This window comes from Chelonia mydas, chromosome 23, assembly GCF_015237465.2.
Source record: "Chelonia mydas isolate rCheMyd1 chromosome 23, rCheMyd1.pri.v2, whole genome shotgun sequence".
Classification (NCBI taxonomy): domain Eukaryota; kingdom Metazoa; phylum Chordata; order Testudines; family Cheloniidae; genus Chelonia; species Chelonia mydas.
In genome coordinates, this window is record NC_051263.2 from 17406144 (window position 1) to 17535959 (window position 129816).

The following is a 129816-nucleotide window of genomic DNA, read 5'->3' on the forward strand; positions in this document are numbered from 1 at the left end:
GACCTTGGAGCCCTCCATTGCCCCCCCACTAAGCACAGCCCCCCCCCAACTCACCCTCCCCCCCGTGTCTCCTTCTCTCCTTCAGACCCAGCATCTGCTCCACGATTATTCGGTCTCGATGCCGTCGAACCTGGAACCGGTGAGAGAAGGGGGGGCCCCCCCCGATATCCAGAGCCCCCCTCCCCCATCAGCCAAGGCTCCCCCCCATAGTCTCTCTGACCCCCCCTCCCCCCGTTTCTCCCCCAGGACGGCTGGTGCGCGGAGCTGTGGAGGGTCCATTTCCTGGCGGTGGAGCTGGGGCACATGTGGGGGGTCGCGGGCACGGCCCTGCGGCCCCTCGTGGCGAAGGTGGCCCAGCAGGTCGGGTTCGTCGAGGAGTGCGGCATCACCGTGAGCGCCGGGGGGCAGGGGGGCGGGGCCTGCCCCTCTAGGGGGCGCCGGCCCCAGGGCGGGGACTGGCTGGCTGGCGGGGGGTGGGAATGGGGGGCAGGAGTGTGTGTGTTGGTGGGGGGGGGATACAGCTCAGAGTGGTCAAGCTCCAGGGGTTCCCACCCCCCACCAGAGCAGTGACACTCTCCCCTCCCTCCTCCTCTGCCCCCCAGGACCCCACGGGCTGCGTGGGGCAGGAACGCAGCAACGTGTCGCGGATGCTGAGGGCCCTGAACGGCCACATGGCGGCGCTGAAGAGCAAAATGGCGGGGCAGGACCCGGTCGACTTCAGCAACTGCACCCCCGTCCGCTGCCAGCCAGGTACCCCCCCAGAGCCGCCCCCCAGCCCCCCACCCCCGTCCGCTGCCAGCTAGGTACCCCCCCAGAGCCGCCCCCCAGCCCCCCACCCCCGTCCACTGCCAGCCAGGTACCCCCCCAGAGCCGCCCCCCAGCCCCCCACCCCCGTCCACTGCCAGCCAGGTACCCCCCCAGAGCCGCCCCCCAGCCCCCCACCCCCGTCCGCTGCCAGCCAGGTACCCCCCCCAGAGCCGCCCCCCCGACCCCGTCCGCTGCCAGCCAGGTACCACCCCAGAGCCGCCCCCCGTCCGCTGCCAGCCAGGTACCCCCCCAGAGCCTCCCCCCGCAGCCCCCCGACCCCCGTCCGCTGCCAGCCAGGTACCCCCCCAGAGCCGCCCCCCAGCCCCCCACCCCCGTCCGCTGCCAGCCAGGTACCCCCCCAGAGCCAGCCCCCCAGCCCCCCGACTGCTGCCAGCCAGGTACCCCCCCAGAGCCGCCCCCCCGACCCCGTCCGCTGCCAGCCAGGTACCCCCCCAAAGCCGCCCCCCCAGCCCCCCATCCGCTGCCAGCCAGGTACCCCCCCAGAGCCTCCCCCCGCAGCCCCCCGACCCCCGTCTGCTGCCAGCCAGGTACCCCCCCAAAGCCGCCCCCCCAGCCCCCCATCCGCTGCCAGCCAGGTACCCCCCCCAGAGCCAGCCCCCCGACCCCCGTCCACTGCCAGCCAGGTACCCCCCCAGAGCCGCCCCCCCGACCCCCGTCCGCTGCCAGCCAGGTACCCCCCCAGAGCCGACCCCCGATCGCTGCCAGCCAGGTACCCCCCCAGAGCCGCCCCCCCGACCCCCGTCCGCTGCCAGCCAGGTACCCCCCCAGAGCCTCCCCCCGCAGCCCCCCGACCCCCGTCCGCTGCCAGCCAGGTACCCCCCCAGAGCCGCCCCCCAGCCCCCCACCCCCGTCCGCTGCCAGCCAGGTACCCCCCCAGAGCCAGCCCCCCAGCCCCCCGACTGCTGCCAGCCAGTTACCCCCCCAGAGCTGCCCCCCCAGCCCCCCGACCGCTGCCAGCCAGGTACCCCCCCAAAGCCGCCCCCCCAGTCCCCCGACCCCCGTCCGCTGCCAGCCAGGTACCCCCCCAGAGCCGCCCCCCAGCCCCCCGACCCCCGTTCGCTGCCAGCCAGGTACCCCCCCCGAGACCCTCCTGGCACCCTGACCCCCATCCACTGCCAGCTAGGTACCCCCCCAAGCCCCCTAACCCCATCCGCTGCCGGCCAGGTGCCCCCCCCGGACACCCTGACCCCTGTCCGCTGCCGGCCAGGTACTCCCCCAAGCCGCCCCCCCCAGCCCCCTGACCCCATCCGCTGCTGGCCAGGTCCCATCCGTCTGCTGCCAGCCAGGTGCCCCCAGTTCCCCGACCTGCCCCCCCCCACCCCCTCCTGCTCCCCCCAGCCACTGCACCTGCATCTGTTGCCAGCCATCTCCCCCTTGCCCCCCCGGCACCCCAGGGCCCTGGCATCCTCCCCCACACCCCTGTTAAGCCCCCCTACTGACCCCCCGGCTCCCCAGCAACTGCCCCCCCTTCCGCTGCCGTCCAGGTACCTCCCCGGCCCCCTCGACCCCCCCCGGACCTGTATTGGCTGCCAATCTGGCACCTCCTCCACCTCCCTCATTACCTCGTCCCCTTCACTGCCCTCAACCCCCCCTCCCCCCACCACCCCCTGCTCCGCCCTGCCCCCAAACGCAGCCCCCCTCAGACCCCCCTTGCTGGCCCCACAGTGGGGAGTCGCCTCTCCCCTCTCTCCCCACGCTCTCCGTGTCCCCCCAGAAGCCCTGGCCCGGCTGCCTGCGCCGGACGGGCTCCCGCAGCCCGGCTTCTCCAGCCGGAAGCAGCCGGGGACCCAGGCGTCCGGGGCCGGCTCCCTGCACCAGAACCACCTGCCGGTGCTGCTCCTCCTGGTGCCCATCCTGGGGTCTCTGGCCTTCGTCAGCCTGTGGCAGCGTCAGAGGCGGCTCCGCGGCCAGGTAGGGGGGGGAAGGGGGGGGCTCCTGGCGGGAGGGAGGGCAGATCCTGGGACTCCTGCAGCTGCTTCTTCCCTCTCTCCCCCCAGGGGACCCAGGAATCCGAGCGGTCGGACACCTGAACGAGCCGGGTGCAGGAGCTGATAGGAAAGAGATGGCTCAGGTATAACCTTCCCCCCCCTCCCCCCGGCCAACACATGTGGGGTGCGGGCCCTTTCCCGGGGGACAGTCTTGGGAAGGGGAGCGGGGTCTGGTGGTTAGAGCAGGGAGGGCTGGGAGCCAGGACTCCTGGGTTCTCTCCCCTGGCTCAGGCAGGGGACTGGGGTCTAGTGGGAGTGGGCAGGGAGCCAGGACTCCTGGGTTCCGTTTCTCTCTACTCCCTCCCCTTTTTCCCCGTCTCCTCCCAGGACCCCCGGAGCCACGGTTGGTCCCGCCGTTACGGATTCTGGGACGTGGGCGGCCGGGGCCGCCGGAGCCGGACTCTGCTTCCTACACCCCACTCCTGCGAGCCAAGCGGAGGGTGGAATCGGCCACGCCTCCCGGCGGACTGCAGAGCTGAGGCCTGCGGCCGGCCCCCCATGGGCCCCGGTGCCCTCCCCCGCCCCCAGGAGGCGCTGTGCAGCGCCGGCTCGCATCCGGCCCCACAGCCCCCGCTGTCTGGACTTCATTTCTGCAGCGCTGGGGAAGCCGGCAATGGATTTTTCTTCTATACTAAGCCACGTTTCGTAGACCCGCCTCTGGGGCTGGGGGTCTTTTGGGGGGGCTGGGGTCTGCGGGGACAGATGGCCCAGCAGGAAGAGGCAAAAGACCTCCCCCCCGCAACCCCCGACAGGCCCTGAACTGTTATTGGAAACAAATGGATTTTCCTTCGTGCCAAGACGCGGCCCGTCTGGGGTGGAGCGCGGGGGACTGGTTATACGAGGACCCTTCACCTGGGTGGGACCCGGATGCCTGAGTTCCCACCCCAATGCTGGGGGAGGAACACTGTGGCCCAGTGGGAATTATTCACAATATTTTATATCAATACTGTGTCTGCCTCAGTTTCCCCATGTGCTGCGTGGTCACCACGTGGGAGGGGGGTGAAAGAGGCTGTTGTTCGCTGCACAGACCCAGGTGTGACCCGTGAGCCCCCCCACACCTCCATGCCCGGGAAGGGGCCCAGAAAACAATGGCCCTGCTCACTGCCGCTGCGCCCAGACCCCCAACAACCTCCCTGCGCTCCCCCCACTGGCCGAGTCACTCCTGAGCCAGGAGCTGGGGGGCCAAGCTCCCTCTGGGGGGGTCCATCTGCCCCCGGGGCCCATCCTGGGGCACTCGCTGCGGGGGGCTCCCGCCTGACCCAGTGGTGAGGAGGCGCTGCAGGCTCCTGGGAGAGCAGCCCCAAGGGGGCTGCAAGGGCCCCCCTGGGGCTGGGCCAGGCTTGGTAAAAGCACCAGGCCTGTGTGGGTCCGAGACACCCCTCTGGGTTTATACAGGGACCCCTCGAGTCCCATCCATTGGGGTTGGGGGCTGTTTGCTGTCCTTTGGCGTCTGCTGCCCCCTCGTGGCGGATGTGGCTAGTGCACCCCTGAGCCAGGCTAGGGGTCCGATGGGGGATCCCTCCCCTGTACCGGGGGTCTGATCATTGGAGCTGGGTTTATGGGTCTGGGGGTTCTCGGCCCCCCAGATGACACCCCAGAATCAGGGGGGCTCTGATGCCCCCTGAATTTCTCCTGGTCGATTTCACACTGTACCACTTTGTGCTGGAAGGGGAGGCGGGGGGGAGCCAGGACTCCTGGGTTTGCTACCTGGTCCTGGGAGGGGCATGGGGGCTAGTGGTTAGAGCGGGCGGCTGGGAGCCAGGACTCCTGGGTTCTACTTACAGCAAAACACTGCCTCCCAAATCCTCATACCCCCCCATCCCATGACTGACCCCCCCTTCCCTGCGGCCACCTCCCCGTCACCCCACCCCTCCCCCTAATCCTGTTCTCCCCCCATCCTCCCAAGTCCGTTGATTAAACCCAGTCGGGGGGGGGGGGGGGGGCTGGGAGAGCCAGACGGTGCCCCCCCCCATTCTCTCCCCTTCCGTTTAATCCCCCGCTCCGAGTTCTTCCTTGGCTGCTTGACGTCAAGCTGCTGGGGGGCGGGGGGGGGACAGAGGGGGAGCCATACACACCCCCGGCCTCTGCTGGCACCAGTTCCCCCAGCACCTCCGGACCAGACAGGCGCCAGCCCCGGGTAAGGCCTGTCCAGGGGGCTGGAGGGATAGCGGGGAGGGGTATGGGGGGGGGCAGTAGGGTGCATCCTGCCCAAACCCACACACGGCTCCATAGGGGGCGTGCTGGGTGACTTCACCTCCAGCAGGGCGCGTCTGCGGGCCCAGAGCCAGGACGCCTGGGTTCTCTCCCCACCTCTGGGAGGGGAGTGGGGTCTAGTGGTTAGAACAGAGTTTGGTTGGGGGCGGGAGCTGGGAGCCAGGACTCCTGGGTTCTATCACGCACACACGGAGCAGGTCTCTCCCCATCCAGCAGGGGGCACACATACCCACAAGGGGAACTCCTATGTAAAGCAACATCTGGGGCGTTCCCCTCTAGGGGGCGCCGGCTCTCATCCAGCCCTAGGGCAGGGACTGCCTGGCTGAGGGGGTGGGGGGGAATGGGGCACAGGGCCTGTCCCCTCTAGGGGGCGCCTATCCGGCCCCAGGGCAGGGACTGGCTGGCTCAGGGGGGCAGGGAATGGGGCCCGGGGCCTCTCCCCTCTAGGGGGCGCTGGCTCCCATCCAGCCCCAGCATATTCCCACTCTGATAAAATCTTTTTTTTTTTCTTGTGTCCAAGGTCTCCTGCCCCCTGGGGTAGGAGATACCCCCCCCCCGGCCCAGTCACCCTCTCAGGGGGGATTATGTTCCTGCTTCCTCCTGCATGTTATTGTGAAGATGATTTAATGCCACGTGAAAGAAATTGAAAAATCCTCCATGTTAATATGGATTAACGGGGCGGGCGGGGGGCACCCAGCTGCTGTCCAGGCCAGACGGAAACTTAGCGCTCAGAGGGGAAAGTTCTGTGCAAAATAACCCCAGTAATTCCTGCTGGGACCCTGTGAGCCCCCAGACTCCTGGGTTCTCTGCCCGGCTCAGTGAGGGGAGTGGGGTCTCATGAGCAGGGTGGGGGGCTCTGGGAGCCCGGACGCCTGGGTTCTAGCCTTGGCTCTGTCCTAGACTCCCTGTATCTCTCTGGGACTCAGTTTCCTCATCTCTATAATGGGCAAAATAACCTTCCTCAGTCCCTGTGGCGTGGACGCTGCTGCTGCAGTCCAGCAGGGGGCGGTGGTGAGAGAGCACAGCCTGGCTCCAGCCACTGGAGGGGAAAGGCCCCGGGCCCCATTCCCCGCCCCCCTGAAGCAGCCAGTCCTCGCCCTGGGGCCGGATGGCACCCAGCGCCCCCTACAGGGGACAGGCCCCATGCCCCATTCCCCGCCCCCCTGAAGCAGCCAGTCCCTGCCCTGGGGCCGGATGGGAGCCAGCGCCCCCTACAGGGGACAGGCCCCATGCCCCATTCCCCGCCCCCCTGAAGCAGCCAGTCCCCGCCCTGGGCCCGGATGGGAGCCAGCACCCCCTAGAGGGGACAGACTCCATCTCCCACCCCCAGAGTTCAATTCCTGAGGACTCCCTGGCGGCAGAAGCCGGGATTGTGAAGTCATGACCCCATAAAAGAACCCAGGGGCTGTCCCCCTACCCAGGCCAGCAACCCAGGGGTCCTGGTGACGCCCCCACCACAAATTACATCATCCAGCACTTCCTGTCCTAAACACTTATGTGGCTGCCCCTCAGCCCCGGCTCCCCATCCCAGAGGGGCCGCGTCTCAGTGCTGGGCAAGGGGTCCCTTAGTAGCCCCAGATGACAGGATTAGAGAATTCTGTGGGAAACAGGGCATGGGGCGGGGGGCAGGTGTCTGGGAGCCAGGACTCCTGGGTTCTCTCCCCGGCTCTGGGACGGGAGTGGGGTCGAGTGGTGAAAGCAATGGGTGGGCTGGGAGCCGGGACTCCTGGGTTCTCTCCCCAGCTCTGGGAGGGGAGTGGGGTCGAGTGGTGAGAGCAATGGGTGAGCTGGGAACCAGGACTCCTGGGTTCTCTCCCCGGCTCTGCGACGGGAGTGGGGTCGAGTGGTGAAAGCAATGGGTGGGCTGGGAGCCAGGACTCCTGGGTTCTCTCCCCGGCTCAGCGTTCCCTCTCTCTTTGCCTGCAGACCAGGCCTGGGGTTTCTCCTTGCGTCCCCCCCAACCCACACCCCAGCGATGACCCACCACATGGAGTTGGCCATGGGGGAAGAGCCCCACCGCAGCCTGGACCCGCTGCCCAAGCCCTGCCTGGCCAAGCGCTGCGGGTGGCTCACCCGAAACCTGCTGCTAACGCTCACCGTGCTGGGTAGGTGTGAGCCCGGGGGGCGCTGGGGGGCAGGGGTGGAAGGGAACCGGCCCATTCCCACCCCCCCATCCTTGCCCCACATTGATCCATCCTCCACCCCCCTTCTCTATCATTGCACACAAACAGGTGATCAATGGGGGGGCGAGACCAGCAGATGTGACCCCCACACACCCTTCCCAGCCCCACCCCCCGGAGATGGGACATGGGGGGCGGCATGCGATTAACGTCTCATTGTGTCTTTTACGTCACTACCCGGGAGGAAGAAAATTACACATGGGCTAATCCCCCCGCCCGCGGCTGTTGGCCTCACCCCCCCCCCCGCTGCCACCTCCCCCCCCACAGTGGGCGGGTTGACAGATGGGGTCATTGTAAGCCCCAATGCAGCGCTAGGGGGCGCTGTGCTGCCGGGAACAGGGCAGAGGTTCACGAGGGGGAGCCCTCCCCAGAGAGGGGTCCCCATTTACCCAGCCCCTGCACCCCACCCCAGAGCCAGCCGCATCCCTGCTCCGGGTGAGGGGTCCCCGTTTACCCAGCCCCCACGCCCCACCCCAGAGCCAGCCGCATCCCTGCTCCGGGTGAGGGGTCCCCGTTTACCCAGCCCCCGCGCCCCACCCCAGAGCCAGCCGCATCCCTGCTCCGGGTGAGGGGTCACCGTTTACCCAGCCCCCACGCCCCACCCCAGAGCCAGCCGCATCCCTGCTCCGGGTAAGGGGTCACCGTTTACCCAGCCCCCGCGCCCCACCCCAGAGCCAGCCGCATCCCTGCTCCGGGTGAGGGGTCACCGTTTACCCAGCCCCCGCACCCCACCCCAGAGCCAGCCGCATCCCTGCTCCGGGTGAGGGGTCCCTGTATACCCAGCCCCCAAGCCGCACCCCAGAGGCAGCCGCATCCCTGTTCCGGGTGAGGGGTCCCCGTTTACCCAGCCCCCGCACCCCACCCCAGAGGCAGCTGCATCTCGGTGGTGGAGGGGGACCCTGTTGGGGGTTGCGCTGAGGTTCTGTCCCCTCGTCTCTAGGGGTGATTCTGGGAGCCATGTTTGGGGGCCTCCTGCGGCTGCTCCCCCCGCTGGATGAAGACCTGCTGGTCCTTCTCTCCTTCCCGGGAGACATCCTCATGCGGATGCTGAAAATGCTCATCTTGCCCTTGGTCATCTCCAGCCTCATCTCAGGTGAGGGAGGGGAAGGGGGACCTGGGGGCAGGGGCGGCGGCCGGAGTCAAAACCGCCCCACCCCCACTTGAGCTGAATCGCGTTCCCCCCACCCCGGGATTCAAACTCGCAGCCCTTGGAAACAGCACAGGGCTGTGGTACCCAGCCCAGCCACTAGGGGGCGAGGGGGTGGACTGACCACCCACAGGATGCTCTCCTGCACGGAGCAGGGCGGGAGACTCACTATGGGGCACTGTCCCCGTGTACCCATCCCCCGCGCCCCACCCCAGAGCCAGCCGCATCCCAGCACCGGGCGAGGGGTCCCCATGTACCCAGCCCCCACGCCTCACCCCAGAGCCAGCCGCATCTCCATGCTCCACGAGGAGTCCCCATATACCCAGCCCCCACGCCTCACCCCAGAGCCAGCCGCATCCCAGCGCCGGGCGAGGGGTCCCCGTGTACCCAGCCGCCGCACCCCACCCCAGAGCCAGCCGCATCTCCATGCCCCACGAGGGGTCCCCGTATACCCAGACCGTGCGCCTCACCCCAGAGCCAGCCGCATCCCAGCGCCGGGCGAGGGGTCCCCGTGTACCCAGCCCCAATGCCTCATCCCAGAGCCAGTGACATCTCCATGCCCCATGAGGGGTCCCCGTCAACGCAGTCTCCGCACCCCACCCCAGAGGCAGCCGCATCCCACTGCCGGGCGAGGGGTCCCTGTATACCCAGCCCCCACGCGCCCCCCCCCAGAGCCAGACACGTCCCAGTGCTGGTAGAGGGGTCCCCGGATACCCAGCCCCTGCGCCCCACCCCAGAGTCAGCTGCATCCCAGTGTTGGGCGAGGGGTCCCCGTATACCCAGCCCCCACGCGCCCCCCCAGACCCAGACACATCCCAGCATTGGGCGAGGGGTCCCCGTGTAGCTTTCGCTCTGTTCCTGGGCAGGGCTGGCCGGGCTGGATGCCAAGGCGAGCGGGCACATGGGCACCCGGGCCATGGTGTATTACATGTCCACCACGGTGCTGGCCGCCGTGCTGGGCGTGATCCTGGTGCTGTCCATCCACCCGGGCAACCCCAAGCTGAGGACGGCGACGGGCGCGGCGGCGCGGAGGGAGGAGGTCTCCAGCCTGGACGCCTTCCTGGACTTGATCCGGAACCTCTTCCCCGAGAACCTGGTGCAGGCCTGTTTCCAACAGGTAGGGGGCGCTCGCCCCAGGGAGGCAGTGCCCCAGGGCGGCGCTAGGGGGCGCTGGGCTGCAGGGCGCGGGGCCGGGGGGGCTCTGTAGGGGGCGCTCTCTGTCATGGAGTCCCCGGGCGATGCTCTGGATCTGCTCCCCATGAAGCCAGGCAGGACTCTGGGGAGTCTCCTCTCTGGGAGCAGCCTGTCTGCAGGACACACAGCTCCCCCGGCTCCACCTTCCTGGGGCTGAACCCGGAGCCTCCAGCCTCCTCTGCCCCTCCGGGCGCTTCCCACAGCGAGTCCGCTCAGGCGGGGTCCTGGGGAAGCCAGAGGGTCCTGCCCCCCGACTCCGCAGTCAGACGTGATTCTCAGCCAGCCAGTAACACAGAAGGTTTATTAGACGACAGGAACATGGTCTAACACAGAGCTTGTAGGTGCAGAGAACCGGACCCCTCAGCTGGGTCCATTTTGGGGGGCAGTGAGCCAGACAACCACGTCTGCCCTTCACTCCATGTCTCCAGCCAGCCCCAAACTGAAACTCCCTCCAGCCCCTCCTCCTCTGGGCTTTGTCCCTTTCCCGGGCCAGGAGGTCACCTGATTCCTTTGTTCTCCAACCCTTTAGCTCTCACCTGGCAGGGGGAAGGGCCCAGGCCATCAGTGGCCAGGAAACAGGGTGTCGGCCCTTCTCTGTGTCCAGACCCCTGCACACACCTGCCCTCTAGGGCTCTGCAAGGATCATACACCCTTATCCCACCCCCTAGAGACTTAAGAACTGCCTAGGGGAAACTGAGGCACCCCCACACTGTTCAGAGGAAACATTAAGAACAGTCCCACTTCGTCACACTCTCCAGGCAGTCAGTGCCCCAGGACAGCATTAGGGGACACTGGGCTGTGGGGCCGGGGGGACTCCGTAGGGGGCGCTCTCCCCAGGCAGTCAGTGCCCCAGGGCGGCGCTAGGGGGCGCTGGGCTGCAGGGTGTGGGGCCGGGGGGGCTCCGTAGGCGGCGCTCTCCCCTCTCAGTCCGTGCTGAGCCTGGTTCCCCTGCCCAGGTCCAGACGGTCTCCCAGAAGGTCCCGGTCCCGCCCCAGGTGGTGCGGCAGGAGAACGTCACCCGGCTCCTCCCGGGGAACCTGTCCCTGCTCAACGCCACCGTCACGGAGATCAGCCTGGGGCCCAGCACCGCCACCCACAAACAGCTGGAGTTCAAGGCCGGCATGAACGTGCTGGGTACGTCCCCGGTGGGCCACTGCTGGGAGGAAGCTCGCAGCAACCGACGTGCCCACCTGAGGGCACTGCTGGGGGGAAGCTCGCAGTGCTGGGGCACTGCTGAGGGGAAGGTCACAGCAACCGGCGTGCCCACATGAGGGCACTGCTGGGGGGAAGCTCGCAGCAACCGGCGTGCCCACCTGACAGCACTGCTGGGGAAAGCTCGCAGCACTGGGGCACTGCTGGTGGGAAGCTCGCAGCAACCAGCATGCCCACCTGAGGGCACTACTAGGGGGAAGCTCGCAGCACTGGGACACTGCTGCAGGGAAGCTCGCAGCCCACCACGGCCCTGACACTCCCCCCGCTCCCTCTCCACAGGGCTGATCGGGTTCTTCATCGCCTTTGGGGTGGCCATGGGGCAGATGGGGGAACAGGCCAAGCCCATGGCCGACTTCTTCAACATCCTCAACGAGATCATCATGCAGCTGGTCTCCATGATCATGTGGTATGGGGGGGTGGGGAACCAGGGGGCTGGGGGGTATGATGGGGGGCAGGGGGAGTTCGGGGAGGTGGGGTTATGATGGGGGGCAGGGGGTAGCCTGGGGGTGGGGGTATGCTGAGGAAGGCCTGGGCGGGTGTTACAATCTCATCCCCCACCCCTCTCTTTAGCTGACCTGGGGAGGGTCTCCCCAGGACACCCGTTCACTGCCCCCCCCACTATCTCCCCCCAGCCTCCCCCAGCCCCTCCCCTCACAGTCTCCCTTCCTCATGGTCCCCCTGCCCCCGGTCTCCCTTACATCCCCTCCTCCTCTCAGCCCCACGGTCTCCCCTCAGCCCCCCATCTCATAGTCTCCCTCCCTCGCTGTCCCCTTCACCCCCTCATCTGCCCCCTGCTCCACCCCACACAGTGTCCCCCGCTCCCCCTCACTGTTCCCTCCAGCCCCACCCCTCCCCTCACGGTCTCCCCTAGCGCCCCTCATGGTCTGTCTCCCTCCCCTCACAATCCCCCCCGGCCCCGCCCCACCCCTCACAGTCTCTCCTTGGCCCCTCCCCTCATGGTCTCCCCCTGCCGGCTCCGCTCCTCAAGGTCTCCCATAGCCCCCCTCATGGTCTGGCTCCCTTCTGTCACGGTCTCCCCCCCGGCCCTGCCCCACCTCTCACGGTCTCTCCCCAGCTCCGCCCCACTCTTCACAGTCTCCTCCTGCTGGCTCCACCCCTCACGGCCTCCCCCAGTGCCCCTCATGGTCTCCCCTTGGCCCCGCCCCTCACGGTCCCCCCCGCCCCACCCCTCACGGTCTCCCCTGGCCTCGCCCTTCACAGTCCCCCAGACCCGCCCCTCATGGTCTGTCCCCCTCCCCTCACGGTCTTGCCCAGGCCCCACCCCTCGTGGTCTCCCCCAGCCCCTCCCCTCGTGGTCTCCCCTTGGCCCCGCCCCTCATGGTCTCCCCTTGGCCCCGCCCCTCACGGTCTCCCCTGGCCTCGCCCTTCACAGTCCCCCAGACCCGCCCCTCACGGTCTCCCCGCTGGCCCCGCCCCTCATGGTCTCCCCCTGGCCCCACCCCTCATGGTCTCCCCACTGGCCCCGCCCCTCATGGTGTCCCCCTGGCTCCGCCCCTCACAGTCTCCCCCAGCACCCCTCATGGTCTGTCCCCCTCCCCTCACGGTCTTGCCCCGGCCCCACCCCTCGTGGTCTCCCCTGGCCTCGCCCTTCATGGTCCCCCCCAGCCCCGCCCCTTACGGTCTCCCCGCTGGCCCCGCCCCTCATGGTCTCCCCACTGGCCCTGCCCCTCATGGTCTCCCCTGGCCCTGCCCTTCACGGTCCCTCCCGGCCCCGCCCCTCACAGTCTCCCCGGCCCCGCCCCTCATGGTCTCCCCGCTGGCCCTGCCCCTCACGGTCTGCCCTTGGCCCCGCCCCTCACGGTCCCCCTGCTGGCCCTGCCCATCACGGTCCCCCCCCGCCCCTCAGGGTCCCCCCCAGCCCTTCCTGTCATGGTCTCCCCCCCCATCCCGCCCCACACGGTCTCTCTTTGGCCCCGCCCCGCACAGTCTCCCCTTGGCCCCGCCCCACAGGGTCCCCCTCAGCTCCGCCCCTCACAGTCTCCCCAGTCCCGCCCCTCACGGTCCCCCCCGGCCCCGCCCCTCACGGTCTCCCCTTGGCCCCGCCCCTCACGGTCCCCCCCGGCCCCGCCCCTCACGGTCTCCCCGGCTCCCCCAGGTACTCGCCCTTCGGCATCGCCTCGCTGATCTGCGGGAAGCTGGCCGGGCTGCAGGACCTGGAGCTGGTGGCCCGGCAGCTGGGCATGTACATGGTGACGGTGGCCCTGGGCCTGCTGCTGCACGGGGCCCTCGTCCTGCCCCTCATCTTCTTCGGGGTCACGCGCCAGAACCCCTTCGCCTTCTACGCCGGCATCTTCCAGGCCTGGCTCACCGCCCTGGGCACCGCCTCCAGGTGGGGGGCACCGACCGGGGGCCCTGGGGGCTCCGTGTGGCTCACTCCCGGTCGGGGGCCAGAGGGGTTTTGGGGGGGTGGTTGAAGGGGATCAGTGGGGTGTCAGGGACTATTGGGGGATCTGGGGTATGGGGGAGTCAGGGACTATGGGGCTCCGTGTGTGTCTCACCCCCAGTGCGGGGCCAGGGGGTTTCGGGGGGAGTTGGGGGCTCCATGTGTCTCCCCCCAGCACGGGGCCGGGGGGTCTATGAGGGATGCTGGGGCATGTCAGGGGGTGCTATGGGGGGTGTGTCGGGAGTTATAGGGGGTGCTGGGGGGTTTCAGGGGGGCTATGGGGGTTTTGGGGTTATGGGGGGTGCTGGGCGGTTTTGGGGGGCTATGGGGGTGTCAGGGGGCTATGGGGGTGTTGGGGTTATGGCGGGTGTTGGGGGGCTATAGGGGTTTTGGGATTATGGGAGGTGCTGGGTGGGTTTGGAGGAGTCATGGGGGGTCTCAGGGGGCTATGGGGGTGTCGGGGGTTATAGGGGGGTGCTGGTGGGTGTCAGGGGGACTATGGGGGTGTCGGGGAGCTATGGGAGTGTGGGGTTATGGGGGGGTGCTGGGGGTGTCGGGGGCTATGGGGGTTTTGAGGTTATGGGGGGTGCTGGGCGGTTTTGTGGGGGCTATGGGGGTGTCAGGGGGGCTATGGGGGTATCGGGGTTCTGGGGGGTTCTGGGGGGTGTCAGGGGGGCTATGGCGGTGTCGGGGTTATGGGGGTGCTGGGGGGTGTCAGGGGGCTATGGGGGGTGTCGGGGTTATGCGGGGGTGCTGGGGGGTGTCAGGGGGTTATGGGGGTTTTGAGGTTATGGGGGCGCTGGGCGGTTTTGTGGGGGTTTTGGGGGGTGTCAGGGGGTCTATGGGGGTGTCGGGGTTATAGGGGGGCGCTGGGGGGTGTCAGGGGGCTATGGGGGTTTGGGGGTTATGGGGGTGCTGGGCAGTTTTGGGGGGGGCTATGGGGTGTCAGGGGGCTATGGCGGTGTCGGGGTTATGGGGGGTGCTGGGGGGTGTCAGGGGGCTATGGCGATGTTGGGGTTATGGGGGTGCTGGGGGGTGTCAGGGGCGCTATGGGGGGTGTCGGGGTTATGAGAGGTGCTGGGGGTGTCGGGGGGCTCTGGGATGTCGGGGCTATCGGGGGCGCCGTGTGTCTCCCCCCAGCGCGGGGACGCTGCCCGTGACGTTCCGGTGCCTGGAGGAGAACCTGGGGGTCGATCGACGCGTCACCCGCCTGGTGCTGCCCATCGGCGCCACCGTCAACATGGACGGGACGGCTCTGTACGAGGCCGTGGCCGCCGTCTTCATCGCCCAGATGAACGGCATCGCCCTGGACGGGGGGCAGATCGCCACCATCAGGTGAGCCCCACGGCCCCGGCTTCCTGCCCCCCCGACCCGCAGCTTCCCGCCCCCCTGGGCTCCCAGCCCCCCGGCTTCCTGCACCCCCCGGCCCCAGCTTCCTGCACCCCCCGGCCCCAGCTTCCTGGCCCCCCGGCCCCGGCTTCCTGCACCCCAGGGCTCCCAGCCCCCCAGCTTCCCAGCCCCCTGGCCCCAGCTTCCTGGCCCCCCGGCCCCGGCTTCCTGAACCCCAGGGCTCCCAGCCCCCCAACTTCCCAGCCCCCTGGCCCCAGCTTCCTGGCCCCCAGGCCTCCCAGCCCCAGCTTCCTGTCCCCCCTGGGCTCCCAGCTTCCCGGCCTCCCAGCCCTCCGAGCCCCCAGCCCCCCCCCAGTCCTCTGAGCCCCCCAGCTTCTTCCTCCCCTGGTCCCCGAGCTCCTGGGCCCCTGGGCCTCCAGCCCCACACCCCCAAATCCCTGAACTCCTGGGCCCCCGGGCTTTCAGCCCCCCAGACAGGGTTGCCACCTTCCCGGTTTGGCTGGGAATCTCCTGGAATCGGGCCGGGTCTCCCGGCAGCTACTGACGCCAAACCCGGAGATGGGTGGCGACGTGGGGCTAAGGCAGCCCCCTGCCTACCACTGCCCCACACCGTCCCTTCGCGCTCTGCCCCCGCCCCCAGTGCCGACTCCGCAGCTCCCATTGGCCGGGAAGTGCGGCCAATGGGAGCAGCAGGGGGCGGTGCCTGCAGGTGCACCCTCCTGCACCCCAGCCCAGTGAAAGTGAGGGAGGGTGGGGGAGAGCGAGCCATGGAGGGATGGGGGGAGGGGGCGGGGCCGCTGAGAAGGGGTGGGGCAGGGGCGGGGCCGCTGGGAAGGGGCGGGGCAGGGGCGGGGCCTCATGGCAGGGGCGGGGCCAGGGTGTTTGGGTTTGTGTGGTTAGACCCTTGGCAACTCTATCCCCAGACCCCCAGCCCTCGAACTCCTGGGCCCCTGGCCCCCCAGCCCCTGGCCTGGGGCCGGAGGGGAGCCAGCGCCCTGCGCAGGAGAAGGGTCCCCTGCCCCCTGCGTTGACCCCCTGGCCCCCTCTCTGCCCCCCAGCATGACGGCCACCCTGGCCAGCGTGGGGGCGGCCAGTATCCCCAGCGCCGGCCTGGTCACCATGCTGCTCATCCTGACCGCCGTGGGGCTCCCCACGCAGGACATCAGCCTGCTCATCGCTGTGGACTGGCTGCTGTGAGTGCCGGGGGGGGGGGGGTCAGGGGGCGGGGCTGGGGGAAGGGAGGGGCGGGGCAGAGGGGGCAGGGTGGAGAGGGGTGGGGAGGCTGAGGCAGGAGGGGGCTAGAGGGCAGGGAGGGGAGAGGAGGGATGGGGAGAGGTTAGGGGGCAGGAGTGGGCAAGAGGGGAGAGGAGGGAGTTAGGGGGCGGGGGGGCAGGAGGGATGTGGTGCGGGTTAGGGGGCAGGAGGAATGGGGAGGGGGCTATGGGGCAGGGAGGGGGGGTCACCCCTTGTTGGTGCCCCCCAGTGCTGAGCCCCAGCCCTGCCCCCCAGGGACCGCCTGCGCACCTCCATCAACGTGGTGGGGGACTCGTTTGGGGCGGGGATCGTTTATCACCTGTCCCGGGCCGAGCTGGCCGCCGTCGACGCCCGGGCCAAGGGGCACCCGCCTGAGCCCCCCAGCCCCAAGCTCCCGCCGCTGCCCAACCACCAGGGGCCCCCCGAGGGCGCCGGGGCGGGGTACACAGCGCTGCCCGCCGCCGACAGCGAGGAGGAGGAGCAGGTGAGGCCAGCGTGCTGCGAGCTTCCCCGCAACAGTGCCCCCGGTGCAGCAAGCTTCCCTGTGACAGTGCCCCTGCCGCGGCGAGCTTCTCCACGACAGTGTCCCCGACGCTGCGAGCTTCCCCGCGACAGTGTCCCCGACGCTGCGAGCTTCCCCGCGACAGTGCCCCCGACGCTGCGAGCTTCCCCGCGACAGTGCCCCAGCGCTGCGAGCTTCCCCGCGACAGTGCCCTGGGTAATTTGGTTCCTGTCCCGAGCAGGCGGAGACGCCGTCGTGGGAGCCGGGGGCCGAGGCCGAGGGGTCGCCGGGCAGCGACCAGGAGGAGAAGGAAGAGGAGGAATAACCAGGCCCCGGCCCAGAGCAGCTGCCACCAATGAGGGGGGGGGATTAATTCTCTGTATTCAGTTCTGCCCCAAATGACTGGGTGGGGGCCCCCTGCGTCCCCCCAGCCATGCTCTGTACCCAGCCCCTGCCCCACCCCAGAGGGGCCCGTCCCAGTGCCAGGAGAGGGGTTCCCAGATGCCCACCCCCCCCGAGGGGTCCATCCCAGGACCAGGAGAGGGGGTCCCCGGATACCTGCCCCCCCCCGCATATTGTGGATACAGGGCTTGTGGGGGGGTTGCAGCTCCTTCTGTTGACCCCCCCCACTGGCATCCACCCCCCTACCCACAGGCCCCTGGCCCCCCACCTCTGCCTGCCCTGCTGGGGAATGGGTACATCCAAAGGGGTGGCGCGCAAGAAAGGGGGGGCAGCTCTTGATCGCCACCCCCGAGCAGGGGCCTGTCCGTCCAGCCCCATTCACCCCCCCATCTGTCTGTCCAGCTCCATGACCCTGTCTGTCTGTCCAGCCCCATGCACACACACCCCCCCACCCCGTCTATCTGGGGTTTCACTGAGCCCCACCCAGCCCGTGGGTCGTGCCCCCAGCTCATTCCCCAGCAGGAAAATTCCCGGTCTCCCCCCCCGCCAGCTATCGGTTTTCCCTCCCATACTGCCCCCCCTTTACACAGGCTCCCCAAAGGCCCAGGTGCCCCCCCTACTCTGGCCTTCTCCCCACCCCGGCCCCTCTATTCCGAACTCTCCCCCCACCCCAGTCTCAGCCATCAGGGGTGCCCGGACTATGCCCCCCCTCACTCCTGGGGGGGGCCCTGTTTGACTCATATCTCCATCGGGCCCCATGGTTCTGCCCCGCTGAGTTCTGACCCCCGCCCCAACATCAACCCAGCAACACTGGGCGGGGGGACCTCAGGGTTTGTAATAAACTAAAACCTGCCGCCAGCTTTGGGCTTGGCCCTGTTCCACGCTGGGGGGGGAATCGTGGGGCGGGGCCTCTCCCAGCGGACGCCTGATCTTTGCCCCCCTCCCAGCTTCTCAGACGGGGCATGGACGGCGCAGGCTCTCGGCAGAGCCAGGCAGCCGGTGTCACAGGGTCCCCGGGCGCTGCCCTGGATCTGCTCCCCCCGCAGCCAGGCAGGACCCTGGGGAGTCTCCTCTCCGGGAGCAGCCTGTCTGCAGGACACACAGCTCCCCCGGCTCCACCTTCCTGGGGCTGACCCCCGAGCCTCCAGCTTCCCCTGCCCCTCCGGGTGCTTCCCCCAGCGAGTCCGCCCAGGCGGGGTCCTGGGGGGGGCCAGAGGGTCCTGCCCCCCGACTCCGCAGTCAGACGTGACTCTCAGCCTGCCGGTAACACAGAAGGTTTATTAGACGACAGGGACATGGTCTAACACAGAGCTTGTAGGTGCAGAGAACTGGACCCCTCAGCTGGGTCCATTTTGGGGGGCAGGGAGCCAGACAACCCCGTCTGCCCTTCACTCCATGTCCCCAGCCAGCCCCAAACTGAAACTCCCTCCAGCCCCTCCTCCTCTGGGCTTTTTCCCTTTCCCAGGCCAGGAGGGCACCTGATTCCCTTGTTCTCCAGCCCTTTAGCTCTCACCTTGAGCAGGGTGGGGGGGATGGTGGGGGGGAAGGGCCCAGGCCATCAGTGGCCAGGAAACAGGGTGTCGGCCATTCTCTGTGTCCAGCCCCCTGCACACACCTGCCCTCTAGGGCTCTGCAAGGATCATACACCCTTACCCCACCCCCTAGAGACTTAAGAACTGCCTAGGGGAAACTGAGGCAGCCCTACACTATTCAGAGGAAACATTAAGAACAGTCCCGCTTCGTCACACGGTGCTCTGGCAGGGACACCCGGGGAGGCTCCCCCCCAGCGCCGGGCGCAGGCTCTCGGCAGACCCAGGCAGCGGTGCTCTGGCAGGGACACCCGGGGCAGCTCCCCCCAGTGATGGTGGAAGGAGGCAGCAGCCGCTGGGGTGGAGCTGAGGTGCTGGGCAGATGTTAGCAGCTGCTGCAGGGTCGGGGGCGGGGTGAAATGGGATAATGAGCCCCCAGGCCGTCAGCCGGCCAAATCTCAGTGTTGGGCTGGTGCGGGGGGCCCAGGGCTGGGCTAGCAGGGGCTGCGTGTCGGGAGTGAGGGGCACCGGCAGAGCGGGTTTGTTTTTGTAGGGTCTCCCTCATTTCCTGACCAGCAAAGGAGGCCGGGCAGGCGGGTTGGGGGGTGGGAACCCCATTTATTTAAACTCACAAGCCACATTAGATCTAAGAGCAACTGAAGAGCCGAACCCCAGAACGTCCTGACGGCCGGGGGGGGGGGGCAGCCCCCCCCCCAGTCCCTTGGGGAGGCAGATCCAGACCCTCCTTGGGTCAGAAATAACCCAGCCTGTGGGGGAGGGGCATGTGTGCTCCCACCATGGCAGGACAGAGAGGAGTGGAGACTAGTAGTTAGAGCTGGGAGCGGGGGAGCCAGGACGCCTGGGTTCTATTGTGGGGGTCTCAAAGGAAGTTCCCAGTGGGGAGGTTAGCCGGGGACAGACACTCCAGCCTTGGGGGGCTCGACTTGGGCTGTTCGGAGCCGATAGGCCCTGGAGTCTTGTCCCCAGGGGGTGTCTGTGGGGCAGGGAGGGGGGGCTGCGGTGGGGGGCAGGGCCAGGGCGGGGCCTGAGCTGGCTGCAGGGGGGCCGGGAACTTGTTGTCGTCCATCTCGTAAAGGAACCAATCGTACGAACCCTTGGGGCTGTCCAGGTTCAGAGCTGGAGGAAGGAGACACGAATCAAGGATGGAACCCAGGAGTCCTGGCTCCCAGCCGCCCCGTGACCCCACTCCCCTCCCAGAGCCAGGGACAGAACCCAGGAGTCCTGGCTCCCAGCCCCCACCCCCAAACCAGGAGGCCCTGCTCCCCTTCCAGAGCCGGGGAGAGAACCCAGGAGTCCGGGCCCCACTCACCGAGGTCCTCAAGGGACCCGTCCTGCAGGCGCTGGTGCGCGAAGGGCGACCCCTTGGCCCCCCGGCGGTAGGCGCAGTAGATCCCAGAGAAGAGGCAGAGAAGGAGGCCGGAGGCCGCGAGGAAAAGGCCCATGGCCTGGCCCCCCCCCGGCCCGGCCCCCCCCGGCCCCATGGTGCTCGTCAGGCCGGCCTGTGCGGGGAGGAGAGAGCGCTGGGACGGGACCCAGGCATCCGGCTCGCCCGCCCCTCCCACTCTGCTTCTGCACCCCCAGCCCCCCTGGACCCCCTCGCCCAGTACTGCCCCAGTCACTCTGCACTATGCCAATGCATTGACCCCCTTTCTGCCCCCCACAGCTCCCCTTCTGCACCCCGCCTGCCCCATGCACCCCCCTCTGCCCCCCACAGCTCCCCACCTGCCCCACGCACCCCCTCTCTGCCCCCACAGCTCCCCCATCTTCCCCCCACCTGCCCCACGCACCCCCTTTCTGCCCCCCACAGCTCCCCTTCTGCACCCCATCTGCCCCATGCACCCCCTCTCTACCCTCACAGCTCCCCCATCTTCCCCCCACCTGCCCCACGCACCCCCTTTCTGCCCCCCACAGCTCCCCTTCTGCACCCTGCCTGCCCCATGCATCCCCTCTCTGCCCCCCACAGCTCCCCACCTGCCCCACGCACCCCCTCTTTGCCCCCACAGCTCCCCCATCTTTCCATCTGCCCCATGCACCCCCTCTCTGCCCCCCACAGCTCCCATCAGCCCCCCACTCTGTGTACCCCCTTTCTGCCCCCCACAGCTCCCCCACATGCCCCCCATCTGCCCCATGCACCCCCTCTCTACCCTCACAGCTCCCCCATCTTCCCCCCACCTGCCCCATGCACCCCCTCTCTGCCCCCCACAGCTCCCCATCTGCCCCCCACCTGCCCCATGCACCCCCTCTCTGCCCCCACAGCTCCCATCTGCCCCCTGCCCTGTGCACCCCCTTTCTGCCCCCACTTCCCCATGCACCCCACCTCTGCACCCCCACACTCTCCTTGTACAGCCTGTCCTCCTGCACCCCCATACCTCCCTCTGCACCCCCCCCTTTTATGCCCCTAAGCACACCGCCCACCTGCACACTCCTTCCTCGCCCCCAAATGCACCCCCCCTTGCTGCCCCACCCTAACCCCCAACTCCTTCCCCATGCACCCCCATTCCCCGCCCCCCTCTGCCCCCCCCGTACGCCCTCTTTACCTCTTCGCTCCACCCGTTCCACCAGCAGAACCATCTTGACCCCCCCGCGCCCCGGCGCCCCCTGCCGGCCCGAATCTCCTGCCGCAGTCCCGGGGGTCCTCCGGGGGGCGCCGTCACCTGGGATCCCCCGGCCCAGTGTGGCCGTAGGGTGGGCCAGGCTGCTGGGGGGCAGGGAGGGGCTGGGGGGAGCAGAGCGCGGCCCCGTGGGGCCAGGGGAGGGGGGGGCAATGGGGGACTCGGGGGACCATCCGGTGTCAGGAGAGGGGGGAGGGGAGAGGGGCTCCCTGCTAGCCAGGGCGGAAGGGGGGGACCAAGGGGCAGGGGGGGACGGGGGCTGGGGGGCCCCGGCAGCGAGACAAGCCCTGAGGGCCAGCAGGGCGGCCGGCAACAGCTGAGAGCCCCGGGGCAGCATCGCTTGGTGCTGGGGGGATCTCCGGGAACCGGCACCTGCGAGGGGTGAGAAGGGGTTAAACTCGGGGGTTGGCCCCCCGTCCCGCGCCCCAGAGCCCAGCGCCCCCTGCCCTGCACCCCAGCGCCCCCTGCCGGCCCCCCGCCCCTCGCCCCAGAGCCCAGAGCCCCCTGCTGGCCCCCCTGCCCTGCACCCCAGCGCCCCCTGCCGGCCCCCCCCGCTCCGCGCCCCAGTGCCCCCTGCCAGCCCCGCGCCCCGCACCCCAGAGCCCAGCGCCCCCTGCCGGCCCCCAGCCCCGCACCCCAGAGCCCAGCGCCCCCTGCCGGCCCCCCCGCCCCGCACCCCAGGGCCCCCTGCCAGCCCCTTGCTTACCCCTAACGCCCCCTAGCGCCATCCTGGGGTGTCGGCACCAGCCCTGCGAGCCCCGTGCCCCGGTGGGATGGGGACGATGCAGGCGTAACCATAGCTATGGCAGGGCCCCCCCGGGACTCCCCCCCTCCCGCTCCTGGTTACCAGACTCCGTTGTTGGCAACGTCTCCCCGGGGGCTGGGGTGGTACCTGCCACCCCAGAGCAAACAAACCCTCTTCCCGACCCCGGGCGCTAGGGGGCGCTGGGCTGTGGGGGGGGGCGCTCAGCAGGGGGCGCTGGGGTGGGGGGTGCAGGGTGGGGGGCCAGCAGGGGGTGCTCTCCCCCAGCACACAGGGCTGCCCCAACAGCCCAATTTAACCCCCAAATTTGGGGTACCTACCCCCCCTTTCCCCTTATCAACACCCCCAGGGCGGACTGGCACATTGCCCCTTTAAATACAAAAGGGGGGGGGGTAACAGCTGGCCGTCAAAAGGCTGCGGGGGACACTGGGGATTTAAAGGGGTTCACCCCCCCTTCTCCCTTCCACCCAGGGCCTGACCCCTCTATGCTAGACTGGAGGCCAAAAAATAAAGCCCTGTCCCTTTAAATTCCCTTGGACAAAAATAATGGGGGGGTGGATTTAAAGGGGCAAACACCTCCCTAAAACCCACCCACCAGATCCCTGCTCTCTAGGGTTGGGCCCCAGCTCAGCTGAAATTGGGCGTTGTCCCTTTAAATACCTGGGGGGGGAGCTGGCCTTGGGCGGGAGGGGGGGAGAGCTTATAAACAGCTCCAGACCCTTTGATGTATAAAGGGGTACAGCCGGCCTCCGAAAACAGGGCACTGTCCCTTTAATTACCTGGGGGTGGGGAGAAATCAGCCCTCCCCCCAGATATCTAAGGGGTGCACCCCTCCCCCCCCGAACAGATTCACCCCCCATAGAAATCAGGGAACTGGCCTTTTAAATACTTGAGGGCAAAAATGTGGGGGGGTCCCCTGTCCAGCCCCCCCACCCCAGCCAGGACCCCCCAGGGCAGCCCACACGGGGGGGGCGCTTCCTGTTACCCCGTGTCTGACTCACCTGGGTGGGGGCAGAGAGCAGGGGAAACTCCAGCTGGTGCTGGGAGGGAGAGATGCACAATGAGCCAGGACGGGGGGTGGGGGCAGCTCCTCCCTAGCAGCCCCCCCTGGGATATGGGGGGGGGATGACGCATGTGCCCCCAGTGGGGACGGGTGCTGGTAACAACTCAGCAATAACAGCTGTGGCTCGGATTCGCCTTCTGGGGGGGGTGGGGACGGATGACTTTGACCTGGGGGGGGGTGCTGCAGGGCGCAGGTGGGGACACTGCCCCCCCCAACCCCGCGTAAGCCCTCCCAGCAGCTGTCCCGAGCTCCCACATGGGACCAAACCCCGCAAAACCCTTCACAGGCCAGGCCAGCCCCCCGAGATCCCCAAAGGGCACGAGCAACCTCAGGTGGGCAAGGGGTAGCCAGCACCGCCCAACCCCCTCCCCCAGCAGGGCTAGCTGAGCTGCAAATAGAACCCAGGAGTCCTGGCTCCCAGCCCCCCGCTCCAGCCACTAGACCCCCCTCCCCTCTCCAAGCCAGGGAGAGAACCCAGGAGTCCTGGCTCCCAGCCTCCCGCACCAGCCACTAGACCCCACTCCCCTCCTCTCCCTGAGCCAGGGAGAGAACCCAGGAGTCCTGGCTCCCAGCCCCCGGCTCCAGCCACTAGTCTCCCCTCCCCTCCCCGAGCCAGGGAGAGAACCCAGGAGTCCTGGCTCCCGGCTGCCTGCTAGACCCTGTGTCCCAGACCACCTTTTCACCCAGCTCCGTACAGCCCCTGGGAGAAGCCTCCATCCATGCAATGCCTTCTTGGGGGGCTGCTCGGTCTTGGGGGTCCAGCCCTGGGCCCCACCACCTCCCGGGGCCACAGCTCCGAGCCCCCAGCTCCTGGCTCTGCCCTGGGGGGTCCCCTCGCTCTGGCCCTTCATGCAGATGCAGCCAATCAGGGCTCTGGGGTAGCCAGACTCCCCTAGGGGCTCGCTGGCCCGGGCAAGGAGCCTTCTTGGCTGTGGCCTTCCTGGGTCTCTGGGAGCATCCAGCACCCCTGTCCTCACCGTGCGCGTCCTGCAGGGGGGTTGCCGAGAAGGGACCCCTGGGGAAGCCCGAGGGGCCCCACCCCACAGCCAGCCGGGACTCCAGCCAGCGGGTAATGCAGCAGGGTTAATCGCCGACAGGAACACAGCATAGGGCAGAGCTGGGGAGCACCGAGATCAGGGACTGCCAGCAAGGTGGGGGGGATGCCCAGGCCTAGTGCCCCCCAACCAAGTCCCAAACAGGAGACTGCCCAGTTCCGGCTGCCTGGCCCCAGACAAGCCTGTCGCCCCTTCTCTGGCCTGTGTCTCTTTCCCGGGGCAGCAGGTCACTGCTCTGCACCGACCCCTCCGGCGGGCTCCTTCCAGACGATGGGCGCGGCCACCAGGCACCAGCGTGTCGGCCGGTCTGTGTGCCCAGGCAGGCCGGCGGGAGTATCCCCCCTGCCCTCTAGGGGTGGCCGCAACGCTCACACCCCCTGCTCCCACCACCTCCCTACTTGAATAACGCACAGGAGAAACCGAGGCACACACAGAGTATTGAGAGAAAACATCAAGAACACGCCCACTTCGCCACACCGGGCAAACGGGTAGAAACGATGGCAAAGAACAGAATCGTTAGACACGGAGATAAACACGCCTTGTTGAGGGAGAGTCAACACGGCTTTTGGAAAGGAAAATCACGCCTCGCCGCTCTATTAGACTTCCTCAAGGGGGTCGACACACGTGGGCAAGGGGGAACCAGAGTCCTTAGACTTTCACAAAGCCTGTGACAAGGTCCCTCACCCAAGGCTTGTCCACAAACTACGCTGTCATGGGATAAGGGGGAAGGGCCGTCACAGATCAGTAACTGGGGAAAGACAGGTTTCAGAGCAACAGCCGTGTTAATCTGTATTCGCAAAAAGAAAAGGAGGACTTGTGGCACCTTAGAGACTAACCAATTTATTTGAGCACAAGCTTTCGTGAGCTACAGCTCATTTCATCGGATGCATACCGTGGAAAGAATAGAAGATCTTATTATATACACACAAAAAGCTGGAAATGGCCCACCTTGATTATCATACACAATGTAAGGAGAGTGGTCACTTTGGATAAGCTATTACCAGCAGGAGAGTGAGTTTGTGGGGGGCGGGGGGGGGGGTGAGAAAACCTGGATTTGTGCTGGAAATGGCCCAACTTGATTATCATACACAATGTAAGGAGAGTGGTCACTTTAGATAAGCTATTACCAGCAGGAGAGTGGGGTGGGAGGAGGTATTTTTTCATGCTTTTTGTGTGTATATAATAAGATCTTCTACACACTTTCCACAGTATGCATCCGATGAAGTGAGCTGTAGCTCACGAAAGCTCATGCTCAAATAAATTGGTTAGTCTCTAAGGTGCCACAAGTCCTCCTGTTCTTTTTGGGGAAAGACAGGCAATAAAGGGGAGGAATAAAGGGTCAGTTTTCAGACTGGAGACAGGGGACTAGTGGGGTCCCCCGGAGGTCTGCACGGGGCCCAGCACTTCTCAACGTGGGCATAAGCCAGCTGGGAAAGGGGAACCAGGGAGGCGGCCGAGTTTGCAGAGACACAAATGACTCGAGTCAGTTAAGCGCAGAGCGTTACAAAGGGGCCACACAGACCCGGGGGGGACCGGGCCTCGAAACGGCAGGTGAAACTCCACATAACGCCCGCCGGGAAACATGGGTCCCGTTCGACCTGATGGGGGCTTGGGACAAAGGAGGACTTTTGCAGAAGGTTTGGTCTCACTACGGTTAGTAGGGGGCTTATGCCGGCACCCACTCGCTTCCCTGGTCCTTCTCGCATGACCTGAGAGCAGGAACACCCCAAGGGCGACGGTGCAAACAATGGGATGGTTGTTGGGGTGAACTTCCAGCAAGCAAGGATTCCAGCGTCCTTCCTCAGTGTCCCACTTCCCAGCTCTGACGCCACAGAGCCTGGCCTGTGCCCCGGTTCCCATCCGCCCCCCCATTCCCACCCCCACTTCCTGATTGACTGCAGACTACACAGTAAAACTTGAGTTCTGCTTAGCTTTACCATAACCCATCATTTTACTGAAATGTAACTAACCATCCTAACATGATTATCTGACCAATGATGTCCCTCTGCCTTAATTCGTTTACACCCGGCAAAAATTAATTCTACAGCAGACAAACAATTAGAGACCCAGACAGAGATTAGACAAGCCATACGAAAGAGGGGACGACCGCGAGAGAGCAACCCAGAAGTGAGGATTTCACACCCCAGCTATTGAGAGGCGAGTTCTTGCCAGACAGGACCCTCTCCAACGACGTTTCCTTTTCCATCCTCGTCCCATCTCTGGAGGCGACGGGCATGATCGGGACAGGATCCTCCTCCTAACAGCCCAACGGCCCCTGCTGCTTAGCCAGAGGCCTTAGCCTAAGATCAGGGCCTCAGCCGGTCAGCCTGAGAAAAGGCCCCGTGAGCAGGCAAACTGCGATGTTGATTCTGTCTTTTATACGTCTAGAACCAGCGAAGTGATAAGAACACACCTACGTTCTTAGAGTCTCGGCCTTTGCAGACAGGCCTGAAGAGCAATATCCTAACACCAGTATGTGCCTCAGTTTCCCCACATGCTGCGTGGTCACATAGTGGGGGAGGAAGAGACTGTTTGCTCATTGCACAGACCCAGGTGTGACCCACAGCAGCTGGCTAGGGCCAGGCCCCCAATTCCCATGCCCAGGGAGGGGCCTAGAAGACAATGGTCCAACCCACTGCCCAGCCCATTGGCACCCAGCAGCTAACACCCCATGGGTGCCCCCAGGCAGGGAGCCAGCCAGGTGCAAGCAGCTGGAGGACAAAGGGCTGGGAGGGGGCAGGGGGTTGCTCCGTGTGGGCCTGCTGGGGGCACTAGGAATAAGGAGTGGGGTGGGGGGGGCCCGCTCTGGGCTCAGGCCCAACCCAGCAGGCCTTGGCTGTAATTTCTGTTCCCAGCACTAACCCAGGACTCTCCGCCCTGCACTCAGACCCCCAACAACCCCCTCCCCACCCCGCTTGCCAAGTCACTCCCAAGCCCAAAGCTCCCTGTGGGGCGGGGTCCATCTGCCCCCAGGGCACTCGCTGCAGGGGGCTCCCGGCCTGACCCCGGGGGGGCGAGAAGAGCTGCAGGTTCAGAGAGTAAGTCCCAGGGGGCAGGGAGCCAAGGGGCTCACCCCAGTGAGAGCGACCCCGAAGGGGCTGGGCGAGAGCTCCGGGCCTGTGGATCGAGCTGGGTCTGAATTCGCTGTTCCCACTCGCACAAGAGATCTCAGAGTCCCGGTGGACACTTCTCAGGAAACCTGCCCCCCAGGAGCTAAGCGGATGCAGGACCCCTAGGAAAGGGAGAGGAACCGGGCAAGATCCTCACAGCGGTCGGTAAATCCAAACACCCCCCAGCCCCAGAACGGCGCGGGCAGCTCTTGGCACAGGCTGACGGCCGTGATCTGGTAAAAAGCGGGAAAGGTGCAGAGATGGGCCACAAAAATGGTACGGAAAAATGGAACAGCTTGGATAGGAGACATTAACACCAGGGATTGTTCAGCTTGGGAAAGAGGACGGGGCCGGGGGGGGGGTACGATCGAGGTCTATACGATCAGGACTGGTGTGTGGAGAAGGGTTATCCCCCCCCTTCACGTGACACAAGAACCCGCGGTCACACCCTGAAATTAATGGGCAGCAGGTTTAAAAAAAAACAAACAAACAGGTGAAAGTATTTCTTCACCCAATGCCCTGTCAACCTGGGGAACTCCCTGCCAGGGGATGTTGTGAAGGCCCAAAGTAGAACAGGGTTCAGAAGAGAATGAGGGAAGTTCATCGTGGGTCAGTCCATCCGTGGCTATTAGCCAGGCTGGGCCAGGAGCCAGCCCCATGCTCTGGGTGTCCCTGAGCCGCTGACTGGCAGAAGCTGGGAGTGGGGGATGGATCACTCGATGATTGCCCCGAACCGGGCACCCCACAGGAGCCTGGGGGCCAGACAGCCCGTGGGGCCGGCCCAGCACGGCCGTTCTCCTGCTCCTTTCGCGGCCCGCTGGACAGACAGACAGACTCCGGGAGGTGGAAAGCCGAGCGTTTAATGACGCAGTGACAGGGCGTCCCTGCAATACCCGAGGGGGGTCGTCCCCCCAAGCAGGAGGTGGCGTCTCTCCGGCCAGCAGGGGTCAGCGGCGCCCCAGGACCACGGCCAGCCCCATGGCAGCCAGCAGCAGCAGGACGGAGACGCTCAGCAGCACGGTGACGACCACCATGCCCCCCGAGCGCCCGCCGGGGCCAGGCTCCATGGCGCGGAAGCTGCGGGGGAGACCTGGGGGGGAAAAGCCACAGGGGCAAAGAGGCGGGGCTTAGTCCTGCTGTACATGGGAGGGGGCGTGGCCAGACTAAGCCACACCTCCAGTTCTGGGAGCCAGCGCCCCCTGGAGGGGAAAGGCCCAGCGCCCCCTTCCCTTCGCCCCCCCCCCAAACCGGTCTCACCTCTCGTCTCCAAGGGTCGGGACCAGTTCGTCACCGTCACCGGGGTCACGGCTCGGCCGTACAGAGCAAACCGCACCCTGCGGGAATCAAGGCAGCTGGTTCGTATGAGACGGGAGGGAACCCAGGAGTCCTGGCTCACGACTCTCTTCCCCTGCTCTAAGCACTAGGCCTCACTCCCCGTTCCCCACCCCCACAATCGCTGCCTCCCCAGCCACTCCTATACGCTCCCCACATCCTGCAGCCACACCCCACAGATTCAACCCTCCCAGGCAGCACCCGAGGCCCCTCATCCTGGCCCCCCCCACCCATCTCCTCCCCCCACCGCCGCACTACCTGTAGCTCCGGCCAGGGAGCAGGTCCCGGGTGCAGGTGTCATTCAAGCAGGCCAGGCCTGGCCCCACATCATAGGCAAATTCCCGTGGGAGGGGGGGCTCCTCAAACAGGGGGCTGCAGGGGGGCACCGGGAAGCCCTGGGGCACCTTGTAGGTGGCATTGTCCCCTGGGGGAGACAGCAACGTGGAGTCACGCCCCAGGAGTCCTGGCTCCCCACCACCACCGCTCTAACCACTAGACCCCACTCCCCTCCCAGAACCAGGGAGAGAACCCAGGAGTCCTGGCTCCCACCCCCACCTTAACCACTAGGCCCCACTCTCCTCCTCAAGCTGGAGAGAGAGCCCAGGAGTCCTGGCTCCCAGCCCCCCCCCCGCTCTAACCACTAGACCCCACTCCCCTCCCCATACCTGAGGGCTGTACGTGCACCTGGATCGTGGCCGATGCCCGGGGCGCCCGGCTGGGGTCCACGGTCGCCTGCCGCCAGCGCTCGTAGAGGCAGAACGCGGGACGCACTCGCAGGACAGTGGAGAGGCGGGAGGATTCGGAGTACAGCCTCACGGGGAAATCTGGGGGGCAGGACAGGGGGGCAGTGAGAGCCTGCCCCAAGCAGCCCAACTCCTCCCCAAGCCAGGGAGGGAACCCAGGAGCCCTGGTCCCCAGCCCCCCACTCTAACCACTAGACCCCACTTCCCTCCCAAAGCCAAGGAGGGAACCCAGGAGTCCTGGCCCCCAGCCCCCCACTCCCCTCCCAAAGCCAGGGAGAGAACCCAGGAGTCCTGGCCAGGGCTCAGCTGAGGCCAGTCCCTCCTCTCTGCCCCCAGCTGCATGGGGATGGGGGGGGGGGGGTGCTAGGGGGGCCCCAGACTAACTCACCCAGAGGAGGCAGCATGGCAGCCCCCAGACTCAGCCAGAGGAGATGGAAAAGGGCCCCCAAGCACTGGCTCCCCATAGCTGCCCCAGCTACAGCTGCTGGGAGCCACCCCGGGCAGGGGGATAAATGACTCCTGCCCCCATCAGGGGCAGCTGGGAGGGGCGGGGCCCCCAGGGCTGAGATTTAAAGGGGAAGGGACACACACACACACACACACACACACCCGGGGCATGTGATCCTGCTGTGTGTGCCCCAGGGGGGCTCATTCCCCCCTCCCCCAACCCCCTGCCCCCCATCCCTCTGTCTGTGCCCTGGGATACTGATCCGCCATCCCCGCTCCCCTGTCTGTCTCTTCCCTGCAAGGGGGGGTTAACCCCCCATCTCCCCTCCCCAAACTCCCCAGCCGCTGGCAGCCCCCCAACCCCGGCGGCTCCGTGTCCCTGGCTGCTGCGTGGCTCCATTAATTTAATGAAACAATTTTCCCGTCTGGCCCTCCCGCCCCCCACTCTCCAGTCCCAATTAACCACCTGGGGGTGAGCGCCGGGCGATTGATATCTGGCTTGTCCGCCTGGCGCTGCCCGCCAGCCCCCCCTTCCCGGCCTGGCCCCTCCGCCCCACTCTGGCCTCTCTGGAAATAACCCAGCGTCATCTGCATTCAGCCCCCCCCCCCCCCGCCCCGATCAGCCCCCCCAGGATCCGTCCCGGGGCTTCAGCTTCCCTCACGGGACCGGCCCTGCAATGCACAGAGAACCCAGGAGTCCGGGCTCCCAGTCCCCCCTGCTCTAACCACTAGTCCCCGCTCCCCTCCCAGAGCTGGGGGGATAAACAGGTTTTGGGGGGATGAGGGTTTTCCCGGGGCTGGGCCGCCCGAGCTGGGGCCCTTGTGACATGGGACCGGGGCAGGAGTCTCGTGGGGTCCCCATAGATCCCCAGGGCCCCGCTGGCCCCCTCCACGGGGCAGTGCGGCCCCCCAGAGTGGGCGCAATATGGGGATGGTTGCCTCGGGGCCTGGGGCCTGCAGGATGCGCCCTCCTTCCCAGCTGGGAGACAGGCCCAGCCCCGCTTTCCTCGCCAGCTCGTTAGGTGCCGGCTAACGAGGCTGGCGCTAATGAGCCCAGGAGAGCGAGACACCCCCCGGAACCGCCCACTCGCCATCGACAGCCGGCCGGGCCGGCAGTGAATCACGCGCGCGGGCCAGGGGCTTCGTTAGCGACGCCGTCTAACGAGGCCTTCGAGGGGGGGAGGGGCAGGCAATTAGGAGCCGCAGGCCAAGGGGTCCGTCCGTCCATCCGTCCGTCCCATCGACTCTGAGCTCCCCCCCCGCCACCCGGGCATCAGACTTGGGGGTCCCAGGAGCCCCCTGCCGCCCCGGCTGGTTCATTAACGCCTCGGTCCGCGCGTGGGGTCGGGGACCCCCCCTCCCCCCGGGCTGGGCAGCGGCGCCATCGATCCGCGCCCCTGACACCCCCGCCGGCCGCCCGAGCCTGCGTCATGCTGGGAGCGGGGGGCGAGGGGGGGGGCTCAGCAGACGGGTATAAATCACCCCGGGGAGCTGGGGCTAGGGAGACGGGGGGTTGCTGGGCCGTGCTCCACTACGGGGATCACAGGTAATCTGCGGGGGGCGCTGTGGGGCCGGGGGGGGCTGCGCTCAGCCTGGGGGGCACCATTGGGCTGGGGGAGAGGGGGTTGGGCTGGGGGGCTGAGCTCAGCCGGGGGGGGGCCGCTGGGTTGGGCTGGGGGGCTGAGCTCAGCCTGGGGGGGGCGCTGCTGGGCTGGGGGAGAGGGGTTTGGGTTGGGGGGCTGGGCTCAGCCTGGGGGGCACCATTGGGCTGGGGGAGAGGGGGTTGGTTGGGGGGCTGGGCTGGGGGGCTGAGCTCAGCCTGGGGGGGCGCCGCTGGGCTAGGGGAGAGAGGGTTGGGCTGGGGGGCTGGGCTCCGCCTGGGGGGCACCATTGGGCTGGGGGAGAGTGGGTTGGGCTGCGGGGCTGGGCTGGGGGGCTGAGCTCAGCCTGGGGGGGGCGCCGCTGGGCTGGGGGAGAGGGGGTTGGGCTGGGGGGCTGGGCTCATCCTGGGGGGCACCATTGGGCTGGGGGAGAGGGGGTTGGGCTGGGGGGCTGGGCTGGGGGGCTGAGCTCAGCCTGGGGGGGCGCCGCTGGGCTGGGGGAGGTGCTGGTACCAGCCAAGCCAGGAAAGGTGGGGGCTGAGAGCGGAGGAGGAGATCTTGGGCTCGGCCTGCTGGGGGGGCGGGGGGGGCAGGGTCTGTCTGTGTCCAGGGGGCTCTGACCCTGTTTCCGTCCCCCAGGATCGGAGATGGACACTCCGCCCGGCGCTGGGAGAGGCCTGGTCCCCGTCACCTTCCTCCTGGGCTGCTCCTTGCTCCTGTGCTCAGGGGCCTGGCTCCCCCCGTCGTATCCCCCCAACAGGTACAGCCCCCCCACAGCCACCAGACCCTGACCCCTTCCTGGAGCCGGGGCGAGAACCCAGGAGTCCTGGCTCCCAGCCCCCCCTCCTCTAACCAGCAGACCCCGCTCCCCTCCTGGAGCCGGGGAGAGAACCCAGGAGTCCTGGCTCCCAGCCCCCCCTGCTCTAACCAGCAGACCCCGCTCCCCTCCCGGAGCCGGGGAGAGAACCCAGGAATCCTGGCTCCAGCCCCCCCTGCTCTAACCAGCAGACCCCGATCCCCTCCCGGAGCTGGGGAGAGAACCCAGGAGTCCTGGCTCCCAGCCCCCCCTGCTCTAACCATCCGGCCCCGCTCTGCTCCCGGAGCAGGGGAGAGAACCCAGGAGTCCTGGCTCCCAGCCCCCCACAGCCACGAGACCCTGCCCCTCTCCCGGAGGTGGGGAGAGAACCCAGGAGTCCTGGCTCCAGCCCCCCCTCCTTTAACCAGCAGACCCTGCTCCCCTCCCGGAGCTGGGGAGAGAACCCAGGAGTCCTGGCTCCCAGCCCTCCACAGCCACCAGACCCTGCCCCCCTCCCAGAGGTGGGGAGAGAACCCAGGAGTCCTGGCTCCAGCCCCCCCTGCTTTAACCAGCAGACCCTGCTCCCCTCCCGGAGCTGGGGAGAGAACCCAGGAGTCCTGGCTCCCAGCCCCCCCTGCTCTAACCACCAGACACCGCTCTGCTCCCGGAGCTGGGGAGAGAACCCAGGAGTCCAGGGCTGTCTCTCTCTCTCTTTCTCTCTCTCTCTCTCTCCCTAGGCTGTGGACGCGGGATGCCCCACAGGACCCCGCCGGCCCCGGCGGACGCCCCCCAGTTTGGGACCTCCAGCTGCCGTCCATCACCCTGCAGGACTGGAGCCTGCGGATGCTGTCCGGAGAGGGGCGAAGCAGGAAGTCCCGCCCCTGGAGCAGGCCAAGCCAGGAAGTCCCGCCTGCGGAGCTGGCCCCGGCCCCCGCCTGGGGCGGGAAGAGGAGCATCGTGGTGGCGGACGACGCGGCTTTCCGGGAGCAGAGCAAGATGCTGACGGCCCTGGAGCGCCAGAAATGGCTCAATTCCTACATGCAGAAACTGCTGGTGGTGAACCCCGACTGAGGGGGGGCGTCCGGGTGTCCTGCCGTCCGGGGGCCGCGCGCCCCCCAATAAAGGATCTTTGCTTTCTGTCTGCTGACTCAGAGCCCAAAGCCAGGAGCTGGTGTCTTCATTGGAGGAGGGCGGGGCGGGGATGGAGGGAGGGGGTGGGTGGGAGGAGGGGTCTGTGGGGCTGGCTGACATATCGGGGGGTGGGGGATGGAGGGAGGGGTGGGGAGTGGATAGGATGGAGGGAGGGGGTGTCTGTGGGGCTGGCTGACATATCGGGGGGGGGGGGATGGAGGGAGGGGTGGGGAGTGGATAGGATGGAGGGAGGGGGTGTCTGTGGGGCTGGCTGACATATCGGGGGGTGGGGGATGGAGGGAGGGGTGGGGAGTGGATAGGATGGAGGGAGGGGGTGTCTGTGGGGCTGGCTGACATATCGGGGGGTGGGGGATGGAGGGAGGGGTGGGGAGTGGATAGGATGGAGGGAGGGGGTGTCTGTGGGGCTGGCTGACATATCGGGGGGTGGGGGATGGAGGGAGGGATGGGGAGTGGATAGGATGGAGGGAGGGGGTGTCTGTGGGGCTGGCTGACATATCGGGGGGTGGGGGATGGAGGGAGGGGTGGGGAGTGGATAGGATGGAGGGAGGGGGTGTCTGTGGGGCTGGCTGACATATCGGGGGGTGGGGGATGGAGGGAGGGGTGGGGAGTGGATAGGATGGAGGGAGGGGGTGTCTGTGGGGCTGGCTGACATATCTGGGGCTGGGTCCAGCTGGAGGTTCCCAACTTGCCCGCCGGGGCCGAGCCTGGCTCGAAGGCTGGGGGGGCACTGGGCTCAGAGGGTGTCACGGAGCGTGGGGGCGTCCAGGCCCTGCACCCCTCTTCCTGGGATTCACGGAGACTCTCAGCCAGCCAGTAAAGCAGAAGGTTTATTGGACAACAGGAACACAGCCCAAACCAGAGCTTGTGGGTACAACCAGGACCCCTCAGTCAAGTCCTTCTGGGGGAGCAGGGAGCTCAGACCCCAGCCCTGGGGTTCCCTGTGTTCCTCCACCCAGCCCCAAACTGAAACTAAACCCCCCCAGCAGGCTCCCTCCTGCAGCCTCTGTCCACATTCCCGGGCAGAGGTGTCACCCCCCCGCCCCCTCCTGGCTCAGGTAACAGGCTCTCAGGTCTCCCGTCCCCAGGGCACATTCCCAGGTCAACGCTCCCCCCTCCCTGCTGCGTCACATCCTCACATCTCTCCCCCCTTCGAGACTGAACTGAGCGGGGTCACTGTGACCAGTGACCTGGGGAAGTTCGGGGCCCCCTCTCCGGGACAGCGCATCCGCTATCAGGTTGGCACTTCCCTTCACGTGGACCACGTCCATGTCGTAATCCTGCAGGAGCAGGCTCCACCTCAGGAGCTTGGCGTTGGCTCCTTTCATCTGGTGCAGCCAGGTCAGGGGAGAGTGGTCGGTGTACACGGTGAAGTGTCGCCCGAAGAGATAGGGCTCTAGTTTCTTGAGGGCCCACGCCATGGCCAGGCACTCCTTCTCGATGGCCGCGTAGTGTTGCTCCCGGGGTAGCAACTTCTTGCTCAGGTACACGATGGGGTGTCTCTCCCCCTTTTCATCCTCCTGCATTAACACCGCCCCCAGCCCCGTGTCTGAGGCGTTGGTGAACACCACAAAGGGCTTGTCAAAGTCTGGGTTTGCCAGAACTGGGCCACTGACCAGAGCCTCCTTCAGCGCCCGGAAAGCCTCCTGGCACTGCTCGGTCCAGACCACCTCGTCTGGCTTCCCCTTCTTGCACAGCTCAGTGATGGGGGTGGCTATGGCGCTAAAGTGGGGCACAAACCTTTGATAGTATCCTGCCATCCCAATAAAGGCTTGGACCTGCTTTTTGGTGTGGGGAGCGGGCCAGTCTCTGATCACCTCCACCTTGGCTGGTTCCGGCTTTAGGCGGCCGCTCCCCACCTGATGGCCCAGGTAAGATACTTCCGCCATCCCCACCTTGCACTTCTCTGCTTTTACAGTCAGCCCAGCCCCCTGGAGTCGGTCCAGCACTTGTCTAACCTGGGACACGTGGTCCTCCCGGGTCTGGCTAAAGACACAGATGTCGTCAATATACGCCACGGCAAAACTCTCCATCCCCCTCAGGAGCTGGTCCACCAGGCGCTGGAAGGTGGCCGGCGCTCCCTTGAGGCCGAAAGGCAGGGTCAGGAACTCATAGAGCCCCAGAGGGGTGATAAAGGCCGATTTCAGCCGGGCATCTGCATCCAGCGGCACTTGCCAGCAGCCCTTTGTAAGGTCCATGGTGGTCAGGTACCGAGCTCCTCCCAGCTTGTCTAGGAGCTCATCAGGCCTGGGCATGGGGTAGGCATCAGACACGGTGATGGCATTGAGCTTCCGATAGTCCACACAGAACCGGACCGACCCATCCTTTTTGGGGACCAGCACCACCGGCGAGGCCCAAGGGCTGGCCGATGGCTGGATCACCCCCAAAGCCAGCATGTCCCGGACCTCTCTTTCCAGGTCCTGAGCAGTTTTCCCTGTGACTCGGAAGGGGGAGCATCTTATCGGCGGGTGCGACCCTGTCTGCACCCGGTGGACAGTCAGATTAGTGCGTCCAGGCTGGTTGGAAAACAGCTGTCGGTAGGGATGCAGCACCCCCCTGACCTCAGCTTGCTGGGCAGGGGTGAGCTGATCCGAGAGGGGAATTGTGTCCAGGGGGAAACCAGCTCTGGTCCCAGGCAATAGATCTACTAAAGGGTCGTCTCCCTGCTCCTCCCACTGTCCACACACGGCCAACACCACATTCCCCCTGGCATAATATGGCTTCATCATATTCACATGGTACACCCGGCGGTGGTGCGCCCGGTTCGACAGCTCCACCACATAGTTTACCTCATTGAGCTGCTTGACGACCTTGAAAGGGCCCTCCCAGGCGGCCTGTAGTTTGTTCTTTCTCACGGGGATGAGAACCATCACCTGATCCCCGGTGGCGTAGGCACGGGCCCGCGCCGTGCGGTCATACCAGACCTTCTGCTTCCTCTGGGCTCTGGCCAGATTCTCCCTGGCCAGGCCCATGAGCTCAGCCAGTCTCTCTCGGAAGGTCAGGACATACTCCACCACTGACTCTCCATCGGGAGTGGCCTTCCCCTCCCACTCGTCTCTCATCAGGTCCAGGGGGCCCCTCACCCTCCTTCCATATAACAGTTCGAAAGGCGAAAATCCGGTAGACTCCTGGGGCACCTCCCTGTACGCGAACAGCAGGTGAGGTAAGTACTTGTCCCAGTCCTGCGGGTGCTGGTTCATAAAGGTTTTCAGCATCATCTTTAGCGTCCCGTTGAACCTCTCCACCAGCCCATTGGACTGGGGGTGATACGCTGAGGCCCAGTCGTGCCGGATCCCACATTTCTCCCACAAGCACCGGAGCAGGGCCGACATGAAGTTGGTCTGTCAAGACTTCCTTGGGGAACCCCACTCAGCTGAAAATGGTCAGGAGCGCATCTGCCACGGTGTCTGCTTCAATGGAAGCTAAGGGCACTGCCTCGGGGTAGCGGGTGGCGAAATCTACCACCACCAGAATGTATTTCTTCCCCGACCGGGTCGTCTTGCTGAGAGGCCCCACGATGTCCATGGCCACCTTCTGGAAAGGCTCCTCTATGATGGGCAAAGGTCTCCAAGCCGCTTTCCCCTTGTCCCGGGCCTTCCCCACCCTCTGACAGGGGTCACAGGATTGGCAATACTGCCAGACCGTGGTAAAGACCCCGGGCCAGTAAAAGTTCTGTAGCAACCTTTGCCAGGGGCACCGGATTCCCTGGTGCCCTGCGAGGGGGATGTCATGGGCCAGGTACAGGAAATTGCGGCGATACTTCTGGGGGACCACCAGCTGCCTCCTGATCCCACAGGACTCCCCTTCCCCTGGGGAAGCCCATTCTCGGTACAGGAACCCCTTCTCCCACAGGAACCTCTCCTGGCAGCCTCTCCTCATGGTCCGTCCCGCACTGAGGTCGGCCAGGTCCCTGAGCTTCCGCAAGGAGGGATCTTTCCTCAACTCGGCCTGGAACTCAGCGGCTGGGGAGGGGATGGGGCCCGGTTCCCCCTCCGTGGCCAGGTCTGAGGCCTCAGCCTCTCTGAGCCGTGCCCCTCGGTGCTCCCTCCCCACCAGGGTAGGGTCCTGCGCCTCCGGTGTGGTACCCTCCCCAAGGTCAGGGCGCAGTGCCCCTCGCCGGCTCTGGCTACGGGTCACAACCAGGGCGGTCTGGGGGTTGCTTGGCCAGTCCTCTAGGTCCCCCCCCATCAAAACTTTAGTGGGCAAATGGTGGTGTACCCCCACATCCTTGGGGCCCTCCTTGGCCCCCCATTTCAGGTGTACCGTTGCCATGGGCACCTTAAATGGGGTCCCGCCCACCCCCGTCAGGGTCAGGTAGGTGTTGGGCACCACCCGATCTGAGGCCACCACCTTGGGCCGGGCCAGCGTCACCTCCGCCCCCGTATCCCAGTATCCGTTGACCTTCCTCCCATCCACCTCCAGGGGAACAAGGCACTCTCTCCGGAGGGACAGCCCCGTGCCCACCCTGTAAACCGAGCACCCTGAGTCCAGAGCCTCTAGCCCTCTGGCGGGGCTGGCCGGGGGTACTCTTCCCTCCTGAGCAGGTGCTAAGCTGGCAGCCCCCCTTGCCTGGGTCGTCTGCCCCTCGTCCAGCTGGGTCCCTCCCCAGTTAACCCTGTGGGGGTTTGGTCTGCTCAGTCTGTCCCTGAGCCCGGGGCACTGGGTCCGTACGTGGCCTCTCTGGCCACAGTGATAGCAGCTCAGGTCACGTTGGTCCCCTCGAGCGGGTCGGAGGGGCCCGACGCCAGGCATTCCCCTTTGGAGGGGGTTCTCCCTATTTCCCTGCTGGGAGGCCCCATGGTGACTCTCTCTCTGCATCGGGGGGGGCCTGTTCTTTTTGGACTCCTCCCGGCTGCCCCCTGACCGACTGTTCACAAACTCGTCGGCCAGCTGCCCTGCGTGCTGGGGGTTCGCGAGCTTTTTGTCCACTGCGCACGTTATCTTGATGTCGGGGGTAGGCTGGTAGGTGCATTTCCAGATGTTCAAGTTAGAGAAGACACATCGGCTGCATCTGTGACAACCCACATCTTAGAAGAGGTAAATGCCCGTCATCGGACCCCAGCCAGACGGCTGCTCGTGCATTTGATGGAGCTGAGTGTCATGGAGTCCCTGGGCGATGCTCTGGAACTGCCCCCCATGAAGCCAGGCAGGACTCTGGGGAGTCTCCTCTCTGGGAGCAGCCTGTCTGCAGGACACACAGCTCCCCCGGCTCCACCTTCCTGGGGCCTGCCCGGAGCCTCCAGCCTCCTCTGCCCCTCCGTGCGCTTCCCCCAGCGAGTCTGCCCAGGCAGGGTCCTGGGGAATCCAGAGGGTCCTGCCCCCCAACTTCGCAGACTGACGTGACTCTCAGCCAGCCAGTAAAACAGAAGGTTTATTAGACAACAGGGACATGGTCTAACACAGAGCTTGCAGGTGCAGAGAACAGGACCCCTCAGCTGGGTCCATTTTGGGGGGCAGTGAGCCAGACAACCACGTCTGCCCTTCACTCCATGTCCCAGCCAGCCCCAAACTGAAACCCCCTCCAGCCCCTAACCCCCTCCTCTGGGCTTTGTCCCTTTCCCGGGCCAGGAGGTCACCTGATTCCTTTGTTCTCCAACCCTTTAGATCTCACCTGGCAGGGGGGAAGGGCCCAGGCCATCAGGTGCCAGCAAACAGGGTGTCGGCCAGTCTCTGTGTCCAGACCCCTGCACACACCTGCCCTCTAGGGCTCTGCAGGGATCATACACCCTTACCCCACTGTGATGATGTGACACAGCAGGGAGGGGGGAGTGTTGACCTGGGAATGTGCCCTGGGGAGGGGAGACCTGAGAGCCTGTCAGCTGAGCCGGGAGGGGGCGGGGGGGTGACACCTCTGCCCGGGAATGCGGACAGAGGCTGCAGGAGGGAGCCTGCTGGGGGGGTTTAGTTTCAGTTTGGGGCTGGGTGGGGGAACGCAGGGAACCCCAGGGCTGGGGTCTGAGCTCCCTGCTCCCCCAGAAGGACTTGACTGAGGGGTCCTGGGTGTACCCACAAGCTCTGTTTTGGACTGTGTTCCTGTTGTCCAATAAACCTTCCGCTTTACTGGCTGGCTGAGAATCTCAGTGAATCCCAGGAAGAGGGGTGCAGGGCCTGGACTCCCCCACACTCCGTGACACCTACCACCTAGATACTTAAGAACTGCATAGGGGAAACTGAGGCACCCCCACACTATTCAGAGGAAACATTAAGAACAGTCCCACTTCGTCACATCTCTCCCCCCTTCGAGATCGAACTGAGCGGGGTCACTTTAGCCAGTGACCTGGGGAAGTTTGAAGCCACCAACGTTCCCATGGATGCCCCAGCATCTCTCCCCTTCCTTGGTAGGAGTTACACCAGGCCCTTCCAGTTTCACACCCTCCCTTAGGTCGGGGTGGTCGATAGCACTTGCAGGCCGCATGTGGGAAGGTTTATGTGGCCTGTGCCCTTTGGCCACCCCCAAAACCCCAGGGGGTCAAACTGGGATTGGGTCTTCTCCCCAATAAGCTGGCCAAACAGCCACTGGGTTATAGGATTGTTTAACTTTCTTAACAGCTTTCACTCCATCTGAGACCTTCTCAAAGCTCTCCACACTGGGTCTTTCAACAGGAAAGTCAGTGGATCCATTCACAACAGAAAATTTCTGGCTGTTAGGAACTGAAACTTTCTTGATTAAATCACTTTCACACCCTTCAGTTGCAGTCAACTGCTTGCAAAGACTCCCTGAGGATTCCTTTCCCGAGGGCTTTTCTATGCAACAATTCACCCCTCCCAGAAATTCTGCTCTTACCCTCTTCACCGCTTTCTGGGTCTCCCTTACATCCAGAATTACCTCTGGCCCATCCGGCAGATTCCTACACAATCCCCTTTCAGGCAAACTGACAGACTTCCTAGAGAAAAGGTCAGAAGCATTCTCCTTCCCTTTGCCACACACCAGTTCAGAATCTTTTCCTTCTTGCTACAGGTTCCCACACCCTCAGTAGGTAACAGGATCAAATCACCTTCATGCTCTCCTTGTGCCCTGGCTAGGATCTCACCCTGATTAGTCAGAGTTGCTCCACCCTTTCCCAAGAACACAGGAGCAACAGGCAAAATACAAGCACCAGAATTGTCTGGTCTCTGGGATTTTACATAGACACTAACTGGATGCGACCTAGTTACAGGGCCATTCTCCGGAGCAGACACAAACTTAGGACCCTTCCCTTCCTGGGCTTTAGCTGAATCCAGAACAACTCTGAGACAACTGCACGACCCTCAACCATCACAGGCTGAAAGGCCCCTTCTGTCTGCTCCTCAGACAAAGAAGAGCCGGACACACTTTCTCCTTCACCAGACACACAGCTTGGGATCTCTTGGGATCACACAAGGCTGGTCACAGACAACTGCTTGGAGACCAGGGTAGCTCCCTCCATAGGCAAGTCAACACCCCCGACAGACACAGGCACGTTTCCTTCACTGTCCCAATTCTCCACCCAGCTAACAGGTAAGGTCCAGGGACACTCATCTTCCACTCTCCTCGCCTTCCCACCCTGCTGACTAGACACAGCCATCAGCTCACAAGGCTGCCTAGGCTCATCCAGACTTTCCTTACCAACACCTTGCCACTCCCCACAGATCCCCTGCCCTGCCTGTGTCTCCCCCCACTCAGCTGGGGTCTCAGCTCCCACTGTGCTCAGCGCTGCCCTTGCTGTCCCAGTGGGGGCAGGCAGCGAGCTCGCTGCTTTCCTCACTGCATCAGAGCCAGCGTGAGCCCCCTCCTCGGTGTGCAAGGGGGGCGGGGAGCATCTCTCTGTCCCACCCAGCCCCAGGGGTCTGGTTACAGGCAGGCAGGTAGCCTGAGCCTAGCCGCTCCTCCCCCTGCCAGCCAGGTCATCTGCATTTTCACTGACCATTTCCCTCTCCGCCGATTGGTTCCCTGGATTCAAATTCAAACCCTCGGCAGTTACCGGAGCATGGCCTGGATCCTGTCCCAAAGAGAAACAGTCACCCCACAACAGGGTCTCGCAGCTGGTATCCTGGAGCACCCCAACAACCAGCCAGCCCGACCCCTCCTGGGTCTGCACAGGGATCTGGGCCATAGGCAGGGCGAGGGGCTTCGTCCCTGGGACCCTCACCGAGCCCCTCAGCATCTGAGGCTGCACCACCCGGGGCCTGACCACAGTTCTCTCTGTCCCAGGATCTTGCCACCCCAGGAATGTCTCCCCATTGACCATCACCTTCCGCTCCCCCTGGGGGTCCGAGGGGCCTGGCCCCAGGAAACTCCACACAGACATATAGGTTGTGGTCAGGAGTGGGAGCCTGTCCACCTCCCCACCCATCTGGCTGACGGAGTCTACGGCTTTGGGACCCAGCAAGGGAGCTAGATACCGGGGCTTTTCCGCAGGGTCCCCCTGGTTCAAATCTCCAGCCTGCTCAAAGGCAGTGGGGTGGCATCCACATCCCCCCACTCCTTAACCAGGGGCAGCAATTTAGTCTCGAGGTTCCCTGCGGAACTGGCCCCCTGGGGTCTATCCCCACTCACCCCGGGGAGGTCCCCTAGGCCTCTCCGCTCCCCCACCGCCAGTTCATGCTGCTGCTGCTTCTGCAGCTCTTTCTCGGGCTCTCGCTGTCTCTCACAGTCCTCTTGCTCTCTCGGACTCAGCTCCAATCCCGTCCGTCTCCGATCCCCCAGTGGGGAACCCGATCGTGAAGACCCTCGTCTGGTCGGGGACAGGAGTCTTGGGGGTGCCTGGCTCCCACTCCAGCTGCTCCCAGATCCTGCTATAGCCCCATTTGGGTCAGGAATCTGTCCCTTAGCGCGGTCATCCTCCTCCAGCTGCACGATTAACTGTGCCTTGGTGAACTTTCCAATGCTCAGCCCTCTCTTTCTGCACAGGGTTACAACGTCCTTCTTAAGGAGATGGTGACAGGCCATCACTCCGCTCTTCCCAAGTTGTTGTGGACTCACAGGCCTTGTACTCTCAGCTCCCCACGGTTTCCAGGGAGAACCCCTAGTGTGCCAGCCCTTCTTGAGGTCACCACCTCTCTCCTAGGGTCGAGCCGCAGACTCCTCCGCCCTTGGGACCGCTCGCTGCAATCCCCAGGGGACCCTGTTACTGCAAAAGTCCTTTTCTCTGGTCACACACTCCCAGGGGTTAACCGCCCCCTGAAGCCATCTCTCTCTGAAACTTCAGCACGCCTGGTCCCCGTCAATCCCCCTTCGTTTTACTGCTCCCCAGTCACTTACTGCAGGAAGCGCCATCCGTGGGGTGCAGTACATCCCACCGCTGCCACCAGTTGTCACGGAGTCCCTCGGCGATGCTCTGGATCTGCTCCCCATGCAGCCAGGCAGGACTCTGGGGAGTCTCCTCTCCGGGAGCAGCCTGTCTGCAGGACACACAGCTCCCCCGGCTCCACCTTCCTGGGGCTGATCTCCGAGCATTCAGCCTCCTCTGCCCCTCCGGGCGCTTCCCACAGCGAGTCCACCCAGGCGGGGTCCTGGGGAAGCCAGAGGGTCCTGCCCCCCAACTTCGCAGTCAGACGGGACTCTCAGCCAGCCAGTAACACAGAAGGTTTATTAGACGACAGGGACATGGTCTAACACAGAGCTTGTAGGTGCAGAGAACAGGACCCCTCAGCTGGGTCCATTCTGGGGGGCAGTGAGCCAGACAACCACGTCTGCCCTTCACTCCATGTCCCCAGCCAGCCCCAAACTGAAACTTCCTCCAGACCCCCCCTCTGGGCTTTGTCCCTTTCCCGGGCCAGGAGGGCACCTGATCCCTTTGTTCTCCAACCTTTTAGCTCTCACCTGGCAGGGGGGAAGGGCCCAGGCCATCCATTGCCAGGAAACAGGGTGTCGGCCATTCTGTGTCCAGACCCCTGCACACACCTGCCCTCTAGGGCTCTGCAAGGATCATACACCCTTACCCCACCCCCTAGAGACTTAAGAACTGCCTAGGGGAAACTGAGGCACCCCCACACTATTCAGAGGAAACATTAAGAACAGTCCCACTTCATCACATTGAGTCACTCCCAAGCCCAGAGCTGGGGGGCCTGGCTCTCTCTGGCGGGGTCTGTCTGCCTCCGGGGCCCATCCCGGGGCACTCACTGCAGGGGGCTCCTGGCCTGACCCAGGGCCGGGGGAGGGGGGGAATGCAGGTTTTGAGGGTGAGTCTCAGGGGGCAGGAATCCAAGGAGCTCACCCCAGTGAGAGCGACCCCGAGGGGGCTGCTGCGCTGCCGACCCACAGATCCCTGCTGTATCACTCCTACGCTTCTGCCCGGCCGGGGAGGAAACCCAGGAGTCCTGACTCCCCGCCCCTCTGCTCTTACCACTAGACCCCACTCCCCTCCCAGAGCCGGGGAGAGAACCCAGGCGTCCTGGCTCCCAGCCCCCCTGCTCTAACCACTAGATCCCCCTCCCCTCCCAGAGCCGGGGAGAGAACCCAGGCGTCCTGGCTCCCAGCCCCCCTGCTCTAACCACTAGATCCCCCTCCCCTCCCAGAGCCGGGGAGAGAACCAAGGCGTCCTGGATCCCAGCCCAAGCACCACACAGGAATATCGAGCAGTGAAATATTTATTGGCTGGTTGCTTAGGGTGGCCCCTCTTTCCCCTGAGCTCGTCCCCCGCCCCCCATCCCCGAGGCTGAGAGTTGAGGCTGGGGAGGGTCTGTTCCCCCAGGATCCCAGCAGGACTCGGGGGTCCCTGGCCTCGTCTGTGCCCTCCGCCGCTGGCAGTCCACAGCCGCCATTCTTGGGGAGCGTCGGGTTAATATCCAGCTCCGGGACGTGTCGCGGGCCGGTGCTGGCTGCAGCTGTGTCAAGTGCCCCATACTGCAGAGGGGGAGTCTCCTGGGGGTCCGCGGGCACATGGGGGGTGAGTCCACAGCCCGTCACTGTCCCCCAGGCAGCATGATGACTAGGGAATTCCGGGGTGCCACGGGAGGGGAAACTGAGGCAATGAGTGACAGAGAAGGGACGTACCCCCAAAGGCACATGGGGAAGTAGTTGCAGAGCCAGGAAGAGAACCCAGGAGTCCAGGCTCCCAGCCTCACTCCTGCTCTAACCACTAGCCCCCACACCCCTGCCAGTATCACACTCAGGGCAGGACGTGGAATGGGGTACCAGGGGCGACTCCCCCTTGCTTGGCCGGGGGGAGTCACACTAGGGGGCTGGTGGTGGGTGAACGGGAGCAGGAGGGGAGGGAGGGGGGTCTGCGCAGGAGGCCACGAGATGTGGGGGGGATCCCCAGGTGGGAGAGGGCTGAGCATGTCCACACCAGGGCAGGGGGCCTGGGTGGGGGCCATGGGTGCTGCTCTCAGGTGTGCGCCCGTCACCATGTGTGTGGGGGGGGCTCCTGGCACATGAAGCTCGGGGGGGGGGGCCGGGGGGCTAGGGCTGGCCGGCGGCATCGGCGAGGGGCAGACAATCCAGGGCCCCCAGCTCTGCAGGTGGGAATGAGACAGAAACTGAGAAAGGAGAGAAAGACCCCTTGGTTAGCCCTCCTCCCCTCCACCAGGGACCGGTGTGAGAACCCAGGAGTCCTGGCTCCCAGCCCCCACCTCTAACCACTAGACCCCACTCCCCTCCCAGAGCTGGAGAGCGAACCCAGGAGTCCTGGCTCCCACCTCCCCTCCACAACTCTAACCACTAGACCCCACTCCCTCCCATAGCCAGGGAACAAACCCAGGAGTCCTGGCTCCCAGCCCCCACCTCTAACCACTAGACCCCACTCCCCTCCCAGAGCTGGAGAGCGAACCCAGGAGTCCTGGTTCCCAGCCCCCCTGACTCTAATCAGTAGACCCCACTCCCCTCCCAGAGCCAGGCAGCGAACACAGGAGTCCTGGCCCCCCGCCCCCCAAGGTCTGGCCCAGGCACTCACCTGGAAGACACAGGGAGGAGAGGAAATCCAGCAAGGTCTGGAAGCCGTGCTCGGCAGCGGGGCGCAGGGGGGCACCTGGAGGAGAGAGGGGCCGGTGATTGGGGTGCAGAGAGGGGCCCTGAGAGGGGCAGGGGGGCATAGGCAGGGGACTCACCCTTGAACCCCACTTCCAGCTGCACCGGCTCCTCGGCGGCCTCCCGCTTCCCGGCTAAGGCCCCCTTATCCATCAGCAGGCGGTGGGCATCTGCCGAGAGAGAGGGTGAGAGGGAGGGGCTGCGGGTTAGAGCAGGGGGAGCTGGGAGCCAGGACTCCTGGGTTCTCTCTCCAGCTCTGGGAGGGGAGTGGAGTCTAGTGGTTAGAGTAGGGGGGATTTCAGAGCCAGGATACCACAGTTCTATCCCAGCTCTGGGAGGGGAGTGGGGTCTAGTGGTTAGATCCGAGGGCTAGGAGCCAGGACGCCTAGGTTCTCTCGGGGGGGGGGGGGGGGGGCACAGCGGGGTGGTGGGAGCCAGGATGCCTGGGTTTTCTCCGGGAGGGACATGGCCACCTGGGTTCTCTCCGGGAGGCAGCATGGCAGGGTGGTGGGAGCCAGGATGCCTGGGTTCTCTCCAGGGGGCAGCACGGCGGGGGGCAGCCAGGACGCCTGGGTTCTCTCCGGGGGAAGGGGGGGGCCCGGTGGGGTGGTGGGAGCCAGGACGCCTGGGTTCTCTCCGGGGGGGGGCCCGGTGGGGTGATGGGAGCCAGGCCGCCTGGGGTCTCTCGGAGGTGGGGGCGGTGGGGTACTCACGGGGGCCCAGCAGGTAGCCCGCACTGTTCAGGGTCCAGCCACGTTTGTCTTTGGGCTGCAGAAAAAAATCCCCATTAACTGAGTAGTTTGCCCCCCCCCCAGTCTGACCTCCCCCCCAGGTCTGAGCTCCCCGCACCTGTCTGAGCTCCCCCCGCCCGTGGACTGGGACAGCCCAGGACCCCACCAGAGGCCTGGTGGGGATTGTACCATTCAGGGGGCCCCGGGGGCCCAGGCTTCTGCCGCCTCGGGGCAACAGGTGGGGATGGAGGAGACAGGCCGGGAGAGGGGTCTGGGGGGGGTCTGGGGGGGGCTCTCACCATCAGAGGGATCCTGGCGCATTCACCCAGCAGCCCCCACAGGGCCAGGGAGATGCAGAGCACAGCAGGGATCCCCATCTGTGCAAGAGAGAGAGAAAACCCAGGAGTCCAGGCTCCCTGCTCCCCCACCCTTGTTCTATCCACTAGACCCCCCTCCCCGAGCCAGGATAGAACCCAGGCGTCCGGGCTGCCTCTATCTCTGCCCCCCAAACTCGCTGTTCATCACACACACACCTGGCTTTACCCGCAGCCCAAGGCACCAGAGGGTATTTCTGTTCCCCCCGACGAAAAAATCCCTCCCACCCCACTGGCCCAGCCTTGGGCTCCCCCACCCAGCTCTGCCCACACCCCTCACTCCTGACCCACAGCCCCTGCTAGCCCAGCCCTGCCGGTGCCCCTCACTCCCGACCCACAGCCCCTGCTAGCCCGGCCCTGGGCTCCCCCAGCCCTGCCGGTGCCCCTCACTCCCGACCCGCAGCCCCCTGCTAGCCCAGCCCTGGGGTCACCCCCAGAGCTCCTCACTCCCGACCCACAGCCCCTGCTAGCCCGGCCCTGGGCTCCCCCAGCCCTGCCGGTGCCCCTCACTCCCGACCCGCGGCCCCTGCTAGCCCAGCCCTGGGCTCCCCCCCAGAGCCCCTCACTCCCGACCCGCAGCCCTGTCAGCGGCAGGGCCCGATTCTGGGGGGCTGCAGGAATCTCACCTCAAATTCTGCCCTGCTCTGGTCGCAGCTGGGGGATCAGGCACCAGATTTATATAGGGCAGGGGCTGGGGGGGGGGGGCAGATGGGTGCGTCATGCCTGGGGGGTGTAGCTAATTGCCCCCCACGGATTCGGGGGGGGCTGTTTCATTTATTTTGCCTCTAATTTCTCTTTTCCACTTAGTCAGAAAATACGTCTGAAAATTGGTCTTATTAGCTCTAATTGACTCCTGCACACGGGCTGGGGGAGGGGGGCTGGGGGATTCTAGGGGCAGGGGCAGCTCAAGGGGAAATCAGCGGGGCAGCCGGACGCCTGGGTTCTATTCCAGGCACTACCTGCATTCATTGATTTTATCTGGGGGCCTGGGCACATCTCGCCATGCCTCAGTTTCCCCATTACTGAAATGAGCTTCATAAGCCTGGTCCTGACCGGGGTCCTGGGTCCCAACCCCATCCCACTTTAACCACTAGACTCCACTGCCCTCCCAGAGCGAGGGAGAGAACCCAGCCCCCCCCCCCCCCGCTCTAACCACTAGACCCCAGTCCCCTCCGCTCGCTGGAGATAGAACCCAGGAGTCCTGGCTCCCCGCCCCCCCCCCCAGGGCGTTGGCGGATGGTCCTTTATTCTCATTAGGGAGGTTGGATAAGAGCCTCAGGCCTTGTCCCCGTCAGCACAATTAGAGCATCTGTGTGAATCCTGGCCAAGGGCCGGGGGCACCTCCTGAGTGCGTCACCGGGCTCACGAGTGACTTCAGGGACACAGAGACACATCGGGAGGGCTAGCAGGGGGCTGCGGGTCGGGAGTGAGGGGCACCGGCAGGGCTCGGGGGGGACAGGGCCGGGCTGGCAGGGGGCTGCGGGTCAGGAGTGAGGGGCACCGGCAGGGCTGGGGGGGGACAGGGCCGGGCTGGCAGGGGGCTGCGGGTCGGGAGTGAGGGGCACCGGCAGGGCTGGGGGGGGCAGGGCCGGGCTGGCAGGGGGCTGCGGGTTGGGAGTGAGGGGCACCGGCAGGGCTCGGGGGGGACAGGGCCGGACTAGCAGGGGCTGCGGGTCGGGAGTGAGGGGCACTGGCAGGGCTCGGGGGGGACAGATCCGGGCTAGCAGGGGGCTGCGGGTCGGGAGTGAGGGGCACCGGCAGGGCTGGGGGGGGGACAGGGCCGGGCTGGCAGGGGGCTGCGGGTCGGGAGTGAGGGGCACCGGCAGGGCTGGGGGGGCCCAGGGCCGGGCTGGCAGGGGGCTGCGGGTGGGGAGTGAGGGGCACCGGCAGGGCTCTGGGGGGGACAGGGCCGGGCTGGCTGGGGGCTGCGGGTCGGGAGTGAGGGGCACCGGCTGGGCTGGGGGGGACAGGGCCGGGCTGCCAGGGGGCTGCGGGTTGGGAGTGAGGGGCACCGGCAGGGCTGGGGGGGGACAGGGCCGGGCTGGCAGGGGGCTGCGGGTCGGGAGTGAGGGGCACCGGCAGGGCTGGGGGGGTCCCAGGGCTGGGCTAGCAGGGGGCTGCGGGTCGGGAGTGAGGGGCACCGGCAGGGCTGGGGGGGACAGGGCCGGGCTGGCAGGGGGCTGCGGGTCGGGAGTGAGGGGCACCGGCAGGACTGGGGGGGGCCAGGGCCGGGCTGGCAGGGGGCTGCGGGTCGGGAGTGAGGGGCACCGGCAGGGCTGGGGGGGGCAGGGCCGGGCTGGCAGGGGGCTGCGGGTCGGGAGTGAGGGGCACCGGCAGGGCTGGGGGGGGCAGGGCCGGGCTGGCAGGGGGCTGCGGGTCGGGAGTGAGGGGCACCGGCAGGGCTGGGGGGGGCCCAGGGCCGGGCTGGCAGGGGGCTGCGGGGCGGGAGTGAGGGGCACCGGCAGGGCTGGGGGGGGCAGGGCCGGGCTGGCAGGGGGCTGCGGGTCGGGAGTGAGGGGCACCGGCAGGGCTCGGGGGGGACAGGGCCGGGCTGGCAGGGGGCTGCGGGTCAGGAGTGAGGGGCACCGGCAGGGCTGGGGGGGGCAGGGCCGGGCTGGCAGGGGGCTGCGGGTCGGGAGTGAGGGGCACCGGCAGGGCTGGGGGGGCCCAGGGCCGGGCTGGCAGGGGGCTGCGGGGCGGGAGTGAGGGGCACCGGCAGGGCTGGGGGGGGGACAGGGCCGGGCTGGCAGGGGGCTGCGGGTCGGGAGTGAGGGGCACCGGCAGGGCTGGGGGGGTCAGGGCCGGGCTGGCAGGGGGCTGCGGGTCGGGAGTGAGGGGCACCGGCAGGGCTGGGGGGGTCAGGGCCGGGCTGGCAGGGGGCTGCGGGTCAGGAGTGAGGGGCACCGGCAGGGCTGGGGGGGTCAGGGCCGGGCTGGCAGGGGGCTGCGGGTCGGGAGTGAGGGGCACCGGCAGGGCTGGGGGGGTCAGGGCCGGGCTGGCAGGGGGCTGCGGGTCGGGAGTGAGGGGCACCGGCAGGGCTGGGGGGGTCAGGGCCGGGCTAGCAGGGGGTTGCGGGTCGGGAGTGAGGGGCACCGGCAGGGCTGGGGGGGGCCCAGGGCCGGGCTGGCAGGGGGCTGCGGGGCGGGAGTGAGGGGCACCGGCAGGGCTGGGGGGGGCAGGGCCGGGCTGCCAGGGGGCTGCGGGTCGGGAGTGAGGGGCACCGGCAGGGCTGGGGGGGGACAGGGCCGGGCTGGCAGGGGGCTGCGGGTCGGGAGTGAGGGGCACCGGCAGGGCTGGGGGGGGTCAGGGCCGGGCTGGCAGGGGCTGCGGGTCGGGAGTGAGGGGCACCGGCAGGGCTGGGGGGGTCAGGGCCGGGCTGGCAGGGGGCTGCGGGTCGGGAGTGAGGGGCACCGGCAGGGCTGGGGGGGGACAGGGCCGGGCTGGCAGGGGCTGCGGGTCGGGAGTGAGGGGCACCGGCAGGGCTGGGTGGGGTTCGGGCCCCTCTAGGGGGCGCTGGCTGCCCCCCCGCAGCCTCTCTACCCCCATTCCAGTTCCCTCTCTATGGTGCCCCCCCCGTCCAGCGCTGATTGGCTGCTGCGTGGCGTGGGGGAGGGGCGGCGCTGCCATTGGCTGCGGGGGGAGGTGTCCGGCGCGAGGCCTGTCCCGTGCTGGGCCCGGGAGCGGCTGCAGGGCGGGGCCGTGGGGGGGCAGCGAGCCCCTGAGCCGGCTGCAGGTGCGGGGGGGTCTGGCACAGGCGTGGGGGAGAGGGGCTGTAGAAAGGCGGGGTGCTGCCCGGGGGCGCAGGGGATGCATAAGGGTGGGGCGGTGCATTGAGGGACGGGGTGGGGGAGATGCACTGGAGGCTGGGGGGGTGCATAAGTGTGGGGCGGTACATTGAGGGATAGGGTGGGGGAGATGCACTGGAGGCTGGGGGGTGCATAAGGGTGGGGCGGTGCATTGAGGGACGGGGTGGGGGGATGCACTGGAGGCTGGGGGGGTGCATAAGGGTGGGGCGGAGTTGCATTGCTGTGGGGTGCATACAGTGGGGGAGCTTTCAGTGTGGGGGTGGGGTGTAGGAGGTGGGAGGGTTGGTATGGGAGGGGCGGTGTGGGGGGTATAGGGGAGGGGCGGCATGGGGGGCATTGAATGCAGCAACAGGGAGGGAGGATCTGCTTCAGGGTGTGTTAAAGGGGGCTGGGCAGAGGGGAGGTGGCTGCACTGAAGTGGGGGGTGCGGTGGGGATGCGGGAGGGAGGGCTGATGGGGGGGTCAATGCTGGGTGGGGAGCAGCTGCTATGGTGAGGGGTTGTGTTTGGGGGGGAGGCCATCGGCGGCTGTGGGGTGGGGTTGTGTTTGGGGGGGGGAGGCCATCGGCGGCTGTGGGGCGGGGTTGCGTTGGGGGGGGAGGCCATCGGCGGCTGGGGGGGCGGGGTTGCGTTTGGGGGGGAGGCCATCGGCGGCTGGGGGGGCGGGGTTGCGTTTGGGGGGGAGGCCATCGGCGGCTGGGGGGCGGGGTTGCGTTTGGGGGGGAGGCCATCGGCGGCTGGGGGGGCGGGGTTGCGTTTGGGGGGGAGGCCATCGGCGGCTGGGGGGGCGGGGTTGCGTTTGGGGGGGAGGCCATCGGCGGCTGGGGGGTGGGGTTGCGTTTGGGGGGGAGGCCATCGGTGGCGGGGGGGGCTAGGCTGGGGGGAGGTATTGGGGGCAGCGGGGGGATTGCAGGGCTGGTACTGAATGCGGGAGGCCGTTCTCAGGGCTGGTCTGGGGTTCCCCACACGGGCGGTGGCAGAGAGAACCCAGGCGTCCTGGTTCCCCGCTCTAATGTTGTGGCTGGTTCCAGGGCCAGCCTCGAGCGATGATCCAGGCCGGGACCCCCGGGGGGGCCGTTTGATCCCCGCGCCGCGCCCCGGCCGTCATGACCGAGTACAAGCTGGTGGTGGTGGGGGCTGGTGGTGTCGGCAAGAGTGCGCTCACCATCCAGCTCATCCAGAACCACTTCGTGGATGAGTACGACCCCACCATAGAGGTGAGACCCCTTCCCCCCGGCCCCAGAGGGGGCCCTGCCTGCCCAGCCCCCCTGCCCAGGGGCCCCCCTCCTGCCCCAGAGGGCCCCGTGTGTCAGGCACTGTCTCATCCCCTCCCAGGACTCGTACCGGAAGCAGGTGGTGATTGACGGCGAGACGTGCCTGCTGGACATCCTGGACACGGCCGGGCAGGAGGAGTACAGCGCCATGCGCGACCAGTACATGCGCACGGGCGAGGGCTTCCTCTGTGTCTTCGCCATCAACAACGCAAAGTCCTTCGAGGACGTGCACCACTACAGGTCAGCGGGGTCCCTACCCCAGCCCGGGGCGGCGCGTGGGTAGATTTGGGATAACGAGGGGCTGCAGGTTGCAGTTGAGAGGCACCGGTGAGGCAGGGCTGTGGGGGAGCCCAGGACTGGGATAATGGGGGGGACTGCGGGTCGGGGTTGAGGGGCACCAACAGGGCTGGCGGGGGGGGAGCCCAGGGCTGGGATAATGGGGGGCTGTGGGTTGGGGAGCATCGGCAGAGCTGGGGGGAGCCCAGGGCTGGGATGCGGGGGGCTGGGGGTTGGGGAGCATCGGCAGAGCTGGGGGGAGCCCAGGGCTGGGATGCTGGGGGGCTGGAGGTTGGGGAGCATCGGCAGAGCTGGAGGGAGCCCAGGCTAGGAGGCTGGGGGGCTGGAGGTTGGGGAGCATCGGCAGAGCTGGGGGGAGCCCAGGGCTGGGATGCTGGGGGGCTGGAGGTTGGGGAGCATCGGCAGAGCTGGGGGGAGCCCAGGGCTGGGATGCGGGGGGCTGGGGGTTGGGGAGCATCGGCAGAGCTGGGGGGAGCCCAGGGCTGGGATGTGGGGGGCTGGGGGTTGGGGAGCATCGGCAGAGCTGGAGGGAGCCCAGGCTAGGAGGCTGGGGGGCTGGAGGTTGGGGAGCATCGGCAGAGCTGGGGGGAGCCCAGGGCTGGGACGCTGGGGGGCTGGAGGTTGGGGAGCATCGGCAGAGCTGGGGGGAGCCCGGGGCTGGGATGCGGGGGGTTGGGGAACATCGCAGACCTTCGCACACCTTGCCTGGTCGTAGGCCATGCTGTCCCCCATTCTGTGGCAGAGCGTTGGGTTGCCGATGCCGAACCCGCTGGCACCAGGGAGCGTTGGCTCCGGCTCTGTATTAAAGCCAGAGCAGCAGCGGCAGCCTCTAGTCGATGGCCCCTCAGGAGCCCAGGTGCCGTCCGGCCTGGCGTCCTCTCCGCTGGGCAGCGATGCTGCGGGATTGGGGGCGGTTGGCGGTGGGGTCGCTCTTCTCTCCAGCCCCAGCTGTGTACTTCGGCTCTGATGGCCCCTTTCCTTCTGCCCCAGGGAGCAGATCAGCAGGGTGAAGGATTCGGATGACGTCCCCATGGTCTTAGTCGGTAACAAGTGCGACCTGCCCTCTCGGACGGTGGACACCAAACAGGCTCAGGAGCTGGCGAAGAACTACGGCATCCCTTTCATTGAGACCTCGGCCAAAACCAGGCAGGTGCGTGGGGGACACTGCTGGCGGTGGGGATGCAGAGCGACACCGGCCTGTTCCCTTGGCCCCAGAGCTGGCCAGAGAATGATTTTTTTTTTTTTAAAGGTGGTAAATACAAAATCTTTTGATTGGGGCGGGCTGCTACCCATGTTCTCCTTGCTAGGCTGGGTCCCCCAGGTGGTCTCCATATCCCGAAACGCCTAGCTCGATTCCAAGAGTGACTGGAGACTTTTGGCTAGTCTTGTTGGAATGCGTTTCGGGAGGGATATTAAACATCCCGTGCATCAGAGCTAGGAGGAGACCGAGCATTTGCGGGTAGATGCCGGCATCCGCGTTCTGCAGCATTTCAGCACCTTTGTCGGCCACGCTAGGGCTCCTTAACTGTGCACCAGCCATGCTTTCGGGCGGGGGATTTGTCTAAACCGCCCTTTAGCTGCGCGTGTTTCTCTTCTCGCCCTTTGTGCTCTCGTCACGCCAGGGAGTGGAGGACGCTTTCTACACGCTGGTGCGGGAGATCCGGAAGCACAAAGAGAAGATCAGCAACGGACGCAAGAAGAAATGCTCCAAGAAGAAGTGCGTGATCCTCTGAGGGACAGACTGGCGCGGGAGCGGTGAGGATCCTTCCGCCCCCCCACCCTTCCCCTCCTGAGCCCTTTTGGTTGGTAAACTCCAGCAGTGCAGCATCCAGCAACATCCTGATGCTCGGTTGGCTTTGGAGCAGCCGGGAGGAGAAGGCAGCAGAGACTAGGATGTGACTCTCTTTTGGTTTCGTGGTTCCATTCGTCCCTGAAGCTCCAACTAAAAACAAGTTTCAAAACTGCAACGATCTACCCTACCCCCTGATGTCAGCCCAGAGACGCCCTTCGTTTTGCCGGCTGTTTTTGATAGGAGAAGGAAACATCCCCTGGAACGACAGAAGACGGAAGCGCGGGCAGCAAAATCCCATGAGCTGAGGGGTTGTAATTCCTCCCTGTCCGATCAAATACCAGGTTGTGGTGACACAGACAGCGTATTCCTAGCGTGGTTGAATCTCTGGTCCTGTTAGCAGCTCTCCGCATCCCTCTGGTTTGCTCTCCAGTTGGAGAGCAGGTCTTCACCAGGACAAGAACAGCTGTGCCCCCCTTAGCGCACAGCCTGTTCCCGCCATGGAGGGAGAGGGTAATTTGCTCCCCAGCGAAATAAGAGTGTAACAGCTGGAGGTTTCATAAGCCCTGCAGTCAAGAAGGGTGCCAGGTTCTGGGGATGGCCCCACTCCATTGGCATACCTGGTGGGTGGGAAGCCAGGGACCGTGGTGGGGTTTGGGTCCCTCAGAGCAGAGACGTAAGAAGGGCACTAGCTGTGTTTTGAGGGGAGTGATAGATTGGGGTTACCCTCTGTTCCTCTCCTGCTGTTTTGGGTGTTCCTGGGAAATCGGTGTAAGTTTTTGTGATGGGGGGAAGATCCAGCGGCTCGTGGAAATGGCTCAGCTGTGTACGCATGCTCTGTTTCTGGGTCCACCCCCTAGAAAGGCATTTCTCCCCCGATGTGCTGTGCAGAGAAATGGGAGCTGCAAATAAACCAGTGAAGAAGTTAACCCAGCCACACACGTGCCCCGTCGGCCTGCGTTTCCCAATCCCTGCGTCTTGGGCTGAAAAATCGTAGTTGACATTGACGGGGAGCTGCCGCAGCCTGGTTTGATTTCGGGAGGAGGAAGGTGGGAGGGCAGAACCGGCAATTCAGTTCCTGGCCTGGGGATCCCAGGTAGACAGACCCCGAGTCCATCATCGTTTAGCTTTTGTCCACAGTTCTGTTGCTTCTGCACAAATGCTCAAGGTCCTAGGGTGGCTGAGTCTTAAACTCGTCAGTCTCCGCTTGCTCGCAGGATGTGTGCTATGGCTGCATCCAAGCCTGGGGGACCGGGTGGGATGCACCAGGGCGTGTGCTGGGGCAGAAGCTGAGCACCAGACCCGGGGTGAGGGGGTAATTGCAAGTGCTGACAGCTGGGATCTTTCCTGCTGCTCAGGCCAGGGCTCACCCAAGGGCTCTGCAGCTGTGGGACTCTAGGAGAGGAGGTGCTGGGAGCGGGACCGTCTGGCTGCAGAAGCGGGACCTGGCTCTCGATTGGGCTGCTTGGAGCAGGGATGGGCATGGAGTTTAAAGCCACCTTTGTGGTTCCTGGATCTGGGGCCTGCCTGGGCCCCGCTGTCAATGGGGCAGATCTGGGGCTGCTCTAACTTTCTTTGATTCCCACTGGCCCCGAGGAGTAAAGAATAACCACAGCACCTTGCTCTGCCCCCAGTGGGCCCTGGGGGTAGGGAATAGCCACCGTGCAGGGAGCCCTGGCTACACCCCTGCCCCGTCCCCTGTGCCAAGGGCTGGCAGCGAAGCCCTTAGGCCAGCTCTGCCCTGGTGGTGGGTTGGTGGGAGGGGGGCCCTATCACAGCCACTCAAAGCTGCCAGAGTGCCGCAGAAGGGGCCTCAGGCGACCGAGAACAAGGGCTGCCTGCGGGAGGGGACCCAGCAGGGACGCGAGCTCCCTTGGCCAGCTGTGGGCACAGGCTGACCCTGCACCGAAAGCTACGCTCCCGTTTTATTGGACCAAACTGCTGTTTTATTTGCCTTCAAGTCGGAGCTGCTCCTAGCGAGGGCAGCCAGCAGCTTAAAACGGTCCTTCCCTGGCCCCCAACGAGCTGCTTTCCCCTGTCTAGGTGGGAAGGGGTCACACAGGAGGGGGCCTCAGGTACCACAGCTGGAGGTGCGGCCACACCAGCCTTGTGGGCATGGTCCAGCCGGGCTGCTGCCTGCATGGTAACACCAGGCAGCACAGCGCTGGCACCAGGAGGAGTGTGACGAGCAGGGCCCGCAGCAGGCGCCTGGGGAGGACGTGGGGCTGTGGTCGCTGCAGAAGGGAAATCAGGCCCCAGGGAAACCTGCAAAAAGAAACATGTTGCTTTTACAAAGGAGAGATGCTGTGACTTTGCCCCCTCCCATCCAGAATGCACCAGAGAGCCACCTCCCAAATCAATCCCTCAGGAAGAAAGCTCACACCAAGATAAATGTGGGGTTGAAGGCTCTTGCTCCCAGATGTGCGCCCGCCCCCCACCCCAGTCTGATCTATGCACGGGGGGCGGGGGGGGGGGGCGTAGCAGAGAGGAATTAACGCCAGTGTTGGTTAACACCCCTCTGCACACACCGTTCAGAGCTTTCTGTTAACCTGGGGCACGTTATGACCTCACTTTAGACCAGGTTTATTTCACTTTAGCTTAAATCTTTCAGGAAGTGGTTTAAGCTGCCGTGAAAGGAGAGCGTCCACCCTGCGGTTTGCACCTATCTAAACAGATTGAAAGTTGCTCTGTTAGGCAAGCTGGTGCCACTTTCTCCTGGGTGAGCCCTGAGCCTTCTCAGTTTCCCTTTGCATCTGGATTTCTACATTGCAAGGTCAGTAGGTTCCGCCCCCGTCCTGCTGCCCCAAGGACCACACTTCCTTAACTAAAAGAAAAGGAGGACTTGTGGCACCTTAGAGATCCACAGCATGCATCCGATGAAGTGAGCTGTAGCTCACGAAAGCTCATGCTCAAATAAATTGGTTAGTCTCTAAGGTGCCACAAGTCCTCCTTTTCTTTTTGCGAATACAGACTAACAGGGCTGTTACTCTGAAACTTCCTTAACTGCTGTCTGAAATAGACCAGGCCTGTGAGAGAAACAGCCAGGCTTGATTTACATATGGCTGGTGATGGAGAACTGACCCCAGCCCTGGGATGTTGGCCCCATGGTTAATTCCCCTCATTGTTAAATATTGTGCCTTGTTTCTGTAGCCTCAGGTTCCAGCCACTGGATCGTGTTAGACCTTTGTCTGCTAGCCTGAAGAGCCCATGACGTCGGTGCTGACCCCTTAACCATCTCTGTGAGCTAATTAGATGTGGCTCCTGGAGCCATGTTTTCCAATCCTCAAACCATTCAGGGGGCTCTTCTCTTAACCCTCTCCAGTTTATCAACATCCTTCTTGAGTTGCGGACACCAAAACTGGGTACAGGATTCCAGCCAGGCCAAATACCGAAGGAATGTAACCTCCTTGCTCCTCCTGGGGTTCTTGCTGTTTATACATCCCGGTGCTGAGTGTGATACAGCAGAAAAAACATTCTTGACTTGCCCACGCATCCTCTGGGATATCCCTGGCACTGGCCGGACAGAGCTCTTTGGTGGGTGTGTGGGAGAGTGGAACCGCCTAGGCACGGGGGTGTGGTGGAGGACTGGGATTAGACTGAACTCTGCAGGGGGCTACTCACCATAGTGCAAAGGTTTCAAACCAGCAGTCGTGCAGCTGCTTCTGTTTGATGGGGGACAGCTGATTCTGCACTGGGATGAGTGCACCTTGCTGCAGGCCTCCCGCAGGGCTCCTGGAAGAGAGAGGCCAAGCTTTGAACCTCGGTGCATCATTGGGATGAGGGATGTTGAACAAGGCCATTGGCTGGGGACTGTGGGGAGGGACAGCTTGAGGCTACGTGCTCCAGACACACGGTACCTCTACTTAGGGATAAAAATCCTGTGGCTCTGGGTCTGCTGACTCAGGCTTGCAGGGTTCAGGCTGTGGGGCTATAAAAGGTTTGGGGCCAGGCTCAAGCTTGGACTCTGAGACATTCCCCCTCACGGGGTCTCAGAGGCCAAATGCACTCTGGTTTTATAGCCCCCCAAATCCTGAGCCCAAGTCAGCTGACCAAGGCCAGCCACAGTCCTGCCATAGGTCTTTAATTGGAGCAGGGAGATACCCAGGCAGGGCCACTCACCTGCTCAGATGCTGAACCAGTCACAGAGCTGTTAGGAATAGTGAGAAGAGCTCGGTGAGATCCAGCCCGGCTGGACAACTAAGATCATTCTAGACAACAGCTTCACGCTGTGCTCTGGCCCATGGGGGAATGGCAAACGCCCCACCATTGCTAAGGGTGCGACTGAGCTTTTGCTGGAGTTGGTGAGAGCAGGAGAGCACCAGAAATGATCAGAGCCTTAGAAAACACAACCTCTGGGGAAGGGCTGAAAGAACTGGGCATTTTAGTTTAGAGAAGGCTGAGGGGGGGATAAGTCTTCCAGTATGGATGAGGTCATTCTAAGGAGGACGGCGATCGGCTCTCCATGTCCACCGAGGGTAAGACAAGAGGGAACTGGCTTTGTTTGCAGCAAGTGCCATTTGGGTTGGATATTAGGAAAAGCTTTCTAGCTTTAAGGCTAGCTCAGCAAGGGAATGGGTGACCAAGGCAGGCTGTGGAAACCCGGGCATGGGAGGTTTGCTGGGTCTGTCCTCAGTGTGGGGGGTGGAGTAGATGACCTCTGGACGTCCCTTCTGTGGCTCTGAGCCACGTCCTCGGCTGGTGGAAATGATCTTAGCTACCGGGAAGTCAGCAGAGCTCTGTGTGCCAGCTGCGGGGCTGTTCCACCCTCTCAGGGCTGTAACCGGACCCCCGTAACGGCTCTTCACCATGGTTAAAATGCCAGCCTTGCCCCTTCAGCAGCTTTTGGTCACTCACAGGCTTACCTCTCTGCTGCGCTGGACAACAGAGTGTCTGCGGGCCCGGCCTCCAGACAGATGGGCTTTGCTGCCTGAGAGAAACAATCAGATACAATGAGGCGTGAACGGGCTATTGTTCCAGAGCTGTCCCCACCCTGCTCAGCAGAGCTTAGCTGCTGTACCGCAGGCTGTGCTGTGATACAGAACTGCCATGGCAGCAGGATGGGTTTTACAGTAGGGTGCTTGTCAGATTTTCTCAGCAGGGAGCTGGGGTCTCTCTTCTCTGCTGGCTCCAGAAAGCTGCCAGCTGGCTCCAGAGGGTTGCCAGGAGGCATGCTGAAGGAAGGAAATCAGTATTCTTTCATCTAATGCATAATTTTCCTGGGGAGCTCTCATTACTCCGGGATCTAGTGGAAGCCGGTCACATTTTCCAAAGGGGTTGAACACTTAGATCAGAATATCTTGGATAATAAGATAATTTAAAAAAACTAATAAAGAGTTTTATCTGAGCACCTTGCTAACAGATTTAGCCTCACAACCCCCTAGGAGGGAGGGAAAGACTGTTATCCCCCATTTATAGCTGAGGCACATGCAAAGATGGGCAGAGCAGGGATTCAAACCCATGTTGCCAAATGCCAAAGCGAGGGCCCAAACCACAGGACCATCTGTCTTGTCTGGTTTAGTAGGGATGTAAACCCTCATGGTTCAGAGACTGCACTTTTAAACAACGTGGGGTAGGATATCCCGTAACTGTAGGGTTGCTGGCTTGGTCAGTCACTGGTCTGATCCAGCCTGGCAATTGTCCTATTCTCCTAAATTCTCCTAAAACAGGGGCATGAAAGCTGGCCTGTGGTAGGCAAAGTTGGCATTTCAATTGTCTGAGGGCTCTAGTGAGCCAGGCAAAAAGCGGAGGGATCTATACTGCACCGCTTGCCCATCTAAAAGGCCTGTTCCGCTGCCAATCTCCGAGCACAAGTCCTGTCTCTCTGGGAGGTCTGGCAGCAGTGTGCCCATTTTGTGGACAGTGACTCAAGCACAAAAATGGCTTGTACGGAAAGCAGACTGTACAGCCTGGTCTGCACTTACACTGGCACAGCTGTGTCGGTCAGGGGTGTGACAAAACCACTCTCTGCCCTACTTAGCTATGCTGACAAAACCTCCAGTGTAGACACAGGGATGCCCACGTATGAGTGCTGCTGTTGGACAGATGCTGTTCCTACTCCAGCAGAACGCCTCTTCTGTCAGTGCAGGTTGCATCTATGGTGGGCACAGGCTGTGCGGTGTAGATATGGCCTCAGATCAATAGCAAACCGAGGAGTCCTGAGCAGCTGCTCCGGTCAGACTGCTTAGGGGTGTCCAGCTGGAGAAGCAATGAATCCTTAATGAAATGGATTGTAAAAGTGAGACCCAGTGCACGGTCGGCAACCCTGGAGTTAGCTCTTACAAGGAAGTAGGATTTTTTGCTGCAATCCATTCCCCATTGCTATGACTAGACCGCAGCAGTGGCCTGCCTCATGGTGGGGGCTGTTCAGATAAACAGGTCCCTTACGGGAAATACTCCTGTCCAGCTAGTAATCATGAGGCAGACACATCAATATTGTTAAGGGCCATGTGGGTTTTTTATTTCCTTTTCCCTAGCAGAAAACAATTTTCTTTAAAAGGAACCTCTTCCCATTCAGGGCCCCCGTGGCTGATAAGAACCTCTTAGCAGGAAAGGGGTAATTAGCGAGCACAATGGAGGAAGAAAAGGAGGACTTGTGGCACCTTAGAGACTAACACATTTATTTGAGCATAAGCTTTCGTGAGCTACAGCTCATTTCATCGGATGCTGTAGCTCACGAAAGCTTATGCTCAAATAAATTGGTTAGTCTCTAAGGTGCCACAAGTCCTCCTGTTCTTTTTGCGAATACAGACTAACACGGCTGCTACTCTGAAACCTGTCACAATGGAGGAGTTAGCCCATTACCAGGGAGATGTTCATTTGTCTAAGTCGGGGAGGAGAGGGGCACGGGTTATAAAGGAAATAAAGCGTAAAGTTCACAATGGCCTGATCTAACTACAGCCCCTGCCCCCGTCTCTGCTTGTGGCACAATTCACCCGCAGCCATGTGAAGCATTGTGTACTACTGTAAATGACTGCACAAGGGGCAAGGCAATGGTGAGCTTGGCTCTTTCTAGTCTTCTCTGCTGGGGCTAGCACAGCTGCAGCTCCTCCGGGCCAGGGAAGCCCTATTGTAGACGCAACTCCTGCTGCTGCTGGCATCCTTACGGTTATGGCCTAGATGCTCAACGGTATTTAGGTGCCTGACCCCCATAGTTAGGTGGCTAAATAGCCTTCGAGGATCTGGGCCCCTGTCTTCTGCTTGTTTTAAAAGATGGCAGTCAGATGAGCCTTGTACCAGTGCAGACACACTTGTGCTCTGTCTGTGCATCTGAGTAACACCCTTTATGGAGTCTCAGAATCATTAGTCGCTTATGAAAATCTTGTAGATGCTAAAGCCAGAAGGGAGCCCGGTGGTCATCCAGGCTTGACCTCCTGTGAAAGCAGCCATAGGACTGCCCTGAACTAACTCCGGGGGGAACTTGAGCTGGTCTTTGAGAAAAACAGCCCCTCTAATTGCCAGGGATGGAGAATCCCATACAGGCCTGGGTCAATCGTTCTCATGGTTAACTCCCTTCACTGTTAAAGTCTGCACCTTGTTTCCAGCCTGAATTTGTCTAGTTTCACCTTCCAGCCTTTGGATCATGTTAGACCAGGGGTCGGCAACCTTTCAGAAGTGGTGTGCCGAGTCTTCATTCATTCACTCTAATGTAAGGTTCTGCGTGCCAGTAATACATTTTAACCTTTTTAGAAGGTCTCTTTCTATAAGTCTTTAATATATAACTAAACTATTGTTGTATGTAAAGTAAATAAGGTTTTTAAAATGTTTAAGAAGCTTCATTTAAAATTAAATTAAAATGCAGAGCCCCTCAGACCCATGGCCGGGACCCGGACAGTGTGAGTGCCACTGAAAATCAGCTTGCATGCCGCCTTTGGCACGTGTGCCATAGGTTGCCTACCACGTGTTAGACCTTTGTCTGCTGGATTGAAGAGCCCTCTATTAGCAAATTTATATTCCCCATGCAGGTACCTATAGACTGTGATTGAGTCACTCTCCACTTTATCAACATCCTTCTTGAATTGGATCTTAGACTCTCTGGGACTCAGTTTCCCTATCTGTAAAATGGGGACAATCCCTTCCTTTCTCTGCCTGGGCTATTTCAATTCTAAGCTCTTCAGGGCAAGGGCTGTCTCTTGCTGTGTGCATGTACAGCACCCAGTGCGATGAGGCCCTGATTGCAGCTGGGTGCTACCATAATCCTACAAGTGTTACACACACCCCTTGCCCAGACATGTGTTTAATATTTCTTTCCAAGAAAGAGGGAGAGCAACCAGCTCCAAGAATGCAAATTATCTCCAGAAACCTATTATTCAAATGGCTGGTGCTCTCCATGGGGCGGTTAGCTAATGCCTCCTGGCTGGGTGTTCATTGTCAGCGCGAGCGTTCATCGCCATCAATTTCCCTACTGCCGGCGCCACTTTGTAACCGAGCAGGGATTGGAGTTGAATGATTGGAGGGGGATGAAATCTTATAGGCCTTTGCCGGCGCAGGGGAGGAGAGCAAATCTGAGCTTCTGCGCTGTTCCATGTGCTGGCTGGGATGCTGCCGGTACAAATAAGGCTGGTTCTGCCGCTGGCGTAGCTGACAGCATCGCAGGATCTGGCCGGAGCCTGAAGACACTCGCGCCTGAGTCTGACAGTGCCATTATTATTTATAGCACAGGAGCAGCTAGAGGGCCTGACTGAGAGCGGACGCCTGCCAAGGCTGTAACTCATCCGGCTGCAATCAGGCTAAAGGCATTCCCCTGGGTGTGTGCTAGGAAAGGCAGTTGGATTTAGCTAGCCCACGTTAACTAAGGTCTGTACCTTCCCTTCCGGCCAAGGAAGCACATGGGTCTCCAAGCAGGATAAGCAGCTGTGCTCTTCACTGGTCCCCATGGCTAGTTTAAGCTGCTCCTCTGTGCCATGTGCACACAACTCTTCCTTGGCTGGGCAGTTCCCACCTCTCCTCTCCTCTGTGCTAGATGGGAAGAGAGGGGTTGTTTATCGTCACAGCAATGCCTGAACAGAGACTGGCGCTAGGCACTGTACAAATACATACATAAGGGGAGAGGGTCACTCTCCCAAAAAGCTTACATGCTGAAAAGACAAGACAAAAGGTGGGAGGGAAAACTGAGGCACGGGGCAAGGAAGGGACTTGCCCAAGGTTAGCAGCAAAGATGGGACTAGCATGCAGGTCTCCTGACTCCCAACTAAGTGCCCTATCCACTCGCCACACTGCCTCTCACTAACAGATCCGTCTGCTAGGGAAATGATTTAGAGTCTGGTTTTATGCCCATCAAGAACAATCAGATTCCACATGATTCCCAAGAGATCGCAGCTACTCCTGGCAAACGCCCCGCTGTTCCAGATCAGCTGGGAGTTCACCAGATAGCTTGGCTGGCAGTGTGGGGAATGTTGTTATTTATTAACTGTTTGTGTTGCAGACACATTTAATAATCCCAATTAAGGATCATCCCCCTTGTGCAGTGGGTGTGTACATATCCCCGGTGTGTGTCAACGACGGGTACCTCTACAGCAATAAAAGACCCACAACTAGCCCGGGTCAGCTGGCTCGGGCTGTGGGGTTATAAAATTGCTGTATAGACATTCGGGCTCAGGCTGGAGCCTGGGATCTGAGACCCCACAAAGTGGGAGGGTCCCAGAGCCTGGGCTCCAGCCCCAACATCTACACTGCAGTTTTCTAATTCTGCAGGATGAGCCCTAGACAGCTGCCCTGGGCCAGGATGGCTGTTCCGCGGGTCTTTTATGGCAGTGCCAACGTGCCCGATGGAGCTGGGGGAAGAGCCAGCAGCATGGGACAGGTAGAAGGCAGCTCCCTCGTCCCGTTCGTACCTTTCTGGCATCTCTGGTGTCAGTCGCTGCTGCTGCTCAGCCAGGACTTTGGCTTCCGCGGCGGGGCTTGGCTGAGCCAGCCATGCTGGGGTGCAATCGGCCGTACCCACATCCTGGGGAAACAGGTCCCTGAGTCAGTGCAGCCAATAGCTGGGTAAGGCAAACATCTGGGAGCTGTTGTCCAAGGCTCCCAAAGCGCATCCCCGGGCCAGCTAAGCTCTGCAGTTCCCATGTAAGTGCGGCTGGCTCCCTTTTAAGCCACAGACAAGAGCAGAGACTCACACTGCTCATGCTCTGAATGAGGGGCAGAGGCAGGAATAGAACCCAGGAGTCCTGACACGAGTTCCCCCTCCCCCGCTATAACCACTAGCCCTCACTGGCCCCCGGAGTTGAGAATAAAATATTCCAACACTATCTCCCACTTCCCTGGACCACGTTCCCTTCCAATGCAGGGACTAGGCCTCACGACTCCTGACTCTCAGGCCTCCCGACCCTGTCCTAACCTCTCTACACTACTCGCTGCTAGAAATGGAGACCCCAAGAGTTTTTAATGCCTCCCGCAAATGGAGCATGCCTCCTACAAAGCCCCCGCCCCGCTCCCTGCGGCAGAAGCCCCCTGGCCCAGCACTGGGGTCAACCCTAACTGAGGGGAGAGCAACCCCTGCAGCACCAAGAAGCATTGGGGTCAGCACAAATAAGGGAGAGCGCCCCCTAGGGAAGCACCATGACATCCTGCAGCCTGCGGTGGGTTTTTGCTGAAGGCCTCCCTTCCAGCTCATGCCCAGTCCTGTGTTCAGCTCTGCGAGATTTGACTAATCTGAGTATTTAGCCCAGCATCTGGCCTGCCGTCAGCCCAGCGTGGTGGCTCTCAGGGTCAAGTAAAGGGGCAGGGCTCCAGCTGGTGAGAGAGCTTGAACATTGCTTCCCTCTCCACCCCTGGTTCCCACCCTCACCTGCTCCTCTGCCACCGCCCTGACATCCACGGGGCTCATCTCGACAAGTAGCTGTGCCAATGCAGGAGCTCCTGAGCCTGGCAACACCCCACACAGCGGGCTGGGCAGCCTGGCCTCGGCCTTTCGTCCCTGCATGGAGAACGGGGCGGGGCAGTAGTGCACATACAACAGCGATTTATCCTCGTGCAAACTGTCCTTGGGCGGGCTGAGGGTCAAATCCTCAGCTGGAGAACATCAGTAGAGCCCAGGGAGCCTGCGGCAAAGCCCCGTTCCATTAAGCCCATGTGGCTTCTAAAACTCAGGCGCTTGGAGTTTCAAATTAGCTGAGGCACCCGAAATAACTGGCTGCCTATGAAAAACAGGGACTAAACAGCCCCATGCCTCGGTTTACCCCCTGGGCATCCTGCAGATGAGGACACTGATTTGCACTTTATTATGCGCTGTGAGATCTGTAGGTGAGAGCGCCCTGCATGGTTACTCCTTATCGTTCTAATACTGAGCCACGGGACATCCCGCCCAGGTCAGGGCTATTTGGGGACCTTTCTAATGCAGTTCCTCTGTGGTTTGCTATATCAGCCCCGCCCTGCAGACGCTGCAGCTGTATTGTGGAGTTCTCTCGCCCTGTCTCCGGAAGAAAGTGGTGGCGGCTTCCCAGAGGGATGTGGAGCTGTCCGGGTCCAAGCGGCGAGCTCAAGTGCAGTGACGGTACAATCGAGCTTTGCACACAGAAGGGATGCGAAAAGCTGCTTTGGGGGAGATGTTTCCCTGGTCTTTCTCTAGAGTAGTAAGCAAGCGTGCTTCCTTGATTCATAGATTCTAGGGCCAAAAGGGACCCCTTGCTCCTCTGGTCTAACCTCCTGTGTATCCCAGGCCATAAGACTGCCCTGAATTAATTTCTGTTTCAACTACGGCAGATCTTTTAGAAAAACAGGTTTCAGAGTAACAGCCGTGTTAGTCTGTATTCGTAAAAAGAAAAGGAGTACTTGTGGCACCTTAGAGACTAACCAGTTTATTTGAGCATGAGCTTTCGTGAGCTACAGCTCACTTCTTCTCACGAAAGCTCATGCTCAAATAAACTGGTTAGTCTCTAAGGTGCCACAAGTACTCCTTTTCTTTTTAGAAAAACAGAACATCTTGATTTAAAGAGGGCCTGGGACGGGGAAATCCACCAGAGTCGTTTCAGCAGTTAATTCCCCTCACTGTTCAGTTTGCTGGGGAACTGGGGGTCAGCATGGAGTCTGAGGACACAGCACCTCCTCCTGCATGCTGCCGGCCATTGCCCCTTACTGCATCACCAACACTACTACTGTAGCTGTTCCTTTGAGGCCTCCCAGCCAGCTACTGAGCAGGCCTCACCTGGCTTGACTTTTGAACTCTACCAGGATCAAAGCACAAGGTTAATTGGGCTTGCCAGATCAATGCGAGGCTGTCCTTCCCCCTACCTGCTGGATTTCTTCTATCTCCATGCAGAGTGGCTGTGCAGGAAGCTGACGGTGGGGTATAAGCTCGTGGGGCAGCTCCTTCGGCAGCCTGTATAAACACAGTCAGTTCTCTTTCTTCCAGCCTCTGCATTCAGTTGTCTAACGTCTGGGATATCCTTGCTTTTCATATAAATATCCAACCCCGCTTTGAATTGTACTAAATTCTTGGCCCCAGCGGAATCATGTGGCTATGAGTTCCACAGTCTATTCCCCTGTAGTGAGAGGTCAGCTCATGGCCAGACTCAGGTGGGTTTATAGTTTTTCCAGAGCTCTTGGCTATTTATTTTTTAATCTTTACCATTTGAAGTCTGGATGGTTTAATTACAGTTAAGGCCAATGAAATTTCCAGCAATCGGCTCTGAATTCAAAATTGCAGGGCAGGGAGGGTCTTTATGTTCACTGTTTGCACAGCAGCGGGCTCTTTTTGCTAGCTATCTGCAAGGGATTTCACTCTATCATATGGTGCCTGGGACGCTGCATGAACATGACAATGATAAGCCAGGTGCGACACGCCTGTGCCGCGGTGACTTTTCCATCACTGACTGCTGTGATCCGAGAGCAGTTTGCATCATCAAAAATGGGCCCTGGGTGTCCCGGGGGGAAAACACCCAGCCAATTGCTAGCAGCATGGGAGCAGCACCAATGCCCTATGGGACCAGACCAGCAAGAGCTAGCTAAACAGCCACGAGAAGGATTATCATCCTCCCATGGGGAAACCGAGACAGAGAGAGATGAGGGTAATTGTGGCAGAGTTGGGAACGACGCCAGATCTCCTGAGTTCAGTACCTTAACCACAGTCCTTCATAACTCTGAGCCTTTATTATTGTCAATGCAACTGGGCAGGGCCAGAGAAGAGCTCAGAAACCTGGTTCTCTGGGGTCGTCTGGATCTCCCATCCCCAGTGCGGGAGAGTGGCTAAGCAAACTGAGCTGTCTCCCTGCCCCCAACATTTCTTCCTGTGGCGTCCAAGCCCCACAGCTTCCTCCTGAGCATGAGGCAGGAAGAGAGCTTGCTCAAACCTCACGCCTCACCTCTGCACAGAGTGGAGCATCTGCAGTGCTCACACGGACTGGTGAGAGACAATTGGTGGATAAAGATCACCAGAGAGTATGGCTGGGAGGAGTGTTTCTGCCTGCACCAGGTAGCCTGTGGATCAGGGCCCTTTCCAAGCAGATGCAGCCTAGCTTGCAGCTTCCAGTGAAATTTGTCCTGTCCCCAGCCTGGCCCTTGGGAGACCTGTGTCTCTCTCGCACCGGTGCCACACGACCCACTTTTATATCGGGAGCTGGGGTCTGAGCTGGGAAGAGGTGAGGTCAGTGCAGAGGTCCCAGCAGGGAGCTCACATTACACATCTGCCCTGGGCTTTAGCAAGGAGGGGAGCTGAATTCAGACTAGCTCTGGGGAAGAGGCTACAGGGAACAATCCTGCCCCACCCTACGGGGCAGGGGATGGGCTAGACAGGAAATGTGGGTTTCAGAGATGTCCCTAGGCTGGATATAGGGCTGCCAAGTTTGGTTGGACATATTCCTGGAAGTTTCATCACATGACATAATCTCTAATTAAAGATTAACCTTTAATTCCTGGAGACTCCAGGGCAATCCTGCAAAACTGGCAACCCTAGCTGGTTTTTTGGGGCCAGCATCCTAGCCCTGTGAGAGCAGCCCAAGCTCCCCTTCCCATTTGCCTGATGCTCTCTACTCCTCCTCCCACCTTTCTGACACCCCTGCCAAAGAATGACCAGTGCCCTGACCCCTCCCCTGCAAATTGTTAAAGCCATCCCATATCGCGGTAAGGGCGAGCATTTCATGCATTACATTATGGTTCCATATATAAAGGGCGTGTAGAGGTTTTAACAAATGGCTAACCCATCGTTAGAGCCCCGCAGTGCAGGAAGTGCCTTAGAACGGTCCATAACGCCTTGCGCTGAGGGGCTTAGAACCGCCTCTAACCCATGCTGCTCCTGTCCTCCACATGTTTATTAGATCTAGTGATCGCTGATTCATCCTTTATAAAGGGAGCCCTGGTACGCAGCATGACAGGGCAAGGCCCCGGTCACACAGTGTGCACAAACCCCCAGGGAGTTTTGCTACTTATCTAATCTAGGTCTGTCCATCTAACTGCCAGTCACTGGTTCTCATTCTGCCATTCTCCGTGAGATTAAAGAGCCCTTTAATACCCACGATTTTCTCCCTAGACACTGTAATCAAGCCTCCTCTTGCCCTTCTTTTTGGATACACTAAACAGATTGAGCTCCTTGCATCTCTCACTGTAAGGCGTTGTTTTCCCCAACTCTTGAATTATTTCTGTAGCTCTTCTCTGCACCCCCTCCAATTTTGCAACATCTTTTTTAAAATAAGGACATCAGAACTGGATGCAGGGTTCTCGTTTCATCTCGCCGTCACTCAGAGCACATGAGAAGGGATTCCTGAAACGAGCCTCTCGCTCCCGGCTGAGCTAGGGCAGATACTCGGTCTTGATTAAAAGACTGATAGAGAGACCCGCCCGTCCCGAGGTGAACTGTTCCACTGGTTAATTACACCCTGTTAAAAATCTGCATCTCACTTCTAGTCTGAATTTGTCTGCTTCAGCTTCCATCCATTGGCTCTGGAGTGAGCTAACCTAACCTACAGATTTCAGAGTAACAGCCGTGTTAGTCTGTATTCGCAAGAAGAAAAGGAGTACTTCTGGCACCTTAGAGACTAACCAATTTATTTGAGCATTAGCTTTCGTGAGCTACAGCTCACTTCATCGGATGCATACTGTGGAAGGTACACAAGATCTTTTTATACACACAAAGTATGAAAAAATGGGTGTTTAACATGCTTTGTGTGTATAAAAAGATCTTGTGTACTTTCCACGGTATGCATCCGATGAAGTGAGCTGTAGCTCACGAAAGCTTATGCTCAAATAAATTGGTTAGTCTCTAAGGTGCCACAAGTCCTCCTTTTCTTCTAACCTACAGAGTGCGTGTGTGTGTCTGCCCTCATTAGACAGACACAGAGACAGATTAGATGGGATAGTTTCTGGCTCAGGGAATAAACCTGATTTCATCAGCCTGAGGTTCCCTTCTGAGCAGGTTATTCCAGGACTGTCCCTGCTGCCCTCGGAAGCAGCTGGCTGCCGGAGGAGACAGGGGACAGAGTGCTGGCCTTGCAATGCACATGCAGTGTGGACAGTGCTCGCCAGGCACCCTTTGGGGGAGCCAGTGGCATGGCGCCGTGTATGAACTGCAGCCCAGAAGCAACCCCCAACACTGAGCGGGAAGCTGCAAGCATTGGACTGCACGGTGTGTGCTGCAGAGCCCCACAACGCAGCTCCTGCCTTACTGCTTCAAGGATTGCAGGGTGCCCCCTAAGCGCTACTCTCAGTAATATCCATGCTCCGGTGGCCCCACGGGACTCAGCTGTGGCACAGAATAACCAGGGAATAAGGCTCTCTCAGCTACGCCCCCTCGTACCCCTCTCCTCCAGCCCACCACTTGGGGCTGCTACTCAAGTGGCTGTGCCCTGGGGGGTGGTCTGTCAGGAATCAGGACCTGTAGCAGGCTGCCTGATGGTTGGGAGGGGTCAGTAAACCAGCTCAGCCCAGCAGCTGTTTGGTGACTGTGATAGCTCCTGCTTGTCCCCAGCCCTGCTCCTACTTCACCTCCATCCAGGTAACCCGGCTCTGACCGCGGCTCCAATTCCTGACTTCAGCTCTGACCCTTGGCTCGGGCACCTGGCCTCTGACTCCTGCTCTGACCGCCCACACCCTGGGCACTGACATTCTCCCTGCCCTTCATGCCAGCCTGGCTGGTGTACAGACAATGAACAGAGCTGGGTACCTAGGAGGGGCTGCTCAGAAGGACTTACATGGCCAGGTCTTCGGTGGTTTGGCACAGCTGCTCCTGCAGCTGGCTTGTTTCCAGTCTCAGCTCCTGTGGAGGAAGGACAGATCCTCTGGAGTTTCCTCTGCCATATAAGCCGTGTTCTCCCAAACCACCCAGCTCATCAGGCGTTCCTACAGCCAACGGGCCTAGTTCTCCATTACACTTGCACCTCTCTTGGTGGCCCTGGCACAGTAAAGGTCCTTAAAGTGGGGCAGAAATGGCCCTCTAGAAACTCCCCACTGTGCAAGGAATATAACTGCTCTCCCCTCAGCCCCAGGCATAGGGGGCCAGTGGGGGCATGGCTGGAGCACACGGCATTGTGGCTGTTCTCCACTACCCAAGCCCCACAGGAGCCAGATTGGAGGCATGGCCAGAGGGGACCATAGGCTTTAAGTTAGAGCAGCCCTGAGGTCACTCTAACCTATGCCAGGGCCCCCTATCCACAGCCCTGGAATACAAGGAGTGCAAAGATGGCTTAAAGCCACCTTAACCTGCCCCTCCCACACTCACCCCCCTGCTCTGGTGCAGGAGCAAAGTAACTGAGATTCAGGCCAGCCAAATTTAGGGATCTCCTGGGAGTCCTGCGTCATTGAATCTAGTCCCTACAGGCCACCCCGTTGTACCATAAACTTATCAAGCTCCATCATCAGATTATTGTTTGTCCCCACCACTCCTACTGGGAGGCTGTTGTGGAAACTCCCTGCTCTCATGGTTAGAAACCAGCTTCTAATTTCCAGCTGAAACTCAACCCTGGCCAGTTTATCGCCATTTGTTGAACTCAGGTGACCAGCACTGGACACAGGATGCTGGATGAGGTCCCACCGGTGCCTTGCACAATGGCGTGAATACTTCTTGGGGCCGTTTGACTTAGAACACCTGTCTCCTCCATGGTCCACTGCTCCAGGAGGAGGATACAGAGAGAGCACATGGGGCTGGGCAGGGAGGATCCAGGCTCTTTGGTGAATCAGGTGGAGAGGCCAACGGAGCAGATGGGCAGGACCCTTCACTACCTGCACCATGGTCCTGTACTCCGCCAGCATCGCTGTCAGTTCTTCGGCACGGTTTGTTTTCTGCAAAAAGCCCAAAAAAACCAGCTTTGCCCCTTCTGTCATGGTGACAAAGGGGGCTCTGACAGATTATCCCTGAGTAGCTGCTTATTAGACACAGGTCTAGCTTTGAGCTTAATTTTGAGTCTGCAGCGACACCTGCTGGTTGTCATGAGCACTGACAGCACACCCAGAACCACGATTTGCACAGGTTTTAAGGCCAGAGGGACCATTGTATTCATCTAAGCAGACGTCCCACATGACACAGGCCAGAGAACTTCACCTGCATCGAGCCCCATAACTTCTGCTGGCTGAAAGTTTAAAGGGAGCTGTGTCACGGAGTGTGGGGGAGTCCAGGCCCTGCACCCCTCTTCCTGGGATTCACTGAGACTCTCAGCCAGCCAGTAAAACAGAAGGTTTATTGGACAACAGGAACACAGTCCAAAACAGAGCTTGTGGGTACACCCAGGACCCCTCAGTCAAGTCCTTCTGGGGGAGCAGGGAGCTTAGACCCCAGCCCTGGGGTTCCCTGTGTTCCTCCACCCAGCCCCAACCTGAAACTAAACCCACCGAGCAGGTTCCCTGCTGCAGCCTCCGTCCACATTCCTGGGCAGAGGTGTTACCTCCCCCTCCCCCTCCTGGCTCAGGTAACAGGCTCTCAGGTCTCCCGTCCCCAGGGCACATTCCCAGGTCAACACTCCCCCCTCCCTGCTGCGTCACATCGTCACAAGCTGTACACAGCACACATCAGTGACATTAATAACACCTGCTCTTACCGAGGGTTTTTCATCGCTAGATCTCAAAGCGCTTTACAAAGGAGGTTAGTATCATTACACCCACTGTACAGGTGGGGAAACTGAGTCACAGAATGGTGAAGTGACTAATTCAAGGTCACTTAGCAGGCCAACAGTCAAGCCAGGAATAGAACCCGGGTTTGCTAAGGGCCAGTCCAGCGAAACAGACAAACAAGAGGATGGACAGAAAGGAAAATTCAGTACTAGAAACAACACCAAGCACACTGTTCTCAGTCACATACCAATTGCTCACCTCAGTAAGGGCAGTGTCTTTGCAGGAGAGGAGAGTTTCATATTCACAGAGCTGGGCCTAGAGAAAGGAAATATGTGCTTCACCCTTAGCCCGTCATCAAAGATCTCAAAATGCCTGAAATTCACTGGTAAACTTTCAAACCCCAGTGGGAAAGCGGGGTGGCATAGGATCACAGAAATGTAGGACTGGAAGTCCCCACATCCAGTCCCCTGCATTATGGCATTAATCCCATTTTGCAGCAAGGGAAACTGAGGCATGGAGTGGGGAAAGAGATGTGTTCCCCCAAGATAACACAAAAAATCAATGGCAGAGTTAGGAATAGAACCCAGGTGTCCTAACGTCCACTCAGATGCTATAAGCCACTACACGATACAGGCCAAAATGCTGTTTTCCCACCCCTCGGGAAATTCCAAAATTTTAAAATGAAAACCAGAAATCTCATCATTTTTCACAAAACAAAATATTCCCAAAAATGTTCAGATATTTTATATGAAAATAATTTAGCACAGAATAGTCCAAATGGAACTTTTTAATAATTTCCTGTTGAAAGCGAGACAATCTCGCAAACCATTTAGATTTTGTCATATCAGCATTTTCTATTGGAAAATTTTTGACCCACTCTGCTCAACAGCTAGGAGGGCTTGTAGAGGTGCAAAAGTCTTTGCTGGGCTACGCACGCTTGCTTGCAAGCTACACAAGGAAGCCAACAGAAGCTGTGGGTTCTCAGCACTGTTGAGGAGGAGGTACTTAGAGCCTAGCAACTGATATAGGTGACACGCATGTTTACATTGGTTGTTAGTACCTTCAGATCTGCCTTCTCAGCAACCAGCCCTGCAACCTTCTGCTTCACTCTGTCTCTCTCTGTGAGCAGCTTCCTGTTCTGTAAAGCAGCCACAGGTCAAGCTTAGTGTTAATTAGCAAACCATATCAAAGAGAAATGAGAAGAGAGCTCTCTAGCTGCTCTCCTGGCCCCTTCACCAATGAAATGCAGCCGCTGCTGGGATGGGACGGGATGCACAAGCAACTTAAGGGTGGACAGCAGCTTAGCACAGGAAGTGAAAATGAATTCCACATCCAGCTGAAACTACAGCAGCAATTAAGGAAGTTTACATGCAGTTAGGCCCAGATCTACCATGGACTTCAGTGGAAGTTAGGATCCTAAATATCTCTGAGGATCTGGATTTTGGACACACTGAAACCTGACCAGGACACTGGGGTTAATAATTCCTGCTCGTATTAAAAAATGCCAGGCCACAAGGGGTCAGAAGCAGTTTTGCATCTGCCCAGAAAGATGGCAGCTGCAGCAACACAGCGCCCCCTCCTGCTGCTGCACTGGGGCCCTGGAGTCAGCACTTCTGCTGCAGTGTGTCCCCTCGGAGTCCCCTGCCCCCTAGCTCAACACTGGAACACTGGAATAATAGATGTTGAAGCCAGAAGGGACTATTCGGATAATATAGCTTGACCTCCGGCAGAACACTGAGTATTTTACCCAGAAATTCCCACCTCCCGCCCCATATCTAGTGGTTGAGATAGAATGTCTCTTTCAGAAAGACATCCAGTCTTGATTTAAAGACTCCAAGTCCTAAAGAATCCGCCCTACCCCCTGGTAAATTATTGCAATGTCTAATAATCCTCACTCTTAACATTGCACACTTTGTTTCCAGCCTGAATGTATCTAGCCTCAGCTTCCAGCCCCTGGATTCTGCTCCGCCTTTGTCTGCTACATTAAGGAGCTTTCTAGGTACTTACAGACCTCTTAGTCACCTTTTCACCTTCTCTGTGATGACCTAAGGAGACCGTATTTCACTGCAAGGCAGATTTTCCAGACCTCCTCTGTGCTCTTTCCCAATTCACTACTGACTCAGAGCGGAGACCACCTCCCACTGAGTCACCCACACTGCCTCCTCCGTGTTTCTTGCTGATTTGGCATTAAAGTACACACATGGTTAACTTCCCAAAGACAGCTCCAAACTTTTGCTACTCTCCAGAGCCCTCCTCACCTCCTCTTGAAGACAGTCCACTTGTAGAGAGAGGCACAGTTGTTCCTTCTCCTATAAGTTTAAAAAACAAACCAAACATGGACCTAAGCTGTATCCCCCAGAGTTTACCTATGACGTAACTCAAGTAATGGCCATGTCTTGGTTCAATAAATTGAAGTAACTGGGCTGCCGGTGTTATTTGTTATCAACACACATTTATTTTTACTTCCCCCCGCAATCCAGGTGGTTAATTTGCATCAAGAGCTGAGTGCCCCACGACAGCTGTGCCACACCGAGAAACCACTCATGGCTGCAGCAGATGGGAACTTTGAAATGCCCATGGGTTTAAAGAAAGACAACAAAAACGTAAGTGAACTCAGTGCTGGCGAAAAGCACCAGATTGACGGGCTGAAATCCTCTGTTTATCCCACAAAACGGGGCACACTATGGGCAGTCGCCGGGAAAACTTTTTGCTCTCCCACATGCTGCCCCCTGCTGATTTTCCTCCCACTGCACTGCTGGGTTATCAGTTGGTGTAAATCAGCACACATCTGCCAATCCACCCCACCTAAGAATCAGGCCCTAGGAGTTAGAGACCATTCACGCCTAGATCTCTTTGCTACCGGGACCCAGGTGTGACAGTGGGTTTATAACACAAAGGACTGTTCTGCTAGGAAGGACGCTGAGCCCCATCAACTTGTTACATGTTTGAGAGGGATGTGTCGGTTTCACATGGTCACTTTCTGAGGCTCTCAGCAAAGAGAAGGCAAGGAAATTGAGGTTTTCTTGGGTGGTTACATGATCATAGCCCTGCAAGTGGGCAAACAGATGCAGAGAGAGTGCGTGACTTGTGCAAAGTCACATGGTAAATCAGCTGCAATTTCAGGTAGCAAACCCAGAAGTCCCAGCTCCCAGCCCTCCCTGCTCTAACCTGACTCTCCCCCACCTCCCAAGGCAGTGATAGAACCCAGGAGTCTTAGCCCCACTACTCTAGCCACTAGGAAATACTGCTTCCCCAGTGATATCAGGCTATCTGCCTGAACTCCTAGCCAGGGAAATCTTGCTGAAACAAAGACTCACAAGCACCTACCAGCTGCCGGGCTTGTGAGTAAAGTTTGCCCTTCTCCTCTTCCAGACTTTTTGCAACAGCCTTCAGGTCTTCTAGTTCGTTAGCCACTGATTTAGCCTGTTCCAGGGCCTGTTGCGTGCTACCAAGGAGAGCAGCCAGTTAGGAGAGGCCAGTAATTCAAAGCCTCTTAATTAGCAATGGTCAAAGTAGCCTGAGATAACTGCAGTACAGGGCCAAGTGTCACTGAATAAGATGTCTGAGTTTCCGTGGAAGCCTTAGGAGTTGCAATGGTTGAGGTAAATGATGGATGTATTCGTTATTACTGTTTGTATTTCAGTAGTCCCTAGAGGCCCAGTTGTCGACCAGTGCCCCAATGTGCTAGGCACTGTACAAATCAAGCAACAAGACGGTCCCTGCCCCAAAGAGCTTCTAATCTGAGCAATGAATACAGCTACTAAATTCCCCTGCAAAAAAACACACAGCGGCTACTCAGTTTAAAATATCCAGCGCCCAGAAGGGGGAAATTGCTGAAGCCTCGTGAAATAACGAAAAAATAATAATAACCCCAGACCGAGCGCTTCACCTGCCATTTAAATTCACCCACCCAGGAATGGAACATGGAGGCCGTGTCTGAGCACGCAGCAAGGCTGCACAACACCTGGGCACGGGAAGGCAAAGTGAATCCTGTACCTGGTCCACACACCTCAGGCAGGGGAATTTAGGGAGGTAGAATGGAATTAGCCAGGTTGGGATGTAGCCAGCAACACCTGGGAGAGCATGCCCTATCCTGCAGTGAGCATGCCTCAGGGTCTCACAGACTATGAGAATCAGCATGCTTCATGTAGGCCTCACCCTATCACCTCCAAACAACACACTGGAGAAGTGGGACCAGCACTGACTGCCAGGGAGAGCGCCCCCTGTTCAGCCCCCGCCCCGCTCCCTTCAGCACGGGGCCCTTAGCACCGCACTGGGGCCAGCACTGCCTGCCTGAGGAGAACACCCCCTACTGAGTGTCCCATACAGCTCCCTGAAGCACACTGCCCCCTAGAGCTGTGTCAGCGCTAAACCAGAGAGGGGGACAGTGCCCCTCAGCCTGCTCCCTGCAGCCCCCCCTGGATGCCTCCCGTCCCACTCACCTTCTCAGTCTGCCTTGCAGCTGGGAGATCTCTTCGGTGAGGCGGGAGTTGAGTTCCTCAGCTGCCTCGATGGTCCTCTGCAGCTTGGCATTCTGCAGGGCCAACTTTTTGTTGCCATACTCCAGGTCTTCAATGCTGTTCATCAAGGCGGCAGCCTCTTCCCTTGGAGACCACCATGAATGAGGGCAAGGGGGCAGTCGGTAGGGAGATCTCTCCTCACTTGCACTACTGTGACGCCGCACAGCATCACTCACTCAACCCCAGCCTCCAGACCACAGGCCCAGCACTGATCGGGGACGCATTCAGCCGCTGAGCCTGAGATTTTTGTCTTAGCCCACTAAGAAATGGACTGGAACACCTCCACCCCATATCACACCCGACTGGATGGCGATCAGATGGCATTGCCTACAAGCTGGCAAAGGAGACCTGGATCGGCAGCACCTGGTAAGATCCACCGGTTTATCTTGTTCAGCACCAGACACTTCAGAGACTCCGAGAGGGAAAGTGACCAAATTACCACCACAGGAAAAATGATGACCACCTAGTATCCCCCTCCTGACGCTCCACAGTGGTCCATCTAATCCAGCATCCCACGTTCTGCTGCGCTGGATCACTTGCCAGTGATCAATCCAGCTCACACTAGTGATCAATCTAAGCCAGTGTACGGTTTCTAATAATGGCTGGTGCTGGCTGGTTGGGAGAAGGTCGTGATTGTGACTCCCCAGTAATGCATCTCATTACTGAACACTGCACACCTAGGAGGGTTATCCCTTCCTGACTCCCTGAAGCATGTGAATGGTCCTTGTAACGTTCGTCCGAGGTAGAGGCCCTGTGGCTGCTGTTCGCAGATAGTAAAGCATCTAATCCTTTTCTGGAAACTTACACAGGTACGAGCCTTCAATACCCTACAGCATGGGTTAGTTACATCCCAGCCTTCCTGATTTGGCTGACTATGGGAAGTTAGTACTTACGAGTTTACATAGCTGACGTCCCCGCCATATCCCTCTAACTGAGCAGCACTAGAGACAGGCCTCCTCCTCCTCCCTGAAGAGGAAAAACAGAGAGCAATGTCAGGGCCACAGCCTTACCATGGGTTTCTGGTCGTGATGCTTGTGGCTGCCAGGAGTAGGAAAAGAGAATGGCAACCTGAAGGTCTATATCGAATTATGCCCAGGAACACCTGCTCAGTGGCTCCCACTAACCGGCCAGGAGGTGTACTAAACTCAGGAATAAGTTATAACTGATGTTTAAGATCTCTCTCTTGTCTGTGAAAGGCCACTGGCCTCTCCTGGGCTCGCTGGAGATGTGCCACGGGAGGGTGTCCCAGCTTCTGTGCTGTGCCAGGGGTAGGGGCGTGTAAAGGTGGCTGAATGCTATGTCTGTGTTTCCCCAATCCTGGGGCTATCCAGACAGCACTTGAGTCCTCAGCATAAGGTAGAGCAGCCCAGAGGTTGTTTTAACTTACCTGTGGCTGCTGGCAGCCCTTAGAGGTTGTGAGAGTGGCTGGGATAACTGGAATGCAGAGATACTCTGGCCACATCCCCGCTTTCCTGTGCCAGAGGCTGGGGAGAAAGACTTGGCATGGCAGGCCTACGCAGTCTGTCCCTCTACAAAGCCCTCTGTATAACCTACACTCTTATATCACTGCAGTTTCTGAGTGCATCAAAACTGTCAGAGCAACAAGGAAGTGAGGGCAGAGAAAGAGACTTAGGACTAGATCCTCAAAAGCATTTTGACCCATTGGAGTCCAGACTCCTGGGTTCAGTCCCATCATCTGAAGATGCCCTAAGAACTCCCAGGTAGCCAATTCAGCTAGCTTTCTGGCTGCTTTGCAGAAGCCCAGAACTGGGCCCCAGAAGACCCTGAATCACACGTCTTCACATACGCAGACAAACCCAATCAGACACAACCCTTCCGCCCTATAAGCTAATCAAGCTCTTTCTCCTACAGACCAGGCAGAAAGAGAGAGACTGCTGTTGATTATTCTATTTATAAACCCTCAGGAGGCGCTCAGATGCTATAGCGACAGAGGGGCTATGCAAGGATTAATTATGAGCGTATTTCAAAACCTGGGTGGTTTCCTGTGTCCCCAGCAGAAAGGGCAAGGACAGACGCCTCAGTCAGGCCAATCAGTAGCACAGGAGGTTGTATTACCGAACCGTCTATACTTAGAATTAAATACACTGTCTTTTTTTTATTATCCCTTTCAGCACAACTTACCAGATGGCCACAGGCACATATTGTACACAAACTTGTCTCGCTCCTTCGTGGTGTCTAATCCCCTGGATGAAACATAAATGAATAGTTATAATTCACACTTTATCACCATCCGTACGAAATGAATCGTGTGCTCTGTGCATATCAGGTGACTTTTCGCTATTCACCACCCACTTCTTAATAAACACAAGGATGAAAATAGTTCCTCAAGTTTAGTGGTGAGTGTTGTACCATGCTGTAATTAAGGCAGGATGGTCGCTTAATTAGTCAGGGGTAAGAAACAACTGGGTCTCTTTAATGATTAAAGTCAGAAAAGCTATGCATGCAACAGGTGAGCCTTAGGGTTGTCCTAGATAAAGCTGTGATAGAAAGGCCCAGAGAAGGGTTATATTATGCATTTCACCTGGCTGTTTCGTTAGAAGGGAACAGAGCTAATAAATATTAATATTGATAATGAGACCTGATTCTGGAAGCCTTTTGTTTGTTTGTTAAGGACTAAGAGGCACATATGACATATTTCAGAGTAACAGCCGTGTCAGTCTGTATTCGCAAAAAGAAAAGGAGGACTTGTGGCACCTTAGAGACTAACCAATTTATTTGAGCATAAGCTTTCGTGAGCTACAGCTCACTTCATCGGATGCATACTGTGCAGTTTCCACAGTATGCATCCGATGAAGTGAGCTGTAGCTCACGAAAGCTTATGCTCAAATAAATTGGTTAGTCTCTAAGGTGCCACAAGTCCTCCTTTTCTTTTTACATATGACATAGATACACAGCTGGACAGCACAGGGAGTGGATTCTTACAGCAGTGAGGTTCTCTGATAAGAGAAAAGGAGTACTTGTGGCACCTTAGCGACTAACAAATTTATTGAGTCTCTAAGGTGCCACAAGTACTCCTTTTCCTTTTGCGAATACAGACTAACATGGCTGCTACTCTGAAACCTGATAAGAGAAAGGAACTCCTAGGACAACTCTGGGAGATGTATATCAACTCTCCGCAGGAATGTAGGAGTCAGGACTCCTGGGTCCCAACTCTTGGAGAGAATATAGACTATGAGGGCAGAGTAGGACTCCTGGGTTCTATTTGCTGTTCTGCGGTGTTATGTTGTCTAGGAAGTTAGAGCAGGAGGGAATGGGAGTCAGGACTCCTGGGTTCCAATGAGTTCCCGTGTAACCCTGGAAGGCCAAGCCACTTGGCAGATGCAGATCGGTGCATAGCCGGATTTTCACAAGGCCTTAGGTGCTGAATACCCATTCATTTCCATTTTTTTTAAAGTACCTTTGAACATCTGGACTTTTACCTGTCTGTGCCTCAGTTTCTCTTTCTGTGGATGAAAATCTTACCCTCTCTCGCTGTGGGGTTGTGACACCTAAGCCACGGATGTTCCTAAATTATCTACTCACCCATCCTGCCGACAATCTGCAATCCAGTTCTTCATAACGGCATGGAAGGTCGGTAAATCCACAGCGACACCCCTCTCTTCTGGGTCCAGCATTTTGTAAAGCAACTGCAGTCTCCCTTCCTCACAGCTTTGCCCTGTCACAGACTGTAAGTACTCGATAATACGGAAAACAGGCACTTGTCCTGCAATCAGAAATTCAGACACACCAATAATCACCCCCTGGCAAACCAAGAACATTGCTAGAGATGGAAGGTTCGTCTTGTGATTACAGTGATGGCCTGGGAGTTTGGAGATCAGTGGAATCAATGGGAGGGAGGCCCAGATCCTCAAAGGGATTTAGGTGTTTGAGTTGCTGGAATCCCTGTGTAGTTGACAATGGATTTGTGCATTGTCCTAAATCCACATCAAGGGACCTAAATAAAGTGACTTTTTTCAAAGTGACCCACTGAGGTCAATGCAACCTCTGATTAACAGGTGGGGCCATCTCTGCTGCAGCTACATGGTAATCTATGCCTCTTCTGCTTCATAGCAATATAGCCCCCCACCCCTGCCTCATGAAGTTGACCATGCAGTCTGCTGTCTGCTTTCAGCTCAGCCTTGTTAACTCCTAGGAGAGTGGAAGATCCCAGGTACAGGACACTAGGATGCAAGATGGTTTTTTCAAAGGTCTTGAGAATGGGAGGTAGGTGAAGGGGCTGGAATTTGCCATCTGAATGCTCATTGGCTTCCACAAAGGAGCCGTTGAATCTAACGCACAGTTGATTTCCTGGTAGCATTAAAGTGGCTGGGACTCTGCCAGGGCTGTGCATTTCCAGCTGACATTAGAAAGCTTTCTACCTGTTTGTTCCAGGTCACAGGCTTCAAACGTGCAGGTCAGGACGTGCTCCTCGGAGCATCGGCTCTTGCTGCTGATGGCAGTGCTCTCCCATGACTCTAGTAAGGAAGAGGAGGAGAGATGTAACAGTTACAAGCTAAGAACATAAGAACGGCCAAGCTGGGTCAGCCCAATGGTCCATTTAGCCCAGTAACCTGTCTTTGACAGTGAGCAATGCCAGACGCTTCAGAGGGAATGAAAAGAACAGGGCAATTATCGAATGATCCATCCCCTGTCCACCAGTCCCAGCTTCTGGCAGTCAGAGGTTCAGGGACACCCAGAGCATGGGGTTGTGTGCCTAACAGGGGCACCCACACTTCAAGAAGGATGTGGATAAATTGGAGAGAGTCCAGCGAAGGGCAACAAAAATGATTAGGGGTCTGGAACACATGACTTATGAGGAGAGGCTGAGGGAACTGGGATTGTTTAGTCTGCAGAAGAGAAGAATGAGGGGGGATTTGATAGCTGCTTTCAACTACCTGAGAGGTGGTTCCAGAGAGGATGGTTCTAGACTATTCTCAGTGGTAGAAGAGGACAGGACAAGGAGTAATGGTCTCAAGTTGCAGTGGGGGAGGTTTAGGTTGGATATTAGGAAAAACTTTTTCACTAGGAGGGTGGTGAAACACTGGAATGCGTTACCTAGGGAGGAGGTAGAATCTCCTTCCTTGGAAGTTTTTAAGGTCAGGCTTGACAAAGCCCTGGCTGGGATGATTTGATTGGGGATTGGTCCTGCTTTGAGCAGGGGGTTGGACTAGATGACCTCCTGAGGTCCCTTCCAACCCTGATTTTCTATGATTCTATGATTCTAACTATCTTGGCTAATAGCCATTGATGGACCTACCCTCCATAAACTTATCTAATTCTTTTTTGAACCCAGTTATACTTTTGGCCTACACAACATCCCCTGGCAATGAGTTCCACCGGCTGACTGTGCATCACATGAAGAAGTACTTCTTTCTGTTTGTTTTAAACCTGCTGCCTATTCATTTCATTGTGTGACCGCTGGTTTTGTGTCATGTGAAGGGGGAAATAACACTTCCCTTCACTTTCTCCACACCATTCCTGATATTATAGACCTCTGTCGCAGTGACTCTCAAACTTTTTTACTGGTGATCCCTTTCACATAGCAAGCCTCTGAATGCAACCCCTCTTATAAATTAAAAACACTGTTTTATATATTTAATACCATTATAAATGCTGGAGGCAAAGCAGGGTTTGGGGTGGAGGTTGTAACCAGAACTGGACACAATAATCTAGTTGTGGGTGTGCCATGGCACTATGATATTTTCTATCTATCAATCCCTTCCCTAATGGTTTCTAACACACCGTGAGCTCCTGCACATGGAGCGAATGTTTCCGGAGAACTTAATGTCTGGTTCCAGACCTAATTACCCGTAAGCAAAATCTCCCCCATTCCGGACTGTCCTATGATCCCAGTACTGTGCTGTGGGACAGTGGACAACTGGCCTTTGTGATTACGCTATAAGGAACAATCCTGACATGTCTGAGGGGGCAGGAAGGTGGGGAACGGTCTCCCAGAAATCTAATACTATAGGTTTTATCCCTGCACTAACTTTTAAGATGCCATGATTCAAATACACACCAAAAAAATCTCATGCTTATGCCCAGGGATATCAACAGACCAAATTCTGCTTATACCAGCCCACATCTGGACTAATTCCTCGGACTTAAATTGAGTTACTCGGGATTTATGTTGACGTAACTGAGGGCAGAACTTGGCCTGACAGGTCAAATCACAGGATGTGACTAAGAGGAGAATTGAGTTCACAAAGGCTGATATGCGTAGCCACAGTATATTATGTATGTACGTATCTTTCCATCTCCATACACTCCCCCACAGCCCATCTATCTGTCATACAGCAGCCACCGCAGTACCCAAGCATTCTTTGATCTCTTACCCTAACAACTTGGAATAACCAAGTCAGCATCCATACTCTGTACTAAAGCAAGCCCTACTGAGCAGCGTGGTGGGAGGCAGCTGTGTGGAACAGGATGACTCATCCACCTCTGTGACTTACCTCAATTCAAATAAAACCCAGGCTGCTCCCCTATGCACCCTACAAAGACAGCATCAGCGTTCTTTTAACTTGCTGGAGGATTCTCTGCTCCTTGAAGTCTTTAAACCATGATATGAGGACTTCAATAGCTCAGACATAGGTGAGAGGTTTATCGCAGGAGTGGGTGGGTGAGATTCTGTGGCCTGCGTTGTGCAGGTCAGACTAGATGATCATAATGGTCCCTTCTGATCTTAATATCTATGGGTCCCTCTGGCGTGAAATCATAGCACTTAGTGCTAGTCAAGGTACAGAGCACCTTCCATGAACTCTCCCAGCCTTATAGCAAATGTGCTCCTTGCTTTTCCTCTTCACACTTAAGCTCACACAGAAAGGCCTCAATCCTGAAATCCAGTCTGCACCACTGTGGCTCCTGTACTGACCTGACTGCAGAATCAGACCCTAACCTGGGAGGCAGCAAGGTCTAGCAGGCCGAGCACCAGGCTAGGGCTTCTGAACACCTGGGTTCTACCCCCGTCTTGCTCTTCGACCTTGGGCAAGTTAATAGTGTTGACGGTGAATTTGTCATCTGTAGGTTTCAGAGCCAACAGCCCATTTGGAGGAATGGGGCAGATCTCGTCTCTAAGAGATACTAAGATCAGAAGGGACGATTATGATCATCTAGTCCGACCTCCTGCACAACGCAGGCCACAGAATCTCACCCACCCACTCCTGCGAAAAACCTCTCACCTATGTCTGAGCTATTGAAGTCCTCAAATCGTGGTTTAAAGACTTCAAGGAGCAGAGAATCCTCCAGCAAGTGACCCGTGCCCCATGCTACAGAAGAAGGCGTCCTCTAGATGCTTACAAATTGATTGTTTAATGATTTGTTCTAGTATCTTTTCAAGTACTGAAGTTAGGCTGACTGGTCTATAATTCTCCAGGTCCTCTGTTCCCCTTATTGCTGCAGAATCAGGCAGGCCATGCTGCTCACTTGACACTTGGGTCACGTTTTCAAGCTCATATTTGCAACGTGGGCCCCCATTCAGCAAAGCACTTAAGCACCCTCTGGGTGCCACTTCCTTAGCTCATAGGGTAGCATTAAAGAATGTGTAACTGCAGTAATGGGGGAAACAGAGTAGACAGACAGACCCCATAAAGGGCGCTACATACCCTCTGAGGACTGGACCATGGGCAATTCTGCAACTGCTGCAAGGTTAGACGTGGTCTCCATGTTCACTGGCTGACCTGTTTCCCCACAGCAGCTGGCTTCATCCGAGATCCAGGGGGAAGCGTCCCCCTGTGGGGAAAGCATGTCTCCCGAGGCCATGTCTCCCATCACCTTAGCTGGCCCTGCAATAAAACAGACAGCGTGATGCCCTCCAAGCAAGCTCTCTGCTGGGAATGGGGTAAACTGCAGCAGATTGATTGATCTAATTAAATTAGATGAAAAGAGAGGCTAGGACGAGTGGGTGGCGAGGGACTCCCAGGCCTAGACTGACAGGCTGGCTATATGGGTTAGCCACTGGGTTAGCTGAATTGGTGTATTTACACCAGTACAGCCAGACCCTCAGATTACCCACGGGTGTATCTAGAAGCAGGTGTAGCTAGGGTTTTATCCCAGTGGTGCCATCAGAACTTGGCCCCAAACTGTGTTCGCTTTTGGAAGAGGTCTCAGGGGAACCCCACCCGTGCTCAGAATGGAAACTGTCTTGTTTAATCAACTGGGGCATCCATCAACCAGAGGAGCAGAGGGAGGGCAATGTGGGGGTTAAGACACCCCCCACGCCCATTTAAAGCGTATTTGTGGGGTTATCTGGGTCTGCCCTCCCTACCCAGGGAGGGATGGAGGAAGGGGGTGGATTTAGGGTAGACAGCCTATCTGAGGGAGGTATTTGGGAGTGGTGCTGAAAGAAAGAGAAGGGGGGGACAATTGTACCAGGGCCCTGAGCTCAAGGCAGACCCCAAAAGTCTGTAAAAATGGGGTGAAATGGGACATGATGAACCAATGGGCCAGGTGACTTGGGGGACGTTATCTGGGGTGTCTGGCCTACATGAGGGTGTATTTAGGGAGAATGGGTTTTATTCTGAATTGGCCACTGGCCTGCTGGGTGACCTTCAGCATGTCCCTGCCTCAGCTCGTGCCACGGTTTTCCCATGTGGGGCTAATGATACCAACCTCTTTTGTGGTTTTCAGGGGGCAGTTGGTCTGTGGGGGTTCTCTGGGGTTGGCGTGACTGTAAGGGGGCAAGCTGGGGATTTGGGGTTGGGTGGTTTACGGGGGCCACTGGTCTGTGGGGGTTCTCTGGGGTTGGCGTGAGGGTTGGGGGCAAGGCAGGGACTGTGGGGGGGGGTATCGTATCCGTGGCTGGGCACGGGCTCCCTGAGGGAGGGCGATTGGCACCAAGGGCTCTGTCTGGGGGCTGTTGGCGCGGCACTTTGCCGTGGGATGCTCCCTGTGGGTTTACTGGGGGGAAGGATTTAAAGTTCCTCCAACATTTATTCCCCCCTCCCCACATTAGCTGGGGGGGACTTGGGGGAGTACCTCATCGTCACTCCCTCCCCCCCTCTAACCCAGGGCAGCCACCTCCCTCTGGCTGAGGGGGCAGGCTGCCCTCGGAGGGGGCGGGGCGAGGACGCAAGGGAGGGGGAGGGGGAGGGGGAGGGGGAGGGGCGGCGCGGCAGTTGCCGCCGGCGCGCGCGCGCCTCAGGACGCTGCCACCCCTCCACGAAAAAGGCGGGAAAATTCAAACCTGGGGCGGGAGCAACGGTCGCGGCTCGAGCCCCTTCGGCTCGGTGGGGGAGGGGCGGGTCTATGTCACCAGTGACTTATGGGGGGTCCCCCCAGATAAACCAGGCTACTCACTCCCCACATGCATTAAATAGAGGAGGGGTGAGAGGCTGCCCCCCCGTCATGAGCAGGGCACCCCCAATGAGGGACACCCACACACAGGTGAAACAAACACCGACAGGCTGCAAGCAGTGTGGCGAGCAGGCAGCACCCCTTCATATGAGAAGGGGACCCCAAAACGGGCTGGGGCTGAGGGCCAGCTCTGGGGCTTTTCCCCTGCGGCTCTCAAAGCGTGTTACCAATGAGCAGTATCATGAGCCCCACAGATGGGGAAACTGAGGCACGGAGAGGCAAAATGACTTGCCCTGGGTCAGACAGAACTCAGATCTCCTGAGGGTCTATCCACTAGGCTACGCAGCCTCTTAAAGATGCTTATTTCAACCATCTTGGGGGTGTGGGGGGGCTTTCTCCTTTGAGGGTTGGGAGGCTACCCGCAGGAGCAGAAATCACAATGGCAATTTAGGGTGAGGTCAGAGGTCACAGCAACAAAATGACCCCTTGAGAGCCCATGAATGACTGGCCTCCCCCTAAATTAGCGTCTCCCCCAAAAGAAGGTGGATTCATTCCCCTAATCCACATGAAATAAATAGGCCACGCTGGGCAAGGAGCTGTCATGCAACTGTGACCTATGGTCCATGGACATCCCCAAATGAGGGGCTCCCCCCATACTAAAGGGAATTAACTTTTCCCACATAAAATGAAGTCAATGTGCAGTACTTCGGGCCATAAGGTGCACAACATGGCATCCCTGTGGCAACATGACCTTTGACCTTGCAGGCAGCCCCCCCCCTTACAAATGACACCACCCCCTCCGCCCCTAGAGAAGAAAAGCGGATTAATTCTCCTACATACCTCAGATAAACTTTCCATATTACAAGTCATAAATAGCAAGGCAGGGAGTGCCATTATGCCAATATGACCTCTGCCCACACGGGTGGCCCATCCACCCCATAATGCTTTCCCCGGTAAAATTAATTCTCCACGCCACCCACCAAAAAAGTACCATAAGCAGTATGACACAGGTCCAATCATGCCCTCTATCCTCCCCACCCCCCAAAACACCCTGAAAATGGATAGCTTTGTGCCCCAGGAGACCATCCAATCCCCACCTGCTTCCAAACTTCAATGGAAAGTGGCTGTAAAAGGGGGTAACTGGGCGGCGGGGGGGTGTCTGTATGACCTTGGCCTAGCCCTGGAAGAATGGACAGCATGGGATGCCAAGACATGTAATGGGCATGGAGTTGTGTAACCATTCAAAGCCTTCGCCCCGACATACTTGCACAAATGGACAGCATGGGATGCCAAGACATGTAATGGGCATGGAGTTGTGTAAGCATTCAAAGCCTTCACACCTGACATACTTGCACAAACAAGACAGGCATGAACAACAGCTGTCCCTTCACCAATACATTTCACACTCTTTAGAGACCTCTTCCAAGTGTGTGTGGGGATTTCAAACTGGGCCTGGTGACAGATTAACGAGCACCAATAGTTTTTGTGGCAGCAGCCACTCGGTCCTCTGATCTGGGCTGAGAACTGCCTCCAGCGATCAGAGGGTTGAGTCACTTCTCTGATCTAGGGCAAAAGGCTTCACAATCCAGACTCTGAGGTGGTTAATAATCATTTCCGTACGCAGTGGTTTAGGACAGGAAGTGGAGAGTAACACTCCCACTTTTGATGCAATAGCAGTGACAACATTTACAAGAAGCCGAATGGAATTGCCCACAGCTAAAATTGCACCAGCAGCCGAGAGTTACTCTTGCAAAAAGTGCCATGGAATCGCTAATGAGCATCAGCTCTTCAGTTTTATGCGTCGTTTTGCTCCCCTCGTTCCCACACACCCTTTGTGTAACTTGTGCATCTGAGCAGCAGGTGGCAGGCAGAAGTGGCACTATAATGAATTCAACCACAACTGCACACATGATGAAACCAGAAGTCCCAAAATCCAGTCTTGATTATAGATCTCCTACAAGTAGGAGCAGCAGGTGCCTGATCTTTCTCTCCCACAAAACCCACATGCATTCCCTCTCTCTGGCACGTACACAGACCATCTGATCTCATGCAAAAAACCTACATTACAGTAGAGCTGTCACAATACGAAAAACGTGAATATAGGCCCCAAACAGAGCTAGATCCAATAGGACGTTGTGCAGATGAATTAAAGCAGCCCAGGATTTTATATAGATTGCTGTACAAAACAGGATTCAAGCCCCCTGAAGCAATAAAAACCACAATTACTGCATGCAATGAGAAGCCATTGCCCGGGGGTAATATGAATCTGCTGTGTGTTTAATTTCAATCAAATAACTGAGGTTGATTTGCTGCAAAGCGGCCGGAAATCGGTCACTGTCAGGATATTTGTCTGGAAAAGCTACTGATTTAGGTGGAAAACTATGAAGAGGTGGAAAAGGTGAAGGAAAAAGAGAGAAGGGAGGGATGAGCCAGGTCAATCGTTAATGGCCATAGCTGAGCGTGAGTCCTCAGTAAAAGCCAGGCCCAAAGTACTGTCCCAGCTGATTGGCCATTTACTGGAAATTGGATTGGTCAGGATCATCTGTGTCTAATGGCAGCCTCTCCCCTTCGTAGCCATCCACTAGCTCTTCACTCAGCCTCTTGGCTTGGCCATTGTCCTCCACAGAAGTGGTACCTCTGGGGAGGTTGGCTACCGAACCATGGCCATCTTGCAGTGACCCTGGCAAAGAGTTGGTGCTGTAGTATGCCACTGCCTCTTCCCTGTGCACCAGGCTTGGCTGGAGGAAAGACAGCTGTTGGCCCAAGCCCCTCAAATCCATGTTGCCCTCAGGCCTCTGGCATATGGACATTGTGCTGAATCTGGAGGGAAACAAAATGGTGGCAAACAGTGAATGGAGGCCAGTTCCCAAGCCTCCTACAATGGCTGCTGCTTGGCAGTAATGCCTCACTGCAAGCCCTAAGTGTGCTCAGGGACTCTGGAGTCACAGCAGGTCAGCTAATAATGGGGGGCCAGTCAGATAACTGGGGATTGACAATGTCCTGACGGCTGAAAGGGGATCTGTAAAACTAGCTCAGATTTCGGTTTCTCATTGATGTGTTAAACTGGATCAGGTTCAACTGCATCCATCCCCCTCCATCCATCCCAGTCTATTCCTTCCTTCCCACACACAACTGTCTATCCATCCATCCATTCCTCCCCACATACATCCCTCCATCCCTTTCTCCCCACACATACCCCTCCATACTTCTATCCACATCTCTTCAGCCACGGCCCGAAGTAAGGGACCCCCCAACACTGAAGGCAGACTGGGAGTTCGGTCTCCATTTGCAAGTGACTCCTCCAAGCCATCAGGTTCAATAGGCTGTCATCCAGGCTCAGACATGCCCCTCCTTCTGTCAGGTAGGGGGCACAGACTGGGAATGGGAGGAGGGACATAGAGGGGAGGGACGTGGTCAAACATCCAGGAGATCCTTGGAGAAGAAGGGTTGGTTGTGGGGTCAGGGACCCAGAAGATCTGAGTTTGATTCCCAGCTCCTTGGGTGAATCATTTTATCTCCATCTAAGGCAACTCTGTGGTCCACAGCATCTGAGCACCTCACTCTTTAACGCATTTATCCCTCACAGCACCCCTCTGAGGCTGAGAAGTGGGGCACAGAGAGGCTAAGGTCCAGATCCTCTAAGGATCCCGTGGAAGTTAGACCCTTAAATCCCCTGCTGGATCTGGGCCTTAATGACTTGCCCAAATCTGTAGCTGAGCAGTGACTCAAATCCATGCCTCCCAGTCGAGCAACCTTCCCAGCCTCAGCTCCCCCATCTGTAAAACTGGGGATATGAACTCTTCTGTTCAATATAGGGATTGTAAGTTCTTTAGAGCTGACATGATGTGTGTCCCATGGTCCAGTGGGAGCTCCTGATTGCAGCTGGTGGCTGTAGTAAATCTGCGCAGATCTCAAGCCCAGAAGGGTCCATATTTCAAGGCCAGAAGGTGTGACTTCTGGCATAACACAACCTGGAGCAATTCACCCAGTCGTTTCTGCAGCGAGCCCGTCTTTTAGCAGCCTTGCATGGCTTCTGTCTGTCCTGAATTTTGTGCAGGCCATGGGGGGTAAGTGGGTGGGGGAAGGGATTTGAGGAAATATCCCCATGCCCGAACTGGATCTACCCAGTTCTCTTTGTGATGTGTGCCACTGCCAGGTCTCAGAAAGGCAAAATCCAGTGCAAAAATAATCAGTAATCCTTGTGTGTGTCAGCGATTCCAAAACCAGCATCTAGTCTGACCACCTGTATGTACATCATAGGCCAGAGAACTGCCCTGAAATAATTCCCAGGGAAGATCTTTGAGAGAAACAGCCAATCTCCATTTAACAATTCCCAGTACTGGAGAATCCACCACAACCATAGAATCATAGAATCATAGAATATCAGGGTTGGAAGGGACCCCAGAAGGTCATCTAGTCCAACCCCCTGCTCGAAGCAGGACCAAGTCCCAGTTAAATCATCCCAGCCAGGGCTGTGTCAAGCCTGACCTTAAAAACCTCTAAGGAAGGAGATTCTACCACCTCCCTAGGTAACGCATTCCAGTGTTTCACCACCCTCTTAGTGAAAAAGTTTTTCCTAATATCCAATCTAAACCTCCCCCATTGCAACTTGAGACCATTACTCCTCATTCTGTCATCTGCTACCATTGAGAACAGTCTAGAGCCATCCTCTTTGGAACCCCCTTTCAGGTAGTTGAAAGCAGCTATCAAATCCCCCCTCATTCTTCTCTTCTGCAGACTAAACAATCCCAGCTCCCTCAGCCTCTCCTCATAAGTCATGTGCTCTAGATCCCTAATCATTCTTGTTGCCCTTCGCTGGACTCTCTCCAATTTATCCACATCCTTCTTGTAGTGTGGGGCCCAAAACTGGACACAGTACTCCAGATGAGGCCTCACCAGTGTCGAATAGAGGGGAACGATCACGTCCCTCGATCTGCTGGCAATGCCCCTACTTATACATCCCAAAATGCCATTGGCCTTCTTGGCAACAAGGGCACACTGCTGACTCATATCCAGCTTCTCGTCCACTGTCACCCCTAGGTCCTTTTCCGCAGAACTGCTGCCTAGCCATTCGGTCCCTAGTCTGTAGCGGTGCATTGGATTCTTCCATCCTAAGTGCAGGACCCTGCACTTATCCTTATTAAACCTCATCAGATTTCTTTTGGCCCAATCCTCCAATTTGTCTAGGTCCTTCTGTATCCTATCCCTCCCCTCCAGCGTATCTACCACTCCTCCCAGTTTAGTATCATCCGCAAATTTGCTGAGAGTGCAATCCACACCATCCTCCAGATCATTTATGAAGATATTGAACAAAACCGGCCCCAGGACCGACCCCTGGGGCACTCCACTTGACACCGGCTGCCAACTAGACATGGAGCCATTGATCACTACCCGTTGAGCCCGACAATCTAGCCAGCTTTCTACCCACCGTATAGTGCATTCATCCAGCCCATACTTCCTTAACTTGCTGACAAGAATACTGTGGGAGACCGTGTCAAAAGCTTTGCTAAAGTCAAGAAACAATACATCCACTGCTTTCCCTTCATCCACAGAACCAGTAATCTCATCATAAAAGGCGATTAGATTAGTCAGGCATGACCTTCCCTTGGTGAATCCATGCTGACTGTTCCTGATCACTTTCCTCTCATGTAAGTGCTTCAGGATTGATTCTTTGAGGACCTGCTCCATGATTTTTCCAGGGACTGAGGTGAGGCTGACTGGCCTGTAGTTCCCAGGATCCTCCTTCTTCCCTTTTTTAAAGATTGGCACTACATAACCCTTGGGAAATTGTGCCAAAAATTTACGCCTTGCTTATTTCCAGACTGAATTTGTCTGGCCTCAACTTCCAGCCATTGGATCGTGTTAAACGTTTCTCTGCTCAGTCGAAGAGCCCACTATCAAATATTGGTTCCCCATGTAGGTACTTATAGACTGTGATCAAGTCACCCCTTAACCAAAGCAGAGTCGCAACTTGAAAGTTATGTCAGATGAATTGTAGAAATATAGGGCTGGAAGGGCCTTCAAAGGATCACTGTATCCAGCCCTCCGGCGCTGAGGCAGGACCAAGTAAACTTAGGCCATCCCTGAGAGGTGTTTGTCCAAAACCTCCTGTGATGGGGATTTCACAACCTCCCTTGGTCACCTGTTCCAATGCTGAATGATTCTTAGGAAGGTAGGGTGTGAATATAAAGCACGAGTGCTATTCCAGTTAATTGCACAGTCTACAGGCATCTACACAGGGAACTGAAATTTTGATAACAGAGGGATCTTTAGTCCAGCAGACAAAGGCTGAAAGTTAAAGCTAGATACATTCAAACTGGAAAGAAGGTGCCCATTTTTAACAGCGACGGGAATTACCATTGGAGCCATTTACCAAGGGCTGTGGGGGATTTTCCATTACTGGCAATTTTTCAATCAAGATCTGTTCTAGTTCAACGTGGCGTTAATTCAGGGCAGGTCTCTGGCCTGTGTTATGCAGGAGGTCAGGCTGGATGATCACAGTGTTCTGGGAATCTACGCATCTATCGTTGTTCTGTATAGACAAAGCCCGAGACGGTGACAAGGGAGAGATGAGGGCGGATTAAGATGGTTTTCTACGCCAATGGCCCTAATAAAAGAGAGTGCGAGGAAAGAGGTTTCCTCAGGTTCATCGGCAATCCCAAAAGGTGTCATCTCCTCCAAGAGCGACGAGGGGAATATGGACCTGTGCTGAAAGACTAAGAGAGACCAGGATCGGGAAGGGGCAGGAGTGACAGAGGCACAGGGGGTCAAAGCCCACAGATACAAGGTGTGACCCTATGTGGGTGGGTCATACCCACCCCAATGGGTCTGGCTTTCTCTCACTGCTTTGGCAGCACTGATCTAGGTCTCTCGGGGCCCACTGCTTCCTCCTGAGGTTGTGGGAGCTGGCTGGCTTGGGCCGCAGGGAGGGGTCATGCAGAGAATCCATCTCACAGGCATGGCTGGTGCAGCAGAGGCCCGGGGCACATTCATCTTGCTATGGGTTGCACCTTGTCCCACCCTCGCCACGGCTCACACCTTCTGCGCACTTCCCCCCCCCCACACAGGTAGCCCAGGCAGCACTACCCGCCCCACTGGGGCCTGATTGGAGCAGGTGCCCCCTAGAGGGGAAAGGCCCCATGTCCTATTCATCATCCCCTTGAGACAGCCAGTCCCATTCTGGCACAGAAGATGCCCCAATGCATCACCCACACTCACCATGTGCTTAGCTTTACACTCCCAGCCCTGGCTGGCAAAGAGGGAAGAGGAGCAGAAGTGGGCCGTCCAGCAACCATGGTCACTCAGGCAGCCCTGGGGAGAACGGAGCATCTCAGCAGTAGCTGCAAGAAGGACTCCACGCCCTCCCTAACCCAGACACCCTGGTATCTACATCATCCCACAAACTCTGCCTGAGCGAAGGGAGGCAGGGTGGCTGGGGAGATCCTGTCAGCATGGTCCCCTGCCCCAAAATGATTGGTCCCCATCTCTCACTTCTGTTAGAACACCAACCATCTAATCAAAAAGGGCTCATGCGTCCTTGGATGGACAAACCAGGGAGTAGTGTGGGAAGAAGCCGGGAAGTGATTTTACTTCCGTATTCGGTGTTGGTGAGACAATACTGGAATCCCGTGGCCAGTTCTGGTGTCCACATTTTAAAAACGATGCGGAGAAATCAGAGAGGATGCAGAGAAGATCCACAAAAATTATATGAGGGCTGTAAAAAATGCCTTACAGTGAGAGATTTAAGGAGCTTGATATGTTCAGCTCATCAAAAGAAGATCGAGAGGGGATTTGACTATGGTTGATGGGAAGGAAGTCCTGGGTGTGGAAGGGCTCTTCAATCTAGCAGAGACAGGTAGAAGAAGAACCGGTGACAAGCAGTTAAAACTAGACAAATTCCAAATTGTCCAGTAAGGCCCACATGTCTACCAGTGCGGATGATTCAGCCCTGCAACAAACTCCCCTGGGAAGTGGTGGAGTTTCCATCTTTGGCTGTCCTCCGATTCACACTGGCTGCCTTTCTGGAGGAGATGTGTCAGCCAAACACAAGTTATGAGCTCAGAGCAGGGGTAATGGTGAAATTCTCTAGGATGTGCTCTGTAGGAGGCCACTAGATGATTGAATGGCTCCTGGTCTTAGAATCTATGAATCTGCGCCCCTAACGAATCGCCTTTGATCACAAAGGAGGTGTCAGAACATCTGGAGAGGAGGAAAGTGGTAGCAGCCACAATACTGGCCTGACACTCCGAAGAACTGGACTCAGTTCCCAGATCTGCTACAAACTCCCTGGGTGACTTTGGGCATGTCACTTCATCACGCTGCTTTTGCAATTTTACCTAAGACTGGGATGGTGTTTCCATCACATGAACTGGTGTGTCTGGGTAGCATCTGGCACAATGGGGGCCCTGATTTCGGTTGGGAGGGGGTGTCTGTGCTGCACCTGGCCCAGCAGGGGGCCTCAATATCCATTGGGGGGCCATACACCTAATCAAAATAATTTTGCATCAAGTACCACAGGGAATATTCTGCAGAGCTGAGCAGAACTCAAGCAACCGGGGTTATCTGAGAAGATGGTACCGACTGCAGAGCATTCACACAAGTTCAGCTGATCCAGTGGAGACTTGTTCCAGTGGAGACTTGTTCATCTCGCCAAGCTACCCAATCCTGCTGCCACTTGGGTGAAGAATTCTGTCTGCCACAGGTGTCTGAGCACTGGAGGAAACCTGCCTTTGTTTAAATAACCTGCAATTCCCCTCACTCCCAACACACCTTCCCTCAGTGGCTCCAAAACTCAGCGTGAGTGCAGGGATAGTTCTGAAAGTGCTGTATGGGCAGTTTATATAGGGACCCCTCACCTGGGGCTGAGATACAGCTGCCTCTGGGGTGGGGCACGGCAGCTGTTTATACAGATTTAGGCCGATTTACACTGTCTGAGGACCTGGGTCATTGATTCCAATGAAGCTACAGTCAAATACACCAGCTGGGATCTACCCCCATTGACTCCAATGGAGCGATGGCCAATTGACACCAGCTGGGGATACGTCCCACTGAGTTTCATTCTGATCACCTCATCCTAAAAAGGATCTAGTACAAACAGGCCATGTCTACACTAGGTGCATTTTACTGGTATACTACGCCAGCTGCAGCTACACTGGCAAAGCTGGCCTTTTACTGTGTAGCTTATTCCACCCCTCCCGAGTGAAACCAGAGCAATTTTGCCAGCATAACTGTGTCTACAAAAGGGGCTTCTGCGGGCACAGCTACACCGGTCAGGGATCACCCCTCTTCATACCCCGCACTGGCAGAGGCTTTCATGTGGACATGCACTTAGAAGGGGGTTCGATGACAGGTGACAATTACAAGAGGACTGGGAAATCTCTCTGATGAAGAGCGTTGGAAAACAACTGGGAGATGAACATGCAGGCAGCCGCTAGAGGCTACAGCCAGCAACCAATGGGATGGAGAAGGTAGATCAGTAACTTTGATCCCCGTGAGACCAGAGCAGTAGACCCCGAAGCACCCTTCAAGCCTGCCAGGGTCCCGGAGTGGAAGACGGGTGTCCCCAGCTAAGCCAGGTTTGTGTAGAAGCTGTAGATTGGTTAGCTCTATTTTCTCTGGAATACTTTTGTTCTGCATAAACAATACTTTGCTTTATGAAGCTGGCGCTCACAGGAATCTCTGGTGCGAGCTAATGTCCAATCTACTGGGAATCAGCCAGAACCCCGCTCCAACGGGAGAGTCTCACAGGTGCCTGCCCCAAGAACGGGGACAGCTGGAGGTCTGAGACCACAGTGGGACACCGCAAGGGTTAGAGGTGCAGTCGCCTGCCTTTTGATCCTGAACCACGGGGTCCTTCAGCTAAATTGAACAGGGCGAACTGAAAACGGAGCAGAGAAAATCCACCATGAGCCTGTGGAACTCATTGCCACTGGCTTATTCTTGAGGCCAACTGCTGAGTGGACTGGCCCATGTAAGCCGTTTGCGGGTGGGCAACCTGTTTATGTTCCATGTCTGCACACCGCCCGGGGCACTGGGGTCCTGGACAGATCTAGTGGGGTGATTCCTAGAGCCCTCCATAAAAGCAGCAGAGTTCAGAATTTAATTTCTCCAATTTACCCCCTGCCAGAGAGAGAACTTTTATTGCAACAAAACCCAAGGAGCAGGACTTTATACCCAGATTCACCAGCATGGCACAGACCTCCCGCAGGGGGTGTATCCTCTCCATCGCCGGCCACGGTCTCTCTCTCCCTTTTTGCTACAGCTTCCTGAAGAAGAAGAAAAAATGCGGCCTCCGTGCTACAGCTTTGTGCCAGGCCAGAGTAAGGGGGGGAGCCTTCTTCGGAGGGCGGGGGGCTTCCATCAGCCCATCCCGGATAGCTAGCAGCCTGTGCCTCCTGTCGCTAAGGGATGCGCCGTCTGGCCAGCTGGTGTCAGAGGCCTTCCCGGGCCTGGCTTTGCGCCGTAAGTGGATGATGAGGAAGGCCAGCCCGGGGCGGGGGATTGGCAGGACGTGTCTCCCTAGGACAGGCTCTGCTTCTGCCCCACCGCCTGCTCCTTCCTCTCTAGACTCTGTCTGGCTTCCCTGGAAGAGACACAGGTAAATGGGGAATGTGTGACACCGTACCCGGGCCCGCACTGGTGAGGAGATGCCCCTAGGAGGAGAAGGATGTGAGGTTAGAGCTGGGGGGGCTGGGAGCCAGGACTCCTGGGTCCTTTCCCCGGCTCTGGGAGGGGAGTGTGGTCTAGTGGGTTAGAACAGGTGGGCTGGGAGCCAGGACTCCTGGGTCCTTTCCCCAGCTCTGGGAGGGGAGTGAGTAAGAGCAGGAGAGCTGGGAGCCAGGACTCCTGGGTTCAGTTTCCAATTGTGTCCCTGCATCCCTGGGTGCCCTTTGGGCATGGGCAGGCCTTTCCTCCCTCTGTGCCTCAGTTTCTGAGTGGGTGATCCTGACCTCTGCCTGTTAATAGTGGATGAGTGATGACAGCAATGGCGAGCTGGGGCCCTCAAGTTCCTGCAGCGAGGCCAATATTCAGGAGCATAGCCTTGGGGCCGAGTGTTAGACTCCTTTGGTCTGTTACACCGTCCCCTGGCCCGAAACCTAGTTCCAAATGCCTGGCAGGCGGGGACAGGGGAGACGGTGGGGTGGGGGTTGATAAGTTTCTGCTACTGACTCTTCTTTCTTCCCCGGGCTGCGGCCCCAACCCCCATGTTTGCCGGGAGATACGGGTGCCAGGTGCCCTGCACGGAGCCTAGCAACAGAGCGTCACAAGTCTGCAGGTACCAGGGAATCAGGAGACAGTGTGTTAAAGGAGCCAGCCAGGGAAGGAGAGGGGTCCACGGGGGGCAGGTTGTGTATAGAAACTGACAGAGCTGGAGAGAACCCAGGAGTTCTGGCTCTAACCACTAGACCCCACTCCCCTCCCAGAGCCAGAGCAGAACCCAGGAGTCCGCCGCACTCTGGCTGTGAGCGTCTTCCTGGGAGTCCCTAGAGGTGAAGTCCCCCCAGCAGAGGTCATTCAGGGCGCACATCATCCCCGGCAGGGGCTCTGGCCTAGAGCGCAAATGCAGGGTCCCCACCCCTAGCCCCCCACATCCATCTCCAGCTGGCTCTGGGCTCCAGCCATCCCCTTGTGTCTCTGTCTGTCCCAGCCCCTCCGCACTCACCCGCCATCTCTCCGCCAGGCCCCGCGCCCCCTGCTCGATGGAGGTCACCGTCCTGTCAGAGAACAGCATCGCGCCCGTCTTGTTGTCTGTCACCTGAACGGGACCGGGACCGGCTCAGCCCAAGGAAGGGGGCTGGGGAAGGTACTCGGGTATGAGCAGGGAACAGCCACAGCACAGGGCGCTCCAGCCATGCCCCCAGTGGGCCCTGGGGAGGACATTACTTCACACCCCCCTCCACTATCCAGGGAGCTGGGGTCAGGGGGGTTCATTCCTAGGTGAAGATCCACATGGAGATTTCAGGTCCCCTCTTGATCGGGCATCCCTGGGGGAGCCCTGGCAGGCTGGGGGAGGAAAGGGGGCACCACCACCTCCCTGCTCCTGCTCACCTTGTTGATCTCACGGTGGCTGTACAGCGTGGCGTTCCCCACCCTGCGCTGCTCCTTCTCCTCGGTGTGGTAGTTGGGGGGAAGCTTGCGGAAATCAATGGGGGCCTCGAAGCGCCCCTCCTCCTGCCCCAACTCCGCCTGCAACAACCCACATCGACTGAGTCCTGGGAGTTACAGTCCCCCGACCTGGCTCCCAGCCCCTGGATCTAACCACTAGGCCCCACTCCCCTCCCAGAGCCAGGCAGAGAACCCAGGAGTCCTGTCTCCCAGCCCCCGGCTCTAACCACTAGACCACACTCCCCTCCCAGCACCAGGAACAGCAGGAATTAGGAAACACACACACAGACTCACACAAAACCCCTCAGAGATATTGAAGTTAGAGTGCGCGAACACAGACAGACAGACATACATAAACAGTCCAACTCCTGCTCCCCCACCCAGCAGAAATGTGGGGGTGTGGGGCGATGACCGTGGGCTGGACGGAGATACAGACAGGGCGTGAGCATGGAAACAGAGACTCAAAAGTAGGTGGGGGATGAGGATAGATGGGGCTGGGGGAGAAGGTAGGTGGGTGTCTGGGGCTGGAGGGATGGGTGGGGGGTGCCTGCGGAGGGGTAGAGGGGACGGCTGAGGATGTCTGGGGAGGGGTGGGAGGTCCTTGGTGGCACCAGGGGATGGGGCAGGGTGGGAGTCCCTGGGGCTGGAGGGAGGGGTGGTGGGGGATGCCTGGGAAGGGTAGAGGGATAAGGGTGCCTGGGGCTGCCTGGGGATGTGGGTGCCTGGGGAGGGATAGAGGGGCAGGTGTGGGTGCCTGTGGGTGGGGATGGGTTGTTGGGGGGTCCCTGGGAGTGTCTGGGATGGGGATGGCTGGGGGTCCCTGGGAGGCAGGGGGCACTCAGTCTCACCCAGCTGCCCCCCAGCAGGTGCTGGAAGCGGCCCATCAGGCGACGGGCAGCAGGGGGCAAGAGGGAGCCCCCGGCCCCTGCCAGCAGCCCACCCAGGGCACAGAGCAGCAGCCACCGCGCCCGCATCGCGCCCGGCCTGTCCAGCGGTGTCTGAGCGGGTCTGCGGGGGGACAGAGCAGGTGGGTGGGGGGCACAGCCCCGTCCCCCTGGCACCCTCCCCTCAAACCCCTTTTTCCATCCCTCTATCCCTCCCTCCCCCACACCCCTCCCTCTATCCATCCTTCCCCCCATCCATCCCTCCCTCCATCCCCCAGAACTACATCCCCAGATACCTGCATCCTCCTCCATCCCCCAGCCATCCTCCCCACTCCCCTCCCCTCCCTCCCTCCAACCCCATATACACCTTTCTCTCCCCACAACTGCCCCTTGTGGGTCCCTCTCCCCCTGCATCAACCTCTCTCCTTTTCTCCCCATGGAGTTGCCCCCATCTTTGACCAGCCCTCCCCCCATAATTACCCCAGCTTATTCCCCCTTCTGACCAACACTGTCCCAATCTCTGTGCCCCCATAGCACTGTGATCCCAGCAACCTCCTGATCTCCCTTCCCTCCCCCCAAAACTACCCCACACCTTCAATCCTCCCAGAACCCCCCAACCCGCCCTGCCTTCCCCCACCCTGACCTTCCCCCCACCACCCCAGTTTCCCTCCCCCAGCACCGACCAGCCACCTCCCAGGGACCCGTACTGGCCCGTTTCTCCTGGGGCACTGATTCGAACAGGGTTCTGATTCCAGAACCGGCCACCAGCCGACCTTGGACACCAGTGCTGGCATGGAGGGGCCCTGTTGTGGGGTGTCCCACCATGCTTGGGCACTTGCCGGGAGATGCCCATGGCCTCCCCCTTCGTGTCAGCAGCTGGGCAGGGCAGCAGCTCAGGCAGCAGGGTGAAGCTGGGCCATTTCTGTCGCCCCAGAGGCTAAGGCGCCATAACTGAGACATAGAACAACACCCAACTCTGCTGCAGACTTCCTCTGTACCTCAGTTTCCCCATCTTTAGAGCAGTGGGGACAGCACTACCCTGTCTCGCCTCACAGGGCAGGAGGGAGAAAGCAGTTTATATTTTATAACTTTGACAGATAATGATCCAGGGTTATTATGAATAATTGGGCCCTACCAATTTCACAACTCTGAAAGACATGTCACGGATGTTGAAATAAGCCCTTCACTGGGAAATCCGATCTCCCCATGTTGCCAGGAGTGGGGCTGCTAGGCCGGACGGGGCTGGGGAGGGGCAGGACTTGTCTTTCCCCTGCACGGCCACCCTCCGTGGGGAAATCAGTCCTATCTCCAGAGGTAGGGCAGAAAGGAGGGTGGTACACCTCCCCTTCAAGCCACATTTTTTCAGGGGGCCCGCAAATTGGCTGGGACTAGCAGCTTGTAGCCCCGGCTGGGACGATCAGATCCACCTCCAGGAGCCTCCCCCAGCTGCAGGAAGCTCCACGGCCCAGTTCCAAAAGCAGCACAGAAGTGAGGGACACAACCCCCCACAGCAGCTTGGTGACCCCCCCACAATCCTCTTTTAGGTCAGGCCCCCCAGGGTTATAACACCCTGAAATTTCAGAGGTAAACAGCTGAAATTGTGAAATTTGACCAATCTTAAAACCCTCTGGCCATGAAATTGACCAAAATGGACTGGGAATTTGGTAGGGCCCTAATCATGAGGCAGTTGTTGTCTGTATTGATGTCAAGGCCCAGCGCTGCAGGGGAGTTTGGGGAAATTGGTGAACGCCCATGGCCAGGGAGCTCCGAAAGGTTCCCGCTTTGTCACCGTTCCAATCGGTCACCAGCATCGGGTGTGCAACAGGAATGGCCTGACACTGCCCTCTTCCGCCTTCGCCAGCCACGTGGCCCAGGCTGGAAATCGCACCGCTTCACGCCGGAATGATTTTCCTCGGGAGTCTGCGTGTGCTGCAAAACTGACGTTTGCCGCCAGCAACCGACGAGAATCTAGCTCCGGCCAGCCAAAATCCGCCAGGAGCAACGTCGCAGATACGCCGCCGGGAGCCAGTGCTGGTCAGGCTGGTATGTGTCTGCTTATACGGGTACCCCTCGCTCAGCGCTGGAACACAGCCCCTCTGGGGTGGGGCACGGGGGCTGGTTATTTGGGGACCCCTAGCCTGGCACTGGGACACAGCCCCTCTGGGGTGGGGTGCAGGGGCTGGTTATACAGGGACCCCTCGCTGCCCCCTCAACCTGTGCTCCTCATGCCCGTGTACGGGGAGGGGCATTATCACATTTGCAATGAGCATTTAGCAGTGGGGGGCCTCCAATACCAAATAGACCCACTGGGGGCAGCATTTACAATAGGGTCCCCAGCATTTTGGGGGGGGAGGGAGGGGAACTGGGGCAGGGAGAGGAGGGAGGGGACACGCCCTCCTGGTTAATTTTCTCCCTGCATCCCTTGCAAATACCAAAAAGGATCAATTTTTCAGGGCTGGGATCCCACATTTTTATTTTATTTACAAAGTGGATTTTACAAAAGTTGCAAATTCCTGGGGAGAGGTGAGGCAGCTGACAGATGAGGGGAATATCCCCCCAGCCTCCCATCCAGGGCCCCTGCTTCCTTCCAGTGGCAGGGAGTGGAAAGGACCAGTTTGCCCTGCTCCCCCCTCCCCCAGATCTCCACCCCCCCTCCCAAGGAGAACAACATTCAGTGGCACACAGACATATTCACACATCCCAACCTCCTGCCCCGCCCTGATTCCCCCCCACAACTACCAGGACCTCTCCCAATCCCCCCTCCCAGTTTGCACTTCCCGTCCCTACTACAGCAAACCCCACTAATAGATACCCAGAGACAGAATGAAATAGCTGCCCCATCCCTATGCCACTGCCCCGAAGGGTGAGCACAGCTCAAGCCATGGTGGGGGATGACACACCGGGGTTGGGGGGAATAGACCAGGGGCTCCGCCCCTTGCCAAGAAGGCTCAAACAGACAGGGAAAGAAAGCTGCTTCAGCCCATGCTGGATGGTCCCAGTTGGGGGGCGGTGGATCATGCCCATCTGCTCTCCCTCCACCCCCTGGAGCGGGAGGGGTTTCCTAGGAGTATCGGGTCAGCTTGTCGTAGTTCTGGCCCATGTTTCTAAACAGAAACATCGATAACATCATGAGACAGAGCTGGGGGGAGAGAGAGAGAGTGTGTTACTGGAGGGATCCCACTTTTCACGCCAACCATCCCACTACTCCCATCAACCATCCCCTGACAAGCTGGGGTGGAGGGAGAGTTACTGAAAGGATCCCACTCCTCACACCAACCATTCCCTGGCAAGCTGGTGCCATGGGGAGAGAGAGTTAATGGAGGGATCCCACCAACTATCCCCCACAGAGCTGGGGGTCGGGAGAGTTAATGGAGGAATCCCAATCATCCCCCACATAGCTGGGAGAGTTAATGAGGGATCCCACTGCTATTATCAACCACCCCCACAGAGCTGTGGGAGGGAGTTGAGAGATCCCACTTTTCCCACCAACCATCCCCTGCACAGCCTACCCCCTCCACCCCAGCGGCTCCGTGTGAGTGGGGTCAGGTGGGCCTACCGCCCCCAACAATGCAGCCACACACCCCTGCGAGAAGGCCCCTGAAATCAATGCTGTGATGGGGGATGGGAAGAGGTTGGAGGTGAAGAGGGTGATGGAGGTAGATGATCAGAGGTGGAGTCAGCTCCTGAGTCATTCAGGGGTCAATCCCACAAGTCTGGCGATTCCCTGAAATCTCTCTGTCCCCTGCGCCCCGCTCCCTGCAGCACAGCGCCCCCTAGCGCCACCCTGGGGCTTTGGGGCCAGCCCTGCCCCAGGGGAGAGTGCCCCCCACTGGAATAACCACTTCTCCTAACTCCCTCATTCTTTCCACAGATACTTTATTAGGGGATGCTGGGGGGGGGGGTCTCCCCGTCTCCTGTCTAGGGGGCCCCCTGCGGGGCTCTCAGGCGATGCACTGCCGACCCCCCCAGCGATAGGCCAGGCCCCTGGGCTGGGGGCTGCCCTGGAGCTGCTGCATCTCCTGCTCTGGCCCCTGGGAGGCGCCGAACGATTCCTCTCGGAGCAGGGAGCACACCATGGACATGGCGTGGATCTGGGGGGAGGAGACGGGGCTGATGGGGGGGGGGGATCTGAGCTATTCCCCCTCTACCCCCCAGGTTCCCTCCTCCCTGTCCCCATCCCCGGGGTAAGTTACCTTGCCAGTACTCCTGATACATGGGTCTGGTGCAGCAGGAGGGAAAGGGTTAACGGGGTCAGTATGGGGCAGAGACAGGGCTGGGGGGGAAGCACGGGGAGGGGATGGCCCGGGACACGCTCAGACACATGTGTTAACACCAGTGACCCACATGCGGGTGAGGTAACACAGGTGTGCAGGGACACACAGAGAGGGACATGCATGGCCCACGCACGCACCAACACTCATGGAAACATGCACAAGCCCCTCACACACGCACACCAACGCGCACACTCAACCCCCAGCTGCAGGAAGGTGTGTGGGCACAGGCACGCACCGACACATGTGGGGACACGAGTTGGGCAGGAACACAGGCCCCAAAACGCATGCAGAACGACACACGCGCGTGCAGATATGCCCAAGTCACCGCCCCACACTGCCGCCACACGTGCACACTGGCGCCACCTGCTGGGGAAGGTCAGGATTTCCTGGGAGCCACTGGCGAGTCTCCTGCACTCCAGGGTGCTGGCCAGCGCCAGGCACAGCAGCTGTAGGAACTGGGCGGGGGACTGAGTCATGCGGGGGGAGATCCCACATCCCCCCCAAGCTCAGCCATGGATCAATCCCCCCCAGCCTTCCCCCACAGTGCCCCCTGGTGCTGATTCCCCATCCGCGGGGGGTGGCCCTGCTCCCCAACCCCGCCCATGCCCCCCAGGTCTGTTACCTCCATCAGGGCGATGCCCAGGCAGATGCCCACGATGCTGATGATGTTATTGGCCAGCCAGCCCTGGACGCTGTTTGCGCAGCCCTGATTGGATGACAGCAGGGAGAGGGGGCGGGGTCAGAACACTGGCACCTACTACAAAATCCTTTCCCCACAACCGTGCCAGTTGCGAGCTTCCCCACAGCAGTGCCCCCAGCCGGGGACTCCGGCGCTGCGAGCTTCTCAGGCAGCACTCACCTGCTTGTAGACCGGCCAGTCCCCCTGGGCGGTGCAGAACCCAGTGGCCTGCTGCATGGCCGGGGCCTCGGTGGTGTTGGTGCTGCGCTCACCAGGGCTGGAGCTGTTGTGACAGGAGCAGGGGTACAGGATGTGGGAGGAGTTGTCCACAACTGGGTTCTGGTGCCAGTCCAGGTACGAGTTCCAGCCACAGCACTGGAGCTGCCAGGAGATGGGGGGACAGTGGGAGGGCATGGATGAGCCAGAGACCATGGTGTCAACCAGCAGAGGCATGGGGCAGCGGGGGCGTGCACAGGGGTTTCCAGCAGGGTGGATACAAATCAATGATTTAAAAAAAAAAAAAATTAAAAATCGGATTTTCTTTTATTTAAATCGGATTTTTTTGTTAAAATGCTTTTTGAGGAAAAAAGATACTTTTAATTAAGATACATTATAGCTCAAAGATACCTCCTCATGGAATAGGGATTATAAATTCTAATTCTCTAGTAGGAGACAATATATTCATGTCATGTTTAAGTTTTGTAAATGACTTCCAATAGTTCATGGATTAGAAACCCAATCTTATAAGGTTCCAGCGACTTCTGTATAGAAAGATTAACCTAAATCATCTACCCAATGGGACTCAGGGCTCAGTCGGGCAGATCCCATCAGAGATGCTTAGTTTTGCAGTTCTCAAACTGTGGATTTGTCTCCCCCAGAGGTAACGTGCTTGTTAACAGCAAAAATGTTTTGAAATAAATAAATAATATATAAAGGTGAGAAATAACCGACCTCAACCCTTGTCCCTCTGCAAATTTGTGTCCACAGAGTCAACCTCGCTCTAAAAGTGCAAAGTTTCAAAAAGTTCAATGAATAGAAGATTGTTGGGGGCGGAATAGATCTGGACAAGGAGAAGACGTCCGGAGAAAAATGTGAGAAGCGAGGGACATACGCTTGTTTTGTTAAAATATTACATGTTTGCTGCTGAAGAAAAAAAATCCAGAACACTTCATGTTGTTGGTTTAGTTAAACAAAACGTTTCAATGTCTGTCTGGTGATGTTCTCCTCCTAACGCAGCCTGGCCAGAAAATCCTCCAACTATTCATGATTAACCTGAAGAATTGGAGATATTTATGAAGTCACTGGGAGATGAACTATCTGCTTCAATTACTTTAGGTAAATGAAATAACCAATGATTCGTTTTCTGACATCACTGTAAAACTAATCTGAAAAGTTTTCAAAATAAATCACTGTGTAAAAATGTATAGTGTGTCCCTTCTAAAAACGAAGCCGACATGTATAGTTGTGAAGAATATGTATTAAGGTTATAACAACCAACAAGAATGCACTTTTATGTAGAAAACCATGATTAAATCGAGTCTTCCTAACTCGAGATTTAAATCAAATCCACCCTGGGGCCTGATGTCTACATAGCTGGGCACCCAGGGGCGGCCTGTGGGGTCTCTCCCCACAGCGTGAGGTGGCCGCAGGGGCCAGATTTAAGCAGTTTTGTCGGTGGCGAAGCGGGAAGCGTCAGTAACGCTTTTGTGCTGCCTAGGCGTGCCTCAGTTTCCCCCCATAAGGTGCATTGTCACCCTGCTGCAGAGAAAGGGTTAACACTGCTCCTTGCGTGGCACAGAGGAGTCACCTGCTGTCTGTGGGGAACGACTGGGCCGCTCAAGAACTGGCTGAACCCGATCCAGAATCTTATCGGGTTCGGAGAGACGCTGAGACCCGAATCCCCCCCGCAAACGACTGAACAATCGAGGCCCCCCAGGGGTGGGCGAGGGACCAACCAGCTGGAGAACGAAGGGGGAAAAGGGGCCGGAAACGAAGGACGCAGGGACGGGGGGGCCATTCACCGGAGCTGCCTGGCCGGGCCGCGGCTCAACCTCTGCCCCCGGCGCCAGCCTGCGGGGTCTGGCCAGGTCGCAGTCCGCCGTGGAGAGAGACGGGGGTCCCTGGTGGTCAACGGCCCCATCTGGGAGGCCAGGAGCCGGCCTCTCGGCGTGTGGGTCCCTGGGGGCCACCCTGCTAGTGTGGTCCAGCCGGAGGCTGGTGTCTTGTAGCCGAGTCGGTCCCAGGCTAGGGGCAGGAGGGACGAGGCTCTGCCAGGGAGCCAGCCCCCAGCTCCTCCCTCCAGTCAGCAGAAATTGATCCGATCGAGGCCCCGGCTAACGGCTCCGAGAGGAGGGACCGGACAGACGATCGGGGTGTCCCTCTTGGGAAAAGGGCCGCGACCCCTCCTGGGGGGAGCCCAGCCACACCGGGGTTTCTCTCACGAGCCAGGCTTCACAGCCAGGAGCAGGCTGTCGGGGAGCTGGGCCCCGGGGGTCTCACCTGCCCCTGAATGAAGTCCCAGCCCTGGTGCTTCTCGCCGGGGGGTCCTGCCAGGGGATAGGTCCGGATGGCGTCCTCCACGAACTCCCGCACCTTGCCACTGAGCTGCGAGGGAGAGAGGAGAGGTGACTTTCCCCCAGCCAAGGCCCTGGCGCCGCGAGCCTCGCCCGGCCCCGTGAGCTTCCCCCCGGCCGAGCCTTGCCCGGCCCCGTGAGCTTCCCCCCGGCGCGCCCCACTCACCGTGACACGCTGCGTATACAGCAGGACCCCAATGGTGATCTGGACGGCGAAGAGGAGAAAGAGGAAACCGAAATACTGGGGTCGGGGGTGGGGGAGAGAAAGGGTGTCAGTGAATCTTCTCAGCCTCAGGGGCCCCCCCCAGCTCCCTCCTCTCACCCCCACCCCTCTGCTCCTCTCCCACCTCGCCACCCATAGACAGACCAACAGACACTGACACCCCAGAACTGATGGGGGTCACCCCGCAGCTCTGCTCTGCCACTGGGCACCTGTGCTGGGTTGGACACGATCGCGCCCCCCGCCCCCCGGTTAACACCAAAATCCTTCCCCCAACCCTGGGGAGCTCAACATTCCCCTCCCCGACACCTGCACTGCCCCTCCCAGCCAGGCTGGCACCACCCCAGGCCCTCCCCCTCCCCAGAGACAGCTGCAGCTCTTCTGCTTTTCTCATTGTTTCCTCTCCCCTCCCGCCAGCAGCCTGGGCCAGGCACCATCTGTGGGGCAGAGCCCTGAAAGGATGTGGCTGCTGGGGGGGGAGGGAGGGGCGGCGGTGTGTCACATGGTGCCAGATACGATGGGAAATTGCACCAGGCCCTGAGCTCATGGGGGGGGGGGGGGGGAGACTTCCCGCATCAACCCCACTGTGACCCCAGGCTCCCAGCCCCCCACTCTAACCACTAGACCCTCCTCCGCTCCCAGAGCCAGGGAGAGAACCCCGGAGTCCTGGTTCCCAGCTCCCCCCACCCCAGACCCCACTCCCCTCCCAGACCAGGGAGAGAACCCAGGAGTCCTGGCTCGCCTGTATACTTACAAATCCCAGCATACACCTGATCTCCTTGAGGGAACCCAGGCATCCGAGGAAACCCATCAGCATGGTGATGATGCCAACTCCGGACAGGATGTAGGACCAGACCTTCAGGGCGTACAGCGAGGAACCTGGAAGGGGCCCGGGCAGAGCTCAGGGCTGGGCAGGGCGAGCAGGGGTCTGCGGGTGGGGAGTGAGGGGCACAGCAGGACGGGGGGGGCAGAGCTGGGCTGGCAGGAGGCTGCGGGTCGGGAGCGGGGGACACAGCAGGGCTGGGGGGGCAGAGCTGGGCTGGCAGGAGGCTGCGGGTCGGGAGTGGGGGACACAGCAGGGCTGGGGGGAGCAGAGCTGGGCTGGCAGGAGGCTGCGGGTCGGGAGTGAGGGGCACAGCAGGGCTGGGGGGGCAGAGCTGGACGAGCAGGGGGCTGCGGGTCGGGAGCGGGGGGCACCAGAGGGGGCTGTGGGTCAGGAGTGAGGGGGCACAGCAGGGCTGGGGGGGCAGAGCTGGACGAGCAGGGGGCTGCGGGTCGGGAGCGGGGGGCACCAGAGGGGGCTGTGGGTCAGGAGTGAGGGGGCACAGCAGGGCTGGGGGGGCAGAGCTGGACGAGTAGGGGGCTGCGGGTCGGGAGCGGGGGGCTCACCCAGGACGGCCGCGAAGCTTTGCTGGTCGATTAGGATCCAGAGGCCGAAGCTGAGGATGATACCACCCAGGAGCTGGGGGGGGAGAAAGGGGGGTTACACTGGAGGGGGGGGTTGCTCTGGCACGGGCCCCCCAGCCCGGGGAGTTCATGGGCTAGTTGGTGGCTGGCCCCAATCCAGAGATGTCTGCCCCCCACCAGCCCCAGCTGCAGCCTCCCGCGAGTCCCATCTAGGGAGGGGCAAGGGAGAGCAACCCCCCCAGCCCCAGGCCCTGCCCCCCCATCCGCCCATCACCCACACAGGCCCACCCCCCCCAGCCCCTTGGGCCCAGCCCAGGCCCCCCCACACTCACGAAGAAGAGGAGGTTGAAGAGGAAGAGGAAATATTTGGTGACGCTCAGACACCCCTGGGGAGACATGGCCGGACCTGTGGGGGGAGGGGGGACGTTAATGCTCAGGTGCAGGGACCCCAAGCCCCCCCCGACATGGACACCCCGTACCTTGGGGCAGAGACAGCTGCTGCCGGCCCAGCCCCACGGAGACCCCAGGATTCTGGGGGTGATGTCACAATGTGGGGGATGGGACACAGGACCTTCCCCCCCCCCCCCCCCGGATCCCGGGCCCGCTGTGGGGGCGAGCGGGGGAAGGGCTGACAGCAGCAGTCGCTGGTTCCGGCTGATAAGGCAACTTCCCCTGCCCCCATCACCCGTCCCTGTCCCGGGCCCGGGCCCCACATCCTCTGTCGCTTCCCACAAAGGAAACCACACGGGACCCATATGCTCCTAACTCCCGTGGGCGGCTGTGCCGGTGCCCCTCACTCCCGACCCGCAGCCCCCTGCCAGCCCGGCCCTGTCCCCCCCCAGCCCTGCCGGTGCCCCTCACTCCCGACCCGCAGCCCCCTGCCAGCCCGGCCCTGTCCCCCCCAGCCCTGCCAGTGCCCCTCACTCCCGACCCGCAGCCCCCTGCTCGCCCGGCCCTGGGCCCCCCCAGCCCTGCCAGTGCCCCTCACTCCCGACCCGCAGCCCCCTGCCAGCCCGGCCCTGTCCCCCCCGAGCCCTGCCGGTGCCCCTCACTCCCGACCCGCAGCCCCCTGCCAGCCCGGCCCTGGGCCCCCCAGCCCTGCCGGTGCCCCTCACTCCCGACCCGCAGCCCCCTGCCAGCCCGGCCCTGTCCCCCCCCAGCCCAGCCGGTGCCCCTCACTCCTGACCCGCAGCCCCCCTGCTAGCCCGGCCCTGTCCCCCCCCAGCCCTGCCGGTGCCCCTCACTCCCGACCCGCAGCCCCCTGCCAGCCCGGCCCTGTCCCCCCCCCAGCCCTGCCGGTGCCCCTCACTCCTGACCCGCAGCCCCCTGCCAGCCCGGCCCTGTCCCCCCCCAGCCCAGCCGGTGCCCCTCACTCCTGACCCGCAGCCCCCTGCTAGCCCGGCCCCGCCCCAGCCCTGCCGGTGCCCCTCACTCCCGACCCGCAGCCCCCTGCCAGCCCGGCCCCGCCCCAGCCCTGCCGGTGCCCCTCACTCCCGACCCGCAGCCCCCTGCTAGCCCGGCCCTGTCCCCCCCAGCCCTGCCGGTGCCCCTCACTCCCGACCCGCAGCCCCCTGCCAGCCTGGCCCTGCCCTGCCGGTGCCCCTCACTCCCGACCCGCAGCCCCCTGCCCCCCCAGCCCTACCGGTGCCCCTCACCCCCTGGCGCTCCCAGGAACGGATCTGGTTCTGGTTTCCCGACTTTCGGTACCCTGCCCAGCCCTGCAGCATCAGGCGGACCCAGGCGTCCGGGCGTGGCAGGGGGAGGGCCCCAGCGTGCAGAGTTCATGGCTCAGCGACACCTGAACCCAGGGCCCAATGGGGGTGAGCTAGTGTCGGGCCCCCCCGCCCCAACCCCCCCGTAGGCAGGAGTCCCCCCACCCCCCGCTGGGATCCTGCAGCCTCTGCCCCCCATTCCGCCCCCCCGGCTCTGGCTGTGGAGGGAGGGAAAGATAATGGCTTTAGCTCGCTTGGCCTGGCCCCCCCGGCCCCCCCAGTCTCCCCCCGGCCCCCCCCGCCCGCAGCACACTGGGCTCCCCGCCCTGCGCCCCACTGCCATGGGCCCCCCCGGCCACGCGCCCCCCCCCCGCGGATTTTCCATCCCTGCCTCATAATTCGCCCCCAAAACACATTTTTATTTAGACTTCTGTGCCCCCCCAACTCCATCGGCCCCCCCCCCCCCGTGTGGGGGGGGTCACTCACCGGGCTGGGGGGCCCCTGAGTGCCGGGATCGAGCCCCCCCAGGAGGAGCAGCGTCGGGGGCGGCAGGGGCTCGGGCTCCGTCTGCTCCCCCCCCCAGCAAAGTTTCAAAACTTGGTCTCGTCCCCGCCCCCGCTCGCAGCTGATTGGTCCAGGCGATGCCGGGGCGTTAACGATTAATAATCGCCCCCCCCGGCCCCCCCGCCGGATCCGCTTATGATGGGTCCGCGTCGCCGTATGGTGGGGAGACGGGGGGCGCTGGGAGGGGAGCCCTGGGGGGGGCGCTGAGAGACCCCGTGTCCCGCGGCTCCAGCAGCCGGGCCCCCTAGCCCCGCCCCCAACCGCGTCAGCCCCGCCCCCCGCCGGGCCCCGCCCCCAGCCCCGCCCCCGGCTCCTGACCCCCCCCCCCGCCGGGCCCCCATCGCCCTTGAACCCCGCCCCGCCAGGTGACGCCTAGAACGGGAGGGGGGGGCCGCGGGGGGGGCGGGGAGACGCTGCGGGGGGGGGCCGCGGGGGGGGCGGGGAGACGCTGCGCGGGAGGGGCCGCGGGGGGGGGCGGGGAGACGCTGCCCGGGGGGGGCCGCGGGGGGGGCGGGGAGACGCTGCGGGGGCGGGCCGCGGGGGGGCGGGGAGACGCTGTCCCGCCCCCGGCTGATGCAAGGCGCCTCCGAGCCACGCTGGCCCCGCGCCCCCCGCCCGGCAGCAGGTGGGACCCCGCCTGGGCTGGGGCCTTTGGGGGGCTCCTAGCGGGGGGGTCCCCGGGGGCTGGGGCCGTTGGGGGGGCTCCTAGCGGGGAGCGGGTCCCGGGGGCTGGGGCCGTGGGGGGGGCTCCTAGCGGGGGGGGGCTGGGGCCGTTGGGGGGCTGGGGCCGTTGGGGGAGCTCCTAGCGGGGAGGGTCCCTGAGGGCTGGGGCCATTGGGGGGGCTGGGGCCTTTGGGGGGCTCCTAGCGGGGAGGGGGTCCCGGGGACTGGGGCCTTTGGGGGGCTCCTAGCGGGGAGGGGGTCCCGGGGACTGGGGCCTATGGGGGGCTCCTAGCAGGAGGCGGTCCCGGGGGCTGGGGCTGTTGAGGGGGCTCCTAGCGGGGGGGCAGGGGCCATTGGGGGGGCTCTTAGCGGAGAGGGTCCCCGAGGGCTGGGGCTGTTGGGGGGGCTCCTAGCGGGAGGGGGTCCCGGGGGCTGGGGCCATTGGTGGGGGGCTCCTAGCGGGGAGGGTCCCTGAGGGCTGGGGCCATTGGTGGGGGGCTCCTAGCGGGGAGGGTCCCTGAGGGCTGGGGCCGTTGGGGGGCTCCTAGCGGGGAGGGGGTCCCTGAGGGCTGGGGCCGTTGGGGGGGCTCCTAGCAGGAGGGGGTCCCGGGGGCTGGGGCCATTGGGGGGGGACTCCTAGTGGGGAGGGTCCCTGAGGGCTGGGGCCGTTGGGGGGCTCCTAGCGGGGAGGGGGTCCCTGAGGGCTGGGGCCGTTGGGGGGGCTCCTAGCGGGGAGGGTCCCTGAGGGCTGGGGCTGTTGGGGGGGAGGCTCCTAGCAGGAGGGGGTCCCGGGGGCTGGGGCCATTGGGGGGGGACTCCTAGTGGGGGGTGTCCGCGGGGGCTGGGGTACCTGGGTACAACCCTGTGCCCCCCCCTTTTCTCAGGGGGTGACTAGTTCTGTTGAAATTGATTGTGGGAACCCGGACTCCTGGGTTCTGTCCCTGACTTGGGGGGGCTGGAGTGATACCCATTAACTTGTTTAACTTCCCTGTAATGTTGTGCGTTTCACCCTAATTATTCTGCTGCATCCCAGCACCAGGCAAGGGGTCCCCCCGTGCCCCACTCCAGAGGGGCCGCGTCCCAGCACCGGGCGAGGGGTCGCCGTGTGCCCAGCCCCCGCGCCTCACCCCAGAGTCAGCCGCGTCCCAGCCCCCCCTGCGTGAAGAGCCCCATCCGTCCTAATCGCTCCGTTGGTTTTGTTTCTCGCAGGGTTTCATTCGGGCTCTGGGGGCTGGTGAGTGAATGTGACGGGGGGCAGGGGGGAGAGTTTGCGTGAGCAGCCGACGTGTGTGCAGGGGGGCTGTGTTTGTAAGTGCGTGCGGGTGGGTGGTTCCCGGGGCTGGTGGGAGCGGGTGTGACCGAGCGTGCGAGCGAGTGTTCAGGTGCGGGCTGTTCCCGTGCCAGCGTGCTGGCCCCGGCCCCTGCCCGCCTGCCATGGAGAAGGTGAAGCCGGAGGAGGAGGGGACGAGCCCCGAGGAGCCCCCCGCCCGCCCGGCCTGGAGCAACAAGGCCGAATACATCCTGGCGCAGGTCGGCTTCTCCGTGGGCCTTGGCAACGTCTGGCGCTTCCCCTACCTATGCCACCAGAACGGCGGAGGTGAGTGGGGGGCCCGGAGGGGGTCTCAATGGTGGGGGGCGGGGCTGGGGAATGGGGGGCAGGAAAAGGTTGCTGGGGGTGGAGGTCTGGGGTCTCCAGGAGTGTGTGTCTGGTTGGGGTTTCTGTGGGCGGCTCCAGACCTGTAACCTCCCCCCCCCCCCGCCCCACAGGAGCCTTCATTCTCCTCTACCTCCTGATCCTCCTGGTGGTGGGGATCCCCCTCTTCTTCCTGGAGCTGGCGGCCGGGCAGAGCATCCGCCAGGGCAGCATCGGGGTCTGGCAGCACTTCAGCCCCCGCCTGGTCGGCATCGGTTTCGCCAGCTGCGTGGTGAGTGCGGGGGGCCCTCAGGGCACTGCTGCGGGGAAGCTCGCAGCACCGATGGGAAAATTCCTGCTGGGGGGCCTGGCCCGGTACTGGGAAACGGGTCCCCATGTCCCTGCCCCACTCTGTGGGGAGAGGGTGTCCCAGCCCCAGGGAAGGGGTCCCTGTGTGCCCAGGCCCGTCCCAGTACCGGGCAAGGGGTCCCCAGCCAGGCTCACCCCTGTCTCTGTGCCAGGTCTGCGGGTTCGTTTCTCTCTATTACAACGTGATCATCGCCTGGAGCCTCTTCTACCTCGTTAACTCCTTCCGCTCCACCCTGCCCTGGGCCAGCTGCCCCCTCGGCGCCAACCACAGCCAGCCAGGTGGGTGCTACAGCCCGGCCCCCGCCTGCCACTGGGGGGCGCCACCCTCCCTCCGGGCCCTGGCCCCCGGCGCTGCTGCAGATGGAGTGGGGGGGTGCTGCCCGGTTCTGACCCGACTGGGCTGTGGGGTGGGGAGGGAGGCTGGGCTGAAGGGGGGAGGTTCAACGCTGCCCGGTTCTGACCCGGCCGGGCTGAGGTGTGGGGTGGGGGCTGCCCGGTTCTGACCCGGCCGGGCTCTGTGTTGGCAGAACCTGAATGTGCCCAGAGCTCCCCCACCACCTACTTCTGGTACCGGAAGGCGCTGGACGTGAGCGGGTCGATCAGCGCCAGCGGGGGGGTGAGCCCGGCCCTGGCCGGCTGCCTGCTGGCTGCCTGGGCCCTGGTCTGCGGCGCCCTCATCCGGGGCATCAAGTCCTCCGGCAAGGTGAGCTCTCCCCCCCCGGTGCCCCCCCGGCTCACTGCCACCCCCACTGTCCCCTTGGCCCCACACTGCCCCCCCCCCCGGCTCACTGCCACCCCACTGCCCCCCTGGCCCCACACTGCCCCCTGCCCCCCCGGCTCACTGCCACCCCCACTGCCCCCCTAGCCCCACACTGCCCCCTGCCCCCCCGGCTCATTGCCCCCCCCACTGCTCCCCTATTGCCCTCCAGCCCGCTGCCCCCCCGTCCCATTGTGACCCCAACTGCCCCCCGGGCCTCCTTCCCCTGACCCCCTGTTGCCCTCCCACTGCCCCTCCTTCCATCACGCCCCACTGATCCCTCCCCCCACCCCGCTGCCATCCTCCTCGTTACCCCCCTGTCCGTCTGGGGTGGGCAGGGGGTCAGGCCCAGATGCTGGGGAGGCTTGTGGGGGACTAACCCATAACACTCCCCCCCCCAGGTGTGGGAGGATTCGGGATGGGGTGAGCTGGGGGGGCTGTTGGGGCGCAGAGTGAGAGCCCCCCCCTCACTGCCCCCCTCCCCCTAGGTGCTGTATTTCAGCTCCCTCTTCCCCTACCTGGTGCTGCTCTGCTTCCTGGTGCGGGGGCTGCTGCTGGACGGGGCGGCCGACGGCGTCCGCATCATGTTCACCCCCCAGGTGAGCACAGGGCCGGCCCCCCCTCCCTGGCTGGATCCCCCGGCACGAGCGCCGGCCCCTCCCCCCGGCCGGATCCCCCAGCCTGAGTTCCAGCCTCCCCCCAACCTCGGCCGGATCCCCCAGCATGAGCGCCAGGCCCCTCATCACCAGCTGGCTCCCCCTGGCATGAGCACCAGCGCGGCCCCCCCGGCCGAATCGGGTACCCCTGGCATGAGCGCCAGGCCCCCCATCCCCGGCCGGATCCCCCGGCATGAGCCCCAGCCTCCCCGGGCCGGATAAGTTCCCGCCCGACTGGAATCCCTGGCACGAGCCCCCCCAACTGGATCGGGTCCCCCTACTCTCCCCGGGGCCGGAGCCCCGGGACCCCTCGCCGGGGCTGCAGGTGCCCGGCCCATGGCTCACGCCCGGCTGCCCGCAGCTGGCAATCTGGGGCGACATGCAGGTCTGGCGCCAGGCGGCCACCCAGGTCTTCTTCTCGCTGGGGCTGGGCTTCGGGAGCGTCATCGCCTACTCCAGCTACAACGCCCGGTACAACAACTGCCACGCTGACGGGCTGCTGGTGGCCGGCATCAACTTCCTCACCTCGCTGCTGGCCACCCTGGTCGTCTTCGCCGTGCTGGGCTTCCGGGCCACCGCCGTCGCCAGGGCCTGCGTGGCAAGGTGAGCCGCTACCCCCTGCCCACCCACCCCCCCCCCCGCGCCTGTCTGCCCTCTCCCATGCTCGTCCCCCGTGCCCGGCACGTGCTGACGTGGCCTCTCCCCTCCGTCCGCCCACCAGGAACATGGAGATGCTGGCCCAGCTGCTGGGGACCGGGGCCCTGCCAACCCTGGGCCCGCCCACCATGGACCCGGCGGCGCTGTCCCCGCCAAAGTACAGCGCCTGGTACCACAGGCTGCCCCCCGAGCTGGGCACTGTGCTGCAGGGACACGGCATCACCGACTGCCGGCTGGAGGACGAGATGAACAAGGTGCCCAGGGACGGGGGAGGGTCCCCGTGTACCCTGCGCCCTGACCCCGGGTGGGGGCGGGGGGAGGCTGTGTAACCCGCACCCCGACACAGGAGGGGGGGCCCCGTGTACCCTGCTCCCCACCTGGAGGGGGGGCTCCATGTACCCACGCCCAACCACGGAGAACAGCACAATAAAGACAATGGATTTCAAGAAAGCAGACTGTAGCAAACTCAGGGAGTTGGTAGGTAAAATCCCCTGGGAAGCAAGTCTAAGGGGAAAAACAATTGATGACAGTCGGCCGTTTTTCAAGGAGACGTTATTAAGGGCACAAGAGGAAACTATCCCCCTGTGTCGGAAAGATGGGAAGTCTGGCCCGAGACCACCCTGGCTTAACCAGGAGATTGTCAATGATCTAAAACTCAGTAGAGTCCTACAAAAAGTGGAAACTCGGTCAAATTACAAAGGGTGAATATAAACAAATAACGCAAGTATGTAGGGACCAAATTTGAAAGGCCAAGGCACAAAGCGAGATCAAACTAGCTAGGGACATAAAAGGAAACAAGAAAACTTTCTACACATACCTTAGAAGAAGCCCAAGGACAGGGTAGGCCCGTTACTCGATGAGGGGGGAAAGACAATAACCGAAAACATGGAAATGGCAGAGGTGCTTAATGACGTCTTGGTTTCGGTTTTCACCAAGAAGGTTGGTGGTGATCGGACGTCTAACATAGTCAATGCCAGTGAGAATGAGGTAGGATCAGTGTCTAAAATAGGGAAAGAACAAGTCAAAAATGACTTAGACAAGTTAGATGTCTTCAAATCACCAGGGCCTGATGAAATGCGTCCTGGAATACTCCAGGAGCTGACTGAGGAGATATCGGAGCCATTAGCGATTGTCTCTGAAAAGCCCTGGAAGACGGGAGAGATTCCAGAAGACTGGAAAAGGGCAAATCTAGTGCCCGTCTATACAAAGGGGAATAAGGACAACCCGGGGAATTACAGACCCTTCAGCTTAACTTCTGTACCCGGAAAGATAATGGAGCAAATAATTAAGCAATCAATTTCCAAACATCTAGAAGATAATAAGGTGATAAGTGACAGTCAGCATGGATTTGTCAAAAACAAATCGTGTCAAATCAACCTGAAAGCTTTCTTGGACAAGGTAACAAGCCTCATGGCCGGGGGGAGGCGGCTGACCTGCTATATCTTGACTTTAGTGAAGTTTTGATACTGTCTCGCGTGACCTTCTCATAAATAAACCAGGGAAATGCAACCTAGATGGAGCTACTATAAGGTGGGTGCAAAACTGGTTGGAAACCTGCTCCCAGAGCGTAGTTATCTGTCGTTCCCAGTCATGCGGGAAGGGCATCATGAGCGGGGTCCCGCAGGGATTGGTTCTGGGTCCGGTTCTGTTCAATATCTTCAGCAAGGATTTAGATAATAGCACAGAGAGGACACTGATAAAGTTTGCAGACGATACTGAGCTGGGAGGGGTTGCAAGTGCTTTGGGGAATAGGATTAAACTTCAAAATGATCCGGACAAACTGGAGAAATGGTCGGAAGTAAATCAGATGAAATTCAATCAGGACAAATGCAAAGTTCTCCGCTTCGGAAGGAACAATCAGTTGCACGCATACAAAACAGCAGTGACGGCCTAGGAAGGGGTCCTGCGGAAAGGGATCCGGGGGTCAGAGTGGATCACAAGCTGAATATGAGTCAACCGTGTCACGCTGCTGCAGAAAAAGCGAACCTCGTTCTGGGCTGTAGCAGCAGGAGCGTTGTAAGCCAGACGCGAGAAGTGAATCATCCGCGCTGCTCTGGTCTCAGCAGGAGTATCGGGTCCAGTTCTGGGCGCCACGTTTCAGGAGAGAGGGGGCCAAATTGGAGAAGGTCCAGAGAAGAGCGAGAAAAATGATTCAGGGTCTAGAAAACACGCGCTCTGGGGGAAGATTGAAAAACTGGGGTTTGTTTAGTCTGGAGAAGAGAAGACCGAGAGGGGACATGAGAACAGGCCTACGATTCTAGATACCCATGCCCCACCCGAGGGGGGGCGCATCCCTGCACCGGGTGAGGGGCCCCCCACCTGGGGGGGCCCATATACCCAGCTCCGGCACCTCACCCCAGAGGAGCCGCATCCCTGCACCGGGTGAGGGGCCCCCGACCCGGGGGGGGGCCCATATACCCAGCTCCGGCGCCCCACCCCAGAGGAGCCGCATCCCTGCACCGGGTGAGGGGCCCCCGACCCGGGGGGGGGGCCATATACCCAGCTCCGGCGCCCCACCCCAGAGGAGCCGCATCCCTGCACCGGGTGAGGGGCCCCCGACCCGGGGGGGGCCCATATACCCAGCTCCGGCACCTCACCCCAGAGGAGCCGCATCCCTGCACCGGGTGAGGGGCCCCCGACCCGGGGGGGGGCCCATATACCCAGCTCCGGCGCCCCACCCCAGAGGAGCCGCATCCCTGCGCCGGGTGAGGGGCCACTGTACCCCGATCCAGGGGGGGCCCATACACCCAACTCCAGCGTCTCACCCCAGAGGACCCACATCCCAGCGCCGGGCGAGGGGTCCCCGTGTACCCGGTGCCTCACCCGGTCTCCATCTCTCCCCCACAGGGCGTGGAGGGCACCGGCCTGGCCTTCATCACCTTCACGGAGGCCATGACCCTGTTCCCGGCCTCCCCGTTCTGGTCCGTCCTCTTCTTCCTCATGCTACTGAACCTGGGGCTGAGCACCATGCTGGGGAACATGCAGGGCATCCTCACCCCCCTGCTGGACCGCTACCCCGCCCTGCAGCGCCGGGCCGCCCTCTTCACCGGTAGGGCGGGGCCCGGGGGGGGGGAGCGGGGGTATGTGCGTGACTCTGCATGTGGGGGGATTTGCACATGAATGGGGGAAGATTTCTGGGGTGCCAGGCTCTGCCCCCCAGTGCGGCAGGGGGAACGTGGGGGGTCCCAGGCTGTCTTGCCCTAGGGTTGCCCCGGTTTTCACTGCCGACCGGGCCGTTAAAAGTCCGGAAGCTGCCCCCAACGCCGGCTCCACAGCTCCCGGGGGCTGCAGGGACCTGGCGTCCGCTTCCTGGGAGCCCCCTCCTTCATGCCAAACCCCTCATCTCTGGCCCCACTCCAGAGCCCTCCCCAACCCCCGGCCCCAGCTCAGAGCCCGCACCCCCAGCTGGATCCCATGCCCCCTCCCACACTCCAAACCCTGGGCCCGAGCCTGGTGAAAGGGTGGGGGAGATGGAGTGGGAAGGGGTGGGGGCAGGGGCGGGGCCAAAGTGTTCAGTTTTGTGCTATTAGAAAGTTGGGAACCCTACTCTGCCCCCCAGTACTGTGGGGGGTACGCGAGGGTCCCAGGCTCTCCCCCCAACCCAGTGCTGTGCTGTGGGGAGACGTGGGGGTCCCAGGTTCTCTCTCTCTCTCTCTTCCCTCCCCCCATGCTGTGTTGTGGGGGATTGTGGGGGTCCCAGGCTCGCTCTCTTCCCCCCCCCAGTGCTGTGTTGTGGGGGGACGTGGGGGTCCCAGGCTCTCTCTCTTCCCCCCCCAGTGCTGTGTTGTGGGGGGACGTGGGGGTCCCAGGCTCTCTCTCTTCCCCCCCCAGTGCTGTGTTGTGGGGGGACGTGGGGGTCCCAGGCTCTCTCTCTCTCTCTCCCCAACCCGTGCTGTGTTGTGGGGGGACGTGGGGGTCCCAGGCTCTCTCTCTCCCCAACCCGTGCTGTGTTGTGGGGGGACGTGGGGGTCCCAGGCGCTCTCTCTCCCCAACCCGTGCTGTGTTGTGGGGGGACGTGGGGGTCCCAGGCTCTCTCTCTCTCTCCCCCCCCCAGTGCTGTGTTGCACCAGTGGGTTCCTGCTGGGGCTGATGTTCGTGCAGCGCTCGGGCAGCTACTTCGTCTCCATGTTCGACGACTACTCGGCCACCCTGCCCCTGGTGGCCGTTGTGGCCTGCGAGGCCGTGTCCGTGGCCTGGGTCTACGGGGCGGACAGGTACCAGCCCCTCCTCCCCCCCCCCCCGGGGGTCCTTTTCCCTCCCCTCTAGGCCTACAGGGTGAACAGGTACCCGCCCCCTGCCCCTCCCACCTCCTGGGGCCCCCTGCCCTTCCCCCTCAAGGGTCCCTCCCCTCCCCACTGGGGCCTGGCTCTATGGGGTGCACAGGTGCCCCCTCCCAGGCCCCGCCCCTGGAGCCCTTCTCCCTTGACCCCCGGTTCCCCCTGGGCCCAACCCCTGAACCCCTCCCCCCCCCGGATCTCTGCCCTTCCCCCCATGGCCTGGCTCTGTGGGGGGGGCTGGGGAGCCCCAGGCCTGGCCCCCCTCCCCCGTGGCTGACCCCTGTCCCCCTGCAGGTTCCTGGGGGAGGTGGAGATCATGCTGGGCTGGAAGCCCTGGGGCCGGGGCTGGCGGCCCTGGCGGGTCTACGGCTGCATGTGGCGTTACAGCAGCCTGCTGGCCATGCTGGGGCTGCTGCTGGCCAGCCTGGGGCATATCTGCCGCAGCCCCCCAACCTACCAGATCTGGGACCGGGCGCAGGTGAGACCCCCTGGCCGGGGAGACGGGACGCCGGGGCGGAAGGGCCTGTGGGTCAGGTCTGGGCGGGGAGCCGGGGCAGAGGGGCCCCTGGGTCAGGTCTGGGCGGGGTGGAGGGGCTTGTGGGTCAGGTCTGGGTGGAGAGCCGGGGGAGAGGGGCCCATGGGTCAGGTCTGGGTGGGGAGCTGGGGCAAAGGGGCCCGTGGGTCGGGTCTGGGTGGGGTGGAGGGGCTTGTGGGTCGGGTCTGGGCGGGGAGGTGGGACACCGGGGCGGAGGGGCCCGTGGGTCGGATCTGGGCGGGGAGCCGGGGTAGATGGGCCCGTGGGTCAGGTTTGTGTGCGGGGAGCCTTGGGTCGGGTCAGGGCGGGGAGGCGGGGCAGAGGGTCCCGTGGGTCGGGGAGCCGGGACGCCGGGGCAGATGGGCCCGTGGGTCAGGTTTGCGTGCGGGGAGCCTTGGGTCGGGTCAGGGCGGGGAGGCGGGGCAGAGGGGCCCGTGGGTCGGGGAGCCGGGACGCCGGGGCAGATGGGCCCGTGGGTCAGGTTTGCGTGCGGGGAGCCTTGGGTCGGGTCAGGGCGGGGAGGCGGGGCAGAGGGGCCCTTGGGTCGGGTCAGGGCGGGGAGGCGGGGCAGAGGGGCCCGTGGGTCGGGGAGCCGGGACGCCGGGGCAGATGGGCACACAGGCCCGGGCAGCTTTGACCCTCGGCCTGTCTCGCAGGCGGAGGAGACGCGGGTGCCGTACCCGCCCTGGGCGCTGGCCATGCTGATCTCGCTCATCGTCGCGGCCACCCTGCCCATCCCCGCGCTCTACCTCCGGCAGCTGGCGCGGGAGTGGCAGGCGCGGGGCCGCCAGCAGGGGGCGCCCCCCCGAGGGGAGCTGGAGCTGGAGGAGGCGGAGAGCCCGGCTGACCCCGAGCGCTCGGCCAACGGGTACCTGCCCGTCCGCACCCAGGAGCCCCCCGGGCGGGGAGAAGAGGCCAGGGCCCCCCTACGGGGGGGGCCAAAGTAACGGGGGGGGGGGGATAAGGGGGTGGAGGGCAAAGGTCAGAGGTCATTGGAGGGGAGTGTCTGTGACCCCTCCCCATGAGTGGGGCTGGCTCTCCATGGTGTGCGGCCCCCTGCCCAGGGCGGGCGCTAGGCCCGATTGGGGGAGCTGGGAGAGAGCGGAGGACTCCCATTGGTGGGTCACAAGAAGGCGCCTTCTCTGATTGGTGGAGGGGGAAGCGCTGATCGCTTGCTGCCTGGAGCCAAAAGACCAATAAGGGGAAGGAAGAACAAAGCAACCCCCGATTGGCAGACCCATGCGGCGCAGCGGCCTCTGATTGGTGGGCTGAGGAGGATTTCTCCCCCGCCCCGCCCTCCAATGGAGGGGGGAGGGAGGGGAGACCAACCTGCTGTGCAGGTCCCCTCACCCCCTTCTCTCTTCTTTACACTCGGGGTGGCCACGTTGTTCCCAGGGCGTTGCCCGGGGGCGGCCATGTTGTCTTCCTCCTAATGCCACCCGCCCTGGGGCACGTGTCCCATCCTCTGTCCCCGCCTTTGGGGCCTTCTTAGAAACATGGTGCTAACTAACCCCACTCCTGTCGGGTCTGGAGCCACCAGCCCCCCGCGCTTGCCAAGCCTGGCCTAGCTGGGCCCTACACAAGTGCCTAAGCCTCTGGGGTACAGGGGGGCGTCTGCCAAGATATGGGGCCAGATTTCGTTGTTGGGGTCCAGGCCATTGACAGCCACAGCCCAAGGCCCCCCAGCGCTGCCCCCCGCTGCTATCTACACCAGTTGTTGCAACAATATGGAGGGGGAAAGCCCCGTGTGGATCCAGCTGCTGTGTCGGGCGGAGGGCAGCTGTTGTCTACACTAATGGTAGCAACAGTGACATGGGGAAGCAGGGTCTGTGGGGCTGGCTGGCCCTGCTGGCTCTGTCTCCCGCATTGCACTGGTCTGAACTTGCAGGGGCGGCAGTCGGACACCTAGGGCCTCTTTTTAAAGGGAAAGTTGCCACGATGCTGCTGGTCCTGGTGTGTTTTGGCAGGCCAGTGGGGCAGGTCTTATTCCCCCTCGAGCTAACGGGGGAGGGGTCACCCCATAGACTCCACGGCGAAGAACAGAGAGGGGCTGAGCCCCACAGAGTTAATGCATTGTCATATAGCCATTCCCCGTCCATCCCTCATGTCATCCAATCCCCATCTATCCATGGCTCTATTTCCCTCCTCCCCCTGCCCCAAGGTGCCTCCAGGGCTCAGCCCCTCTCTCCGTCTGACCCACTGGTCCTGGAACGAGAAGATTCTGTCTGACGGACCCTGACAGACTCACCCGACAGCCACAACTGTCCATGCCAGGAGGGGGCTGGGCAAGGCCTCCGTACTCCAGTTCAGTTCTTGGCCTGGCCGCCAGCTCCCCTGCCTTGCTTGGCCTCAGTTTTCCCCATCTGTAAAATGGGGGTCGCGCTTCCTTGAGCTGTTTAGATTGTAAATTTCTCAGAGCAGGGTGATCTCGCTGGGCTACTGAGCAGTTTGAGGGGTGAAGGGGGGAGAATCTGGAAATCTCTTGCCCACTCTTTGGGAGCTCTTGCTGGCCCGCAGGTGCCAGGGATGGGCTGGAGTTCCAGGGGCGGAGGGCGTGGGAGGGTGTGTTATTGACTGTATTGTTTTCATGGTGCTATTATTACCTGAAGAATAAAGGTGTTTTGCTCACGCCAAGCAGGGTGGTGATTGCGAGCCCGTGGGGAGAGACCAGAGCGCACCCCAGGCAGCTGCGGGTGACGGCGGTAGAGCCAGGCGCGGAGCCCTGACTAGGTTGTGGGAGGAGATGTGGGCGCAGCGGCCCTGCCCGGTGCCCCAGGGTTACATGGAGCTGGGGTGATGGCTCCTCCCTAGCGCTATGCCATGGCACGTGTGTGGCACCCACTGTGCGCCCCGCCACCGCCTTCGCTCCACGTGGGCTCCGCTCAATCACGCGAGCAGGGCAATGGCCTGGGGCCGACGACTGCCTCTTGCGGCCCACGGGTATGTGGCTGAGGCTCCCGTCCGCAGTGCCCCCAGGATGGCCCTGAGCTGGGCGGGTCTCGTCCCCAGTGTTCACGGCGTGGCCCGGAGCCTGTCATGGAGTGTGGGGGAGACAAGGCCCTACACCCCCCACTTCCTGCGATTCACTGTGACTCTCAGCCGGCCAGTAACACAGAAGGTTCATTAGCCAACAGGAACACAGCCCAAAACAGAGCTTGTAGGTCCAGAGACCAGGACCCCTCAGCGGGGTCCCTCTTCGGGGGTGGGGAGCCCAGACCCAGGTTCTGGGTGTCCCCAGCCAGCCCCAAAGGGAAACCCCTTCCCGTTGTCTTCCCAGTGTCACCTGGCCCCAGCCCCCTCCTGGGCTCAGGTTACGCAGGGAAACCGCCCCCCTTTGCGCTGGCCGCCAGGTATCGTCCCTCAGCGAAGTCACCCCCGTAATTCCCATCCCCAGCTCGTGTCGGTGCAGCCCCCCAGGGAAACTGAGGCACGCCCTGTGTTAGCAGAGACAGTAAACTAGTAACACTCCCCCCTCCCGGCGCCGTCCCGGGGTCTCGGCCCCGGTGCTCCCAGCGGGGCCCTGAGCCGGGCGGGTCTCGGTGCCCCTGGCAGGGACGTGCCTGGGCTGGGGGGGCACAAAAGGGAGCGGGTCACAGGGAGGGTCATGAAGGGGTCAGCAGGTCAGGGCTGGGTCAGAGGTCACGTGGGGTGGGGGTCATGGTGGGGTCAGGACAGGCTCAGGGGTCACAGGAGGGGTGGGTCCAGGGGTTAGAGGTCACTGGGGTCAGAGGCAACATGGGGCACGGTGAGAGGTCACGTGGGGTCAGAGGTCACAGGCCAGTTTATCGCTGTCCCTTTAATGCCTCGTGTGTGTGACGTCACTTCCTGCTTCTCCGTCACGTGGCCCCGCCGGTTCCCTTCCGCCCGCGTGACGCAGAGGACACGTCACCGCCACGCCCGTCGCTTCACGTGAACCTCCCCCGGCTCCTCCCCCTCCCGCCCGCGCGGGTCACGTGAGACCGGCGGGCTGCGGTCACGTGGGGGCGGCGATGGCGGCGGCTCCGGGCGGGGAGAGCGAGAGCGAGAGCGGCCAGGGGGGCGGTGGTGAGCGGGGGGCGGGGCTCGGACGCCTGGGTCCCCTCGCGGGTGGGGGGAGGGGGCTTGGAGCCCGGACGCCTGGGTCCTCTCCCCGGTGGGGGCTGGGGCGGGGGGGGGCTCGGAGCCCGGACGCCTGGGTCCTCTCCCCGGGGCGGGGGGGAGCTCGGAGCCCGGATCCTCTCCCCGGTGAGGGCGGGATGGGGGGGGGGCTCGGAGCCCGGACGCCTGGGTCCTCTCCCCGGTGAGGGCGGATGGGGGGGGGGCTCGGAGCCCGGACGCCTGGGTCCTCTCCCCGGTGAGGGCGGGATGCGGGGGGGGCTCGGAGCCCGGACGCCTGGGTCCTCTCCCCGGTGAGGGCGGGATGGGGCGGGGGCTCGGAGCCCGGACGCCTGGGTCCTCTCCCCGGTGGGGGCGGGATGGGGGGGGGGCTCGGAGCCCGGACGCCTGGGTCCTCTCCCCGGTGGGGGCGGGATGGGGGGGGGGCTCGGAGCCCGGACGCCTGGGTCCTCTCCCCGGTGGGGGCTGGGGCGGGGGCTGGGGCTGGGGCTCGGAGCCCGGACGCCTGGGTCCTCTCCCCGGTGCGGGCTGGGGCGGCGGCGGCGGCGGCGGGGGGGGGCTCGGAGCCCGGACGCCTGGGTCCTCTCCCCGGTGAGGGCGGGATGGGGGGGGGGCTCGGAGCCCGGACGCCTGGGTCCTCTCCCCGGTGGGGGCTGGGGCTCGGAGCCCGGACGCCTGGGTCCTCTCCCCGGTGCGGGCTGGGGCGGCGGCGGCGGCGGGGGGGGGGCTCGGAGCCCGGACGCCTGGGTCCTCTTCCCGGTGAGGGCGGGATGGGGGGGGGCTCGGAGCCCGGACGCCTGGGTCCTCTCCCCGGTGGGGGCTGGGGCTGGGGCTCGGAGCCCGGACGCCTGGGTCCTCTCCCCGGTGCGGGCTGGGGCGGGGGCGGCGGCGGCGGCGGGGGGGGGCTCGGAGCCCGGACGCCTGGGTCCTCTCCCCGGTGAGGGCGGGATGGGGGGGGGGCTCGGAGCCCGGACGCTTGGGTCCTCTCCCCGGTGGGGGGTGGGGCTCGGAGCCCAGACGCCTGGGTCCTCTCCCCGGTGGGGGTGGGGGGGGGGGCTCGGAGCCCGGACGCCTGGGTCCCCTCAGCCCCCCTGTGACGGGGGCCCGGGTCTCTCTCTGTGCAGGGGCTACATCGGATCAAATCCTGCAGACGGGAGCGGTGCTGCTGCAGGGGTGAGCGGGGCCATGTTGGGGGGCTGGGGGTTCAGGTATGGGCTGTGTCAGCGGGGGCACGGGGCTGTGTAGGGGGGCTGGGGGTTTGGGGAGGGGGACGGGGCCGTGTTGGGGGGCTGGGGGTTCAGGGATGGGGCCGTGTTGGGGGGTTTGGGGGCTGTGTCTCGGCGTCGGGCGCCCCTGCTGACCCCGTCGCCCCGCGGCCGTGTTGGGGGGCTGGGGGTTCAGGTATGGGCTGTGTCAGCGGGGGCACGGGGCTGTGTAGGGGGGCTGGGGGTTTGGGGAGGGGGACGGGGCCGTGTTGGGGGGCTGGGGGTTCAGGGATGGGCTGTGTCAGCGGGGGGATGGGGCTCTGTAGGGGGGCTGGGGGTTTGGGGAGGGGGATGGGGCCGTGTTGGGGGGGACGGGGCCATTCGGGGGGCTGGGGTTTGGGGGGGGACGGGGCTGTGTAGGGGGGCTGGTTGTTTGGGGAGGGGGACGGGGCCGTGTTGGGGGGCTGGGGGTTCAGGGATGGGGCCGTGTTGGGGGGTTTGGGGGCTGCGTCTCGGCGTCGGGCGCCCCCGCTGACCCCGTCGCCCCGCGGCAGGTTCATCCGGGACCGGGTCCAGCGCTGCGGGGACTCCCAGGCTGTGGAGCTGAGCCGGGCAGAGCTGGGGGGGCCGGAGCCCCCCCCCCTGCGACGAGAACACCAAGCGGCTCAGCGAGTGCCTGCGGCGCATCGGGGACGATCTCGACAGGAATATCGAGCTGCAGAGGTAGGGGCGACTCCCCCCCCATCTCACCCCCTGCCCTGGGGGGCCTGCCCCATCTGGTTCCACGGGGCTCTACGGCCTCTGGCAGCCCCCTCTGCCTTGTGCCAGCCCCACAGAGCCCCCCTCCCCTCGGGGTCTCTCCTAGGTCCCCCTCCGGACTCCTGGGTCCGTCTCTCTGCCCTGGGCAGCCTCCAGCCTCGCCCAGCTGCCTGCCCCAGCTCCTTTGGGTCCCTGCTGCTTCCCTCCTCCCCACTGCATCCACCCCCAGACAAGTCTCAACACTCCCTGACTCCAGCTGCCCCCTCATCCATGTTAACCCTTCTCCAAGTAGGGAAACTGAGGCAGGTGTTCTCACCTTTTCGGCCCCTCTTCCTCTGGGGCGGCAGGATTGTCCCCCGGCAGTCGGCGGGGTCTGTTCCCCCCAGCCCGTGGAGAGGTAACACCCCCCCTCAGCATGGCTCTAACCCTCTGTGCCCCGCAGTATGATTGACCGGGTGGGGAACCACCCCCCCAAGGACGTCTTCTTCCGGGTGGCCGCCGAGATGTTCTCCGACGGGACCTTCAACTGGGGCCGGGTCGTGGCGCTCTTCTACTTCGCCTGCAAGCTGGTGCTCAAGGTGGGGCGGCGGGGAGACCCCTCTCTTTCCTCCCCCCCAAGCTGTGAAACCCCTGCTCCCCCCCGTGACCCTCTGCTACCCCTCCCCTGGCTGTGAGGTCCCTCCCACCCCCTACAGCCCTTCCGCTACCCTCTCCCCCTGGCTGTGAGACCCCTCGCCACCAGACAGCCCCCGGCTGCCCCTCCCCTCTCAGATATGCGCCCCCTTCCCCGCTGCTGCTGACCCCTCCCGCTGGTTCACCTGCTGCCCCCCTCTCCTCCCAGGCTCTGTGCACCAAGGTCCCGGAGCTGGTGCGGACCATCGTGGGCTGGACGTTGGAGTACCTCCGGGAGCATGTGCTGGCCTGGATCCAGGCCCAGGGAGGATGGGTGAGTCCAGCCAGAGCTGCCCTCCTTCCCCCCTTGCCTACCAGGCTGCATGCAAATGAGGCACTGTCCTTATTTGCATAGCTAGCGAAGGTGCCTGAGTCGTCCGTGTGACTGGGTGCCTGGTAGGGCCGCGCGACCTCCAAAGCCGGTGGGTTATTCTACAGTTAGATTCACCAAACCGGTAACAAAACCAGTTCGGCGGCGCCAGGCTGGTTAACCAGAATCCAGCCGCACCCCGTGGCTCCCGTCCACCTGCACTGGGCTGATCTAGCGAGGGGTGGCTGAGCGCCTAATTCACCCTGCGTCAGGTTCTCCCCGTCCCAAGGCATCAGACGCTTCCCCCCACAGCTCAGCCCGTGTCCCGGCCTTTCCCCGAACCCCACTCTGCCGGCCCGTCCTCCGGTTCTAACTGGGGTTCGGGATCCACAACCCTTCGGGCAGGTTCCCGGCAGGGATGCGACCGGCTCGCGGCGTCTCTCTGGGGACTTACAGGAGCTGGGCAGGGCCTCGGGCCGTAGCTCAAAATGCTCCTTGTGCTTGGAAATCCGCGGGCCAGAAAATCAGTGACGCACTGGAGCCGTGGCCGGGGGTTTTTATGTCCTCGGCCACGGGCCTGGGAAGGGACTAGCCCAAACGCAGGTCCTGCATGTGGAAAGTCACTAGCCAAGCTGGAGTCTGAGCTCATAGGGCCCCGAGGTGTTTGGCTGGGTGGCCGGGGTGACCGTTGGCCCCTTGCTGTCCGAGGAGAAGGGATCACTGGAGAATTGACTCGCGCTGGGCTGATGGGGGTGGGTGTAAACTGCCCTGTGGGCGTCTCTCTCCCCCCCCGGAACAAACCCAGCCAGGATACGAACGCAGAGACAGCCTAGAGTCCTGGCTCCCAGCACCCCCGCTAGACCAGCACCCCCGCTAACCACTAGACCACACTCCCTTGAGAGCCAGTCAGAGAACCCAGGAGTCCTGGCTGCCAGATCCCCCCACTCCCTCCCACCCCATTAGACCCCACTCTCCTCCCAGAACTGGGGAGAGAACCCAGGAGTCCTGGCTCCCAGCCCAGTTCCAAACGCTCTAGACGCTGCTGCCTCTCAGCGACCCCCAAACTGTTGTGTGGTGCTGCCCCCTCCCCAGAGCCAGCCGCATGTCAGCCTCATTCCCATGACGGTTCAGTGGTGCCCTTTGCTCTCCCCCCCAACCCAGGACGGCCTCCTCTCCTACTTCGGCACGCCCACCTGGCAGACCATCACCATCTTCGCTGCCGGCGTTCTCACCGCCTCCCTCACCATCTGGAAGATGTCGTAGGGCGGGGAGGGGTGCGCTCTGCAGCACCCCACGTCCGGCCGGACTGCGCTGGGCTCCCGGGGGGCCGGCTCCCCTCGTCCAGCCTTGTTCCCTCCCCGATTCCTGGTGCCTTGTGTACAACTCGGAACAAACCTCTCGGGACCCTGCGCTGTGACGGCCTGGCCCGGCCCGCGCCTCCCGGATCGGGACAGAGTCGTCGGGGGACACGGCCGCTCCGTGTGGCAGGATGCCCTCCTGCATCTGGGGCAGAGACTTGAGAGGCCTTGAGCCCCACCCGGGGCTGGTCAGCGTTTAAGTCCCTGACAGGCTGGCTGCCCGCGGGGGAATCCTGGGCTAAGATCTTGGGGGCTGGAGCCGGTTCCGGGAACTGAACTCGGGCCGAGATCTCCCAGGGGCTGGAGCCGGTTCCCGGCTTCGGGGGCTGAACTTGGGCCGAGATCTCGGGGGCTGGAGCCGGTTCTGGCGCCGGAGGCTGGAGCTGGCGTCAGGGGCTGGGCTGGGGCTGAACTGGGGCCAAGATCTCAGGGGCTGGAGCCGGTTCCAGCATCAGGGGCTGAACTGGGGCCAAGATCTCAGGGGCTGGAGCCGGTTCCAGCATCAGGGGCTGAACTGGGGCCAAGATCTCAGGAGCTGGAGCCGGTTCTGGCACCGGGGGCTGAGCTGGGGCTGAACTGGGGCCGAGATCTCAGGGGCTGGAGCCGGTTCCAGCATCAGGGGCTGAGCTGGGGCCGAGATCTCGGGCTGGAGCTGGTTCTGGTGGTGGGGGCTGGGCTGGGCCGGTTCCGGAGGCTGGGGCTGAACTGGGGCCGAGATCTCAGGGGCTGGAGCCGGTTCCAGCATCAGGGGCTGAGCTGGGGCCGAGATCTCGGGCTGGAGCCGGTTCTGGTGGTGAGGGCTGGGCTGGGCTGGGCCGGTTCCGGGGGCTGGGGCTGAACTGGGGCCGAGATCTCAGGGGCTGCAGCCGGTGCCGGGGGCTGAGCTGAGTCGGGCAGGCTCAGGCCTGGCTGCCCGTGACCTGAGGGACTCGGTTTCCTTCCCTGAAACACCTGTTGGGGGGCCCCCCCCCCGCTTCCACGTTCCCCCTCTGCTCTCAGCGCCCCGGGTGGGCGGGTGCAGCCCCCTGCTGATTTCATTTGCTCATAACCCCCCCCCCGCCTCCCAGCACCTCTGTGGGGATTTCCCATCCCAGCCCCCCCTCTCCAGCCTGGCAGGGCCCCCCTACGAGGGCACCTCTGTCCAGGGTACCCCAGCGCCAGGTGCCTCTGTCCTCCTGCCCCCCGGTGCTGTGCACAGCACCTTCCCCAGGCGTAAAATCCGGTTGCCCCCTCACTCCAGTGCGGCCTTAGGGCCCCCCTCAAAACCCTGCTGGGGGGCTGGTTTTTGGGATGCCCCCCTAGCAGGAGAATCCTTGTACAGAGCACTCACAACAGTACTGTAGTGGGGGAAGGAACTGGCCCCATCTTCCACCCCCCCCCCCCACCGCTATTTCTTCTCTCCCCCCACCCCACACACACTTTGTACTGTAACTAACTTAATCCTGTTTGTAAAGCGATGTGTGTTCTCAGGTATTGGGGGGCCTGTATGGGGGCCGACCCCTTCCCTAGCAGCCGTGCCCCCGCTTCAGCCCACTAATAAACTCTTGGGGGGGGGGACAGTGGGTGGCTCCCCGATTTGCCCTGAATGTCCCTCTGCAGCCACCAGCTTGGGGGGGTTGGGGGTTGCCAGGAACTTTGCAGGGGTGGGGGGGATGCTGCTCCTAGCTGTGATGTGGGGGGGGGGGGCAGAACAATGGTTCCTGGGTTAGGGCCCCCCCTGCCCCCGAAAGGCTGGTTTGGGGTGTGGTGGATGAGAGGGGAGTAGCTGGCAGGATCCCGCTCCCAATGCTGCTGGGGGCTCTTAGCACGTCTGGAGCTGCCCCCGCCCCCCCGGCACCCACCCACCAGGCTGGGATCTCTCGGCCCTTTGAACCTGGGGGGCTGAGCCAGGAGCATTCGGGGGGGTTGGGGCAGACGCATGCGCCGATGAATGGGGTGGGGGGGCAGTACTTGAAATGATTGGGGGGTGGAGTCAGGGAGTATGTGATGTCATGGATGGGCGGTGCTAATAGGGCAGGAATGGTGATGTAATGAATTTGGGGGTTGGGTGTGATGTCACGGGTGGGGCGGGGCTATTAGGAAGGGACTGATGTAATGGATTTGGGGGTGTGATGTCATGGGTGGTGATGTAATGAATTTGGGGGTTGGGTGTGATGTCATGGGTGGGGCGGGGCTATTAGGAAGGGACTGATGATGTAATTAATTTAGGGGAAACATAATTTTAACCTCTTCTCATTCCGATCCCTGTTCTGTGCCCCTCCCCCCCCAGCGTACCTCATCCCCTCCCCCGCTGGGGGCCCCCACGCTGCCCCCCCCCCACGCACTGACTTTCTGCCTAGTATCCTGTGTCCACGTACTGTCTCTGGGGTGTCCCCCCCACCCCGGCTAGTGGCTGCGCCCCCTGGATCAGAACCGGGGGGGGGTCAGCCAGAGGGAGGGGTCCGTAGTGGGCAGAGATCCCCCCTCCCACCCGTATGGGGGCCTCGGCTGCCAGTGCCTCTGGACTCTGTTTTTTTTTATATCTCTTTTGTATTTCTACTCTGTGATCATCACCCCCCGCACCCATTTGTCTGTCCCCC

General features: G+C 61.2%; 11 protein-coding genes, 1 long non-coding RNA gene and 1 other non-coding gene across 18 annotated transcripts; 7 read left to right on the forward strand and 6 right to left on the reverse strand.

Annotated features, from left to right (window-relative positions):
• The first annotated feature begins 32 nt into the window (after positions 1 to 32).
• LOC119564950 lies at positions 33 to 3448 on the forward strand. The gene is made up of 6 exons (XR_006287104.1): positions 33 to 139; positions 247 to 390; positions 603 to 750; positions 2543 to 2739; positions 2801 to 2899; positions 3144 to 3448. It is a non-coding gene; the product is annotated as an uncharacterized LOC119564950 (transcript).
• A 3417-nt stretch (positions 3449 to 6865) lies between these two features.
• LOC119564903 (excitatory amino acid transporter 2) lies at positions 6866 to 17522 on the forward strand. Its single transcript, XM_037888414.2, has 10 exons — positions 6866 to 7135; positions 8151 to 8303; positions 9224 to 9474; positions 10508 to 10685; positions 11043 to 11169; positions 12880 to 13113; positions 14308 to 14502; positions 15576 to 15710; positions 16027 to 16255; positions 16515 to 17522. The coding sequence occupies exons 1-10, from the start codon at positions 6886 to 6888 to the stop codon at positions 16596 to 16598; spliced, it is 1836 nt and encodes a 611-aa protein (XP_037744342.2). The 5' UTR covers positions 6866 to 6885; the 3' UTR covers positions 16599 to 17522.
• Positions 17523 to 18564: 1042 nt separating this feature from the next.
• On the reverse strand, positions 18565 to 19715 carry GFY (golgi associated olfactory signaling regulator). The gene is made up of 2 exons (XM_043534296.1): positions 19535 to 19715; positions 18565 to 19341 (listed from the first exon to the last, which is right to left on the reverse strand). The coding sequence occupies exons 1-2, from the start codon at positions 19704 to 19706 to the stop codon at positions 19085 to 19087; spliced, it is 429 nt and encodes a 142-aa protein (XP_043390231.1). The 5' UTR covers positions 19707 to 19715; the 3' UTR covers positions 18565 to 19084.
• A 7955-nt stretch (positions 19716 to 27670) lies between these two features.
• LOC122463596 (uroplakin-2-like) lies at positions 27671 to 29429 on the reverse strand. The gene is made up of 5 exons (XM_043534292.1): positions 29292 to 29429; positions 28826 to 28984; positions 28419 to 28584; positions 28086 to 28162; positions 27671 to 27918 (listed from the first exon to the last, which is right to left on the reverse strand). The coding sequence occupies exons 1-5, from the start codon at positions 29365 to 29367 to the stop codon at positions 27776 to 27778; spliced, it is 621 nt and encodes a 206-aa protein (XP_043390227.1). The 5' UTR covers positions 29368 to 29429; the 3' UTR covers positions 27671 to 27775.
• A 14089-nt stretch (positions 29430 to 43518) lies between these two features.
• On the reverse strand, positions 43519 to 47378 carry LOC119564850 (galanin peptides). Its single transcript, XM_043534298.1, has 6 exons — positions 46554 to 47378; positions 45853 to 45930; positions 45536 to 45590; positions 44903 to 44992; positions 44749 to 44823; positions 43519 to 44311 (listed from the first exon to the last, which is right to left on the reverse strand). Exons 2-6 carry the CDS (start codon positions 45928 to 45930, stop codon positions 44259 to 44261), a joined length of 351 nt encoding a protein of 116 aa, XP_043390233.1. The 5' UTR covers positions 46554 to 47378; the 3' UTR covers positions 43519 to 44258.
• A 2141-nt stretch (positions 47379 to 49519) lies between these two features.
• On the forward strand, positions 49520 to 54029 carry LOC102943017 (GTPase HRas). The gene is made up of 5 exons (XM_037888485.2): positions 49520 to 49660; positions 50764 to 50949; positions 51068 to 51246; positions 52294 to 52453; positions 52926 to 54029. The coding sequence occupies exons 2-5, from the start codon at positions 50839 to 50841 to the stop codon at positions 53034 to 53036; spliced, it is 561 nt and encodes a 186-aa protein (XP_037744413.1). The 5' UTR covers positions 49520 to 49660; positions 50764 to 50838; the 3' UTR covers positions 53037 to 54029.
• Positions 54030 to 55020: 991 nt separating this feature from the next.
• On the reverse strand, positions 55021 to 83340 carry KASH5 (KASH domain containing 5). The gene is made up of 19 exons (XM_043534281.1): positions 83184 to 83340; positions 79959 to 80054; positions 79123 to 79303; positions 77722 to 77783; positions 76473 to 76545; positions 75502 to 75663; positions 74387 to 74504; positions 73318 to 73368; positions 72120 to 72197; positions 71318 to 71374; positions 70235 to 70294; positions 69208 to 69272; positions 65318 to 65405; positions 63876 to 64004; positions 62923 to 63035; positions 61894 to 62047; positions 57955 to 58019; positions 56714 to 56824; positions 55021 to 55357 (listed from the first exon to the last, which is right to left on the reverse strand). Exons 1-19 carry the CDS (start codon positions 83338 to 83340, stop codon positions 55147 to 55149), a joined length of 2031 nt encoding a protein of 676 aa, XP_043390216.1. The 3' UTR covers positions 55021 to 55146.
• Positions 73576 to 79134, forward strand: LOC122463599. The gene is made up of 4 exons (XR_006287109.1): positions 73576 to 73662; positions 75627 to 75945; positions 77712 to 77866; positions 78995 to 79134. It is a non-coding gene; the product is annotated as an uncharacterized LOC122463599 (long non-coding RNA).
• A 3717-nt stretch (positions 83341 to 87057) lies between the features above and the next one.
• On the reverse strand, positions 87058 to 98040 carry DKKL1 (dickkopf like acrosomal protein 1). Of its 3 annotated transcripts, XR_006287105.1 has the most exons (6): positions 97827 to 98040; positions 96922 to 97059; positions 96536 to 96628; positions 95072 to 95455; positions 92092 to 92184; positions 87058 to 87693 (listed from the first exon to the last, which is right to left on the reverse strand). XR_006287105.1 is itself a non-coding variant. In XM_037888484.1 (4 exons), the coding sequence occupies exons 1-4, from the start codon at positions 97950 to 97952 to the stop codon at positions 95129 to 95131; spliced, it is 684 nt and encodes a 227-aa protein (XP_037744412.1). In that variant the 5' UTR covers positions 97953 to 98040; the 3' UTR covers positions 95000 to 95128. The 3 variants fall into 3 exon arrangements, 1 of the variants encoding a protein (XP_037744412.1); XR_005223694.1 differs by lacking the exon at positions 92092 to 92184 and having other exon boundaries at positions 87633 to 87693; XM_037888484.1 differs by lacking the exons at positions 87058 to 87693; positions 92092 to 92184 and having other exon boundaries at positions 95000 to 95455.
• A 2267-nt stretch (positions 98041 to 100307) lies between these two features.
• CD37 (CD37 molecule) lies at positions 100308 to 109356 on the reverse strand. Of its 3 annotated transcripts, none has more exons than XM_037888568.2 (9): positions 109214 to 109356; positions 107348 to 107421; positions 106998 to 107070; positions 106363 to 106487; positions 105555 to 105629; positions 105315 to 105419; positions 102996 to 103196; positions 102759 to 102842; positions 100308 to 101001 (listed from the first exon to the last, which is right to left on the reverse strand). In XM_037888568.2, exons 2-9 carry the CDS (start codon positions 107411 to 107413, stop codon positions 100924 to 100926), a joined length of 807 nt encoding a protein of 268 aa, XP_037744496.1. In that variant the 5' UTR covers positions 107414 to 107421; positions 109214 to 109356; the 3' UTR covers positions 100308 to 100923. The 3 variants fall into 3 exon arrangements, with proteins under 3 accessions (XP_037744496.1, XP_043390221.1, XP_043390223.1); XM_043534286.1 differs by lacking the exon at positions 109214 to 109356 and adding an exon at positions 108671 to 108838; XM_043534288.1 differs by lacking the exon at positions 109214 to 109356 and adding an exon at positions 107495 to 107518.
• Positions 109357 to 109788: 432 nt separating this feature from the next.
• SLC6A16 (solute carrier family 6 member 16) lies at positions 109789 to 121467 on the forward strand. Of its 2 annotated transcripts, XM_037888487.2 has the most exons (12): positions 109789 to 109916; positions 111164 to 111551; positions 111722 to 111879; positions 112109 to 112235; positions 112484 to 112659; positions 113202 to 113312; positions 113731 to 113972; positions 114091 to 114280; positions 116874 to 117075; positions 118081 to 118240; positions 118598 to 118781; positions 119495 to 121467. In XM_037888487.2, the coding sequence occupies exons 2-12, from the start codon at positions 111389 to 111391 to the stop codon at positions 119783 to 119785; spliced, it is 2004 nt and encodes a 667-aa protein (XP_037744415.1). In that variant the 5' UTR covers positions 109789 to 109916; positions 111164 to 111388; the 3' UTR covers positions 119786 to 121467. The 2 variants fall into 2 exon arrangements, with proteins under 2 accessions (XP_037744415.1, XP_037744416.1); XM_037888488.2 differs by lacking the exon at positions 109789 to 109916 and having other exon boundaries at positions 110801 to 111551.
• Positions 121468 to 122812: 1345 nt separating this feature from the next.
• On the forward strand, positions 122813 to 127481 carry BAX (BCL2 associated X, apoptosis regulator). Its single transcript, XM_037888603.2, is given in 7 exon segments — positions 122813 to 122882; positions 124058 to 124106; positions 124693 to 124771; positions 124773 to 124861; positions 125340 to 125475; positions 125739 to 125843; positions 127041 to 127481. Coding segments are annotated over 7 exon segments (615 nt in total). The 5' UTR covers positions 122813 to 122827; the 3' UTR covers positions 127143 to 127481.
• LOC122463704 lies at positions 127369 to 129810 on the forward strand. Its single transcript, XM_043534893.1, has 4 exons — positions 127369 to 127387; positions 127481 to 127771; positions 127834 to 128034; positions 128114 to 129810. Exons 1-4 carry the CDS (start codon positions 127369 to 127371, stop codon positions 128578 to 128580), a joined length of 978 nt encoding a protein of 325 aa, XP_043390828.1. The 3' UTR covers positions 128581 to 129810.
• The last annotated feature ends 6 nt before the right edge of the window (positions 129811 to 129816 follow it).

Excerpts from the sequence above, each read along its gene's own strand:
- LOC122463596 (XM_043534292.1), bottom strand. The coding sequence starts at position 29,367 with ATGGGGAGCCAGTGCTTGGGGGCCCTTTTCCATCTCCTCTGGCTGAGT. Across the intron at positions 28,985-29,291 it reads TGCCATGCTGCCTCCTCTGG|ATTTCCCCGTGAGGCTGTAC; the intron begins GTGAGTTAGTCT and ends CCTGCCCCCCAG. Across the intron at positions 27,919-28,085 it reads CCGACCCTTGGAGACGAGAG|GTCTCCCCCGCAGCTTCCGC; the intron begins GTGAGACCGGTT and ends TTTCCCCCCCAG.
- DKKL1 (XM_037888484.1), bottom strand. The coding sequence starts at position 97,952 with ATGCGGGCGCGGTGGCTGCTGCTCTGTGCCCTGGGTGGGCTGCTGGCA. Across the intron at positions 96,629-96,921 it reads GCCACCGTGAGATCAACAAG|GTGACAGACAACAAGACGGG; the intron begins GTGAGCAGGAGC and ends GGTCCCGTTCAG. Across the intron at positions 95,456-96,535 it reads GCCTGGCGGAGAGATGGCGG|GGAAGCCAGACAGAGTCTAG; the intron begins GTGAGTGCGGAG and ends TGTCTCTTCCAG.
- CD37 (XM_043534286.1), bottom strand. The coding sequence starts at position 108,800 with ATGAACTCTGCACGCTGGGGCCCTCCCCCTGCCACGCCCGGACGCCTG. Across the intron at positions 107,422-108,670 it reads GTTCCTGGGAGCGCCAGGGG|GTCCGGCCATGTCTCCCCAG; the intron begins GTGAGGGGCACC and ends CTCCCCCCACAG. Across the intron at positions 103,197-105,314 it reads GGGACTTCATTCAGGGGCAG|CTCCAGTGCTGTGGCTGGAA; the intron begins GTGAGACCCCCG and ends ATCTCCTGGCAG.
- LOC122463704 (XM_043534893.1), top strand. Across the intron at positions 127,772-127,833 it reads CTGGGGCCAAGATCTCAGGA|GCTGGAGCCGGTTCCAGCAT; the intron begins GCTGGAGCCGGT and ends GAGATCTCAGGG. Across the intron at positions 128,035-128,113 it reads GGAGCCGGTTCTGGTGGTGA|GGGCTGAGCTGAGTCGGGCA; the intron begins GGGCTGGGCTGG and ends AGCCGGTGCCGG.
- LOC102943017 (XM_037888485.2), top strand. The coding sequence starts at position 50,839 with ATGACCGAGTACAAGCTGGTGGTGGTGGGGGCTGGTGGTGTCGGCAAG. Across the intron at positions 50,950-51,067 it reads AGTACGACCCCACCATAGAG|GACTCGTACCGGAAGCAGGT; the intron begins GTGAGACCCCTT and ends ATCCCCTCCCAG. Across the intron at positions 51,247-52,293 it reads GAGGACGTGCACCACTACAG|GGAGCAGATCAGCAGGGTGA; the intron begins GTCAGCGGGGTC and ends CTTCTGCCCCAG.
- GFY (XM_043534296.1), bottom strand. The coding sequence starts at position 19,706 with ATGGGGCCGGGGGGGGCCGGGCCGGGGGGGGGCCAGGCCATGGGCCTT. Across the intron at positions 19,342-19,534 it reads CGGGTCCCTTGAGGACCTCG|CTCTGAACCTGGACAGCCCC; the intron begins GTGAGTGGGGCC and ends TCCTTCCTCCAG.
- LOC119564903 (XM_037888414.2), top strand. The coding sequence starts at position 6,886 with ATGGGTGGGCTGGGAGCCAGGACTCCTGGGTTCTCTCCCCGGCTCAGC. Across the intron at positions 7,136-8,150 it reads GCTAACGCTCACCGTGCTGG|GGGTGATTCTGGGAGCCATG; the intron begins GTAGGTGTGAGC and ends CCTCGTCTCTAG. Across the intron at positions 15,711-16,026 it reads ATCGCTGTGGACTGGCTGCT|GGACCGCCTGCGCACCTCCA; the intron begins GTGAGTGCCGGG and ends CCTGCCCCCCAG.
- SLC6A16 (XM_037888487.2), top strand. The coding sequence starts at position 111,389 with ATGGAGAAGGTGAAGCCGGAGGAGGAGGGGACGAGCCCCGAGGAGCCC. Across the intron at positions 111,552-111,721 it reads ATGCCACCAGAACGGCGGAG|GAGCCTTCATTCTCCTCTAC; the intron begins GTGAGTGGGGGG and ends CCCGCCCCACAG. Across the intron at positions 114,281-116,873 it reads TGGAGGACGAGATGAACAAG|GGCGTGGAGGGCACCGGCCT; the intron begins GTGCCCAGGGAC and ends TCTCCCCCACAG.
- LOC119564850 (XM_043534298.1), bottom strand. The coding sequence starts at position 45,930 with ATGGGGATCCCTGCTGTGCTCTGCATCTCCCTGGCCCTGTGGGGGCTG. Across the intron at positions 44,824-44,902 it reads GCTGGAAGTGGGGTTCAAGG|GTGCCCCCCTGCGCCCCGCT; the intron begins GTGAGTCCCCTG and ends TCTCTCCTCCAG. Across the intron at positions 44,312-44,748 it reads CTCCTCCCTGTGTCTTCCAG|AGCTGGGGGCCCTGGATTGT; the intron begins GTGAGTGCCTGG and ends TCCCACCTGCAG.
- KASH5 (XM_043534281.1), bottom strand. The coding sequence starts at position 83,340 with ATGGCCTCGGGAGACATGCTTTCCCCACAGGGGGACGCTTCCCCCTGG. Across the intron at positions 77,784-79,122 it reads GCAGATTGTCGGCAGGATGG|GGGATTAGACACCACGAAGG; the intron begins GTGAGTAGATAA and ends TGTTTCATCCAG. Across the intron at positions 72,198-73,317 it reads TGGACTGTCTTCAAGAGGAG|AACAGGAAGCTGCTCACAGA; the intron begins GTGAGGAGGGCT and ends GCTGCTTTACAG.